Here is a 139,994-nt window from a genome sequence, read left to right as displayed (position 1 = left end):
AAGCTGGTTTGCTCCCCAGCACTCAGGACTGCAAGGCTGAAGCAATCTCCAGCAGGCAAGTGCCAGCCAGGTCTGCACAGGGAAGTCTGGTCCCAGGGAAGACCCCCCAGGACTTTCCAGTCCCCCCAGGTGTTGTGTCCGTAGGGGCTGTTGCTGCCATCACCCACAGTAACTAGAAGGAAGCTCCCCAGAGAACTGGTTAATGTACTGAGCAGCTCCACAACCTGCAAAGGCTGGTTCCAAATCCCAGATTCCTCTTTCTGAGGATAAGACTATTCCCCACATACTTCACCAGGGGCCAGTCCAGGAATATTCAAGCAACTTCAGCAAGCCTCGGATGAACTCAGGGTTCCCAGGAATGGCTGTGCACTGAATATTCCCCAAACATTTCTTTGTCCTTTCTTGTAGGTCCATTGTATAAACCTGGGTGTTCCATTAAAAGGGGATTTTGCCCCTTTGCCCCGCTTAGGTGAGACCCCACTGCAGAGCTGCCTCCACTCTGGGACCCCAACACAAGAAGGACGTGGAGCTGCTGGAGTGAGTCCCAAGGAAGCCATGGAAATGTTCCAAGGGCTGGAGCCCCTCTGCTCTGGAACCAAGCTGGGAGAGCTGGGTGTGTTCATCTGGAGAGGGGAAGGTTTCAGGGAGACCTGAAGAGTCCCTTCCAGTGCCTAAAAAAGATCCAAGAGCACTGGAGAGGGATCTGGGACAAGGGATGAAATGCCAGGATGAGGGGGAATGGCTTCCACTGCCAGTGGACAGGGTTAGATGGGATATTGGAAAGAAATTTTTCCCTGTGAGGGTGGGGAGGCCCTGGCACAGCGTACCCAGAGCAGCTGTGGCTGCCCCATCCCTGGAAGTGTTCAAGGTCAGGTTGGACTGGGCTTGGAGCACCCCGGGATAGTGGAAGATGTCCCTGCCCATGGCAGGGGGTAAAGCAAGACGAATTTTAAGGTCCCTTCCAACCCAAACCATTCCATGATTCCATGATGAAGATCCCCCAGTGCTCTGATGTCCAATCACTACCAACCCACAGAAGGATTAGGGCTGCAGCTCTCTCCACACTTGGAAATATCCAACTTCCAGATGCTGGATGTTACAGTGCTGTTTTCTGTTATTTTAAGGGCAGGGATTTGCAAGGTCTAGCCCTTAACCTTAGAGTGAAGCTGCAGCTCATAACCTACTGTTACTGCTTCGACAGCCAAAGAACGTTCAGGCCAGGTTGTTCTTCCTCCTGTGACCAGCCACGTGCTGCCTTGGGACCACTGCAGACTCACAGATACTCCTTGAGTAAACAGCTTGTAACTTGTGCTATGCCATTGCAGCAGGATATACTATATGCTTATCACCACACTCCCTTTCCCAGATTTTACAGAAAGCTAAAACAGTATTTAAAAACTCGGAGCAATTTAGGCATCAATTCATGATGCACAATCTATGACACAGGTAAATCCCATCATTCTTACTTTACAAATGTAGAGATTCCAAGCTCTGTAGTCACCAGGTGGCACAGTTTGGAAGAGGCATTTGGAGCACTTTGTTGCACAAGCAATGTTTCCCAAACTCCATCTTGCTGAAATTCTTCACTATGCTAAAAATTAATTTGATCATTTATAATGTCATGTCAAAGTCAGGCTAAACTGATGGGTTCTTAAGTAAGTCAGGCAGGAAACATGAGGATTATTAATTACAGCCTGCAAGTCCTGATTAAGGACTGCATCACAGTGGGGTTTTAAATACATACTCCAAAGAGTGTCCCTGTTCTGCACAAGATCCTCACCCCTCCCTCATACTGAACTTTTATTGTAGCCCTGGGTATACTGAATATATTTATGCCATGACAAGAAAGTACCTCCCAGTTTGGTTCACAGCATTTTTAGGAACAGCTAGGAACAAAATAACAGCTACAAAAAACCCATTAAGAACCCCTTTATTGTTGTTCTGGGTAGAAGTCAACAGCTTGAAGAACTACTCATTCATCTCACTAATGGGTAACGGCTGCTCCACCAGCCCAGGGATCATTAGTCAACCTCGAGCAAAGCACGAAAATGATTTTGATCCAACCAGACATTGTGAAATCAAGTCTGCTGCGCTGAGCCCAAGAGGAATTCACAGTCCACTGGGGTAAAAGAGCATTATTTCCAGGAGAAATCTGCACCTACCAGTCTCAAAAATGGAAGGCAGGGACCAAGCTGTCAGGAAAGCATCCAAAGTCCACTCCAGCTGCACCTCTGGTTACCTGCCCCAGCTGACAGCTTGCACTGCATGAGCAATCTGCCTCAGAGGAACAGCTTTGGAAACAAATCCCTCCCAGCTGCTGTTCCCTGCCTGATGGTGGCCTCAGCCTGTAAAAGGTTTGACATGTCTGTGTCACTAGTGCACAGAGGGCTCTGCCAGACTGCTAAATGCCTCTGCAAGAAGCCACCTATGGCAAACTCTCTTCCCAGGAAAGCAAGTCCAAAGCAACAATTCACTCACTCTACAAATGAGGAAACAAGAAATTTTGGAGGCATCACAATATAGAAGTAAAAAGAAGAGTTATGTTCCACAGCACCACAATGATTTGGGGTTAGTTTCCTGCCAGCAAACCCAAATAAACAGTCCACTGGCTGAACCAAGGCCAAAGGAACAGAGAGCATGAACAGCTTGGCACCACCCTGCCCTGCAAAGTCAGCCGTTTTTTTCCCCTTTGAACGAGCCAACACATGTCTGCTGGTTGCTCTCAGGTTATATCATAAAAGGGTTGCTTACACACACAAAAGATCAGATAAACTGGCAGCTGTGCAGTGATGGGAGGGAGCCCTGCACATGCTGTGACCCACAACCACGTCCAAATGCTCCAGCCCTCAAAGCGGGTGCACAAGAACACACACAAAAACAAGAGCAAAAACCAGCTCAACTTTGCTTAGAGGAAAAAAAAGTAACATCCTTTGAGAGCAAGAGGAGAAGCAACAAGTTAGAAATCAGATCCTGCTTTACCTCCCAAGCAGCCTCATTGTGCAACCCTTCATTCAGAGCAGGCCTATGCTCCTTGGGCTCAGGAATCCCTGAGCCCCATGGGTGGGTGATGCAGTGTGGGCTGCAAAGCCCATGGGGAAAGGCTGGATGAACACCTGGGTGCTCAGCCACAGGGAAAGGCTGGATGAACACCTGGGTGCTCAGCCACAGGGAAAGGCTGGATGAATGCCTGGGTGCTCAGCCACAGGGAAAGGCTGGATGAACACCTGGGTGCTCAGCCACAGGGAAAGGCTGGATGAATGCCTGGGTGCTCAGCCAGTGGGGAAAGGCTGGATGAATGCCTGGGTGCCCACGCTGCTCTCAAGAAGCAGCAAGTCCTCGTGCAAGGCAGGCATGCTGGATGCTCCCCTTTTGCACAGAGCTGTGCCAAGGATAAACACACTCCAAGGCTGGAGTGAGAAAAGCAGAGGGAGAAGCATTTTGCCTACAAAGGGTTAAGATCAGAGAGGAGACAGGAGCTGGCCAAGTGCCAAGGCAAGCCTCCAGCTAAACCCAAGGTGGGCCAGCCAAGAGGCAGAGGCTGCTGCCCTCTCCCAGTAACCAGCTGCTGTCCTCCCCCAGTAACCCAGCCTGCTGTGACCCATCCCCACAAATAGCTCTGGCACCCAGCAGGCTTTAGTAACACAGTGACAGGCCATTTACAAGGTGTTGCTAAACACTGCTCCTCCAGCTGGGCTCCTTTCTCTACAATAATTACATATAAACCCGTAAACATGATTTTAGACCTACTGGTCTAGGCAAAAAGGGGTATTTAACACTTCTTCTCCAAGCTGGGGGGTAACTTGCACAGGATCTCTTTTCCAGCACTGAGATCCATGTGTGCTTTTGTGTGATTTCAGGTGTGCTGAGCAGTTACTGACCCAGCTGACTCTGGGCTGTGCAGGATGCGTGTGGCCAGGACCAAGTGTCATTATTGTAAGCAAAGCTGGATTTTCCTTGAGGTCATTACAATCCCTGCTACCAGTACAATGTGCAAATTGTCACGTTGCTGGGCCACAGCCTGTTCCCCACTGACAGACCTGCTCTGCTGAGGTTTTTGAGCTGCGAGGACTGAACTAACCATGGGCAGACACATGAGTTAATGTGAGTGCAGCTTAATGAGCAGCTCATCACATCATTGTGTGGCTGGCAGAGAGCAGTTACCAACCACCTTACAACAAAAACCATTTTTAGATATTAACAAAGCTATAGAGATGACACAACTGTGAAGGCAAGAAAAATCAGGTAGAGTGACCAGCACTGTGGTTTTAAAATTTCTGTTAAAAGAATAGAAAACCCCTTTTCATTTGGCTTTACTGCAGGCTTTGAGAGCTCATATGTTACTTCCTAATGCGTGTAGGAGAGAGGGAAGGACTCATACCCCTATTTCATACCAGAGAACTGAAACACAGAGGGAATTACTTGTCCATCCCAGCCTCTGTCAGAAATTAATCCAGAATGCACAGGTCTTACTTTTTCCCTGGAACAGCATTAGATAGCCTTGAGTTAACCCATGTGCCCATCAAAACACACTGTGTTCCTTACAGCAGACAGACCCAGAGGTCTGACAGCCCACTGCCACTCTGGGGTTATAATTGAAGGGCTGATGTGCCAAGAGCTGCAGGCCCAGAGCAGCCAACATGACCCAGCACCGGGGCTTTCACAAGCTCTGCATAAACACCAGCTCAGGAAGAGCAAATGCAATCCACATTTCCACAGACCTTTTCCCCAACCACAGGGACCTTGCCCTGGGAAAACAGCTGGAAGAGAGGCACAGACGCCAAAAACAAGGGTCTAAGAGTCAGCTATCAAGGAACAAAGGGTGGGAACATAAGGTTTAATATGGGAATTGATCCGGAGGAAAAAATCAGCAAGCAAGAGAGCACAGAGACAGGCAAAAAGGAAATTTACTTTGGACTCAATCCTGTAAACAATGCAAGAGAGTTTTGTGGATGTTGCTCCTCACCTCGGCTGCTCAAAGGTCCACCCACAGCCACTGACAGACAGGCAGCCCTTGTCACCCACAGCATGGCTCTTAGGTGGAAGGAACAAGGATGGAGGGCAAGTCACCATGAGCAGGAGGGCGAGGGGAGCACATCCTGCACCCCTGCTCCTCCCAAAGCCTCACCACCACTCTGACTGGAGCTCTTGGCTCTCGGGGGAAATCCAGCAACTGAGCTGCCCTTGTTCTGCAACACAAACTTGGCTGCTCAGCCCACACACCTCCCAGGGGACCGGGCTCCAACCTCAACCCCGGACACAGGAAAGCTGCTCCAAAGCTCAGGAGGGACAGCACAGCCCAGGCTGGCCCTGCCTGCCCAGGCACAGAGGAAGGAGCAGGACCACCCGTGCGCCCACACCACAGCAACGTCTGCCAGCACTGCCGGTGGGCCACGGCAGCCTCCAGCTGACAACAGGTGGCTTTCAACAGGAACAGCCCGAGCTGGCTTTGAACTGGTGCCCGAGCACAGAAAGCTCCAAGCTCCATCCTCAGCCCCCTCAAAATTTTCATCTACCAGGACCTACGTAGGGAAAGGAAGAGAAGTCTCTACGTCGAGTCCCTTCATTAGTGGTTTTCTCTGCTGCTCAGGCACAGTGCTAGCATCCCTTCTCAGAGAGGACACTCAGATGGGATCTCATTAACTCATATAAATATCTCCAAAGGATGCCAAGAGGATGTGCCAGACTTTTTCATGGTGCCCAGCAAGAGGACAAGGAGCAATGGTCACAAACTAAAACACAAGGAGCTCCACCTCAACATGAGGAAGAACTTCTGAACTATCCTGGGATTCTGTGATCAGAGAACACCAGACTTGCCTGCAAGACCTCCTGGACTTACACTCTCATCAACAAACAGGACACAAGATGCAGCTTTACCCCTTCCCTTCAGCAGACCACAAGGCCGAAATTAGGGGCAAAATAACACAACACACAGAGCAGGGCTGAAAGAGCTTGGGAGAGCACTCAGCCCCACACCATGGAATTCCCTCTTCCAGATCTCTGCTGGATGGCTTCACCAGTGTCCTCTCAGCAGCAAGCTGTGATGGTGACACCAGTGTCACTGGGACAGCGTCAGTGGCCGCAGCTGCCTGCTGGGAAGCCAGGACATGAGGGATTCCCACAGGAACCCAGCCAAGGTTCAGGCTGGGTGCTGCACTTTCCCATTCAAATAGCCAGGGTCTTGTCCAGCTCCTTTTGCTGAGGCAGGATCAAAGTCACTCCAACCAACCCCAGTCAATCTGTTAATTGGGACATGCTGTGGCTTCCACCACAACCTAATACTGTGGAAAGCAAGCAGGAACTGCCTCCCCCCTCTCCTCGTTTACCCAGAACTGGATTGCTGCCCACCCTATTGCTCATTGCTTCTGAAGAATTACAGGACTAAGGGAGGCATGAGGGATTTTATGTGCATTTAAATAACTCCACATCCTTCTTCTACCATCCATCCTTCCCGTTTCACCTGTTCCTCTGGATGTTTCCCCATCTCCTCATCATTCAGCTGGTTTTTCCAAAGGTAGGCTAGAACTGCTCCTGCTCTTATTTATCTTCACAAGAAGATGCTCATGGTTTCAGGCAGCCCTTGTCCTACAAACCTGCTGTGCCAGGGAACTTTCCTGGGCTCTTCTCATCCAAAGGGACCCTGTGGTATCTGAAGGAAGAACCCGTCAACCTTCTGTTCAAAATCTGAAGAAACATGATAGAATCCCAGACTGGTTTGAGCTTAAATGGACCTTCAAATTAATCTTGCTTTACCCTCTGCCATGGGCAGGGACATCTTCCATTACCCCAGGTTGCTCCAAGTCGTGTCCAGCCTGGCCTGGGACACTTCCAGGGATGGGGCAGCCACAGCTGCTCTGGGCAACCTGTGCCAAGGCCTCCCCACCCTCACAGGGAAGGACTTCTTTCCAATATCCAACCTGCACTCCTTCAAATTTAGGCCGTTCCCCCTTGTCCTGTCACTCCTGGCCCTTGTGAAAAGTGAAATGAGCATTAAAATTCCCATTGGATTCCATCTCAATACAGGAGCAGGGGGGTGTTCACCCATGGAAAAGCTGGAATGCAGTAGATAAGCAGGCTCCTAATGTCAAGTGCTTATCAGAGCCATCTCCTCACCTTTGTTTTTTACTCCCAGAGAGATCCCAATGTATAAGGAAGAAGAGGAACAATGGGGGATACCCTGTCCCACCCATACAAACGGGAATCAACAGAAATCCCATGCCAGCGTCACTGGAAAAGAGGGAGGGAGAGAATGCAGAATGGTGCTGGCATTTCAGGGAGCCCTTTTTAGCTCTGACAGGAAGGTCAGAGCCAACAGAGACAACTCCAACACAATGAGGTGCCCAAGCTAAATATAAACCTGACGAGGGCACAGCTACAGGAGTTTGTTTTTACAGTGACCTGCCAGACCATCAACATTGTGCCATATCCCTGCTCAAAATAATTCACAGCTTTATCATCACTGACAGTCTTTGTGTTTGAGCAGAGGCAGAGCCCAGGCTTGCACCCTCCTGCCAGTCTAAGTCAGTGGAAATGATTGACCAAGAATGAGAAATAGCCAAACTTTTCCATTTCTATTATGCCATTCTAGGAAAATCCATGATGTTCCTCTCCCATGATATGATGACCTCACAGGGAGCCCTTATCTGACTTCCTCACACACACACTGCCCTTAATGCCACATAAACACAGCAGCACTCAATCCCCCAGGCCCTTCCCAATATGCCACTTGGCAAAAACTCATTTTCCTTAAACCAGGCCACAAGCTGAGGTTTTTACACTTTGCTCACAGACATCAAGATTTGGTTGAGGAACTGGTTTTTCCTTAGTCAGAAAAAATAAGAAAAGGTGACATTTCCCCAGCAGAGCCATCTCAGTTCTGGTTCTCAGAAGAGCAAAGACTTCTAGAGGAAATGGAACTCTTGTGGAAGAAAAACCCAAGGCGTTAAAAGCAAGGGAAAGAGAATACGCAAGAACAAAATTATCAAGTTAGAGATAAAATATGCTTCAGTCCCAGCGAAGCTAGAATTCAGGATACTATTTTTAAGTACAGTGGTAGGAAAAGAGAAAACCATGATGCCAAGCCAGCAACACATTTGTGGTGCCCTGGAGACGCTCAAGTGACTCGCGTGGCTGGTATTTAAGTTGGTATTTCTTGCTAGGCTTAATTTACAGCAGGGAAATCATTTCCTTACTCTCCAACATGTACTTCTTGGCAATGGGCAGGGACAGCAGCCGGATGTGCCCAACGAGGGAGCCCCAGGCCTGGGCTCTGGAGAGCGGCGCTTCGGGCGGCAGCGGGTTGTAGGGCTGGATCACCAAGTAAACAGTCAGCAACACCAAGCCCAGGGTGAGCAGACCCTGCAGGGAAAACAGGCATGGAATTAATCACACTGCAGGGAGCTGAGGTGTCCTCAGAGCGGGACACACCTTCTGCTGCTATCAAAGGGCTGTGGCTGTGCACCACAACATGAACACTCTTTTGCTGGGTCTCCTCGTTCAGCTGCAATGCTGTTTATGTACACAGAGTTGTCACCCAGTTTTATTATTAGGGCTGTCCAAGGATGAAATTAAGCAGCCTTCAAACCCAAGCCACACAAACAACTCTGTTCCTGTATTTTAGCACTGCAAATAATCCAGCATGAGATCAATCAGGATTATCTACAGATAGTTCCTTTTCCTCCCTATCTAATCAAATAAAAGCTTGCACTCCTGCCATGCCTCTTACACAAGGAAAACCCTGTGGCTTTTGCAAACATCCGTCAAGCCTCGAAACACTTTGGCAGAGTTGGCACCAGCTCCCTCCTCCATACCAGAATCCCAAATAAGCCTTAAAGAGATGACATGACGCATTTCTCCCCCTGGCCAAAGTCAAACTGAATCAACAGCAAAAACAAGAACAGAAGCTGAAAGTTCAAATTTGCAGTTTCCTGTTCTCCTGCCTCATTTTACAGCTTTTTATAGGACATGAGGAAGAGAGCTTGAATTTTTTTCCAAATAAACCCCATTGCAATGGATTTGTAAAGATGACACTAAAGTATTACTGAACATTATGTCAGCGGGAAGCTTTTCAGACTTGTAGCAAACATCTGGTCTAGTGGAAGGTGCCCTACCCATGGCAGGGACTTGGAACTAGATGATCTTTAAGATCTCTTCCAACCCAAACCAGTCTGGGATCTCAAACCTACCTAATAATAGCATCCCTTCACCCACTTTGCAAAACTTTTTACAAAATCTTTTAGTTAAGGCTTTTAAAACATTTTTTTACCATCAAGCATGATGATAATAGGTTTATTTCATAGACCAGAAGGAGAATAAAGACATGTACAAGTTTGTGGCAGGGTCAGAAACAGAGCCATGTTCACTTCATTACTCAAATCTGGACTTCAAGAATGTCTTTCCTTCCCACATTTCCACTCAGGATGCCAACACTAGGAATCTTAGTCTGAAAAATCAATCCAAATCTCATTATTTAATAATTTATGGGAGAGGAAGGTGTTGACATGGTAAATCTACAGCACACATGAACAATTTCAAATCTTGGTCAGCTATCTCCTGTTCTCAAAGCAGCTCATGGCATGAAGGAAGGAAGCTACACTTCACAGCTTTTTAAACAAAGATTTTGGAAAATTCATCAAGAAAATGCAATGGGAAATAAAAAGCTCAGGTGCAAAGGAGAACCCTGACCCTTAAATGTTGTGTTCATGCACAAAAGTCATCTTACCTTGTAGAGAGCCACTAAGACAGGGTACCGTGGAGGGCCCCTCTGGGGTTCATTTCTTTCCAAGAGTTGCTTGATAAACTTCTCAATGGCTTTTTCTGACATGCCACACTGGTGGCCAGTCTGTCTCACCAGATCAATGGTCTCGGAGAGCTTGTCATAGATGCTGAGCTCGTTGGCCGAAAGCTCCATGGCCTCCGAGGAGAAATCCCTGTGGAGAGGTTGGGTGTGTTAACAGGAATCAACTGCGGCCATACAACCCAAGAGCAGCGTGTGCACAGCGATCCCAGGAATGTGGCAGTGCCCAGGAAAGAAGGAAGGCTCCTCTGGAGCAAACCTGTTCCCAGCCAACAGCACAACACTGAGCTGCACTCCTAATAGTCTCTGCTGGTTCAGGATCTCCCGCCGACTCAAAGAAGCCGTGAAATTTCCTGACAAGAGCAGAACCGGCTGAGATTCGCAGCTTATGTAAATGAACAAAGCTTCCCAGAAATCAATGAAACTCCATTTATTCATCTATTCCAAATGAATCCATCCCATAAAGCGATTGCTCACCAAATACAAAAGCCAACAATACAAAGCTGATCATCACACGCAGCAGCCCAGCTAAGCCCTCCCGCGCTGTAATTTCAGTCGCTTATTTTAACCCAGATTTGTTTTCATTAAATCCCCCGTCAGCAATAGGGACAGGACAGAGAAACAAGCAGAATGTGTGGGGCAAAGTTCAGCAGTTTACAATGTGTTTAAATTTTCGCAACCTAATGTCCAGGCCAACTGATTATTGAGTAACAGCAACGTGAGAGCAGCTGCTCTGCAAGGAACAAAGCCCCCACCTTCCTCTCCAAGTCTGCCTGCAGGTCAGAGATGCCACAGAGCTAAATATCCCAGCAAGAACTGCATTGTGCTGGGTGACAAAATGGCATTTGACAGCAAATTATTTCTCACTTATAAGAACACACCCATGAGAGATCAACATTAAGTTGCCAAAAAAAAAAAAAAAAATTTCCTCTACCACTCCTGCTCTGCCACAAAGGCCTCTAGGAGAGCAGCTGACAGGCTCAAGAAAAGATGCAAAGAAATTGCTGGCCAAGGTACAAACTGCCAATGTGAGAATCATGTATCTCTCATGTAAAAGAGAGATTTTGCCTGGGAAAAACACTGGCACTGCCTGGGGGAAAGAATCTCTAAAGGTTTGCTTTGCTTCTTGTTTCTGAGCTGGGTAACACTAACCTGATCAAACCAGGCCAGCTGGGAGAGAGTTTAGCAGTGCTCTGCCCTGAGAGCACAGCCCAAGGACCACCACATAAAAACACATGAAGCACGATGGATAATCAGATAACCACAGCTGAAAATGGCAATCAGGCTCCCGTCCCCATTTTGCTCTACAGTTTCCTGGCCCCAGGAACCAGCTCACGAATCCACCCAATTCTCCACTGTGCTCCACAATTCTGCCACTGCACTGTGAGAACTCTAACTGTTCACAGGGCTCTGCACACACCTCCCAGCACAGACCTGCTGGCTCACCTGAGCACACCCTGACCAGCCGTGAGTAACAAGGCACCTAAACTCAGATTTGCTCAGCTGTAATTTGTTCTGGCTGCTCCCACAGCACAAATCAGCCACAACTGTAATGTATGGATTGAGCAAGATATAAAGTTCAGCTTTGGACTCTGATCTGCCCGTAAAGAACTGGCCGACAGCTCTCCCCCTAAACCATGGGCTCCTATAAGTCACACCCCAAGCAATGGCAATTTTAATATCTTCTTTTTAATGCAACACTGGGGTGTATTTTAAAAACCCCCATGCTTCACAGAACTACCAGCTTCAGCAACTGCTCCTCTTCCTGCAAGATCCCTGTTCTGCCCTTGCACACTTGTTTACGTGGTCACATGGAGCATCAGATCAGGAAAATTATCTGGCTGAAAAATAACCCCAATTTGTTTGGTCAGCAGCTGCCTAAGCATTCAACTCCAGCAGTTAATGTCAGATGTTATATTAACATTAGTGCCAAATTTCTAACCACAGCCACGGAAACACCAGAAAGGTAAAAATGCCAAATTACAACCCAACTCCGAGTGTGCAACGGAGAACATGCTGCACTACATTGCCAGGTTAATTAGCTCCTGGCCCTCTTCTACCGACATTCCTTGCATTCCATGCAAATATTTGTCCCAGATCTTGCCACCTGAGCAGCCCCATGGGCAAGCAAAGCAGGTTGGATCAATAATATCTCATATTAACCTCTCCAAGACAAGGACTTTTTCTTCTCATCTGTAAAGCACCTGCCATGCACGTGATGATAAAAACAAGCCATTGCTTTCCTAACTCATTCATGCAATACCCTGATTCATAGAACAAGCAAGAGCCAGCACATCTGCAGGATATTAAAGGCCCTTTTTTCCCCCCCCCTCCAGCTTTTCTGGTTACTCTAGTTGCCTGGACACTATAACTGGTGTGCTAAGTGGTCTGAAAGATTATCTAGTGTTCTCTGGCCCCCAAGTGCCAAAGCTTCCCCCTGTGAAGCTGTCCCGTGCAGAATTCCAGCAGATTCAGCAAGCTTCTCCTGCTTGCATGATCTGCCTGGAACCACTTATGACGAACATCCCCACAGAAATGCTGTCAAACACGGTGGTTTCCCCTTTTCCAAACAGCAGAAGAATCCTACTGAGATACAACAGCTGAGATATATCCCAGCTCCCACCCGTCTCTATTTACACTCCACTCTGAGCAAACACCTTTGTAGACAACCCTTGTAAATCACAGACACTAAAAACCCAATCCAGCTCCTTGACAAATTCAAGGGTATCTCAATCCTCCAGCTAGGAAATAAGGCATTACATTATGCTCCTACACTGTTGGGAGAACAGATGAGGCCTTAAAAAACAAATAACAACCCATTATTTTCCTTCCTATTCCTGCAATACAACCGACAAAACAATAACAACAGGCTACTGTACCCTCTTTGCCACCACACACACTAAGCAGGGCTCATCCCTTGCAAACCCCTTAGAGAGAGGCCTTTAAACGAGGAACCCATCTGTTATTCTGGTTTTTTAATGAACTCCACCACACTGTGAGGAATCAGCAGCTCTCTCCACAAACAGTGATGGCACTTGGCCTGCAGGGTTTGCACCCAAGTGCCCAGTTCTGCCCACACACCCCAGGGTGGTCAGTCCAAGGCTTCAGAAGGTAAATATTTAGACAGAAACGCTGGTGGAGGAGTCTTTAAAAGGGAAAGCTTTCGCCTTGCTGGTGAACATATAATGATGTGCACAGATATAAAAATATATTCCCATCTGCTTTAACACCCTTAATGCCGCCTCCCTCACCCTGCCCGGGGATCAGGTCCCAGCCTTGCGCTGAAATCCCTCCGGAGGGACCCTCACCCGGCCACAGCCCCACGGCCTCGCCCGCGTTCCTCTGAGGCAGAGGAGCCCCAGCCAGGAGGTTATTCTTAAAAATAAATCAATAAACTGCAGCAGGACACCCCCAGCCCCCACCCCGGCCCCGGCCTCCATAAGCCGGGGAGCCCCCCCAGGCCGAGCCCGCGGCGAGCGGCCCCGCTCCGGGCCCCCCGCGACCCCCGCCCGCGGCCTCACCCCGCTCGCGTCCCGCCCGGCGGCTCCTCCCGCTCCGGCTGCGGCTCCTCCCGCTCCGGCTGCGGCCCCGCCCGCCCCGCTCCGGCTGCGGCTCCTCCCGCGGGCCCGGCCCCGCTTCCGGCTTCCGCAACGGCTCGGCCCGAACTGGGACCGTCACATCGCCCGGGAACAGCTCCCGAGGAGCTCTAACACCGCCCGGGGAGCCCTAACACCTCCCGAAAGAGCCCCAACACCGCCCGAGACCCCCAACACCGCCCGGGGAATACTGCCCGGGGACCCCAAACACCGCCCCGGGAACACTGTCCAGCACCCACAACACCGCCCTCGACCCACAGTACCGCCCGGGATCCCCAACACCGCCTGGGGAGCCCAACACTGCTCCGGGATCCCCAACACCGCCTGGGGAGCCCAACACTGCTCCGGGATCCCCAACACTGCTCCGGGATCCCCAACACTGCTCCGGGACCCCCCAACACCGCCTGGGGAGTCCAACACTGCTCCGGGATCCCCAACACTGTCCTGGGACCCCCAACATTGCCTGGGGAGCCCAACACTGCCCGGGACACTCGACACCCGGCCTGGCCCTGCCTGGGACCTCCAACACTGCCCGGGACTCCCAACATCCTGCTCAGCCCGCGGCCTCAATGCCCCCCGGGACCCTACCAACACCCACCCCTCTGCTGCCCCAAGCACTCCTCAGGACACCCCAACACTGCCCTGGGACCCCCAACACTGTCCCGGGACCCCCCCAACACCCAGGCCAGCCCAAGGGCCTCCCGGTGCCCCAAACATCCCTCAGGACTCCCAACCACCCCAGTACCTCCCAAAAGACCCCCAACACCCACATCCCTCCCCACTGGCACCTCCAGTATCCCACTGAGGCTCCCTGCACACGTTTCAGCCCAGAATCTGGAGACCACCTTTTCCAGCACCCATCTCAGTCCATGATTATCGTCAACCTCCCCCCAGCACCCACCTGAACCCCCAGACCAGCCTGAGCCTCCCCAGGATCATCAGATCTCAGGACTCCTAAGACTCTTCCCGGCACTCATCTGAGCCCACGAACACCTTGAGACCACAGCCCAGCACCTGCCTGATCCCACATCACTCACAGACCCCCCCCCAGGAAACACCTGAGCCCCCAGGTCCCCACCAGCAGCTTAAGACACCCCACACAGCACCCGCATGAACCCTCAGCACCTTCCTGAGCCCACAGCACACGCAAGACCCCCCAGAGCCCCCAAAATCTTTCACAGCCACATCCCAGAGCATCCATAACATCTCCCTCCACCTCCCAGCACCCCATTAGTCCCCAGTACCACCCCACACTCCCCCCCCAGACCCTCCAGCACCCCCTGGAAGACCCACACAGTGCCCCCTTGAACCCCACTTATCCCCAGCCCCATGGGGGACATGGATGCCCATTCCCACAGGTCAAGTTACAAGCACTGAGCACACAGTTAACACCCCCAAAAAAATTGTGGGAAAGGCTTCGAGGAATAAAGGGCTGGAGATGGGGCAAGAGGAGATCCCCTGGCATGAAAAGCTTGGGAGAATGCAGGAGCAAGGGGTCTCAGCCTCATTCTACTCTCAGACATGAGCTTCGGTCCTTAATTGCAATTAAACATATTTTCAGTCAGCTCTTGATTGTGGGTGTGATGGGTGGTTTTGATATCTCTCTGATCCATTTTCATAGAATCCTGGAATGGTTTGAGTTGGAAGGACCTTAAAGATCGTCTCATTCCACTCCCCCTGTTCCACTGGACCACAAGATCTAGGTCCCTTTAGAGGAACCTTGTTTAAATTTCAGCCTTGTTTAAGTTCTCGGCCTCAACAACTTCCTGCAGCTCTGAGTTCTGCAGCTGAATTAAACATTGCAAGAAAAAGGACTTCCTCTTCTCAGTTTTGGATTTCCTGCCCTGTCAATCCCAGCCCAGGGAGTGGGATTGTCTCCTCATCCTGATTTCCCTGCCTTTCCAGGGCAATGGGGTGAAATTCTGGGAGATGCTCCCGGACAAGACCCAAATCCTGTGGCTGGGGCACTGAAAGCTGGGTTGAAGATTTGTTCCAACTTGTCAGAAGCTCGTGTGGGTTCTCAGCTTCCAAGGTGGATTCATCCCAGCAGGATGGTGGTAAATGCCCGCTGACTTTGGGCTGGTATCCGAGATCTTCCCAATCTTGGCTTGGCTGAGGCAGCTCCTCTAATTCTTGTGGAGCGCCTTGAGGAATTACAAACAGCTTGAAAGGAAACCACCTGATTTTAAAAAAAAATCCTGTGGTCCAAACAAATATGCATTTCCCTCTTGCTATTAATATCCCAGGCCTTGATCCTCCTCCAAATACTCGTGCAGGCGTTTAATGGCTTGCAAAGGAGCGGTGCCTTTGATCCCAGAGTGGGAATGTTTGCTGGGATGTGAATTATTAAAGGTGAAAGATGCTTTCAAGTGCAACATGTGGCCCGTGTTTTCCAATGTGATTTATTACCTTCCCGATGTTTCTCCCAGCCTGGCAATGAGAAATTAATTTCCAACTTTGGGTGGGGAGGTTTGGAGGGGAGTAACTCATGCTTTGGGCACAAACTCCATTCTTTTTTCTAGAGATGTTTCCCAGGGGAAGACAGACATTTCTTTCTGCCTGCTGTTCTGAGAAGCCTTTTGTTTTTCAGCTCCTGCTTTGGGCCCTGTTCGAGCTCCCTGGTCCTTCCCTGCAGCAGCAATATTGCAGTGGGGAGGAATTGCTGCAGCTGCTGCCATCTAATGGGAAAATTCAGCCTCCACGGCCTCAACTCTTCATTTTGGAATCAAATAAAACCTTTTCTTGCACAACCCTGCTGCCACTCGGCCAAGCAGCATCTTCCATGTGCAATCCCAGCATATTTAGGCAAAGGGAAAAGCTGATCTGATGGGTGGCTTTGCATGGGGAACAGACCCAGTAAAAAGAAGTTTTGGGTTGATCAGGCTGAAATGGTGCTTCTCCTATAATGGATCGAATTTGCAAAGTACACTTGGATTTATATTATTTTAAAATAAAAGAAGAAATAGCAAAGAGGGTCCCAAACAGTAAGAAAAAGCTATTCCAGATATCCCAAGTACCAAACCCAGGCACAGCTCTGAGCTGAGCCACATAGATCTTTCCTGAGGAACTGCTCCATCACTAAAAATATTATATAAAGAAATATGGTAAAGGGGGATGGACTGGGAATGGGAGCATTAAATATATTGAATTAAGAAAATAAAGTGTTTTAATGATGGGGTCAAAGGAAAATGACTTGAGGTAGGCTGGGGGGAGACACGAGAGATGGAGACTTAGGATACAGAGGTAGTGAAGTGATAAATTGGGGTGTTCAGGGGAAATAAATCATCCCTAAAAGACTGAGATATTCCAGAGTCGCTGTAAAGTTGGACCCTGGCTGGTGAAGCTGATATATAAAAAAATATATATAATTATATATGAAAATATATAGTGTTACTAGAAACCCAACTCCTGTTGTCACTTTATTTTTCTAAAGCACAAACTGTCTACTATTAAGCTTTGCCATTATTTACGTATAAATAATAACGGCAACAAAAAGCAAATCCAACTAGGCAGAATTATTTCCCCGAACTCTGCACATAAGCACAGCCTTTAAATACACCTGTTGAACTGCTGGGAATTTACATGGAACATATAAAATACTAAAATATAGCGCTTGTATTCTGATTTATTTAGTCTGTATGTCCTTTTTTTTCCAGCAAAAGTATGATTCAATCAAGTTGTAAAAAGATTTTTTAAAAAACCCTTGAAATTGGGACATGTGCTTATTTAGATTTTCAGGCTGGATTTAAAACCAATTCAGTTACTTCACAAAGAGCAGAAGGGCAGGATGCAGCAGCTTGTTCTTCTCTGCCCAGCCTGAGATTTGCTGCAATAGTCCAGAACTCTGCTCTGGGGACAACACAATGAAAAAACCTCTTGCAAGCATTTATCTTCTTATTATCCTGGACGTGCTCTTGGGGCTTTTGAATTTATTTTGAGAAAAATATTCAGTAGTTTCTGTCAAGTCCCATCACAGCTCGCTGGCAGGATAAACCTGGGAAGGGAAAAATTAGCTTTACCTTGTCTAATTGGAGAGACTTAAGTGCATTTAGGATACACTGAATATCTCATTGTTCCTGATCAAATCCAATCAGATTGCAAAGCCAGAGCCGAAGTCCCCGCAGCCCAGAGCACCCACAGCACTAAACCCCCTTGTTTTATACACTTGGATGGCTCCAGGTTTTCATTTCTTCTATCCCAAGGCTTGGGTTTAGTCCCTGCTGCTTCCCATATCCTTCCAGCATCTCAGACTCATCTGGGTTCCTTTTCTACCTCTTTCCTTGGCCTGTTTTTGGTCTCCAAAAGAAAGGGGTGAAGTTCCCCAAGAAGTATTTTGGAGGGCTGGTGTGCTCTGGGGGAATGGCAGGGAGTTCCCCACAGCAGCTTTTGCTCTCAGCATCCAAGGAAGATCAGGCAAGGAAGACACACGGGGAGAGAGAAGGTGTCCAAGGGCTATTTTTGTGTTTTTCTGGCTGTTGCTACAGTTTCAGATCAGTGTGGGGGGTCTGTCCATCACCAGCAGCAGCCTTTTTTCTTCTGGGGTGGCTTTGGTACTTCTTCTGCCTTATTTTTCAATTCATCTTCACGAACTTTGAGCAACCTGGGAGAAAAGGAAGCAAATTAGCTGGGTATTTCCCCCATATTTTGTATTGTTGTGCTGTGTGTCTTGACAAGCCTTGGTACAAGAGGCTCAGCACGGCTGAAAGGAGTCAGCATCCTTCCAGTTCCACGTGATCCAAGAGCTGTGGACGCTGCTAAAAATGCTGACCTAAATCAAATCACAGACAGAACTTGTTTCAGTCAAGCAAGGGAGAAATCAGCAGCATCCCAAAAAGGGTTTCATTCATCTCCTTGCAATGCTGGTTGTTCAGGAGACAAGTTAGGCCAGTGCTAAGTGCTCATCCCCGCACGTGCTGCCCTGAATTTTCCCTGGCATTTGGGCATGGAGTCTCTGGTGACAGTGACATCCCAGTATTTGGAGTTAAAAAAGCAGGGAGGGAGCCCATTAAACTGAGGACAGCTGGAAAATCCAAGTACATGCCTCACCTGACAAAGCTGACCATGGACTCGAAGACGTTGTGGCCTGAGGCAGCGCTGCACTCGTAAAACATGAGCTGATGCTCCTGGAAGACACAGACCCCGAATAGAAATGTAATGTTCTTGCACTGGAATAGCTTAATGTGGGAATAAACAGCCATGGGACAGTCACAGCCAAGGGAAAACAGGAGGGAATCAAGGAAACAAATACCTCAATAACTTATTTACTGGAACATGAGGGTGAAATCCAGTTTTTCTGGTTGCTACGACACTAACTTTTAACACCAAGGAAAAGGCTGACACTGCAGACAGAAGAATTTGTGATGCCCTCTGGTTATGGGAGTGAACACAGAGAGAGACATACCTAGATGTTCCCAACTCTTTTGTGCCTGACAGTGACCAGTTTGGGAAAATAAGCATCTATCCCTCATCTCCATTTGTAAAACTGGCCCATGGATTCTGGCCCAAATCCCTTAAGTCTAAAATTAAGTCATTAAAGGTGAGATTCTTCTCATTCTCCTCACCTAACTTTTATTAGCCATCTATATTTGAAGAGATTAATTAAACTTTGATCATTTCAGTATCTTTAAACCAGGATAGTGCTCAGTGGGTTTATTGTTTTGATGGTGCTGGGAACATACTGAACACTTCACAGCAAAGATAAGCAGAGCTGAAAATGTTTTAATTTACAAATCCAGTTCCATAAACCAAGTTACTGGGATGGTGCTGGGGCAAAATTAAAGTGGCAAAGGGAAAGCAAGGCAGGGAAGGGTGAGAGGTGGGTTCAGAGAGCGCTTTGCTGGCTGCCTATGCATGAGGGGGTAAATTAAGGGCTTTCCCCTTTCTCCAGCTCCTCAGGCTCGTGGTGTTCATCTTTAGCTGTCCCTGCCTTGCTTGGGTGGCTGTGCTTCACCACCTACCTTGGCCAGGCATTCACCCTCCTTCGTAGGGACCTGTCTCTGGGCAGCACAGTCGGTTTTGTTCCCGAGAAGCAGAACAGCAACTCCATCCTCTGCTGCTTCCTGAGTGATAAAGAGGGGAAGAAGAGGACAGCTTCAAAATCTTCCTTGAATCCCAGCTGGCCATACTGTCTACACATATCCTGGAACGCCACGACTGACCCATTGATTTGGACTAATAACAGAACTTTAAATTCTTAAATAAGTTCAACAGCATTTAAGAAATTATTTTTTTCCTCTTAAATCATCTGTCTATGTCTATTAGCAGGGCAGAAAACTGGATGAGTTACCCTTGTAATGAATTCACTTTGTGCTCAACTTCAGCAGCCCTCTGAAGATGCTCTGGCTGGGATTTAAAGGCACTGAGAAAGGCAAGATGCTATTTTGCTTCAGCATTTTTGAACACTGACTTTGTGTCAATTGGAAATCTCTGACAAGAAGTTTTTAATAAGCCTTGAATCACCTCCCATTTCCCAGGACCCAAAGTGGACTATTCTTGATGTAAAAGCACCATCACTTCCAACATTTTCCATTCCTCTTCACTAGTTTTTAATTGTTTAAGAGCTGACCAGTGCTACCAACAAATTACCCTGGGAAACGCTGCAGACTTGTGAAAATTGTCTGTATCTGACTTAAATCCTCCAAGAAAAATTATTTTATAACCAACGCAATGCAGAATACACTTTCCAAAGGGCTTGGCCACTCCTATCATCCCAAGAGCTCGGGACCTCACCCACCTGGATGCAGCTGAGCCAGTAGCGCACGTCGGAGAAGGAGTACTCGGAGGTGATGTCGTACATCAGCACCACCCCGTCCGCCTTCCGGAAGAACTGCTTGGTCATGCTGTGGTACCTGTGAGCATTTCAGATGGTCACTACTATGGTCTAAGGAGGTTCTGCCTAGGAGTGATGTGAAATCCTAGTGGAAAAGGTGGGAATGCGGGTCTACAAAACAGGCAAACCCCAGATTTGGCTCTTGTCCTGATGGCAGGGACCATAGGAACAGCCTGAGTGCCAGTTTTATCTTAATTACTTCCTTTATTGTGTTTTATCAGATCACATACAGTACAGAGTCCCTCCTTGAGCAACCCCACCTTTGCTTAGCAAAGCCAAGAATATTCATTGCCCCTAAACTACCAGGAAAAAGAAAACCCCAGGTCATGTCCTTAAGCAGCACAGCACCTCACCTTTCCTGACCAGCTGAGTCCCACAGGCGGAGAGCAAAGCGCTTGTTATCCACAACAAGGTTTTTGATCTGATAATCCAGTCCTAGAAGACACAAAAGAGGATATTTTGATACTGTAGAGTTCTGCCCTGTGACAGAAGATGGATGGAGAAGAAACATGGGGCAGGGTGGTCTGAGGCAGCAGCTCCAGGGGTTGGTCCCAAGGGAACCTCTAGCTTTTAGATGTTCAATGGCTGGATTTTGGGAAGGTCTCTCATCTCATGATGAATAAAACCAGGTTGGTGAAGAGAGGAGAATGGAGCTGAAAGGCAAAGCAGAGGGGAAAGCACTGGGCCGCTGTCATTGGTGCCCTAGGAAGGACGAGGAGGAGCAGCATTTCCTGCCCATGAGCATCCAGGCGTGGGGAGTTGGTGGTTCTGGTTGGCCCCTGGGGACAGGTTGTACAACACACTTGGCATGAGCTGTAACAGGCATGTGATAGCCACCAGCAGCTTGTGAGGTGGAGGAAAGGGAATTGCAGTGGTGATCCAAGCGAGTGCTTGGAGAAGGGCTGGAGGAGACCTACCCACTGTGGCGGCGAGGTGGGGGTTGAAGGTGTCGGCGTGCAAACGGTACAGGAACGATGTTTTGCCCACGTGGGAGTCCCCAACGAACAGCACATTGTAGAGGTGGTCTGGATCCAGGGGAGCTTTAGGACAACCCCTTGGGCCTCCTGCCCCACCTGCAGTCACAGCCCCTAGGCTGGGCTCACCTTCCTGGCTCACTTTCTGACCAAACTCTTGCATCTTCTCTTGTTGGCCAACACTGAGGTCTTTGCTCTGTTCTCCTAAGAGCTGCCCTTGCCCCAGTGAGTTATCTCTGAGGACCATCCCCAGCTGATCACTCCCAGCATCTTCTGGTGGCACGGTCACGTGCAGTGTTGATGCTGGTGACACCTCTTGCTTTGGAGGCTCGGCAGGTCTGGCAGCTCTGGCAGCTCTGTGCTCCGGTTCCATCGCGGGTGCTGTCTCCCCCTCCGGCCGCGGGGCCACCGTGTGAAGCCTCCCCTCATGTCCCTGTGCTGAAACCTGCTCCTGAAGCTCCCTTGGGGTTGCCTGTCCCGGAGCACAAAGCCGCCACACATCTGGAATGAGAATATCCTCCTGCATCATCGTTTCCAGCTTTAGGGTGTTGATTTGTAACGGCACCTCAGAGAACAGGGAGGCCAATGCTGGCACAGCGTCATTGTGGCCCTGGTTTAGTCCTAGACCCTGAGTTTTCACTACATTCCTCGCCCCTGCCTCCAGCCTCTCTCCCTGTGCCACTTCCAGACCATGAGCTCCATCCAGAGGCTTGTCCTCTGCAGGAGCCCTCTCTCCCTGCAATAATTCCTGTGCCTCCAGAATCTGCCCCTCAGGACCAACATATGTTCCCGGTTTTGCTTGGAGACCAGGGCCCTCTGCAGCAGTGACAGGCTCAGGACACAAAGCAGCCTCAGTTGGAGGGGGCACATATGCAGCAGCAGCTCCTTCCCGCAGGTTTGCAGTGGGAGATAGACCCAGACCTGCCTCCAAAGCTGGAGTCCAGCTCTGCTCCCCTTCCCACATCCCAACTACACCCAGAGGTGTCAGATCTGCCTCTGTGCTCCCTCCTGAGCCTGCTTTGGACTCGTGCTGTTCTGTAAACAGCTGCACATCAGCACCAGTGCTCTGGGCCTCCAGTGTGTCCAGGCTTTCAGCCTCGTCCTGTGGTTGTACTCCTGCACCAGCCCCCTCTCCCTGTTTGCCTCGTTCTCCTGCTGGATCAAGCGCAGACTCCTCTGGCAGACCATGCTCTCTTTGCACTTGTGCTTCTGCAGTCAGCTGCACATTGGCACCACTGCTCTGGTGCTCAACACTGTCCAGGCTTTCAGCCTCTTCCCCTGGTTGTAGACCTGCACCAGCCCCCTCTCCCTGACCCAAGGTCACCCCACTGGGATGAGGCTCTGGCTCGTGTGGCAGCCCATGCTCACCTTGCGCTTGTGCCACGTCCTCTTCTTCATCCTCCTCAATCTGAACAGCTCTTCCACCCTCCCCTCCGCATGGAGCCCCTGAGCTGGGTCCCCCACACAGCTGCAGATCTGCCTGGGCATCCTCTGCCTCCACTTCCACCAACTCTGCTTTATCCACCTGATCCAGGGGCTGCTCATCTGGATCCAGTCTCCCTCCCTGCTCTGTCCCTGAGGATCCAGCCTCAGCCAAGTGCTGCAGATCTGCCTCTGTGCTTTCTCCTGAGGCTGGTTTGAGTTCATCTCCCTCTGCAATCAGCTGCACATTGGCACCACTGCTCTGGTCCTCAGTAGTGTCCAGGCTTTCAGCCTCTTCCTGTGCTTGCATGTCTTCATCAGCTCCTTCACTGTGCTCAACTCCTGATCCAGCCAGATCAAGCACAGGCTCGTGTGGCAGCCCATGCTCACCCTGTCCTTGTGCCCCATCCTCTTCCTCATCCTCAATCCGAACATTTGTTCCAATTTCTCCTCCCCGTGGAGCCCCCGAGCTGGGTCCCCCACACAGCTGCAGATCTGCCTGAGCATCCTCTGCCTCCACTTCCACCAACTCTGCTTTATCCACCTGATCCAGGGGCTGCACATCTGGATCCAATCTCCCTCCCTGCTGTGTCCCTGAGGATCCAGCCTCACCCAGGAGCTGCAGATCTGCCTCTGTGCTCCCTCCCAGGGTCAGTCTGAGCTCATCCCCCTCTGCAATCAGCTGCACATTGGCACCACTGCTCTGATCTCCCACTGTGGGCAGGATTACCACCTCCTCCACTGGCTGCACACCTGCATCTGTCCCCCTTCTCTGTCTCGTGGTTACTCCAGAGGGGTGAGGCACAGGCTCCTGCACCAGCTCACGCCCACTCTGTCCCTGTCCCCAGTCTGCAGCCCCATCCCTGAGCTGCACAGCTGCACGGTCCCCCCCTCCCTGGGGACTTTCTGGGCTGAGACCCCCACACAGCTGAGTGTCTGTGCAGGAGTCCTCTGCCTCCGCTTCCACTAACTCTGCTTTATCCACCTGATCCAGGAGCTGCACATCTGGACCCACACTCCCTCCCTGCTCTGTTCCCAGGGAGTCAGTCTGGTTTAAGGCCTGCCAGTCTGCCTCTGTGCTTTCTCCTGAGGCTGATTTGAGTTCACCCCCCTCTGCAATCAGCTGCACATTGGCACCACGGCTCTGGTCCTCAGTAGTGTCCAGGCTTTCAGCCTCTTCCTGTGCTTGCATGTTTTCACCAGCTCCTTCACTGTGCTCAACTCCTGATCCCTGCAGATCAAGCACAGGCTCGTGTGGCAGCCCATGCTCACCCTGTCCTTGTGCCCCATCCTCTTCCTCATCCTCCTCAATCTGAACAGCTGTTCTACTCTCCCCTCCCCGTGGAACTCCTGGGCTGAGTCCCCCACACAGCTGCAGATCTGACTGGGCATCCTCTACTTCCGTTTCCAAAACATCTTCTCTATCAGCCTGATCCAGGGGCTGCACATCTGGATCCACACTCCTTCCCTGCTCTGTCTCTGAGGATCCAGCCTCACCCAGGAGCTGCAGATCTGCCTCTGTGCTCCCTCCCAGGGTCAGTCTGAGCTCATCCCCCTCTGCAGTCAGCTGCACATTGGCACCACTGCTCTGGTGCTCAACACTGCCCAGGCTTTCAGCCTCTTCCCCTGGTTGTAGACCTGCACCAGCCCCCTCTCCCTGACCCAAGGTCACCCCACTGGGATGAGGCTCTGGCTCGTGTGGCAGCCCATGCTCACCTTGCACTTGTGCCACGTCCTCTTCTTCATCCTCCTCAATCTGAACAACTCTTCCACCCTCCCCTCCACATGGAGCCCCTGAGCTGGGTCCCCCACACAGCTGCAGATCTGCCTGGGCATCCTCTGCCTCCACTTCCACCAACTCTGCTTTATCCACCTGATCCAGGGGCTGCACATCTGGATCCAATCTCCCTCCCTGCTCTGTCCCTGGGGATCCAGCCTCACCCAGGAGCTGCAGATCTGCCTCTGTGCTTTCTCCTGAGGCTGGTTTGAGTTCATCCCCCTCTGCAGTCAGCTGCACATTGGCACCACTGCTCTGGTGCTCAACACTGCCCAGGCTTTCAGCCTCTTCCCCTGGTTGTAGACCTGCACCAGCCCCCTCTCCCTGACCCAAGGTCACCCCACTGGGATGAGGCTCTGGCTCGTGTGGCAGCCCATGCTCACCTTGCTCTTGTGCCCCATCCTCTTCCTCATTCTCTTGGAGCTCAATAGCTCTTCCACCCTCCCCTCCCTGGGGGGTTTTTGGGCTGAGACCCCTGCAGAGCTGCAGATCTGCCTCCACCAGTTCCAGTGCCTGAGACTTAACTGGGAACAGCCCACACAAGTCTGGGCTGCCCACAGGTGTTTGTTCTGGGGAAGGACCCTCCCTGTGCACTGCAGCAGCCCCCATTTCTTCTCCCAGCCCTAACTCTGGTTTGTCCTCCAGTGGCACACCTGGATCCACACCTGCTCCCTGCTGTACCCCTGGGGATCCAGCCTCATTCGAGACCTGCAGATCTGCCTCCACCTCTGCCAGCAGCTCCATGCTGGTGCTGCTCTGGGCCTCCATCAGTTCCACATCTGTTCCCACTCCTCCTTCCTGGCTGTGCGTGGGTAGCACAGCCGCTGCCAGTGGCTCCTGAGTGCCCACACTCCCTCCCTGCCCTGCACCTCCCCTGGCACACTCACCCTGCAGCTGCTCTGCCTCCCTGGGCTCTGCTTCCTCCACCTCCTCTTCCTCGCTCCCAGCTCTGCTGCTCCCTGCACGCTCAGCTCGGGCTGGCAGCACTTCCAGCACTTCAGAATCCGCAGTCTCTCCCTGGGGCTGCACCTCCGGACTGGCACGCTCCTCATCCAGCACTGCCGGGCCAGGAGCCACTGCCACCTCAGGGACACCATCCCCATGAGCTGCCTCCACTTGTGCCTCACTCCAGGATGGTGGCTCTGGCTCCAGGTGCTCTCCCAGCTCAGTTTCCAGTTTCTCAGGGAGCCCCAATGCCGGGTCAGCCCATTCCTGCAGTGCCATGCTTGGGGCCTGCACACATTGGCCCAGAGTCCCGCCTGGCTGGAGCTCATCCACGGCAAGGCACTGTCCCACTGCCACACCTTCCTGCCCAGCCTCAGGTGGCCCCAGACCTGCCTCCAAATTTTCTCCTTGGCTTATCTCTACTTCCTCAGCTTCTCCCAGGAGCTGTGGTTTTTTCCCACCTGTGTTTTCCTGCAGCCACTCTGCTCCCTCCACCTCCATCGGCACTTGCTCTCCTGCCTCCATGCTCTCTCCCAGATGCTCAGCCACATTTAGCACCATCTCCACACCAGCACCCTTTCCTTGCAGGAATAACATCTTCTGTGCCTCCTCTGGGTTCTCTCCCTGCTCTGCCCCTGGCTCCTGAGCCATGCAGTGCCCGGCTCCTGTGGACGCACCAGCCTGTTTCACATCCGGAGCATGAAGCTCAGCTGTGGCTGGTCCCTCTTGCAGGTCTCCTTCAAGCAGCTCGTGATGGCTGTGGCCAGGGAGGGTCTCCTGCAGGACCCCAGGGGTTGTTCCATGGGCTGTGGCTGCCTCTGGCCCTGTTTGGGGCTCAGTGTTGTCCCAGGGGTGACAGGGAGCGTCTTCCAGGGCAGGGGGTGCACCTGGTGCCTGTGCCTTCAGATGTTTGCTCAGAGCTGCTATTGCATCATTCATCTCTCTTAGCAAAGAGCTTTGGTCAGAGAAAGCTTCCTCTTTCAGAGATTCTGGGAAGGGGTCCTCTTCTGTAGAGCTTGCTTTCCCTGGGGCTCCTGAAAGGTGTATTTCTGCTGGCAGCATTTCCCAAACCCTGGAAATGGCAGAAAATGGGATCAATGAACCAGCTCCCAGGTGAGGCTCCAGCTCCCTCCCATCCCCAGTCAGTCCCAGAGGGTGTCTGATCTACAGCCTCACCCCACCCCTCTCCAAACTGGATTTTATTTCCCCTCTGGGTGCACTTGGAGTTCACACAGGCAGCAATGGGGGCAGAGGAAAGGGGGATGCACACGCAGGCAGCCAGACCCGGGGCCGTATCCTGGCCTCTTCCCAGTACCCATACTGGCATTATCAGACAGGAAAAGACAACTCTCAGCCAGGTACAGCAAGTTCCTGAGCCAAGGGAGTGATGAGCTGGGATAAGAGATGTGATCTCCAGGGTGAGAGATGAGTGGGTGGGAGAGGAGTCTTAAAAGGATGAAATATGATTGTTTGCCTGGGGAGGGTGGAGGGAGGGCCTGGGGCTCAGCCCCTGCTCACAGATGCCAAGGGCACACACGGGAGCAGCAGGACCCCTTACACTTTGTGGGTGCTCTTGGCTTTGCTTTCGTCGCTCTGGGATCCCAGCCTGATCCGCATCTCGGAGCGAAACTTCTCGCTCTTCCCAGGACTCAGCTGCAGGAAACAGGGTGGGAAGAGGAGAGAGAAAAACGCTCAGTGAGGGAGAATATCCACCCGAAACGCTGTGGAGTTCTCTGAAATCCCCTGAAATGCTGGAGGAATCCAGCTGTACCCACCCAAAATCTTGGCGGTACCAGAAGTAAGGTGCTGCAACCTCCTCCCTTCCCAAATATCTGCACCAACCCCGTTTGAGAAAGCTTTTAGGGGAGGCAGTGCTGCAGGAGCACCCTGTGCCCTTGGGCTCCCCAGCAGTTCCAAACAGCAGTTCCCCCTGTCCTGTCCCCACACACCCTGCTGGAGTACCTGTGGGGACATTGGCACCTCGATGGGTAACTCTGCCACCACTCTGTCCCTGCAAACACAGAGCACAAGGGTCGGAACAGGAACTCCATCCTCTTCACCACATCCACCCCTGCAGCAGGGTTGTCAGGGTAGTGATAGTCAGCAAAACCCACAACCCTTGGATCAGTCCTATTGAGCCCTCCTGGGTGAAGGACACCCCCATTTCTCTGGCACTGCCCTCCAGGAACACATTCAGTGCGTGGTGCTGATAGTCCTGCCTTCTTCTCTGATGCTTTGCACACCAAACCGGGATGAACCTGGACTGTGGATAGCACTGAAGCACCGTGGGGCTGAGGCCCATCCGACTCGTTCCGTATCCAGGAGGAAATGACAAATATGGGGATCCGTGAGTGACACACGGTCACTGAGCTACTCACCCGGGCTGCCCTGTGTGCTCCCAAACCACTGTAGCCCTCATTGTCCTCAGGCGGTCCTGGGTCTGCTGCAGCTGCTGGTGCAGGTGCTGCAGGTGATGCTCCAGTGCCCGGTTGCTCTCCTCCAGCTGCCGGTTTTCCGTGCTGGTGGCTTGCTGGGAGCTGTGGAGGCTGCGGCAGCGCCGCTCCAGCTGTGGGATGGCAACCAGGACGCTCACAGCCCGCCCAAATCCCCATTAATTAATTAAAAACCATCTCCTCTAGACCCGGGGCTGAATTATGCCCCCCCCCCCCGAGGATGGTGGGTGGGAAACTCAACTCGTGTCCTCTGGGGATGGAGGGGAGTGTGGGATGGAGGTGGCAAATGCGGTGTGGAGGCTCCTGTGTGACAACTTGCAGCCAGGGCTGGCAGGGACACACCGGGATCAGCTGTGCATCACCGTGGGGTTGTTACAGCACAGCCCAGAGACCCCTAACACACAAAGGGGGGGTTGGGGCCAGCCCACCTCCATCTGCGCCGTGACCAAGCGCTGCACCTCCCTCTCGCTGGCATCCAGCACTCGCCGCAGCTCCTCACCGTGCTGGTGGCTCCGGGCCATGCTCTGGGGCGGCACAAGACATTGGCACCCACTCATCCATCAGAAGCTGCCGAGGGGGTTTGGGGTGCTGGGTCCCCCCGGCAGGGACAGCGATGGGAGAGGAGCAGCAGTGACCCACCTGCTGCTGCAGCCGCAGCTGTTCCTGCTGGATCTGCTGCTCCAGGACCTCGCAGAGCTGCTGCACGTCCTTGTCGTGCTCGGCCACACGCCTGTGGTGACAGCAGGGCCGGGGCGGGGGTGAGACCCCGCTACAGGAAGTGCAGGTCCCTGGGACCCCGCAGTGCCCGCGGGAGCCTCAGGCTGCGGCTGGGTGTGCCACACCGCACCCAGCACGGATGTGTCCGGCAGTCCGAGTCCGGCCCTTTTGCCATCCCATCCATGACTGTAGAGGGAGCCCGACCCCAAACATCAGCAAAACCGCTGCTCCGGCCGCTGGTGGATATGGTGAAAGCAGCCAGGTTCCTCTGCACGGCTGGGGTGGCCCTTCAGGGCCCATCCCTGTCCCCATGCCTCCTGTCCTATCCCTCTGCACTATCCTGGGGTGACTCACTTGTTCAGAGTCAGCTCCAAAGCCTCCTTCTCGCTCCTGGCTTCTTGGATGCGGTGCCTCATCTTGGCCAGGAAGTCCTCCAGGTTGTCCAGGAGCTGGGGCTCATCCTGCCGGAGCTTCACCCAGAGCTGCCAGATCTCCTGTCTGCAGGGAGAGGGGAGTTTTGGGGTGAGCACCCCCCCCCCCCCCGAACCCCCAAATCCAGGCCAGCTGAGTCATTTAACTCACACTTTCTGAGGTGTATGGGGACAGATGAGCATTGGGGTCGCTGTGACCTTGTTTCCTGCTCCTGTGCTTGGGCCAAGGGCACCGCCAAGGCATTTCTGGGCTCCCTACCTGTGTGGGGATCTCCTGCCCCAAGCCTTTCCCCCTCTACCCATCCTGCAGGACACCCATGGGTGCCAAGCAGGGCACTTACTCTTCAGAGACGTTGTCAGTGCCCAGCTGCTCCATAAAGGCAGCAAAGTGTCTGCGCTCCTCGCTGTCCCCTGCTTCCAGTGCCGGGGTGGGGAGGACCAGCCGGACCCTCCGGGACGCTGTCTTCCGCCGCCGGTGCTCCCTGGCAGCTTTGTGGGAGCTCAAGAACTGCCCTGCTGACAGATATCCCAAATCCTCAGTGCCCAGCTGGGGCAACAGCAAAGCTCAAACCCCAACACTTCCCCCTCCACGGCTTCAGCAAAGCGGCACGACAGGACCCTGCACCAGGTGAGCCATAGGGTGAGACCTGGGCGTGGGGACGATTCATCCTGTGCCACACAGCAAGGGCAGCATTTCACATCCCCCAGGAGAGCACCAGGACTGTGCCCAGGATGAGCCCGGGCTGCACTTACGGAGCCCGGCCAGGAACTCCTCTGTGCCCAAGCGCCCGGTGCCAGCGGCATCCAGCCCATCGAACACGAGCTCCAGCTCCTCCCTGCTGCACGGGAAACCTTCCTCCTGCAATTTCTAAAACCAAAGCAAGCCAGGGTAAAAACCCACCCATCACACCGTGTTCAGTCACCCAGGCAGTGCTGGACCCCAGGTGACAGCCCCATCCTCACCTGCACATCCGAGCGGGTGACGACTCCCGCCTGCTCCGTGTCCCTGTCACTGAGGAATTGCTGCACCCTCTGCACTATTTCAGATGCCCACGGTGGCTCCTCACTGGGGCCAGGTGCTGGTGCTGGGGCCTCCCCAGAGCCCTCACGCAGCTGCTTGCGCCGGCTGGAGCCCAAGCGCCGGCCCTTGGTGGCTGCCCGGCGCTCGGACATGGCCCCGGCTCCGGCCTGGCAGGGACACCGGCGGGTGCTGAGCCTCGGCCCTCTCCTCGCTGGAGACCTTTGCTCTGGCCTGGTGGGACACAGAGGAGAGGAACCAAGTTGGAAATTCATTTTGCTGCTGTCAAGGGCCTAAAACCCGATTGCTGAGGAGGGTTTGGCAACAGGAAGGGCAACCCTTATCTCCGATTGCACGGCGTGAACGGAGCCTGGATCTGCAGCGGCAAAGGCTACTCCCATGGCCATCCCAGGGGCTCCCAGCCCAGCTCCCACCCAGCTGCCACCAGCCAAGAGCCCATCCCAATTCTCCCCATGTTCTCCCCACGCTGTGGAGGATGCACAGGGCACCAGCACCAGCAAGGGCCACCCTGGAGGTGACACAGCAGGAGGTGACACCAGCAAAGGACCAGCCAAGGCGATGCTGGAGGTCTGAGAAAGACGTGCTGGTTTCCACCTGCCTTCTCACAGCTCAGCAGCAGCTTTTAAAATTCCTCCCCCAGTTTTCACAGCTGTGAGTCAGCTCCGGGCAGAGGACACGAGGCCTCAGGAGGTTTCCACCACGCTGCTGCTCGCCCAGGCTTGTGGGGCCTGACCTGGGGACCCCCAGCGCCCTGTCCCCAGCCTGGCTGGGTGGTCGTGACACCCACAGCCACTGTGCCATCCCCAAGAGGGGCTGTTCTTTGTGTGGCAAAGCTGAAACTCCAAGGGAAGGAAACCACAGCCGTGGGGAGCGGTGACGCAGAGCCAGGGCTGTGCTCGATCTGGCTGAGCCCAGCTCTCCCCTCCCAGCCCGGGGAGACCTGGCTTCTCCAGCCCTCTGCCCCCTTCCTTTTGCCATGGGAAACAGATCCTGCTAAATCCCAGTGTGCATCAGAAATGTGGGAACAGGCCCCAAAACCAGCCCAAACTCCTTAAAGCAAGAGGGTTTTGTGGAATTGCTGGAGTCCCACAAGACCAGAAACACCTTTCTGGTGGTCCCAGCCTCTAAGACAGCACAAGTGGGAGCTCTGGGGGGCAGGGGGGTTGTTTAAGGCATGGGGAAGCCCCTGGTTACCTGTCCCAGCCTCAGGGCAGGTGAGCTGAGCCCACAGCATGAGGGAGGCACTGAACAAGTAGGGGGGATGGGATGGGATGGGATGGGATGGGATGGGATGGGATGGGATGGGATGGGATGGGATGGGATGGGAATTGTGCCCCCCAGCAAAGCAGGGCCCCCATGGCATCACCAGCTGCCAGAGTCCTGCCTCCCTCCACAACACCCTGCACTGCTCCCAGCCATCAGGCAGGGGCTTCCAGCCACAGTCCCCCACAAGGAAAAACCCCCTTGGATCGTCAACAGCAAGAAAAACCCCTCATTTCCCTCACTTTTCTATTTCTTAAGGTAATGCCCAAGCTGTCCCCAGAGCAGCAGGACTCACCCTTCCCACGGCCGAGAGGGATGCTCAGGGCTGGGGCACTCGAGGCCGAGGGGCTCCCCAGGTCAGAGAGACGCTGGTCCCACGCCGAGGGCGCTGGAGCGGCCCCGTGCCCCGGCTCTCATCTCTCTTACCCAAGGCACTTTCCGTTCTCGGTGACACTCAACTGCCGGTGCTCACACATTTCCTGTTTGCTGCGTTGCAAGTGGGCTGTGGGAAGGACCCAGCCAGAGGGTCACCGTCCCCACAAACTCCCCAGATGCCAGGGCAGCTCTGCAAAGGCACTGCCAGTGCCATTGGGAAGTGCAGCAGAGGCCCCGTCCTTTCCTCGTTTGCAATGGTTCAGGGCTGGGGGGTGTTTGGGGTGGGGGAAAAATAGCAGACAAACAGCAAATGTTGTTTTGAGACTCCAAATAACCCAAACCACAAGACTATTTATAACCCCAGATTATAACATCCTACCAAAGACAGAACAACCTGAAAATCCCCCCTGCGGAGGCTCTTTGGCCCCAGAATCTGGAGATGTCCCCCTGTGCTCTTCTCTGATTTTTTTTAAGGCTCCTGCCTGAATTATAAACTTGGCTTTAAATCCAGCACCAAACCCACTGGCTGCCCATGGGCTGCAGCCACTGTGCTTCCTGAGGGGATGGGGGATCAGATGGATCACGGGCATTTTTCCTACTCTTTAACTGCAAATCGTGAAGAGAACTCAGGCAGGAGGAAACACTGTTCTCTCTAGGGCATAACTCCAACAAACATCCCCTGGCTCACAGCGGATCTGAGCCCAGGCTCCCAGGGCAGGAGCCATGGGGTGGAAGCTGATACCCCAACTATCTCCACCCATCTAAACTGGTTAAATCCCTCACTGGGAACCAGCCAGGCCCTGCTCATTTTAACCCAAGGCAGCAGCAGCCAGCTCAGGTCCATCCGCTCCATCAGGGTATTTATGGGCCAACTAAAAGCTCAGCTGGTTCTTCTCCCCGCTCTGGGCCAAGCTGGTGCTGCTTACCCCAAACTGAAGCACCCTGGAGGGCTCAGCCCATCCCCTTGCCCTGCAACCCCTGCATTGTTTGTGGCTGCATGGAGAAGGTTGGATTTTGGCTTTGCTTTCTCCAAGGATTTGAGGAGAAATTTTTCCCTTTTAAAGGGAAAACCCTAAATATCCCTGGGAGAGCTTGATTTGTGCCCTCTGCCCAGCAAGACTCTGGCATTGTGCTCCTAGTGGCAGAGCCGTGCTGGCAGCAAGCGCCAGGATCAGCGCTGGTCACGGGAGGGCACAGCCCAGGAGGGAGGGCACGATCCAGGAGGGAGAGAATGATCCAATGCCGATGAGGTGCTGGAAGGTGTCAGTGAAAGGAGATTGAATGGGAAGAAGGAAGGGAACCACCTGACCCTCCCCCTGTGGGGGTTTGACCCTCAGCATCCCTGCTCTGTGCTGAGGCCAGGCTGGGGTGGGAGCAGCAAAACACAACCTGGGCTGAAAGTGGGAGGTTTCCATCCACTCCCCAGCTGCGGGGAGCCCATCACTGCTTTGTGTCCCAAAGCTGGGGGAACACAGTCCTGGAGTGTCCCAGGGACTCAGAGCTCCAGCCCTGGTGCCCAGCTCCCTCTGGCACAGCAGAGCTGGACCCTGGCTCTCCCCAGAACCCACAAACACAGACAAGGGGGTTTCACTGATTTATTTCTCATTTCCTTCATTGCCACTGGCAAATGGGAGATGACAGCAGAGGGGAGCTCCCGGCAGCAGCCAGGGGGGTTTGGAAGGACTGACATAAGGTTAGAAAGGGGCTAAGGCTGTAGGGTTTGACTCAGCAGCAGCTCAAAGGCTGAGTGATTGCGTGTCAAGGGACATGGGCCTGCACGGATGTCACCCCACACTGCAGGGACAGGCAGATGCTTTCAGGATGCCCAGCTGAACAATGACACAAGGCTGTTCATTGCCATCGACTTTCTTTTCATCTGGATCCTTTGCAAGTTAAGTCATTTCTCACATTAACCAGAACCCGAGTCTGCATCCAAGCCTTGCTCAGTCCTCCAAGGAAGCAGCCGGTGGTAGAGACATCCCTGACTCCCAGGGAACCTCAGTGCCCCCAGGAAATGCCACTGCATGTTTCCAGCAGCAGTGCCACCCCATGCTCTTGTGTCCCCATCCCACAGCATGGGTCACCCTTGTGGGGCTGGGCACCCAGCACCCCATTAAAGGGGTAAGGGAGGCGACCAGCTTGCCCATGGCTAATGGCCACATGCACCACGGGACAGAGTGCTGAGGGTTAGGGGGAACAGGGTCACAGTGAGGAAGGGGGAATAATGGGGGCAACAGAGGAGCCACCTTCACACAGGGGTCCTGCAGGGACATCTCACACAGGTGGCAGTGGCTTCTGCTGGGGACACGGTGGCAGCACCAGACCACGGTCCCCAAGGAATGGAGTCAAGCGCAGGGGTTGTGGCAAGGTTTTATCCCTCTCAGCCTTCACAAAGGCAGATCCCAGCTCAGGGCTGCACCCCCAGAGCGATCCCCAGCCCCTGGAACACCCTTCTCCCCTCCCCCAGCCAGACTTGCTCCCAGTTATCCACATTAACCCAGAATTCCTTCACATAAGTGTTTATTCAGAGTTAACACTCTCAGACAAACAGGTATTTCCCCTTTCCCCACATACACTTAATAGCATTATTTTAAATATAAATAAACATTTAGTGCTGGGAGCTTGGCAGCTTCACCGACAGCAAAGTGCATCGTGCTGCAAGGTGGGAAATCAACCCTGTCCCTTTTCTTCCTGGGACCATCTTGCACCAGTTTCCCGAGTCCAAATCCAGCAGAGCAGGAGATGAACCCCATCAAAGTGCTGAGACCTGACAGTGTCGAGTCCCTCAGGAGCAGGGACTCATCCTTCAGTGCTGGAACTCAGCAGCCTCTGCTCCAGGCCATCCCTTGGTCCCAGAGCAGAGCCAGGTGAGGGTCCTCTCCCCGCCAGCCCCAAAGGAGAAAAAGTCCAGGAAAACAAGCTACAATTCCTTATTTCAGCATCAGCCCTGCTGGTGAGCAGGACTTCTTCCTAGAGGAGCCCAACAGAGCCAGAGCAGGGGCTCCCCAGCCCTGTGTCAGTGTTGAGGGAGGCAGGAACGTGGGCACAAGCAGCACCACTCAACAAGCTAACAACAACAAGGTAAGAAAGTGGGATTTGGGGCCAGCAGAGTGCAGGGGATCCCAAAGCCTCCCAGGGGCAGTGTTGGTCCCCCAGTGGCTGTTCCTGGTGAGTCACCCCAAGGACTGTCCAGGGAACAGTCGTGGGAAGGAGCAGCCTCCACGTCACTCTGCTCCCACACACGGACAAGTGCTTGGGTCCATCCTGTTGGGACAGAGGGCCACCCCCGTGTGACAGCAGCCAGGGCATCCCAGGGCTCTACAAAGCACACCAGGGACTTTTCTTAAAGATATCTGGTGCCACCAGGTGGCTGGGACACAAGTGTCCCCTACAGCCAGTCCCTAGGCAAGGGACGGATCCATGGCTGGACAGCAGGGTGGCACAAGGACGGTGTTTGGCCCCACAGGCACAGGGCAGAGGACACTTCTCTGCAGGCAGGGCAGTGCTTTGGTCCCACCAGGCCCATCTCAGTCCTCTTCCAGCCCCGCCACGGGGCTCCTCCTCCACATTGCACACAGTGAAGGTCCCTCAGGACCCCAGAGCTACTCATAAATAGGAAACTACAGACTCTACATTGCTTCGTACAGATCAGCTCACACAGCATGGGGCAGGGGAGCCACGGGCACCCCTGGTGTCAGCAGCTGCTGCAGCGAGTCACGGCCGGGGCCGGGCAGGGATGATCCTCCGCTTGGCACTGTAGAAGTCTGAAGGGAAGAAGGAAAGGGTTGGAAAGGGTCTCCAGCCTGCTGGGAGCAGCAGGGCAGGAAGAGGGAGGTGTCCCCAGGGAGGCACCCCAAAATCAGCCCAAGGGAGTTGCACCCTAAAGCCCCCACCCAAAGCTGCGGAGAGCAGAGCTGTAAGTCTGCATCAGCTCTCCCCTTCGTCTTGCCTGCATTTCCACTCCAGGCCCTGGCCTTGGAGGATAGGAAGAAACATCTCACTGTGAGGGAGGTGAGACACTGGCACAGGCTGTCCAGGGAGGTTCTGGATGCTCCAACTCTGGAATTGTTCAAAACCAGGTTGGATAACGGCTTTGAGCAACCTGGGATAGTGGGAGGTGCCCCTGCCCACGGGACCTTAAAGATGATATTTAAGGTCCATTCCAACCCCTTAATATTCTGTGATTCTATGATTGGGTCAGGTCTTTGGAACTGAAGGTGATAAATTTGGGGGCATCTTCAGCTACAAAACCCACAAGGCCAGTGCCAGTCCCCTGGACAGCCCCCAGCAGCCAAAAGGCACCCAGCTGGTTGCCTTTTTCCCTTTGGAAGATGGGCTCTGCTTCCCTAGGAGAGATCCATGGAGGGTGGTTCCCTCCCCATGCCCAAGAGCCAGGCAGGGCTCTGGCACCCAAGTCCCCTCTGTCTGTCCCTGCCATGACATCAATGCCACCAAGCCCCCAGGGAGTGACAGCAACTCCCAGCACTCACCTTTGATCGTGGTCTGCCCACGCTTCAGGCTCTGTGGGGAACCAGCCTTGTAAACCTGCGAGCTCTGCTGAGACTCCTCGGGGCAAATCCTGCCAACACGGTCCTTGGGGGGGACCCTGTGGGCCAAGGAGCTCCTGCTGTCACTGCTGATGACAGCCCTGACCAGGCTGTGAACCTCCTGGGGCGGCTGCTCAGCCACGAGGATCCTCTCCCACTTGAACGGCCCTTCCAAGGGAGTCTCTGTCTCAAAGTTGAAGTTCCAGCGCTGCTGAGCTTCTTCCAGCTGTTGTCTTATCTTGTCCTCAAAGTCATGCTGGAGCTGGTCATGGTCCACAGGGCCAAAGAGGTTCCTGCAGGCCTTGCTGCTGCATGGGGTCTGCCCAGCCCTGCTCTGGGACAGCGGCATCGTGCTGGCTGGGGGGAAACCAGAGCAAGTTACAGGCGCTGGGATGACAGGAGCAAACACAGGGGAGTGCTGGCTACCAAGGCAAAGCACACGGTAGCCAAGGTGGGACAAGCTGGGCTGGGCTCTGCAGTGAGGCAGCCCAGAGGGGACTGACAGACACGTCTGGACTCTGACTTTTGAGATTTTAGCAGAGGCTTGAGCACGGCTGAGGTCAGACACAGCCCGGTGCAACACAGGAGGATGGGGAAGGTGCAGATGTCACCATTCCCTATTCCTCCTCCAGCAGGCAAAGCCCTGCCAGGTCAGAGCATCCAGCGCCCCGACACTGCCACAGGCTCCATCCACAACCCTGCTCCTTCCCACTCCCATGCAGGCAAAGGCAAGTTGGCACACGGGGAGGTGAAGCAACAGGATGTTTTTCTGGCCAGTTTCTTCATCTCAAGAACCCTGACCCGGTGGTAAGGAAACCTTCAAGCAACTGCAAGAACGTGCCACAAGCTTGACCACTTTGCTAACCACCCTCCTTATCTGCAAGGAGCTGTTGGGTAACCAGAAACAAGACCTTGTTTGTTTTTTTTCAAATCGGTGCCAAAAGCCTTGACCTCCCCAGTAAGTGCCAAAGCCTCTCCATCAGAGCAGTCCTTCCCCTGACTGTGTGGGGATAAGGGACCCCTCACTACACCCACAGTTATGAGGAACCACGACGTAGAATCAGAATTGTTAAGGCTGGAAAATGCCTCCAAGATCATCGAGTCCAGCTGATAAGAGTCAGCACTGCTCTAGGATTTGAGTTGTCAGAGATAAGGCTTGTCCCTGCTGGGACAGCCACACTCATTAAATCTGCTTAAAAAAGAAAGATTCATAGCTCCCATTGCCCACCTAATCTGGGATGCCCAAAGCCAGGCCACAAAAGATCCTCCCCATCCCCCAACTTCCCCAAGGAGCAGATTCTCAGCCTCCTGCAGGGAAGATTTCTCCCTAAATTCAGCACCTGCAGCCCCTCTGGGTTGCCTGTGCCGCATTGTCTTCCCCACATTCCACCCCTAGAAGTGTGCAAGAAATGACTGGATGTGGCACTCAGAGCTCTGGTCTAGCTGACAAGGTGAGGATCGGGCCCTGGTTGGACTTGAGGATCTTGGAGGTCTTTTCCAACCTTAATGATTCAATAATCCTATTCCCAGGCATGGCACCAGCACGGTGAGAGTCCCCAGCCCAGGGGCTGGGGGGGCCACATTCTGTCCCTGGGGCCACCCCTGTGGGCACCCTGTGCTCAGACTCAGCATCCCCGAGTAAAAATAGAAATCCAGCTTCCTATCTCCGGGCAGTCTGAGCACACAGACAGGGTGACCTCACTGCCAGGCAAGTCCCAGCATGTCCAGGCAAGCCCGGGCAGGTAGTGGGAGAGGGACACGTTCCGTCAGCCCAACCAGACAGCCCCCAGCCCTCCCCGCCTGCGTCACGTCCCGATGTCCCCATCCTCAGGTCACCGACGCGACTCAGGTGCCACCCTGGAGCCTCGAGATAACACCCTCGCCCTGACTCATGGCTGCGGATTGCCAAAACCACCAATGAGGGAGGGACCAGGGCCGGGTCATCGTCCCCTCCCATGGGGCTGGTGCCGCTTCCAGCGACCTCTGCCCAGCAAGAGCTTCGAGGTTCCCGGCAGCCGCCCGGGAGCCCCAAGATTTGGGCGAGGAAGTGGCAGGTGCACGGCCGCGTTAAAACCTCTCCCAGCCGGGCTGGGTGATGAGAGCACCCCTGGGAGACACCCAGCAGGGCTCCACAGACACCTGCGACACCCAGGACCAGTCACACCAGTCTGGGGAAGGCTGGGCAAGCAGGAGGGGCTGGGGGCACCCGCATCCGGGAGCGGCTGAAGCCGCTGATCCCGCGCAGAGAACGCCCGGCTCATGACACCGATGGGGCCGGGGGGGCTGGCACGGGGCGGCCGGTCCCCGCCCGGCCCCGCAGGATGCTCAGCGGCGGGACTGCGTCCGCACAGCACCCGGCACGGCACCCTGCACCCCGCACAGCACCCGGCACGGCACCCGGCACCCCGCACAGCACCCGGCACCCCGCACCCCGCGCCCCGCACCGCCATCCCCGCGGCCACCGGGGGGCGAGCGCGGCCCAGCCCGGGGGCTCCGCATCCCCCCAGGGGGCTCCGGGTGCTCCCGGGGCTCCGCACCGGCAGCCCCGGCACCGCCAGCCCCGGCACCACGCGCGATCCCGCTCCCTCCCCGCGCTGCGGACGCGGCCCCAGGCAGAGCCGGCCCCGCTACGGCGCTTCCCCCGCTCCAGGCACCGCGGACCCCGGGGAAACCGGCGCTCGCCCTCCGTCCCTGGCCAGTGAAGGAGCGGAGCCCCTGGGCAAGGCCGCCGCCCGACCCCGCCCGCACTCACCGCCGTCTCCCAGCGTCTGTCGGTGCCCGCCGCGTCGCCGCCTTTTATACCGGAGGGAGGGGCGGAGCCGGGCGCCGGTCCCGGCGTCGCCCGGGATTTCCCTCCCGCCCCTCCCCGGCCGACCTCACTGCGTTCGCCCCGGTCTTGCGTGTGCCCCCGCTCCAACCCTTTTCTCTCTCATCCCGGTTCCCGGTCCCGGGAATATGCGCGGTGCCAGAGGAGAGCCGGGCATGCCGGGACCATGGGCACCGGGACCCCCTTCCTAGGGAAGGGCGGGGACCTGGATCAGGGGATACCGGGACCCCCTGCCTTGGAGAGTGCAGGGACTCCCCTATAGCAGGAGATGGAGGGACCCCCATCAGGGGATATGGGGAACCCCTTCCTAGGTGTGTGCAGGGACCCAGCATCAGGGACCAGAGGGAAACCTCAGCCAGGAGATACCGGGCCCTCCTTCCATCAGGAAATGCAGGGACCTCACCCTGAGGAGATGCAGAGACCCCCTTCCTAGAGGGGAGCTGGGGACAGGGAGACGCCCCCATTAGGGATACAGGGACCCCCCCAATGGATACAGGGGTGCCACATTCCAGCCAGGAGATGCAGGAGTGTAGCCATCTCGAAGGGCGTCCTGTCCTAGCCAGGCTGTCCCACCCACCAGGCCACTGTAGGAAGGAGATTTTTGGATTAAGGAAGGGGTGGCTCAGCCCCTCGGGGTGCCAAGCTCACAGCCATACCAGGATGATGTTCCCCTGGCCCCCTGGCACTGCTCAGCCCATCCTGGGCTGTCCCTGGCCTCTCGAACTGGCTTGTCTCCCCCGGGCCTGGCTCTGCTCCACCAGCTGAACCCCAGCATCCGCTGTGGGTGGAAAAAAGTGTTTGGAGTAGGATCTGCTGCTCTGAGTCCTGCAGATGTCCAGGCAGGGATAAGGAGGAGGAACAAGTCTGTGCATGTCCTGCAGGAACCTGCGGCAAGGATTTGAGGGAATCTGTGGTTTAGCTGGAAAAGCCGGCCAAGTCCACAGGCAGGAAAGCCAGGGCAGCTTCTGCTGGGGTTACTCTGTGGGGCTGGAGGGCTCCTGCCCTGAGCCTGGTCGGTTGGTCCATCCCTGCCCTGCGGCAGGAGAAGGGAAGGGATGCTCTCAGAGCCAGCCCAGCTCGGGCACAGTGCCCGTGTCCTGCAGCCCTTCCCAGCCCAGACCTCACAGCACACGGACACAAGCACAACCTGCTCCCGTGGTCACAAGGAGGTGACAGCACAATTCCAAGTGACAAAAGCCGTGTTAAAGCGATCCTTTGGGAATGCCAGGTCCCCTCGAAAGCCCCTGGAGGCAACAGGTGCTGGGGTGCTGAGGAGGATCCTTGGTGTGCAGATCACTCCTGCTTTTTCCAGCTGGACCAGCAGCTTCCCACTGGCCAGAGCAGCTGGAAATATGTTTGGGCATGTTTGGCTGAATGCTTCCACATGCTGCAGGAGGGTTTTGCAATCACTCATCCCCACTCTGTGGAGCTGGGCTGTGCCGAGGTGCTGGGATTTGGATCAGTGGTGGCTGCTCAGCCCCTTGGCTGCCTCCAAACAGGCACAGTGGGATGGACAGGAAAGGTAAAAGGAGGACAGGGAATGGGAAATCACCTTAAATTCATGCTACACACTGCTGAAAATCCATCCTGGAAAGCTGCAGTCTGGACCTAAACGCTCCAAAATTCATCCTGCCTTTCCATTTGTAATAGGCAAGGAGAGGAGGGGGCAAGTTGGGACAGGGAAGCTGTCACTGGATTTTCCACCTGGGAATGATTTCTGCTCGTGGATGCAAGGAGCAGCCTTCAGAGCCTCACTGCAGAGGTGGCCGCGGCGCTGGCTGGTTGCGGATCATTTCCTTGCCAAGCTCCAGCTCTGCTCCAGCTGCAGGTGTGGGTTTGCTCCCTCTGGATGTGAGGGATGCAATCGGCACCGTCCCAGCCGCAGCACTCTGAGCATACCTCGGGTCAGTGTAGCTCCAGCTGCCACCTGGGACTCTGGGATGAAGCAGCACTTACCAGAGGATGTTCCCTGCTTAAAACAGATCCCCTTTTTCCATAAAAGCTCTCCAGTGCACAGAAAGAAATGGGAACATCAAACCAGCAGCTTTTTGAAGTGGCAGAGGAAGGAGCTTGTGCAACCCAGAGTGGCTCCACAGCCACTGATTGCACGAGTGAGGGATTCAAAAAGGGAGATAACCGACCAGCCTGGCTGCCGGGAACATCCCAGTTACACCAGGGATTCATCCCAGGGCTAAACCAGTGAGAAAATCAATCAGACATAGATTTTTCCCTTAGGAAAGTAACTCTGTAATTCTCTCAGTGATTTTTGGTGGGGTGAGGGTTCATTCCCCACACCCTGGGATGGCGGGGGGTGGGGAGAGGGGTGCAGGTTTCTGGCTCTTGCAAACTCCACTCTCGCTTCCCTTCCTTCGGGAGAGGGGAGCTCCGGCCACGCCAGCATCGGAGGAGACCTCAGCCAAGTGGGTTATTGGAAATGGGAAGTGGGGAGAGGGATGGCGTCAGGGTCTGGGTCAGGAAGTGCATGGGCACGTCTGCAGTGGCATTACCAGAGAAAAAAGGGGGGTGGGGAAAGAGTGAATAAGAAGGCCGTACAGGAACTTCAAAAAAATAGAAAATCCCAAAGGTGATTCATGGTGTTTGATCCCACAACACGGAGGAGGAGCAAGGAGGAGGGCAGATTCAGGACTGGGGACCAGGATCAGCGCCGAGGGCTGATGGGCTATTTCCTTCTCACCATTTATAGCCACAGTGTGGGATCTGTCACCTCCCCCGTCCCAGGCTCGCCCTCCCCACGGGTCCCAAACCCCCACCCGGGAGGGGTGTGGTCGTGGGAGAATCCATCTTTATAATTTCCTTGAATAACCCATCCTAATGCCTGGAAGCAGAAGGAATACATTAAACGACTGCATATTTCACAGCCTTCAAAGGAACCTCCTTCCCAGCACCGGGGGCACCCGAACAACTGAGCAGCGGCCGCTGCCTCAGCCAGGGAGTTCTCGGGAGCGTTTCATTCCCAGCGGGTCGCCCCAGGTGGATCCCGCCGAAGCCGAAGGGAGTGGAAGCCTCTGCAGACACGGAAGCAAACACATTAGTCACAGCAGGCAGAGCCGGGGTGTGACTCAGCCCGGCCTCGGCACAGCCAGGGATCCGGCCGGGAACGTGCCCGGGCACAATCGCTTCTGACTCGAGTCTCATCCCTGTCCCGTGTCCTCCTCTGACTCGGGGAGCAGCACCCCCGAAAGCCACGGGGACATGGGTGGGAGTTCCAGCATGGAGCAGGGAACGGCTTGGGTCGGGTGGAGGAATCAGGGTCGGAATGCTCCAGCCTTGAATAGGATGGAGAACGGGGAAATGTGGCTTCATGGAACCGTGTTTACAGGAATAACACAGTGAGGTCCAACCCGTGCTCATAAGGACTGTTTTAAACGCCCACAAATTCCTGCGTGTAGGGATTTTATATGGTTTTGAGATTTAGTAGTCAAAGGTCTGCGTGAAGAGGGGTTTTTGAGGTGGGGAAATAATAATCCTGTTAGATCAACCAGCACAGAGGGAAAACCAGCAAAGATTTGGGCAGATGAGCATCCCTCAGGTCTTTCGGGATGGAGATGGCAGAGATCAGGGCACACTTATTTTTCAAGGTGAGATAAACATAAACTCTGCAAAAAGCCAAATTTCTACCCAGGGAAACACCCTGAGAATGGGGGGAACTAACACAGGACCTCTGCCCCAGCACAGAGAGTGGGGATGAGCACACGGGGTTGGGGTTCAGTCCTGCAGAACACAACATCCTACAGCCCAAATGTCCAACCAGGGCTGTGTCCCATTCCATGGGGCACAGGGGTGACTTTTCCCCCTCCTCAAATGGCTGTACTTGCCAGAACATCCCAGGCAGGTGGAAATTGCTTGACTCAGGACAGCAGACTGCAGGGACAAAGTCCTGAGTATTCCAGCACTAAAAATCCTCTTCAGCAAGATTCAAATCACCAAGCATTTTTTCTGTGTGTTTTTTTTTATTATCTCTACTAACAAGCTTTTTTCTTTTAAGTGGGAAACGTGAAGGCTCTTAATGAAACCCTCACGCTCCAGCAGAAGTCTAAATGAACCCAGTGTTCGGCTGGAGGGCGTTTATATCCCAGAGAAGCCTGTTTTCCCATCAGCTCTTTGAAGTGCCCAATTAAGTGATTTTATACTAATAGGATTTTCCCAGGAAAGAAAGACAAGAATGACAAAACGCTGAATGCTTGATTAACTCTGCCCCTAAAAGAACTCGGATCGTGTTAATTGACTGTTCCCCTGCCATATCCAGCCCTTGTTTGCCCCATTTATGAAGGCATTTTGATGAGACACCAGACCCAGCAGAGTGGAAATAGAGTCCCACCAAGCACAAATGGGGGATGAGACAGTCCTAAAACAAGGCCTCTGCTTACTGGAAATATTCCTGGATGCGGGAGCCAGGCTATGAATCGGTCGCTTCATTCGGCCCCTCACTCATTTTCATCCAAGATTGTTTTTAGCCCCATTCATAGTCATTAACGTAATTGCTTCACTGACTTTCCATGAGCAGCTTGGAAGCTTTGTGGGGTTTTTTTGCTGGCAGCAAAGGCCTCATTGTTCGGAGCGCGGCCGGGCGGCCGCAGTACCTGGCTCCAAACCCTGCACCCGGCTGCCCCTTTATTCCCTTGCTGCTCCACCTCATTGCCCACGGCCCCGGAGCGCGGCAGGATGGGGCAGATGCCAGGAGGGGACAGGGACACCCCGCTGGGAACCGGGGCAAGCGGCTCCAGCCTCTTGCAGGGCTTCCTGCAAGGAATAAGGTCCATCCAAAATGTCCACTGGGGGTTATTTTGCAGCCAGCAGTTCCCCGCAGGCATCTCGGCGAAGGGGGGGAGGACAGGGATTGCTCCAGGAACTCCAGGATCTTACCCAGCAGGATTCCCCCCGTGGGTGGGAATAAGCAAGTGGAGTGTGGGGCAGGATTGCTCTTGTCCATGTGGCTCACAGCCCTCAGTGCAGCCCAGCCCATGGAAGCTGTCAATGGACGTAACTTCTTCCCAATGCATGGCACGTGTGGCACAGTGCTGCTGCTGAGGGATTTGTTGCTCTCCAAGCCATGGGATGGTTTGAAATCCATTGGGAGCTTGATCTGGCCCTTTATGTGTGTGTGAGGAGGAGGTGAGGATGGGGAGCTCTGACTGAGCACTTGCTCATGATGTCACCTCTGAAACAACTCCAATTCCTTGGGGCACCCTCTGCCCGGAGTGCCCAGACACCAGGATGGGGTGTTTCCACTCCCAGATATTGGGAATTTGGGGTTGTCCCAAACAAACCTGGGCTCCAGGATGCGTATGCTGGCCCGCTTGCCCATCCCACCACCCGCTGGCTCAGCGTGTGTCACCATCTCCTGGGATCTCCAGTCACACCTTTCGGGAATGCCCCAGTCGAGCACAGCATCATGATTCACTTTGCCCTTGTGCTGGGGGGCGAGGAGTGGGGCTGGGCATGGCCAGAGGCAGGGAAGGGACAGAGCCAGGGGCAGGTAGACCCTGAACATGCCATGAAATGGGATCTGCAGGAGGGCAGGACCAGGACCCAGACCACAGACAGACAGAGGCCTGCACGGTGACTCGTGCACAGCCCGGAACAGAGCAGAGGTAATGGGAGGGGACAGCTGAGATGGCAATAAAGCCAGGGGTGATGATATGGCAGCCGCCACCTTGACACCAGGGTAAGGGTCAATTGCACTTTTCCTCCTACATGTCAGTCAGGCAGAGCAGGATTTTTGAGAGTGAGGATGGAAGAGCAGCTTTCACCCCACTAGCCCCTGCTGGCCTTGACCCCGAGCTGGGCCATGGGGGTGGACGTGCTCCACACACTAGAGGGGCTCTGTCCAGTTCCACAGAGGTCAAAGTTGGAGAGTTCCAGGTGCCAAAATAAAACCTTTCCGTTTCAGCCACCCTCACTGGTTTCTTGGCCTGGCCTGTGAAAATCCACCTTGCAACAGGGAAAGAAAATTTTCTGGAACTTGGAGCTGTGGTGGGCAGTGCCACAGAAGCTGGAAACGGGGTTAAAATGTTCTGTACTTCACCCACCAGCAGCAATGCTGCACCAGAGCCCTTCCCACCTCCGCACAAACCTCGGCTTTGCAGAACACTGAGAGATTTATAGATTATCAATTATAAATCCACAAAGGGAGCAGGAGGGAGACAAAAGGAGAGGGATGTCATAAAACTGGGAAGTGCCCATGCCCCTGTGCTGGGCACTGCTAAGGCCACACCTTGAGTACTGTGTTCAGTTTTGGGCCCCTCATGGCAAGAAAGACATTGAGGGGCTGGAGTGTGTCCTGAGAAGGGAATGGAGCTGGGGAATGGTCTGGAGCACCAGGAGCAGCTGAGAGACCTGGGGGGGCTCAGCCTGGGGAAAAGGAGGCTCAGGGGGGACTTTCTGGCTCTCCACAACTCCCTGATGGGAGGGGGGAGCCAGGAGGGGGTTGGGCTCTGCTGCCAGGGAACAGGGACAGGAGGAGAGGGAACGGCCTCAAGCTGCACCAGAGGAAGTTTACATTGGACATTAGCAGAATTTCCTTCACCAGAAGGGTTGTCAAGCACCTGCACAGGCTGTCCAGAGCAGTGGCAGAGTCATCATCCCTGGAAGTACTTCAAAAAAAGTGCGGATGTGGCACCCAGGGACATGGGTTAGTGCTAGACCTGGCAGTGCTTGGGGAAACAGTTGGACTCAATGACCTTAGAGGGCTTTTCCAACCTAAATGATTTCCTGATTCTATGAAACAAGAAACCCTGAAAATATCTATAGATCAAAAAATACCCCACAGGTCCCTGTCAAACATCCCCTGCACAGGGGAACTCCTGACTCCAAATCTGGCGGAGTTTCATCCACGAGTTTCCGAGTGGCACGTGTCAGCCAGGCAGCTGCAAGGACAACTTGGCAGGAGTGGCAGCAAACCACACCTGGAGCTTATCTCTCCAGCTGGGGCAACCTCCTCCCACAAAGTTTATAGTACAACTGCATGAAAAGCTGATCAATCCAGCACCAGGAAAAGCAGCACCCAGTGCAGGAGGTGTAATAACACTGGTGTTAGGCAGAAATCCTTCCCTGCGACAGGGCTGAGGCCCTGGCACAGGTTTGCTCAGAGAAGCTGTGGCTGCCCCAGCCCTGGAAGTGTCCCAGGCCAGGTTGGACAGGGTTTGGAGCACCCTGGGATAGTAGAAGGTGTCCCTGCCCATGGCAGGGGGTGGAACAAAGTGAGTTCTAAGGTCCCTCCCAACCCAAACCATCCTGGGATTCTACAAAACACTGACAGCAAACACTTTGTATCAAACACTGACAGCGAGCCCTCCATCAGCAGGGAGGGCTGGGACAGCACCAGGGCTTCCTGCTGAATATTTTTGAATATTCATGTCCTAATATTCATGTTCTAAGCAGCCTCTGCCCACGAGGAGATAACGCCTCTCTCACAGCTGGCAGGGGTGATCTTCCCAAGTGACAGCCCGGGTGACACAGTGCCCCGCCCTGATACCACTGCTGCACCCCGATAGCACGGTCCCAACAGAGCACTGGGGCTGCCCAGGGGCTGTCACACACGTCAGGCTGTTTTGGGGGTGGCATCAGGCAGTGGCACATCACAACCAGTCTGTGTTGTCCAGCAAAGTGCCCAAGAACAGCAGCATGACTGTAGCAGGATGAATCTCCTCACACTCAGGGAGGCCGTGGAGTGACACAGCTGGAATCGGTGACAGAACCCAGATGGGAAGGACATACACTTCCCCTTCCTGGCTGGGATCACTCCCACAGAAAAACTGACAGCTAAAATGACTTAGAGGACCAAGCAGAAACACCACCCAAATCAATGTGAAGATTTGTTCAACTCCAAGTTATGTCAGCCACTAAATTATTAAATAATAGCCAAATGAATCACTTGGGAACGAACATAGCGTTCCCCTTGCATCGTCTATTTTATATTTGTCTGGATCCTGTGTTTATTTTAGTCCCCAGCCGTGTTTGTTTGAAGAGCACTAATAGAGGGAACTCGTGGCTGTGCCCCAGTGAAACTGCAGAAACGAAAGAGCAACCCCAGACAGTGACGGTGTTTCGAGGAAGCCAGAACACTTCTCGTGTGAGAGCCTGGGATGCGGCTTCAGCTCCGGCAACCGCTTGACTGACCAACTGCAAAGCACAGCCAAGCAAAAATTGGCTTTATTCTGCCTCTTTCTGGCAGGTTGAGCTGTGAAGCTGGAGGCAGCTGCATTCCAGCAGCAGGGCAGTGGGGACCCGCCTCTTTACGGCAGGGCCCGGCCCTGTGCCATCGCCCCATGCGGGAGCTAAGGTTGAACCGGAGCAACTGGAATTGCACTCCTGCCCGTCAGCTTTTCTGTTTGCAAAAGGGGTTGATGCTCCAGTTTTCTCACTTTTTTTTCTCTTCCAGCCAAGAGACTCTGCACTACAACAGCACCAGAGCAGGGCGATCCGTAGTGGAGACTGCAGCTCAGTTTTTGGGACAGTATGTCTGGGGCAGGATTTGAACGTGGGTACAGGGACAGGGATTAAAACGCAGCAGAAATAAGTTTGTCCAATGTTCAGCCACTTCGAGGATCTGTATGTCAGGAGACATTGAGGCAGCTCATGGAGATCATGGCATATGAAAGTAAAACTGGAAACTGAAAAGAGGTGATAACAGCAGTAAAAAGCTGCAGAAGCACTCGGGCACTGCTGGGGGAACGGTTGGACTTGAAGCTAGAGAGCTCTTCCAACCTTAGTGATTCCATGATTCTGTTGAGCACAAAACCCTGAAAACATCTACAGGTCAAAAAATACTTCCAGCACTGGGTTCTGCTGACAGACCCCCACCAAAGCAGGAGGGGTTTAGAGACGATCCATGGGCACCATGTGGTGTCTCTCTGGTTTCTCTGACTTCAAACAAAAGGAAATGCAAAGGCAGAGGATGAAATGCAAGACCCTTCCATTAGTAACACACCACAGTTCCCACTGTGGCTGGAGGACAGAAGAGCAAAGCTCCAGAACCAGACTGGGTTTGGAGGATGAGGGGGGTAACACAGCACACCTGTTTGTCCAAGAGGATAGAAGTTCTTCTTTCACAGAGCAATGCTTGGGTCAGGACTTTGGCAGGTTTTTTTCTGCTCTTAGAGGGAAGGCAAATCAATTTAATAGAGGAGAAACCAGAAATTGCCAAGCTGCACCACTGAACAGGGATTTGGCATAGGGAGCAGCAATCCTTCCCAAGGCTCAGCTCTGAAATCAACACTGGGTATGATCCACACTGGCTCCCTTCAGCTTTCTGAACAGGGTCAGCTCTGAAAGGATAATGTACCCTAAAACCTGGTGAATTTGAGTGGAACAGACAAAAACATTTATTTTTCAAGGGATTTTTTTTCCTTGCTTTTCTAACATTAACTGTCAGCAATGCTTTTCTCCCATTTTTGTCATAACTAGCACATGTATGTGGTTACATGACCTGTTAGGACACATCATCCTGCACATGGAGCACTTTAACCAGAAGCACTGTCAAGTGTTTGGGAGGATCACAACTCCTCACCCAAGCACGACCCTGTCTGAAGGCCAGTGGAACAAATCCCAACAAAAGCAAGGGCATCATAAACCTCTCCACTTTCTAAGTGCAAGGCACATTCTTAACATGATCTTTGGTCATAAACAAGGAGCAGCATGTACATAAAAAGAAAAAAACAAGATCCTTTTCTTTGCAAACCCATTTGCACACAATGCTCTCCCCAGGGAGAGTGTAGAAAATAACTGGGATGTGTTCAGGCACTGCTGAGGACCTCTGAGAATTAACCCCAGGATGCTTCTGCCTGAAACAAGGGCAGCTAAACCTCTCCCCAAATTAGAAATGCAGCATAAATCATTACTGTCAGCACCATGAAACCAGGCCCTGAAACCATTTGGAAGGTATCAGGCAGCAGCAATTGCTCCATCACCCCAGGGGTCTCCGGAGCAGGGCTGTGGCTGAGGTTCTGCCAAGGAGCCTTGGATAGTGTCCCTCTGTCCTCCCCTGGCCAGGACAAACTGCTTGGTGACTCTTCCTGGTGTCAGAATCTTTGGAGAGGGGCGAGGGATGTCCCTGGCCTTAGAACACCAACACTTCCTTGTACATTTAATTTGAGAGTAAACTTTTTAAATGCAACACTCCCAGGCTCGTCACTCCCTCAGACAGGAATGGGACACATGAAATTCACAAACGTGTTGCTACATCAAATGTAACTCTTGTTACTTATACCCTGGGGGAAGGGCTATCCAGTCAGTGTTCATACATATTTATACATTTTCCATCTTATTCTAGAAGCTGTTTGTTGTGTTCCCGTTCAAACCTCCACTTGATTACATAAAACCAGCACACTTCTGATCTAAGGGGGCAACTTCTTCATTCAGCTGAGGAGTAAAATAGTCAGAAACCTGAAACTGAAATGCTTCCAGTTCCGCAAGACTGTTGCATATGAAAACCACAACCTGCTCCCCCACTGTCTCTGGCACTTCAGATTTCTCTCCCTGCAGTAGCTGAACTACTGAAGGCTCCTTGTTCCCCCAGGTAACCACAGGAGGAACGTCTGCGCCGGCAGAGGCACCGCAAGCTGTGAGCCTTCCGCACATCAGACACTGCCACAGGCACGTAGGGAAAGGCAACGGGACCGAGCACGGCCCCGGGCAGCCCCTGGGCCCCGCTGCCCGGCCCGGAGCTGGGCTGGGGCGCCGGGGGAGCGAACAGGAGCCGGCCCCAGCACAGAGGAGCCGCCCTGACCTCTGCCGGGCACCGGCGGCACTGCACGGCCGAGCCGGCCCCACCCGCTTCTCCCTCACCCTCCGCAGGTGAAACGGGGCCCGGCAAAATCCGGGAACGGGCCTGGGCCTTCCCAGCTCACCGGTGAATCCCGCTCCAGGGCAGTTCAGGCTTCGAGTGCCTCCCGCAGCACCTGCGGCCATCCCGCGTTTCTGCGACACGAGGTGGCCGACACAGCAACACACAGTGCTGAACTGATCAACAGAACCGCAGAGTCACTGAGGGTGGAAGAGACCTTCAAGACCCAGTCCAACCATAAATAACACTAAGTGATTTAAAAAAAAATAAATAAATCCAGACACTGAGCTCAGCAAGCCAAGGGGGCAGCACTGGTACATCCTTCCCTTAGAGCTTGGGACACCACCAAGTGAAGGAAATTCCACCGCCAGTGTTCATCATGAGGGATTTAATCTAAACCACACAACTGAATCAATGGAGCACATTTTCTCTGGGACACAGGACCAAGGTCGCCCTTGGGCAGTGGGGGAAGCTCCACCTGCTCTCCAGCCATGTTGCATTTAGAGGAAGTGAATCTTCAGGGTAAGTTTTGGTTTCCAGACCAGCAACTTCCAAACTGAGCCAGGATGAATACCTTAACTGCTGTTCCCAACCCATAGCCAGCATGCAAAGTCCATAGCGAACCTTTGCATCTCCAGCTGGTTTTTCAAGGAATCACTACAGGGCTCACTATCAGGCAAGAAGCCAGTTGGCATCAGCTACTGATTACCCCAGCTAAACCTGTAGAACAGGGATTAGATTGCCACGGCAGAGGGACACCCTGCACCTCACCACGGACAGGTGAGCAGACACTGCCAGGTGCAGCTGAGTTGGACAGTTCACAGGTGTGTTACAGCCAGGTGGGGTGACTGTCACAGTCAGGGACAAGTTATATACTGAACAACAAGTTGTAACCAAAACTTTAATCCCAAGGATCTCACAAAAGACATTTTACAAGTGACATGAAAATTCTTGTACAGTAAAGAAATGTTTAATTTCTAATGTTTACAATGTACCATTAGACACAACACATCCACTCCAGGTGTCAGTTCTGCTGTGGATTTGGTCTATTCAGAGGTTCTGGAATAGATGGTCAATCAACAATCAGCTAATTAAGGACTCTACTCACACCAAGTACAAAATTAACTGACCCTACAGCTACAATGTTTTATTTCATGGAATATAAAGCAGCTCAGTCAGAACTGGAGCTGGATGAAACTGCAGCCCAACCCTTTCCCTCCCGGCACCACTGGCTCACTATTCTCTTTCCCAGACATGGGCTATGGAACACCCATGTCCTGCTCTGCTCTCAGTCTGATTCCACAAGAACACACCATCCCAGCACACTTCCTCAAGCTGAGCCCCAGCAACCCCCAGCCCAGCCCAGCCATGCTCTCCCAGCAACACAACACAGACCATTTGCCCTTCCACACACACACACACACACACAGAGCGTCTAATGGTACATTGGAAAACCATTAACATTACAAATCATAGGATCTGCTCAGAACCATATACAGATTCACATCTTTACATTTGCCACCTGTTACAAGATACAAGAAACAAAGCAAGTTCAACAGCTAAAACATTTTAAAAATGCACCAAGCTTTATGAAGTGTCAAAACAAAACAATGTTCTGTACATACTCCTGGCCTCGGATCTCATGACTTCCTGTACACAGCTCCTTCCCACAGTCTTATTTCCTCTCATTTGACCTGGAGCGACTGAAGAACAGACAGGTAAAGTTAGGATCCAGGTGTCAGGAACAGCAGATTTTCCTTTAAGCCCCCCAGCCACAATCAGCAGGTGATACTTAAGCATTTTTAAAATACTGTTCATTTAATAAAACTGAGTATTTTATTGTTCAGGTTGAAGAATCTCCTACAACACTAGAAGTGATTCTCCACCACTGCCTTCTTCAGTATTTACCAAGGCACAGAAAGCCATTTTTACATTTACTCAGAACACATCAACACTGAAGACTCTTCTTACCTGCGAGACCTGGAAAAGGAGCGAGAAGGCTTGTGGTTCCTCTCCCGTGAGAGTGATCTTTCTCTTCTTCTATCTCTGGAGAGGGACCTGGTACGGATCACAACACCACACTATCAGAGCAAAGCTCAATTAGGCCAGCAAGGCTCCCTGAGGAGCTTCCCTTCAGGAGTGAAGGTTTTTAACTATTCAACCAGGGGGAAACCTGTTACCAGTGCTGCTATTAACCCTTTCTCAAGGGAAGAATAATCAGCCTGAGCAACAGCTTACAACGTGCTGTGAACAGGCATGCAGTACTTTGCAGAAGATTTTCTTTCTGAATCCTACTTACTCACATTCTGATTTATGGCTGGACTCAATCTTAAAGGTATTTTCCCACCTCAGGGCTCTATGATCCTATGCTCACAGTATCTGTGAGAGAGTAGCACATTAACACTTAAACTCTGGGGAAAACTGACAAAGACCCCAAACAGCTGCAGAATGGAAATTACTTCTGTTAATATCCTTCCACTGCTATCCCTGGAATCTCTAACAGCTCAGTAATTCCAGTCAAGCAGTATGACAGAAGCAAATCTGTTTCCCTTTTACCAAACTGCAGTCTGACTGTGCACAGCCTATACGTGGAGCTGTTTTGGGCTGCTCCTTTTCAACCCTCCAGGCTGGAGCAGTCCATGGGGCAGGAAAGGGATTCATACCTGCTGCGGCTCCGGGAAAAGCTTCTCCTTCGCGGTGATCTAGAACCAGAAAACCAAATGTGAGGCACTTTATCCATTCTTTGAGCTTTAATGGGGTGAGGCATTTCCCAACTTGTCAAACTCACTGTTGGGCCCAGGGAACGTGCCAAGAATAACTGGCATCCATCATCCAGTAAAAGGCATGGAAAGATTAGGCAGTAAAACCAAGCTCAGTGTGAACAGCACGTTTCCAACCACGAATTCACTTAACTAAGAATGCGTCAGAGTTGTCCAATGCAACACTTTCCATTTCAACTAAATACACTGCCCAGAACACCACACCAAAGTCCCACAGGTGGTTCCAAAAAAAAAAAAAAAAAATAGCACAGAGCAAATGTTTTGGAACCCATGCAAGCCAAAAAGGTCCATAACAAGACATAAGAGATATCAAGTGGAAAAAAAGTGAAAATGCGCTCAGTGTCAATATTGATAATGCCATTAAGTGCTACATTAGAACTGCATATTTGTGATTGTCATTTTAATGCCATAGAGTGTGTTTAGACTATTTTCTTATAAAAAAAAAATTTAAAAATATAACCTTAGCTCGGCCCAGTTCATCCCAAAAAGTAATTGTTTTAAGTTTTGAAAACTGTTAGTAAAACCATTTAAAGGTGATAGGATTTTTCTGGCAAGGAAAAGCTACATTTGTTAGAGCTTCATTAAAAATTTAGTTTGGCATCTCACATGCAAATATCCTGGTTTTTACATTATTCACAGTGTAAGAGCTTCCATATCACCCTTAAAAGTTTTCTCAAGCAACATATGTACGTTACCACTCAATTATGCACAGCCAGCCTTTGATTGAGAAAAGTAATTACTTATAAGCCGCTTACTCCTTATTTTAACCAGCAGTAAACTGTATAAGCAGGAAAAACTTACAAGTCTTTGGTTTCAACAAGCTAGAAATGGTGAGGTGAGGCTGCCGGACTGACTGCCAAGAAGAATTTGCTGAAAAGGTTTTGCCAGATGTTGCGTTGTATTTAGTTGGTTGGCGAAGGGGGTGTTGTGGATTTTTCCTGCTTTTTTGTTAGCCGAAGGCTGCTGCTGTAGTTGTTGTGAAGACATTTGGTAAATAAACAGCTGAGCTGATTGGCCGGGAATGTGTGGGCGGTCGAGGTGGCTGCTGCCGATTTGGTTAAGGTTGGAGAGAAGGCTGAGAGAAAACAGCATGCTCGGGAACCAAAGGGCGGTGCAACCTGACGACTGGCCATGCCTGGGTCATGTGAAACGACACCAGCCAAGCTGCATGGGGCGCGCTGGTCACATGACGCTGAAAGGGCTAGTTGGCTGGCTAATGCAGACTCAGAGGGTGGTGAGAAGAGACATGATGGTGACTCTGTAACGGGTTCATTTTTATTAATAGATGGACCAAAAAGCATAAAAAAAATGAAAAACAAGCCATCAGTACAACCATCTATTAGCTAACAAATACTCCTAATGTGTTATTTTTTTTCAACAGCAAAAGGGTAAGCTTGAAACCCTGACTTGGGAGGACTTCACTCACCTGCCACAGGTAAATTCAGTCCTGTAAAAACCACGTTGCACACTTAAACTGCCAGACAAACTAGTCTGGGTCCAAGAACGTGCCAGTTCCCAAAAATCCTGCTATATGCTAGAGCTGGGTTTGCAAACCTCAAGTGACAGGATCGTCACACGATGCTTTAATTCCAGCTAACACTAAAGTGTCAAGATTCCAGATGTTTAGAGCAACTGTTACGCAATCTATTATTAAACAGCTGCCTGCTTGGGAAGTATTTAAGTTCTGCAAACAAAGTGGAAAAACCCATTGGTATGGAAATGCTAAACTGCTGTATGTCATGTTCTGCCATTATGGAGTAAAGGAAAGGAACAGGCTAAGTTGAAGTATGGGGAAGAAAGGGAAAGTGTGGCTAGAAGATGAGCAGATTTTAAGAGGAAGGAGGATAAGCCCAGGACAGAGGGCACTGACTACCAACTGCACAGTCACCTAAGGACAAAAGCCAACAACATTCAACACAACTTAAGTTCACCTCGATTTTGTGGGGGGTTGATTTTGGTTTTTTTTTAGCATTTGTCATTTCCAAATCATGATCGGATAGATGAATGTTATCCATCAACATGCCTTTAACAAGCCTGCTTCTAGGATGCTACGTGGTAACTGTGCCAAGAGCTCTAGGATTGTGCTGTGCCCAGGTACCTGCGCCGAGGAGGGGGACTCCTCCTGCGATAGTCATCCCGAGGACGCCGGCCCCATGATGGAGGGGGGCCGCGGTTCCGACTCCGCTTTTCCCCGTTGGAGAGCTCCACTCGGACACGACACCCACACAGGGTTCTGGGAAGAGAGGTTGACACTGGTTAGCATTTCCAGGGAGAAGGCAGCACAGAATAAAACATACACAATCCACAAAAGGGAAAAAGGACAGATAAGGGCAAAAATGTTCTGTCATCAAAGCACAGTGCTCAGAGTCAGCTCCAGCATGACTGTGGTGGACCCTTCCCTGGAAGTGTCCAAGGCCAGGTTGGACGGGATTTGGAGCAATCTGATCTATCCAGTGGAAGGTGTCCCTGGCCATGGCAGGGTGTGGAACAGGATGGCCTTCCAGCCCAAACCGTTCTGGGATTCTATGGCAGACAAAAGGTTTGGCTGCTTCTCAAAACTGCTGTGCCAGTAAAGCACACAGGGAAGGAACCAAGGAGAGTCTCCATTATCAGTTTTGCCTCTTTATAGTAACACCATCTGCAATTTAATTAACACACAAAGAGATGCAAGTAATTTCTAACTTGGGAGTTCAACTGTGAAGTACAAAATTAACCATTACAATGCTATTTACTAAGGAGGGCAGAGTTAGATGGGATATTGGGAAGAAATTCCTCCCTGTGAGGGTGGGAAGGCCCTGGCACAGGGTGCCCAGAAGAGCTGTGGCTGTCCCTGGATCTCTGGGAGTCTCCAAGGCCAGGCTGGACAGGGCTTGGAGCAACCTGGGACAGTGGAAGATGTCCCTGCCCATGGCAGGGATGGGACTGGATCAGCTTTGAGGTCTCTTCCAGCCAAAACCTTTCTGGGATTCTATTTCTACACTATAAGAACACCCCTAAAGTACCATATAAATAAATAGTGCATAACAAACGTATCAAGACCTTAGTCCTGCAGTTTCAGCTTCCCAATTTATAAATGTACCACTCCTACAATGTCTCATATTTTGACCAGCCAAGTCAAGCACACAAGCACATTTTACCTTCCATCTAGTTCTCTTACTGCATCAGCTGCATCTCGGGGATCTTCAAATTCCACAAAGGCAAAACCAGGAGGATTTCTCGCCACCCATACACTGCGCAGTGGTCCATAGTAGCCAAAAGCTCGCTCTAACTCCGTTTTGTTGCCATTGTTTCCAAGGTTACCCACATAAACCTTGCAGTCCAGAGGACAAGAGTCGCGATGCATTGCTAGGACAAGAAAAAAGAAGTACACATATATTTAACACAGCGCATGTGCTTGCTCACTTCCAAGGGAAGTCACTCTAGTGGCTGCTTCCCCCTGAAACTTCAGCAGTGATACAAGCTTATGGAAACACTGCGTGAAAGGGGTGGGCGGAGAGTGTTAAAACCCAACAAAAAAGAGACGTGCTATGTCGCATTGTGATTAAAATCCACTATTTCGGAGAATTTCATTTACGTTTAGGATTTAGGTTTGAGGGGTGGGTGTTCCTGCGCCCCTCTTCTTGTTTAGCACGGGGGAAGTCTGCAGAGGGCGCTGCGCGGGGGAGGCTCCATTGTTCCCGGATCGGGATGAGGATCACGGCAATCCGCGCACAAAAGCGGGGGGGCAGCGCCATCTCCGGCCGAGCCCCGTGGGTACTGCCCGGGGACGCGCTCCGGAGCTGCTCCTCGGTGCGGTGTGAGGGACCAGCGCTGCCTCGGGCGGGCGGGACGCCGCCACTCCGCCCCCACGGCACCTCCCGTCCCACGTCGCCTCACATGCCGCGGGGAGCAGGCCGAGAACGGGCTCCTCCCGGCAACCCGCGGACCACCCGCCGTCTCCCCGCCCGGTTCCGCTCAGGGCCGCGGCAGCCGCCGCCCCGGGGCCGGCGTTACAAAATGGCGGCTGCTCTTTGTTTGCCGCCGCCGTCGCTTCCATCCGCCCTGCCGGGTACCGAGACCGCGGCTGCCGCCTCCCCCCCGCCCTCCGCGGTGAAGATCCTCACCGGTGCTCAGAGGGAGGCCGCGCGAAGGGAGCCCGCGCTAAACTCAGCCGACTCGACCCTCAGCGAGACCCCAGCTCCGCTTTTCCTCACTGGACAAAATGGCGGCCGGCGCCTACCCCGCCCGCCTTTATATAGGGCCAGCCCTCTCCCACGTGATGCTACACAACAGCGAATCAGAGGGCGTCGTCGCGCTGATTGACAGGTGGCGTCACCGCGCGCGCGCAGGTGGGTGGGATCTTGGCGGCAATGGCGGGAGCGCTGAGGCGGCCCTGCGGGCCCCGCCCGGGCCCTGAAATGCGGGAACGGTAACGCCCCCAGAACTGTTCTTTTTCTGTCTAAAACGAAAAATAAAGTTTTATTTCCTTGTGTTTCTGGCCCGGTGAGATCCGTCCAGGTAGGGCTAACACATTAGAACGTTTCAATTCTCTCAGAGCCATTTGTCCCCATGAGCTTTTAATAAGTGTGTTGAGCAAACTGCTGTAAGCCAGAGTTTTTGGTAAATTTTATGTCTGAGCTTTGCTTACTGAGGCACAAAAGACGGAACTTTTTTTTAGCACTTGAGTAAACGAGAGGATTTGAAAGGAGGAATTTTAGTTACAGATACACAGTGCTGTTGATGTGCTTTGCCAAACTCTCATTCGTACATGACATTTGTTCATACAACATGAGTTTTAACCTCTAATTAAACAATTAACTTGCTCCAAAGGGGTTGCCTTAGATAACAAACCTCCTGATTTGAGTTATCAGGTAATACATGAAACCCACCCAGGGCTGTTGCTGCAACAATCTCCCAAAAACCTCCCTTCGCAACCAGGCTGGGTTTAATCCAGACTTCATGTCTTTGCCATGGGCCAAAGAAGACTAATTTATCTGGCACAAGTATAATTAATAATACTTTGGATCATACCATGTACAATAAGGCATTTTGAGTATAAATTAATGCTCGTTGACTCTGCTTTCCAAGCAGGAACTGTGCAGAGGATGGGGCGTCCTCAGTCTACCAGAATTCCAGAAACCCAAGTGGAATGAAAAACAACCAGCTGATATCATTAACTGGAATTTCCCAAAATCTTTTGCAGCATCCCACATTATTTTAAGAGCTTTTTCTCAGTAAAATCCTCCAAAGGTCAAAACTGGCCAAGGGACAGAAACACAACAATGATTTTGAGGTAATGGATGCTCCAAAGTATCTTAATTGTGTGTACAGTTATCTGAGGGTTACCTGCCTTTAATTAAGGAAATCTAATCCATTGTAATCTAAATTAGCTGGCAGCTAATTTCCTGAGGCAACAAAAACAAAGGAAATAATTTGAAGGTTGGAGCTGTTCAGCCATTTCACTTTGTGACTTCTTTCAGACAGTGATTTCCAGTACTCGCTTCCCTTCTCCCAAAGGGGTTTGCAGCATTCCTAGACCCTGCTCATATCACATAATGTACATTTCAAACATTAAGTTTTGCAGTAATGGATATTTTTTTTAAAAAAGAAACAGAACAAATATTAGAGAGCAACTTGGAAAACCTTGTAATCCTAACAGAATTTATGATTTCATACCAAAGTTACACATGATGTATGAAGATAATTCCAGATGACAGACTTGGGAACAAAGCATTTATTCAGAAGTTGGTTCACGTCCTGCAATGCAAACAGAGCACTCAGCACTCACCTAGGACATGTTACCTGCTCTATTCAAGCACTTCTTCCCTGGGGTTCAGCCTGTCACCACATTTGATAAATCACAGTCCACAAAAATCATGTCATCCAAACATAATCCATTTTCAGTTTGCTTTTGGCATTACTCAGAAACTAAACATGGCCCATCACCAGGACACAAGGCAGAGGTCAGAGTGTTCAGCCAAATTCCCAGAGCCAGGGTTGGGATGTGCCAGCACAGCCACACAGCACTCGTGTCATTCCAAAGTCTGTCCCCAAACCAGCCCTGAGCAGCACTACATGTGGATGTCACATCTGTGTGGAAGCTGCTTTGTGCTACATTACCTCCCTCCTTATTCCAAGTTGGTGAGTGTTTGGAAAATCCTGCTGCATTGCACTCGGTGGCTTTTACAGTAACAAATGCCACTTGTGTCCAGTACCATTGGTTAAATGCTTTATAGCCCCCCCCAGACCAGGATCCAAGACCACACTGACCTGGAGTAAGGTGTTCTAGTCAAACTGCTGTCATGGTTTCTGAGATTTCAGTCTCAGAGAGGAAAATGAACACATTCTAGACATTATGATTTCGAAGAAACCTCAGCTGTGTGAGCCAAATTTAAGGGATCACAGAACCACAGAATATCCTGAGCTGGAAAGGACCCACAAGAACCATCAAAGATCCACTCCTGGTCCGTCACAGGACACCCCAGAATCCCACCATGTGACTGAGAGCATTGTCCAAATGCTCCTGGAGCTCTGGATAGCTCTGGAGACAGATAATATTTACTGGAAAATACTTTTATCTGCAAGAAGATCTCTTAGAGCTGCTCCTCAAGCGCAACCAGACGCTAACAGAACCAGTTATTTACTGGCACGATTCTGCCCACAGAAAGGCCTTTTGCTGGGAAACGTTATTGCTCGAACCCAGCAGGAACTGGTGGAGGGGACACATCTTCAGTCAGAAACCAACTGCACACAGGCACATCTGAGCCTGCTGTCATGAGGTTCCTGTGGATTCAGCCCCTTTTCACATCCTGCCTGTAGACCAGCCCTGGTGAAGGCCATTTTCTAAAGAAACAGAGACTTACACAAGCCTGATCTTTAGAAACATTAGTGCCTGAGCTTATTCCCACAAACTCTTCTGTTTACAGGGTGCAAATCCCTTATTTCCTTACTTTTAAAACATGTATTTTTAAACTGTGAAAGCTTTTATGTTTACCTCAGACTTCATGTAAAGGGAGAGTGAAACAACAGACTGTAATTTATGTATCATAGACCTAAATTAAGAGAGCACAATGGCACACCATGTCCCCAAGACTCAGCACTTGGGGATTAATTAGTGAGAAGTTTCTTTACTTCAATGACATTTAATTGCTCAGCCTTCATCCCTACCCTTCCAGGTGTGAAGCTTCTGCCACTGTTGATGTCTCACATCTAAGCTTTGGGCATCACAGTGACATTCTGTTGCAGGGGCAGATCCCAGAGAGTTCCTTTTCGTGGAGGCAGAGCCCATGGCACTGGGAGACATCCCTTCTTTTTTTGTTGTTTTTACTCAGGTGAGGTCCTCAGGAGATTTCTGCAATGCTGTGGAACCTGGAATAAGCCCAGAGGGCCCAGTGGGTGTTACAGAAGCAGCAAAAGGGACCTGAGGCTTTGTCTCAGCTTCACCTGAATTTGTTTTGCACACATAAAATATTCCATCTGGAGACAATTTTGGGAAGAAAAGAGAATCAGCCCCAGGCTTGGCTTCAGGGTAGGTTTTGGAGGACAAAACACGCACCCTTGCTACCATGTTCAGCCAGAGCTGTGAGTCCCAGGAGCTTCTGTAAATCTGGCCTGAAGTCAGAAAATGGAAAATGAAAACAGTGAGCCTGAGTCACTGCTGTTCAACTCTAATTTTAATTCCCTGGAAGATGGGAGTTTTCTCTGGAATGACGCAGTACATAGTGCATAGGGGCCAGGATTTCAAACTGCTCTTGGAACAGTTTACCCCACTCCCAAATGTGATTGCTGGCACCTCTCCAGATGGCACAGGACTGTCCCCAGCAAAAAGGAGGTGACACAGAAGAGCTAAAAGCACCCTGAGGGAGGGGAAGCCTGGAACTCACTCCTGGGAGCTGAACTTCACCTCTTGAAATGATTATGGAAGCCATGGATCTGCTGGCTCCTTCCCCGGGGGCAGAGAGCTGGTGATGCCCCTGTAGCACCTCGAGTGTAGGTGCGGTGGTGCCAAAATCTTCGTGGTTTGCTATGAGGTGTCATTTCCTCCCTTCTCTGAGTGAGGGAGGCCAGGGAGGGCAAACAGCCCATCAGCAGCTGCTGCTTCCCCAGCAGCTCAGGGCAGCTCTATTTACCACGAGCGTGGTCAGAGCGTTTCCTCTCAGCAGGGCGGTGCCCAGCTTTCCATCCACGGCACAGCAGCTCACAGGAATTCGGGTCGGTTGGGCTAAGAGCAGTAAGGGAAAAAAACCCACAACCCAAAAATAATAATAAAAGGAGAGTTGATGTTTTCATCAGGGAAGCAGGAAGTCTTCTGGAGCCCACACTCCTGTTACTGGTGAGTAACAGAGAACAGCACACGGAAAAAATTCCTCAGATCTCTCAGCCCATCTCCCTACAGATAGAGGATCCCTTTGATGCAGCACAGTCTTTGTTTAATTAAGTTTTCAAATCCCAGGCCAGAGGATCCCCCTTGCCCTAACGAAGCTATTTGCACATTTGCTTTGCTTCTTGTTTCCTCCCCCAGTTCCTTCTTCCCCCTCAACTGGGCCTCCAGGCTTTCTCTTCCCTTTTCTTTCATGCTCTGCAGCAAGCCATATTCCCTTCCTCCCCCACCTGGCTCCCCGGGGAAAGGACTGGAAAGCAAAACAAAGGAATCACTCCCTGGGAAACTATAATTGGCACAACCCTCCTGCTCCAAAAACTCCCGCTGAAGGTGAGGGAACAGCGAAAGCCCCTCCCATGCAGAGACCAGGAAAAGCCGGAGGGAGGGAGCGAAGGCTTTGAAGCCAAGGCTAAAACCGGTGATGGCTCCTAGAATGCCGTGAGGGAGGCCCCGAGGGGACCAAGCTCTGGTCAGCCCGAATCCCTCGTTACTTCCCCGGCAGAACAGGCTCCTACTCCACTCTGCACTGCTCAGGGCTCTCACAGAGGTTAATTTATCCCAGCTAAAAACAACACCTGGGAGTGCTGGTGGTACGACTTCCCCTTGTGACACGAGCACTGACCCCATTACAGCTCGGAACATTTCCTCCTGGGTGTGTGTGGCTGGCGTTTAAGTGGGCAATTGACACATTTTATGTTTTCTTTCGAAATATTATATCTCTCATGGATACAGGGTAACTTTGGCGAAGTCCGACCTCCCAGAGACGTCACAAAGTCACGACCATGGTTATTTTGACTTCTCCCGAGTCCTTGGGTGGAAGGAAATTGCCAGTGGAAGGGCGTAGCCATGGCAGTGTGGTGTGACCACCAGAACACGCTCCAAGTGCCCCTGTGCCAACCCCACGTCACCATCTCTGCCTGTGGTCACTCAATTGATGTTTTTCCAGTGGAGATGCCGATAACTGCATCCACTGAAAACCCATTGTACACTTGGAGACTTGAAAAGTTCATGGATGAATTGTCCCAGATATTTTACACAGGACTTTGGCCAACGCTTATTAATCCTTCAAGATGTAACCAAGGGATTCACGGTGGATAATTTGGTGTAACCACAGCGTAAGTGACTGGAGACTCAGATGTGAAGCCGGGCCCTGATTTACCAATATTTAACAAATGTCAGCTTTAATTGGTGACACACTCTAATGGGTGACACTCTCCTTAACAATCAGGACTCAGGTAATGAAATCAGGAATGTTTATTGGGTGTCTCAGAAACAGCGGGGCTCAGACAAGCCGCCTTGAGGAACATAATGAAAAGCAATTTGGTGTCCATGGAAGCTGCGAGAGCAGACGAGGCTGTGAAGCCCTGCAAAGGGCCTGTCTCTGCAGGACAACGTGTCTGCATCCACCTGAGCCTGTGTTTATCAGGAACACAGCCCTGTGCCTATGGGAAAGGAATCCACCGCTTCTGAAAACACTGAGCAAATGATCTTTCCAATCTTCCCAGGCTACTGCTCCTCAGAGATGACAAATACATTCACTGTCCTTCACTTTGAGAAGTAGGAACTGGTCCCCTTAAGGAGTTTCAGCCTAATGATCCAGCCACATCCTGAGTATCCAAATTCTACTGAAATTACCTGGTTAGAGATCATACAGTGAATATCAAATCTTATGTGGTGTCAGCTTGTAGGGTTTCAAAACATACAAGAATGTGGCTTTTTGCCTGTGCTACCACTTGCACTTTTATTGTTTAGTGAGTTTCTCCCATTTCCAAGATTTCAAATAAATTTATTTACTGTACATACAACAGATTTAAATGAAATTTGTACTGAACATTAAAATCCAGTAGGATCTTATTTAGGTTGCCCAGAGAAGCTGTGGCTGCCCCATTCCTGGAAGTGTCCAAGGCCAGGCTGGACAGGGCTTGCAGCAACCTCGGATAGTGGAAGGTGTCCCTGCCCATGACAGGGGGTGGGATGGGTGGGCTTTTAGGTCTCTTCCAGTCTAACCATTCTGGGATTCCATTATTTACCAGCTCCTGAGATTTTTCTGTGAGTAACTTGGTTCTGCTGACTGTGAATTGCAGGGGTCATCCGTATTATTAATTTAGATTCCTCTTACCCAACTCAGGGTCCCACACCTGAGCCATAAGGACAAGAAAGGAGGAAAATCTATTTCCACACCAGAGACACTTTTCCTGATCAACCCTGGAACAGCTGGATATCCCTTGTCCGTCATCTTAGGAAAAAAGAAAGCTGTGTTAGAATCAAAGGTTCTCACAAAACAGGAGAGACTGCAAAGGAAGGAGACACTGCCTGCAAAGCTGTGATCTTTTCCTTAGTCACAGCTGAATATTCTAAAATCCAAGATTTATTATTGCTGGACCTGTCTCATTTCCCTGACACAAGGTCTTAGTCACAGAGTGCTGTGGAGCCCATTCCCATTGTTCCTGAGCTCTGGACTGCTATAAAAGGCGGCCAAGGGCATTCAGTGTCACTGCACTGGAACATCACCACGGGGCTGGCAGGAGACTCTGCAGGTCAGGACTTCACTGGATCCAAACAACACCATCAGTAAGTGGATAATGTTCCTTCTGTGACTGGGAGATGCTTTTAATTAATGTGTAGTTTACTGGTGATCACAGTAGCAAAGTGTCATTTCTCTACTGTGTCTGAGCAGTTCTGCATCAGCACAACTCAAAATATCACTCAGCATTTCATACACACATCTCTATGTATATTTATGTGCATGTATCTGCATTTAATACAGATGTTTTTCATCAGAACTAATATCCACTTGTTATTTTACATCTAGTTTGATTTCAATGTATTGCCTAAGAAAATTACTCACAAATTACTGGGACAGACTTATTAAGAACAAGCTTGTTACAAGCAAATATAGAATTGATGTGTATTTATGTTCTATTAATGTATGATTTGCTTTTTTATCCAGCCACTGCCAATATTCAAGTTAGTATGAAGACAAGTTGTTTGAGCACATGCTGAGTTTTTTACTATCCCAAATTTCTTCTGCACAGAAAGAATTATTCCTTCAAAAAATTATACAGGAACTTGTCTTTACTATTTGTCTTACAGAACAATTTAAATGCTGCAACTTTGTTTTGCTGTCCCTCCAGGTTTTGATGTAACAATTAATACAGGATTTTCTGGTAAATGAATAAAGGGCTAGGCTGGAGCCAATCCTAAAGCAGGGTACAGTCAAAAATGCAGAAATTTTAGGGCTGGAGCTGGCAATAAAGGCATGATGGGGTTGAAGGGGTGGGTAGGTGTGGGTGTACCAATGCCATGAGCAGACGTAGAGCTGGATGAAATTATAACTTAGACTAAAATATTCATCTCACAATTACATCTTCTAGTTGTCCCTTCCCTAAGCCAAAAATCCACTTCTTTGCAGAAAAGAAATCCAGCATCAGTCTAATACAATCCTGGATATTTGGGTGTCAGCACTTGCCCTGCTCATGGAAAAGGTTGTGCTATTGAAGGCCCAAAGCCCAGGGCTGTGAACACCTTTTAACTTGATATTCCTGCTCCAGCCTTGAATACCTTTTGAGTTTCACAATTTTCAGCAATCCTGATCTTTGTGTCAAATTGTGTCAAATGCTGTGAAGTTTTTATCAGGACGGTCTCTTCCAAGTCCTGAAATAATTTCCTGTGCTTGCAAATGCACAGGAGTTCAAAATGTTATATCAAGAGGCAACAGTGGGAAAGGAGATTTAGGACTATAAGCAAGGAAATGTAGAAATATCCTGTGAATCCTATCTGTCCTTTCCTGGTGTTCCCTGATCCACAGGCCTGGGATGATGTGGGAGGTCCTGGGATGTTTTACCACAGCACAGTGCTCCACTCTCAACCCTGCTTAAAGGCTGAAATTCATTTTGTCAGGTGAAAGAAAGAGCAGAGGAAAAGATTTCTGATCACACCGTCAGTTTCTGGTCCTGTGGAGCTGATTTAAAGAAGAGAGAAAATGTTCCTGCCCCAGAGATCTCTGCAGACAGTTACATTTTTGGCAATTCTTTTTTTTGCCTGTTTTGCAATGTGTCAAGACATTGAAAAGTAAGCAATAATACCTTTTTACTTCATTGACATCATTAGAAATCTGCTCACTTTTGATTTCATTGGCTGTGTTCTGCACTGCTCTTGGCTACTCCAGGCATAGCAGAAGAAAAATTTAATGTATTTGATACAGCACCATTTTACCTCACCCTCCCTGCAGTATAAAATTAGACCAATTGCATTTTTAGATGTGTAACATGTACCACATTTCAGTTGTCACTTTTAAACACAGCATAGCAAATCACAGAAGGATGTTCAACATAAGCCATGGAGATGGCACATGCTGAAATTCCATATTTAGGTTCCCAATCAGATCCAAATCTGCAGTAGGAGCCTATAGCTGCAGTTAGATCTTATCTAAGCAGCCTGAAATCTTGAAATATTTGCATCTGAGATTTAGCTTGCCCTCCTCAGTCAACAGTTGACTCAAAAATGTTGGTGGATCTGAAGAAAATAGGGGTTTAGTTTTATTTCACGGACATCAGTGATTTCAGGTAAACTACTCCCGAGTTACATCTCTGGAAGGAAAAAAACAAACCCAAGAGTCCTGTAACACTGAGGTGATGGAAAGGGAACTTTATTCTTCTATTGAAACCTCTGAAAATAATCTAAATTTGGGAAAGATCAAACCCCTGTAGGAGCTCCTTAAGTCTGCTAGAGCCATTTTGTCAATCTCCCCAGTTTACCTTCTTTAAAAGAGAGGAGATTCAAGGTACACCTTGGGAATAGCACAGCATTTCAGCTTCCCATCTGCAGGAGTCTTTAGGCTTCCTGACAGACTGCCGCAGCCTGAGGCACCTCCAGTGCTCCTTCCTCAGTGCAGAGAAGCATCTGGCATGGATGGATGCAAAACAGCATCTCCCGCCCCTGACTCCTCGTTCCTTCCCTTGCAGCAGGAGGGCAGTGACCGAGCACCAGCTCATGCACGACAAAGGGAGGGCGTTCCAAGGGCAGAAGCGCCTGATGTGGCTCCACCACGCCCTGGGGGCCGTGCACACGGCCAGCAGCAGGGATATCCCCCTTCCAAATGCCAGGTGGGATGTGCAGAGGAGCCAAGATCCCTCAAATTTCAACAGCATCGACAGAGACGAAGCTTCAAGCCTGATGAAGCAGCTGCTGGAACTGACAGAAGCTCAGGGCTTCCTCCCGTTAAAGCAGCTGGATGGGAAGATCCCAAAGGGTAACTGGAACCCACATGGCCTATTTGACCCCCTTTGATTAATCCCACAAGTGTCAGCCCAGCCGTCTGTCCCTTGCTTTACACGCGTGCTGCTGGAGGGAACAGCTCCAGCGCAAAGGTGAACAGCAAAATGAAAACCCTTAACTGCATTCACTCCTCCAGGTGTTCACAGAGACCCTCATACAGAGCAGGCCCTCTCCCATCTGAGCACTGTGACTGTGAGATGGGTCCCTCTCTTCCCTCGCCAGGGCCCCCCCTCCCGTCTGTCTTGGATATCTTAGGGATGCTGCAGCCTGTTGGAGCTCCTGGAGCTCACACGCAGCAGGAAGTTTGGGTCATTAACCTGCATATTCACAGGCTCATTCACAGCCTCATGTTTTGACTCCTGAAGAACTTTACCTCTGAATACAGGTTCTCCTTCATTCACAGCTGCCTGCAGTAATTTCACACTCTGCTCTAGTAATGACTTTTCTTATACTGTAGTTACAAAGGGTTTTTCCTGCTCCTTCAGCATGCAGACTGTTTTAAGCATATTGGACCCTCAGTTTCTCCTCTGTTTTGCCAGGTAGAAGTTGGCAGTGATCCCCATTCAGCCAAAGCCCTGGACATCCACCTTGTTCTGCAGGTGGAAGAGATGAGAATGAGCTTTCAGGGTCCCCATATGAGCCTTTTGTTCTACACTTCATTTCCTTTCCTCAAGTGAAATCCTCTCCAAGAGCTCCCACAGCAGCAGGAAAACAGATTCATGAGGCCACCCGTGTTTCCTGAGAGGTACCACTGGGTTTTGCTGTTCACCTTTGACAACAAACTGACCGTCTCTGTCTAAGCAAAGCAAGGTCCAGTTTAATCAGTCTTTCAGAAATGAAATCTGTCATGTGTGTTACAAATATATCAGCATTTTCATCGTGTAGGGTCTCTACACACTGTTTTAAATCCTGAAATCCCTCTGTTGCTAATAGACTTCAACTGTGCTGAATGCAGTTCTCAGTGATTAAAATGTTGTCAATAATAAAAACCCTTCTCACCCTCTTAATTGCACTTACTTTTTTTTTTAAAGAAATGTAAATAAAATGAAGCAAAACGACATTTTCCCAATGTCTCCACACATTTGGGATGAGCAAGGGATCATATTTCTTTTGTTATGGCATTCCACACAGCTCCCTATTAGGTTCCCAAGGCCAGTCAAACTATTATTGAAACCGATGGTTTCAGGTATTCCCAAAGAGGTGGGAGGGGAGAGATGAAAAGGTCTTGTACAGCCCAAGCTGTACAATGAGTTTGCTGAGATGGAATGTGGGAGCTCTTCCTCATCAGAGTCAGAGGATGGAACCCCGGCGACCTGACTGTGACAGCTCAAACCTCTGGGAAATGGTCATGTCCTGCCCAGCACACTGTGGATCAGTCTCTCTGTCCTTGTAGATGCAGTTTCCTCTGGGACTGAGGGGTTTTTAACTCGATCCCTGAGAGGCAGAGGTGACTGTTGGTGGCTTGGTGGCCCCTGTCCCTGGGTACCCCTCGCTCCTGTGGGCATTGGGTGATGTGTATCACCTCTGTGGGGATGGGAAAAACCAATCTCCCCTCGACGGTGAGCCCAGGCTGTGTGCTGGGAGGCTGCACCACTGCGGAAAGAAGTCGGGAAGGCAGCAGGACAGGGCTTCCCAGGCCTGGAGGAGTTACCCCAGGAGCATCCCAGAAACACCGCAGGGAGGCCGGCACCCCAGGGCTCGCAGCGCTGGTGCCTCTGACAGGAGCCAGGGGAGAGCAAGAGCTGATGTGATGCCAAGTGCGGGGCTGCACCCGCCGCCCCCACGGCTGGGTCCCACCAGCCCTTCAGCTGCGCCCGCGATCCCCACACCGCCGGGACGGGCACGGAGCCGCAGCCGCGGAGCGGGGGCGCGGAGCCGGGGCGCGGAGCCGGGGCGCGGGGCCGGGGCGCGGAGCGGGGGCGCGGAGCGGGGCGCGGAGCGGGGCGCGGGGCCGGGGCGCGGAGCGGGGCGCGGAGCGGGGGCGCGGGGCCGGGGCGCGGGGCCGGGGCGCGGAGCGGGGGCGCGGAGCGGGGGCGCGGAGCGGGGGCGCGGAGCGGGGCGCGGGGCCGGGGCGCGGAGCGGGGCGCGGGGCCGGGGCGCGGGGCCGGGGCGTGGGGCCGGGGCGCGGGGCCGGGGCGCGGGGCCCGGCGCAGGCGCTGCCGGCGGGGGCGGGCGGGCGCGGGGCTCCGCCCGGGCGGGGCGGGGCGGGCGCGGGGCGCCTGCGCTGCCGTAGCGGTCCCTGGGCCGCCCGTCCCGGCCGGGTCGCTGTCGGTGCGGGGGACGGCGGTAGCGGCGCGGGGGCTCCGGTGGCCCCGGTCCCGAGCCCCCCACCCGCCTCTCTGTAGCCGCCTCGCCGGGACCCGGCCTCGCCTGCAGCTCCTACCGCCCCTCCCGGGGGCTCCGGGTAAGCCGCTCCCTCCTTGTTCCCACGGGCGACCCCCGCCCAGCGCTCCTCATCCCCTCCCCGCTCTCCTCTTTCCCTCCCTCCCCCCCGGCCCTTTGCCGCTCCCGGGGAGCGGAGCGGGGGCGGCCGCCTGGAGCCGTCGGGTCCGGTGGGGCTGGGGGCGGCCGCGCTGCGGGCCGGGGTCCGTCCAGCGGCGGGTGCCCCTCCCGCGGGGTGGCCGCGCTGCGGGCCCGGGGCCGGCGGGGTTCCCCGGCTCCGCCTCTGTTGGTGGCTCGGGCCCCCTTTGTCCGCTCCCGGGGATGCTGCCGGGCCCCTCCGCCGGTCGGGCCGCGGGGCCGCCACGCCGGTGCCACCTCCCCCCCGGTCGAGCCCCGGTGCGGGGGCGTCCAGCCCCGCTCCGTCCCGCGGTCCCCGGGGTGGTCGGTGCGATCTGAGCGCCCATCCCCGTGGAAGGGACCCCGAGCACCAACAGGTGGTTTGGCACCGATACTTTCTCTTTTTCTCCCCTTGCCTTTTTTTTCCCCGTACCTCCTTCTGTCAGATAATTTTCCCGGTTTGATCTCTAGGAAGTGAGAACCGCCCATGGCTTTTACACCTCCCGCTCACAACCGCAGGGTGCAACCCCCCATTTCTGGGGGTGTAACCCCATATCCAGGCGTATTCGCAGACTGTGACCCCCCCACTCGTGTGTGTCACTCCGAGCTGCTATCATAAAGCCATGATTCCACCTCACATAAAGACATAATTCCATCTCAAAAGGCACCCAGCTGGAGATCCTCACCAGCTCCCGTCCCACGAGGAATCTGTAAAGGCAGTGCACACGTAGCTGCTGTCTGGGAAGGAGGTGGTTTGCAGGGCCCAGTGGTGACGCCTCGTAAAGATCAGCAAAAAGTGGCCAGAAAGAGCCATTCGAGTGTGTTGGCAGCACCCAGAGTTGTAAAAAAGGGAAGTGTCTCACCTATTTTGTCTGCAATTTCTAGTAATAATTGCAAAACACTGTTACCTTACTGTGAGTTACGTGGTGCCCAGGAGAACCAGTAGTTGTAGATTTGAAATCTTTTTTTTTTTTAATGCATATCAGGAAACAGAGCTGGGGTGTCAAATATACTGAAACTGCTACTGGTTGGGGGTGCCACACACCAATATTTACATACTATATTCTCAGAAATAGAAAGGAAATTTGAATACAAATATTTTTCTTAGAAATAAATGCGTCAGATATTTACATTAGGGTCTGGATTTTTGGCTATTTTTTAAACTACAGCTTGCTCAAAGGCAGGGATCCTCTGGATCTGGCCAAATTTCTGTGTGAAAACATCTAGTAAAAGTGCTTAAGGGCAACTAAATGCCCATTTTGCTCCTTCCTCAGTTGCTCTCTTATTGGGATGACTTTCAGGATTTAGATAAATTTCACAGCAGAAGAGCCAGTTGGCAACTGGTGGAATTATTTCTGCAGGGGTTATGGGAAGAATAACTCATGGATTAGATTTTTCAGTGTGATATTCCTGAATTTTGAACATTCATTAAAGATATAATGTGTTTGGAGCAATAAACTTGCAGTACCGGCTGAAATTGTGGTTTTTGAGGCATCATGTTTCTTAAGTTTCCTTCCCTTTAATTTTCAGATCAAAAATGTTCAAAACAGGAAGTTTGACTTGCACCTTTTATTTTGTAAGACTTTTCCCTACTTCTTTAAGACCGATGATATTTGTTGTTAAAATCTGAACTCTGTGATTCAGCATCACTTAATGGGTTTGGGCTCTTGCTTGAAGATTTTTTGTCGTTTATAATGTTTGATGTTCCTCCCTTCTCCTTTCCTACCAGCCATGGCCATGACTGGCCCCACGCCGTGCTCGTCCATGAGTAACCACACCAAGGAGAGAGTTACGATGACAAAGGTGACGTTGGAAAACTTCTACAGCAACCTCATTGCCCAGCACGAGGAGCGAGAGATGAGGTAAAAATCCTTCTTGTTTCCCTTCCATACTGGATAAGAGCCAAAATTTATATTGAATGAATTTAGTTTTCTTGAGGCAAAGTAAAAATAATAAAATCACAGATTGGTTTGTGTTGGAAAAAAAAGCTCACCCTGTTCCATCCCCTGCCATGGGCAGGGACACCTTCCATTATCCCAGGCTGCTCCAAGCCCCGTCCAGCCTGGCCTTGGGCACTTGCAGGGATCCAGGGGCAGCCACAGCTGCTCTGGGCACCCTGTGCCAGGGCCTCACCACCCCTCCCAGGGAAGGATTCCTTCCCAATATCCCATCTATCCCTGTCCTCTGGCACTGGGAACCCATTCCCTGTGTCCTGTCTCTCCATCCCTTGTCCCCAGTCCCTCTCCAGCTCTCCTGGAGCCCCTTTAGGCACTGGAAGGGGCTCTGAGGTCTCTCTGGATCCTTCTCCTCTCCAGGCTGAACACCCCCAGCTCTCCCAGCCTGGCTCCAGAGCAGAGGGGCTCCAGCGCTGGGAGCAGCTCTGTGGCCTCCTCTGGACTCGCTCCAGCAGCTCCAGGGCTGTGCTGGGCCCCAGGGCTGGGGCAGCTCTGCAGGTGGGGTCTCACCTGAGCACAGGGGCAGAATCCCCCCCCCACCCTGCTGCCCATGCTGGGGGCTCAGCCCAGGGCTCAGTGGGCTCTGGACTGGGGCATGTCCAGCTCTGCCTCACCAGCACCCCCAAGTCCTTCTCCCAGGGCTGCTCCCAATCCATTCTCTGTGTTTGTGCTGGGATTGCCCTGATCCATGTGCAGGACCCCCAGGAAGATGATGGGAGGAGGGGGTGTTGTGAGGAGTCCCTCAGTGCTGCCTGTGACTGACCTGAACCTGGGGCACCTCTTTAAGTTCCCCAGTCCAATACAGCAGTGGGCTGGACTGAGCTGTGTGACTTCCCTTTGGCTGGAACCCTCTAATTTGCTGAATACCCTCAAGTTGTAGCACTGGGACTTGTGCTGTTGTCCCAGCTTGCCACGGAGTCTGTAACCAGAATTTGGAAAATGGTTCAGTGTTGGTTTGGCTTTGCTGCCAAAGCCATAATGAGCTCCCTGAGGAGCTCCCCACTGCCTGCTCACTACAAGAGCTGCAGAAATGAGGAAGTAATTTAGAAATAAATATTAACTTGCAAAGATATTTTCTTCAAAGCTTCAAATGAGTAAAGAGAGACTGAGGTCCAATTCAGGCAGAAAAAAATATCACTGATTTAATTCCTTCTTTTCTCTTCACATAGCTCTTGCCTTTAAAATTTATTTCTTATTATGAGCACTGTTGTGTACTCCCCAAATCTCTTGTTTTTTTTCTTCTGTTTAGGATCAAGACTTTGTCTGAACAAACAGACTGGACTTTATGAGTTACATGTTTTTTGTAACAACAGATGTCTGTGGGTGTGTAATGTGGAGTTTAAATGGTGTTGACACTGTACCCTGAAGTGCAGATTGAGCCTATTAGGGATATTTGGGGGAATTTCAGCATGGCTTTGGCATCACTCAGTCCTGCTGAGCCATTGAATTCTGTGTATTGCACAGACTTTTGCTGCTGGAGTTGCTGGTTTGAGTGTGGATTGGGATGACTGGGCAGTGCTCACTGGTACTTGAGCAAAGGCAAAGCAATTTCAATGTGCCCGATTCTGGAAGTGATAACCCCAAATATTATCATGTCACAGCAGCTGCAGGGAGCCCCAGGAGACAGGAAGAGGATCTTGCAAAGAATGACTTGCAGAAAGAGAAGGAATGTTTTAGTACATTTGTAATGTCCCAAACCACCAGTCCCAGTTCAGCCAGCTGTTAATACAACTGGCACTGGGAAAAAGGTTCCAGAGGATAATCATTACAAGTGTCCCCTGAAATCATTCCCTTTCTGAAGTCTTGCTTCCTCCTTTCTCTTCTCCCAGATAATCCTTTTATATTAAGGCTGTAAATATTTCTGATTCTTTAAGGGGGAGAACATGTACAGACAAGTTTCCTCTTCCCAAATATTTTGAGTATCTCAGGGATTAGGAAATCTAAAGTAACTTTTCTCATTTTGCATGTGAATAGTTTGAGATGCAGAGAAATTTTAAATGTGTTTGAATACCAGTTCTTCCTGGAATAAGTGAAATTTTGGTGTTTATGTGTTTATTATGGCTCTGGCCTGAAGTGACTTGCCCAGCTGTCAGAGAGAGACAAGAACAGAACCCAGATCTCCTCAATTTGTATTTGTGTGCAGCAAAAATGTACACTTGAATAACTTGTGAAACTCAAGGCGGGTTTAGTTTATTAAAATCAGAGAGGACAAGGTTGGAATTATAAAATTGGATAGTAGATTCTTCGAAATTAATTTCCTGTCTGAGTCTCTCCTGTACATCTTTACACTTGTAACTTGCTGGCACAGGCCAGAGGCTGTGGATATGTGTGCCTTGTTAAGAGACAATATTAATGGTTCAATCTGGTTTTTATTTTTTTTAATTTGATTTAAAAAGCAAGGTTAATGATTCAACCTTTATTTTTCTAATTTGTCTCTGCTCTAGACAAAAGAAACTAGAACAGATGATGGAAGAAGAAGGCCTAAAAGATGAAGAGGTAATGAATATGGAAAAACTATCTTAATGCTTAAATACAGGAAATTTTCTTTTCTAAATGGAGATCTGGGATCTTTCCTTGGAATTGCTGTGGTCCCTATGGAACCCACCTGCAGAATTTTCACTGGGGTCTCTTAAACTCTAGAAAAGAATCAGGAGGTCGGCACATGCACAAAAGGAAACGGAGTTCCTTCGCCTGAAGAGAACCAGGCTTGGACTGGAGGATTTTGAGTCTCTAAAAGTAATAGGCAGAGGAGCCTTTGGAGAGGTGAGTCCAGAAAAAAATGACTACATGTGTTTTTAAGTGGCTCTGGTGTTTGGTAAAGACTTGCTTAGTTTATACAAGCAAAAAGTAAATATAACAAGCACAGATTGATTTGAGCTGAACGGTCACGTGCAGCTGGGTTTTTATGTAATAAATGCTGGTTTGAGACATCCTGTGCTTTCAAGGAAACGGAATGAATTTGAAAAGGACCTGATGGGTAGCTAAATACAGGTTTGCAGTGGGTTTTAAAGGTGAATTTCTGAGGCTGGACTTAGGGAGAGGTGGAGGGCCCTTGCAAAGTCTCTTCTGGTGGCCTTCAGAGAAGGGGCTTGGGACCACCTGCTTTAGGTGTGAATCGCTCAGTGTCCTCTCTGTTAAAATAACTGCAGCTCTTAGAATTAACAGGGCTTTTTGCCATTATATATTATTATATTTGCACCATATAATGCTTCTTGTATTTTATAATCTGAGACGATTTCATGAAATGAAAGCCAAGGCCTTGACACCCAACTTTGTCAAGAGTTCTGCTGGGAATGCTGGATTTGATCCAATCTTTGTGTGCCCCCAGGTGCGACTGGTCCAGAAGAAAGACACGGGGCACGTTTACGCCATGAAAATCCTACGCAAAGCCGATATGCTTGAGAAGGAGCAGGTGAGGAGCACCCCGAGCAGGAATTGTACCCTGGATCACTCTGGGAGGTTGCTGTGGTGTGTGCAGAGGAGGAACAGGCATCTGTGCTTTACGTTTAGTAGCTAAAAATTCTGGGTTTTTTTAACCTCTGTTCTTGTAAAGGAAATAAATCAGAAAAATCTCTGGATTCACAAGGACTTGTTTTTTAGTGGGCTCCTTCAACACCAAGTCCTGTGCAAATGATTCAATGCAGGCTTGAAGGCCACTGTTTTACTGCATTTATGACTTACAGGATCAGATATAAATATCAAAGAGATACAACTGCTGGAATTCAGACTCAGAGACATAAAGCAGCAGCATTTAACATTTTTAAGGCTTTCCTTTGCTAGTATTTCTGGATATATAATGATCTGGCACAATCATTTGTTGAGCACTGGGATGGAGCTCTTGTGTTTTCATAAAGAGATCTAATGGTTAGGTATATTTGTAAAGAATTGAGATTTTTGTAGATAGGATTTATATAATAGGTAGGTTTATATATAATATAAATAATAATAATAATAGATAGGTGTATATATAATAGGTATAAAATACATGTACATAATCATATGCTGAAGTTCTGACAGTATTTCTGCCTTTGTGCAGAAGTTTGACTGCTGTCTTCTCAACATTTGATGCTGTTCAGAATAATAGTTGAACTGCATGTGAAATAAATGCATTTAATAAAACTAATCCAATGCACTGTGTCTGTCCAGGTTGGCCACATCCGTGCGGAGCGGGACATCCTGGTGGAGGCAGACAGCTTGTGGGTTGTGAAGATGTTCTATAGTTTCCAGGACAAGCTAAACCTCTACCTGATCATGGAGTTCCTGCCTGGAGGTATCTCTCTGGAATGCAAGGGCTGCTCCCCTTTTGTTTGGGGATTGCTAATTTCTTCGTTACAAATGCAGTCTGGGACTGGAGTGCACGTGGGTGCCCTGCAGTGGTGTTTGTACTGTACATCTGTGAGGAACAAGATTTCTGCTTTGTGGGGTACTGAGGTGTTTGGGCAGGCTTGAGGTTTCCTTTTTGGGTCTTTGAGCTAGAGGTATTTAAACTTGGCTTTACTATTCTTCTAGTTCCTACCCTAGCTGTGCCCTGGCTGTCTATAGAGTCACAGCATATCCAGGTTTGGCAAGCTCTAACCTGCTGGTTTTAGCTGAATGCAGCAGAAATAGCTTTTTTTCTATAAATGTCTTCAAAATTAGTGAGAGTGGAGCCCGTGTGTTCACTTCTGGGGGGTTTCCAGGTGACATGATGACACTGTTGATGAAGAAGGACACTCTGACAGAAGAGGAGACGCAGTTCTACATCGCTGAGACCGTGCTCGCCATCGACTCCATCCATCAGCTGGGATTCATCCATCGGGACATAAAACCGGACAACCTCCTCCTGGACAGCAAGGTATGGACTGGCCACTGGCTGGGGAGGAGCAAACAGGCCTTGTGATTGTTCATATTGACCTGAAGTGGTGTTGACAGTTGTGGAAGAAGACGGTGCTTCTTTATTTAGCCCTGTTCCTTCCAGCTTTTGAGGGCATCTCTGCCAAATTACTGGGGAAAATTCCCAAGCCAGGAAAGACCCCAGCTCCACTTAGACCTTCAGCTCTTCTGACAGCTGTTTAAACTATTTTTGGCTATTTCAGATGCAGTTTAGAGCACGTGGTTTCAGTTCCCTCTTAGGCAAAGCTGTTTCCCTTTGCTCTCACATCTGTTACACTCCCACTTGCCAGCTCTGGTTGTACCAAACGTGAAGGACGTGGCTGTTCCAGTAGCCAGGCTGAGGATGGAGGATGGAGAATCTCCCTCAGGATCAGGGTGTGTTCCTGAGGGCTGGCCAGGCTACCTGGTTGTTTCAGGCACTTTGCACAAAGCCTGATTGTTTCAGTATCCTCCTATTGCTCACTCCAAGTTTGCCTAAAATCAAACTTGCTTGGAAAGAGTTAGCCAGCAGTAAATAATGACTTTCCCATTACCATATAATGCACTGAATTACTGCAGAATCCCAGAATGGTTTGGGTTGGAAGGGACCTTAAAACTCATCCAGTACCACCCCCTGCCCTGGGCAGGGACACCTCCCACTATCCCAGGTTGCTCCAAGGCCTGCCCAGCCTGGCCTTGAACACTTCCAGGGCTGGGGCAGCCACAGCTTCTCCAAGCAGAGTGTCCAGTTCAGGATGTTTACATCTAAATGAATACATTTAGAACTTTGAAAAGGATGTATACTATATATATTATATATACACTTCTATAACTTGCACACAGTCAATGTGGTGATGTTATGCACCAGGACAGATTCAGTCACTGAACTGAGGGTGTTTTTTATCTCCTGGGGCCAATACACAACCCAGGGACTGCAGCTGCCTCTGGAGAAGTTTCCTTTCACCCTGAAATGGTTGGGAACTTGCAGAGCAGAGGTTTCCTGCAGTAAATGGTCACTGGGCTTTCTCTGTGGAGTAGCAATGGAAGCATTGATGGCTTCATTCCCTGCACACATCCAGTGCTAGGCTAAACAAGGAAGGCAAAGGACATTGAGGGGCTCGAGTGTGTCCAGAGAAGGGAACAGATCTGGGGAAGGGGCTGGAGCACCAGGAGCAGCTGAGAGACCTGGGAGGGCTCAGCCTGGAGAAAAGGAGGCTCAGAGGGGACCTTCTTGCTCTCCCTGACAGGAAGGGACAGCCAGGAGTGGGTCAGGCTCTTCTGCCATATCTCAAGTAAAAGAAAGAGAGGAATTGGCCTTAAGTTGTGCTTGGGAGGTTCAGATTAGATACTAGATTTTTTTTTTAATGCAGGGGTGGTCAGGCACTGGAATAAGTTGCCCAGGGAGGTGGTGGAGTCACAGTCTCTGGAAGTGTTCAAGAGGCATCTGGATGTGGCACTTGGGGACATCATTCAGAGGTGCTGATGGTGGTGTTGGGTTCTCTTCCAACCTTGCTGATGCTGTAATTTACTATGATAATGTTTTATATTGGTTTTGGATTTTGGGTTTTTTGTTTATTTCTAGGGCCATGTGAAACTCTCAGATTTTGGTCTGTGTACTGGACTGAAGAAAGCCCACAGGACAGAATTTTACAGGAACTTGAATCACAGTCTTCCCAGTGACTTCAGTAAGTTCTTTGGCTCCAAAGGGTATCTGGGTGATTGCTCTTGGTGCCTGACACAACTGATTTCAGTGTGAGGGTACGGCTGCAGTAGGGAGTCTAATAATGAACTTAAACATCTTGAGGTGGATTTTAATTTTCTGTAAAATAAAAATAATTTCAGTTACTTTAAACCCATTTTCATTTCCAGAAGTTTGTCTCTGAAAGAGACTCTGCTGTAGCCCTGTGCATGTGTAATAAAGCGAGAACTCAGTGAGTTGGGAGCTGCTGGCTGGCTCTCAAGTGTTACTGGAATGAATAAACCAGCACAATCTCTGAGTATCCAGGATTATTCTTGAGGGGAATAACTTGGATCATGGAGTTACACAAACCCTGAAAGTGTGGTGTGCTAATGAAAGGCTTGATTAGATGTTGCCTGTATTTCATAGGTTTGGAAGTTGGGAGGTTTAGGTTTGGGGTATTGGCACACATCTTAAATGAGATCTTTAGTGAAATGGTTTGGGGGTAAAAATATCTTGGGTGACCAGCAGGATTCAGTCCCAGCTATTGAATCTCCTTCAGCTTTCCAGAACATGAATTCCAAAAGGAAAGCAGAGACTTGGAAGAGGAATCGCCGGCAGTTGGTAAGTAGGTTCCACCTGCTTGGAAATGTTCCTGCTGAGGTGTTGCATCCAAATGGAACATGGATTTACATGAAATTTTTAATGCATCTCAGAGTTCTGGACAATCCTGAAAGGAAAAGATTCAGGCACTTTTTAAAAGAAGAGGAATGACTCTAGTTTGTCCTTCATCCATCTGCTGAACAGCTGGTGACATATGTGCTAGAGACAGCACTGCTGTAATTACTTACATGGAGAGCTGAAGTCTCCCAGCCAAAACTATCAGTTCTTGCCACTTCCAATCTAACAAAGGGCTGCTGACCCATTCCAAGGTGTATGTGGACAGTGATACCCTTCCCCATTTTCCTGATGCTATTTTAAGACTCCTTCACATGAAGACGTTGATTTTGTCTCTATGTATCTTGGAAGAAAGGCTTTAAACACCTTTGCTAAGGGTTCTCAGAGACAATCTGGTGTCTTTCTCAAAATAACCACTGCTGTGTAAGTTCCCATTTCTGCATCAGGCAGTTTTCCCTACAGATGTGTAACTGATGGTCTTTGTTCCAGGCTTTTTCTACGGTGGGAACTCCAGATTACATTGCTCCTGAGGTTTTCATGCAGACTGGATACAACAAGCTGTGTGACTGGTGGTCCCTGGGGGTCATCATGTACGAGATGTTGATTGGTAAGGGACGTGCAGGGCAGGGTTGTAGGTGGGAATGGGGGAGCAGGACATCAGCTGTGCTCATAGAATCCCAGACTGGTTTGGGTTGGAAGGGACCTCAAAGCTCATCCAGTGCCACCCCCTGCCAGGGGCAGGGACATTTTCCACTATCCCAGGTTGCTCTATGTCTCATCCAACCTGGCCTTGGACAATTCCAGGGCTGGGGCAGCCACAGCTTCTCTGGGCAGCCTGTTTCTGTGCTTGGGGTCAGCTTCTCACAGCATTCACTCCTTGCCTGGTCTGTCAGGTGTGTTCTGACTTCAGGAATTATTTTTGCTTGACCCAAGATTATATTTTTGTTTCTTTTCAGGTTATCCACCATTCTGTTCCGAGACTCCTCAAGAGACATATAAGAAAGTGATGAACTGGAAGGAGACGCTGACATTTCCTCCAGAAGTTCCAATCTCTGATAAAGCAAAGGATCTTATTTTAAGGTGCCAGCCCCATGGTTTGTCAGTTAATACAGCACTAATTTTCTTGTCTTGTCTCTGTATTCTGTGCCTCTCATGGCTTGTTGCACATGGAAAAACCCTAATGCTACAAACTGTTACACACATGCATCAAATGCTGAACTCCCTTTTCCAATACTTTAGTCTCTCAGGCCATTTAGTGGTTCCCTGACTAAATTGTGCTAAAAAGGAGCTCCCATGGAAGTGCTACTACTCTGGCAAAATGTTTCTGCCCCTTATTTTGCCTGCAAGCTTCTCATGGAAGCAAGTTCAATCCTTTTGACAGAGCTGACTTCTTACAACAGCAGTGATTTTGCCTTTGTATGTGCTGGAGCATACAAATGCACCCCAGTGCTTGCTGACTCATTTGTACTTCATTATCTATTCTCAGGACAGAAATATAAATGTCTGGCTTTTTAGGCTTTATGCGTTCTGCTCTACTCTGGTCCTGAAATAGAAAGGTCACGTTATCCTGTTGTGAAGGAATAGCACATCTTAACTGTGGCATTGCACACGACATTCCTAAACATAACTTTGTGTGTTGGTTTTGCTGTGGGAGTTCTTAGTCTGCTCCATTTATCTGGTAAGAAAGTGTAGCAGTATCAGTTCAGAAAGCTGTTCCATTTCTGGATGGAATGCTTTCGTTTTCATTCTCCCTTCATTTTCATTCTTCCTTCCATCCCAGATTTTGCTGTGAATGGGAGCACAGAATTGGTGCATCTGGTGTGGAGGAAATAAAGAGTAACCCATTCTTTGAAGGGGTTGATTGGGAGCACATCAGGTAAGATGCTTTGCAGAAAAGCAACTGCTCTTCTCTAGGGACTGCTGAGGCCAGCCCTGGTCTGCAGCAGGGAGCAGCTGACTGGCATTTATCATATCCAGCTGTGGGTGAGAGCCTTTTGTTCTCTACCTGAAGCTGGCTGAGGTTTAGGTACCTTCAATCTTGATAAGAAATGGAAGGTGGCTGAATCCTGCTTTGTCTGCCTTTGAAATCTCAATGCTCCATCTGCTCTTCTTGGCAGAGAGAGACCTGCTGCGATTTCAATAGAAATTAAAAGCATTGATGATACCTCAAACTTTGATGAATTTCCAGAATCTGATATCCTTAAACCAACAGGTAAATGATTGTTTGATTATCTCTGTAAACCTTCCTCTTCTCCTGTAGAATAATCTTTCCTGTTAGTCAGATCTTACTAGATGCTGATTTTTTTTTTTTTTATCATGACCAAATAGCTTGGAAGCCTTGTGGTGCAGGAATGTGGGTTCCAGGAGATGCAGGCTTGTAAATGATGTGGGAGTTGTCTGAGAAAGGGCAGCTGTCAGAAGCAGTAGAGCTTCCAGAAAGTTCAAATCCCACCAGGGCCTGGGAGCCCAATGCTGCAAGTTCCCCTCGGTGCTAATTCCTGCTGGCACTTGGAGTAGGAGTAGGGAAGGGTGGAACTGAAGGGGATGTTTTGGTGTGAATCTCTAAAGGATCACAGCATAGTCACACATTTGCTCCTTGAGTTTAAAAACAGAATCCCAGACTGGTTTGGGTTTGAAGGGACTTAAAGCTCATCCAGTGCCACCCCCTGCCATGGGCAAGGACACCTTCCACTATCTCAGGTTGCTGCAAGCCTGTCCAACCTGGCCTGGAACACTTCCAGGGACTGGGGGATCTACCACCTCTCTGGGCAACCTGTGCCAGTGTTTCACAGCCCACACTGTGAAAAATTTCTTCTTTCTATGTGGTCTGAATCTACCCCCTTTAATTTAAAACGCTTGTGCCGTGTCCTGTGTCCCAGCAGTTCTTTCCTGGGGTTGAAGCACGGAGCTGGATCCTGCATTTATGATATTTTTTCCTTTAGAAACATTCTGCCTTATTCCACATCCAGTGTTTTGTATGAAAACAAACTCTGCAGTTCCAAAGGATAATTCCATTTCTTCTGTGTCTTCCCAGTGGCAACAAGCAACCACCCAGAGACTGACTACAAGAACAAAGACTGGGTTTTTATCAATTACACCTACAAGCGTTTCGAGGGCCTGACGGCCCGAGGAGCAATTCCATCCTATATGAAAGGAGGGAAGTAACACAGCTTTACCTGGGACTTCTGAGCCGTGGAATTCTGTTGCTGTACTTTGGGTTTATACCCATAAAAAAACTTGTTCTTTTTTTTAAAGAAAACTTGAGGGCTATCAACTCTTGGAGAAGACTTCAGGACCCTGTTTTCTTACACAACCTGGTTGTTATTAAGGATTTTTTTTTTTTCCTGTGCCATTGAAAAATTCCACAGGTTTGCATCATCTCTGCTGCCAGCACCTTTTGCTGCTTCAGGAGCAAGAGGTTTTTTTATATTCTTTGCCAGACTGTCCAGTCCCTCAGGAGATGAGAGCAAACCTTCCCTTTGGCATTGCAAAGCACGGGATTCTACAGGACTGCATCCAGTCCTGCATTAAGTGACAAACTCACTCTGCCAATTCTGCCAGCACTGTTTGCCCAGTAGCTGAGGACTCCAGGACAGAGGAAACAAAGCAATAATTGAAGCTTGAGACACACAACTCTCCAGGAAACTGTCTAGCAGAAGGACACAACTCGGATTGCCTTAACCTTACTTTGTAGTGCTGTTTTTATAATGCTCCTTGGAAGCCTCTTCAATAGCATGTCTCAGCTCTGTCGCTGTGGCCTCCAGTTCTGGTGCACTTTACTTTTGGTACTAAGTGACCCTCAAGCCATTTAATATTTTTTCTAAATTAAAAAAAATTTGCAACACTTTTTCTTAAATAGAGGAGAAATGGGCCATTTCCTCCACCGAGATTTTGGTTACTGTATGTCAGGATGGATCCATAAACAATGCAGATAAACTACAGCTGGTCACACAAGTGGGTCTGGAATTAGAGCAGAGGGAGGGAAATTCCATGAACCTGATCCTCAGTGGGCAAACTGTGCACAGCTGGGCCAGCCTGGAGGCTCCCCAGGCCAGCTGCTGCTGTTTCTTAGCCACCTTTAAGTTCTGCTGCATCTTCAGTGGTTTAAAGGCAAAACCCCATCTTCTGTGGCCTTTTTGCTGTTGGTTTTGAGCAGAACAGGATCAGAATGTTGCTGATGGAGGCCTGCCTGGTGTTCCCTCCCAGAGCTGCTCTTGCTGTCCTGGCTGTACCGTCTGTACCCGGAGTCTTCCACGGATGGTGCCTCATGGGGTCACTTTAGGGGCAGTGGAACCCACCATGTCCACTCACTGATTGTTGCCTACCCTAATTTATAAAAGTACATTCAGTTCTGATCAGGATTTCTCCAGGAGAGCCCCAAAGTGCCTTTCCTTGCCTAAGCCTCTCTCAGAACACGACAGCACTTTGGGAGGGAGGATTCTGCCTTGGCTGAGCTTTTCCTAATTCCTTTTACTAACCACGAGCTCCATTTTGTGCCCGTTTGTAGTTAACGCTGCACTTCCAGGGGCAGGTAGCATTAACCCTTGGGCCTGCCTGGTTCCAGTCTGGAATTTACAATCAGATATTAAAAATAGAATTCAATGAGGTTTCTAAAAGCATGTCTCAATTCCAATTGTCTTGGATTCCTGCAAACTTCTCTTGGTGCTGAACACTAACTCCGGAGTACAGACAAGACAAAGCTCCAGGGATGTCTCACAGGAAGAAAAAGGCTTCCAGGTCTGTTTAGTCCTGACTTTCTCGATTAGAAAATGAAACAAAACGGATTTGTAGTGGAACTTTTTTTTTTTTACATAGGTGCTTTTAGAGAATGTTTACCTAGATGTTTCTTGACTCGAGTGCCATCCCAAAGGACTGATGGGGGACTGCCAGTACTGTACAGAACTCGTCAGGGTCCTCCCCTCACCACCCCTGTCCTTTTTGTACATGTCCTATGAGTTTATGACTTGCCATAAGCAATTTAGACAGCAGTTGGATCCTACCAAGCTGAAATGCAAAACTAGCCTTAATTAGAAGTCCCAGGATCTCTGTAGTCAGAAGGGCTCACTTGGATTAATAAGGGCTAATGGAAGGAATGACTGAAAGGATCAGGCTTTTATCAACTCGTCCCTAGATCACCTTCTGCTCCCTTTTGACTTTGCATGAAGGACTGATACCAACTTCTCAAACTGTTCCATCCTTATCCTGCAGTTTCTTCTAGCCATTTGAAAATGTTGCCTTATAAACTATTGGAATTAATAGAAGACCTTTTTTTTTTTCAATTCCTAACAGCTTAGTTACTGCCTTAAAATAAAAACAAAAATCAAAATCTTTTAAAGCTGCTGTGGATTCAGAACAAATGATTTTGAGATAATAGCTGCATTCTTAGCCCTTTACTGAAAGGGACCAGCATCTTTCTTTATAAATACCAAAGACGAGGAAGCTAAACAATTTCAAGTTGTGGTAAATTGCTGTGAAAAACCAACTCTCTAGTACTGTATATTGTGCATTTTTAGTGCTGTGTTTGAAGTGGGACCCCTCAGGTGTGTCACTGGAGTTCAAGGTGAAGTTTTCAAAGGCACGAGGAGCAGTTGGGTACCTCATTCCTGTTGTCTTCCAGCAGAAGTTGGACATCTTTGAATCCAGTCCTGTTGGACACACCTTGCAGCAGGAGGTTCTGTATCCCAGGTGCATTGTAAGCCTGCTTCCTGTTCCAGTTTTTCACCAACATTAGGGAAAAAAGTGTCTCCTACAGTGTCTCCTTCCCAGGATCCATACTTCACTGCTAACAGTAAGGATTTTGTATGCCTGTTACATCTCCCATGGTAGCCAAACATTTTTACATTTTTCTTGTGTTTTGAGGTTGTTAGTATCTTTTACCTCTTTTTTTTTTTTTAAGCTGCAGTTGCTGGATTTCTAGAAGTAATTCCAATCTGAATTTCCAGTGGATCTGAACATCTTATGCTGCCAGTTCATCTCTGTATCATGCCTAGCACAAAGCTGCACTAAGTGTTTCTTATCACTGTGCCCTGACTCTGCCTTAACCTCCAAGTTGAAAAAGTGTTCTGTAAATATTTAAAAGCTGTTACAAAATTGCACTGTAAAATTTGGCAGGTGGTAGTCCACTTTTTATGGAGCAATCTCGTTGTGTTGTGTAAATAAAATCCTCTTAGTAAACACACTTGGTGGTATGTTGTGTTTTACAAACAGGAATCAGAGAATCCTGGAGTGGTTTGGGTTGGAATGGACTTTAGAGGTCCTCCAGTTCCACCCCTGGGCAGGGACACCTTCCACCATCCCAGGGTGCTCCAAGCCCCATCCAGCCTGGCCTTGGACACTTCCAGGGATCCAAGGGCAGCCACAGCTGCTCTGGGCACCCTGTGCCAGGGCCTGCCCACCCTCACATGGAAGGATTCCTTCTCAGTATCCCATCTATCCCTGCCCTCTGGCAGCTGGAAGCCACTCCCCCTTGTCCAGGTCCTGATGAAGAGTCCTTCTTGTAGCCCCTCCAGATAGTGGAAGATGCTGTGAGGTCTCACACAAATCTCACCTTGTTCAAACTCTTAGTGCCCTTCCCCAAGCTTCAGCAAGAGAAGCCTGGAAGTACATCCAAGGCTGAAGACCTGTTCCAAAGCTGCTTTCTGAAGACAAGTAGATAGAAGTGGAGAGCACTTTTCATAGCACTGACCAAAAAGACTGGGGCTTGTTAGAGATGCTGCAGTTTGTGGGTCAAGGAGTGTTTGTGCTTTCTTGAGAACATCACTGCAGTCAGGTGTAGGGATGAAGTGAACCTTGAGGTCTTCTCAGCACAAATGGTGGGAACACTTCCCTGCCAAACCAGGCTCTGGCTGATGCCAAACTACTCCTAAGACTTTGGAATCACAACCCACTTTATGAAGCAAGGAGATGAAGCCTCATAGCTCTCTGTGCCCTGACTTCTTCTACTCCACATTTAAAACAATTTTTAAAGGGGCCAAACAAGTCACATATAATTTATACTTTAATACAGAAAAGAGACCATACATCTGGGGTTCATACACAGCACAGGGAGCACTTCAGTACATCTAGAGTAAGACAGAAGTTGACCTTGTACTTGAAGTAGGTGAGCATGAGAGGAGGAAAAGCAAACACACTTAAAATTTGATTCAATGTTCCAATGGAACTCACTCTACTAACAAAATTTAAAATCCAAAATGAATAATTACTTGGGAAAGCCAATAAACTCAGGGGGTGAGTGGTAAAAACTGCATGGAAATCATGGGAGCTGGGTCTCTCCATCCCATGCTGAAGGTCCAGTTGGTTGCACAGGGAACCACAAGCTCCTACAGGCATTGACAGTCTGTAACTCCCGAGAGGGCCTGGTGCAGTTTAACAAACTGTCTGAATTCTTCCAGAGGCCGAGCTGAGCCTGGGCTCAGGGACACACCCACTGGGATTTAGTTTGGCTGGACATGGTACCTTAGCTGTCAGATCCCAAAAGGTGCCATCGAGGTGCAACTCTCAGCACCTGATGTCTTGACACAGTCCTGAGGAGGAGCTCTGAACACCACCAACACTTCAGTTCTTAGAGCAGAATGTGTGGAAACCTCCAATTCCAGCTCAGCTGGGCAATACCAACACTCAATTAAATCTGAGTGCTGGGAAAATAAATACACACTGAAAAACATAATCACAGGGCCTGGGGGCCATCACTGCTGGGCACTCAGGGTCTAGGGACAAGTTCCACCACTGCTGGGCTCACCAGTGCTTCCATTTGTCCTGGGGGAACAGCTCATCACCAGGGCAAGGAATGGGGTTGGTCTGGCCCCTGGTGGAGGTTCATGGTCCATGTGTCTTCCTTTCTCTACTACACAACAGCAATTCATCTGGAGCAATAACGGAGTGTCTGCACATCACCCCAGCTCTGTGCAGGCACCAAAGGACACTTCTCTCTACTGACCCAGTGACACACAGAGAGGGGTTTTCAAAAGTAGTCAAGTGGAATTTGGGCATCTGAACCCCTGGGACTCTTAGGAGGTCCCGAAATCTTCCCATAGGCACTTCTTTTTAGGAGAAATCAATTTGCTGCACTTGGGAAAGAAGCTAAGAACGGAAACACGGAGAGAATGGAACCTGTATCCTTACTAATGGAAACTAAAATGTGCCTTAGCAGAGATTTGTTACTTGCAACTAAAATTTTCTGCTTGATCTTGTTATTTGCACTGAAAACCACAAACACCTTAGCAGCAACCAGCAGCAAACTTCACCGCTCAACCCACCATGCACTTGGCAGTCAGGAAAACAATACAAATTTGCTTGATGTTGCAGCCCCGCCAAAAAAAGGATTAAACTTCCTAGGGCCAGACTGATACCTACACCTCAATTTTGCCAAGTCTGATCAGGTAACTCAACACCCAAGCGATCCAGGTTTCAACACCACTGCCAGAGCAGCACTGACCTGAACCAGCTCTGTGAGGAGCTGTCCCTCTCTTTCTTCTTGAATGGTTTCAGCTTTTCTTTGCACCAGCAGCAAGTTTAAAAACTCTGATTTGCATGCACAGAGCCTTTACACAGCCATCAGAAGGGATGGCTTTGTGAGGCAGCCCTGTTCTGGGTGCCCTCAGCTTGGCTGGCAGTGCTGAGCTCAGTGTGTGCTCATCAGGGATTAAGACAGTTCCTACAGGGAATTCCTACTTCTAACTCCTACAGGGAACTCAGTGCTGCAGGAGCAGGACCAGGGAGGCTCCAATCTACCCGAGCTAAACCAGCCTGGAGGGTGCCTGTTCTCACAGTCACAGCTTTGTTGGCCCTGAACCCAAATTCCCAGAGCCTTACCTAGGTCAGGATAACACACTCAGAGGAGCAAAGGAGAGTTGTTCCCAGGTATGTGCATTTTCCCTACTGAGGGCTGGTTTACTATTGGTATTTCTTACCTGCCTGACAGCAAAATGGTCCAGTCAATTCCAAATTGGGAAGAAAGTAGCTGGCTGTTTAAAGCTGCAGCAGCAGCTCCTTGGAGAGTCTACAGCAATTCTGACTGACTAAGGTTGACGAGACCAAGGATTTTACTCAGGTAGTAAACTGGGAGCTACTCCATTGGCTTTATTTGTCTTAGCAGGGGGATGGAGAAGACAACTCAAAGTCTTCAGCATGCACAGTCACTTCCAGAAAGCTTCTTACATCTATTTGGCTATTAACAGATTTACTTTGTTGGTAAAATATCAGCTACAGTCTCTTTTGGGTTTTCCTTCAGCATGATCTACTCATTTTACTGAACTTAACAGAAAACATCCCTAAAAACAGTGATTCCATCTCATGGAGAAGTATAGATGGGGGATTCCTGTGAACAGGCATACGCTTCCTATGGAACTGCTTCCTGCTTCCCTGGGGCAGCAGTACACCACGCTGGATCCAAAGCCAGGTGGCAGTGCAAACAGATTCCTCCACGCTCAGAGTTTTGCTGTCACGCTGTGCTACATTTCTGCTGGTTGACAACAATATCAACTGTCCTGCTTTGATGTTTTGTGATCCTCACAAAAACGAAGTTGTGCCTAATGGTAAAGGAAAGCTTTGTCTTGACAGGCCCAGGATTTCCTCTCTCATGTCAAACAAGACGTTTCTACACACTTGTGCTCTTCTCTCAGAAGTTTAGATAAAATATTGAGCACCCACAATCCACAAGCCTTTGTAGTAGAAACAACAGATCATTTCTTTTTGTCTGAGGAGACGTTGCTTTTGATTGCACAATTAATACTACGGAGTGTGGCTCTTTATTAACATGCTTGAAATACGACAACGTAGTAAGAGCATGAACGAGGATAAAGCACCTTGCAGGAGTCTGTGTCCCATCACCTGGGATGAAACTACGGCAAGAGGTTCCCACATCCAGCAGGATTCTCCACCCTGAGCCACACTAATCCGGTAGATCATTAACAACCATTTGGGAGAAGGGGGCATTCAGCCTGTCCAGTTCATCCACTTGTGGGGGGTGATGCATTATAACCTCGTGGTCCTCTGAAACATCATCCCCCACCGTGACCAGGTTTGTCAGGGATTTGCTCCGAACACACTGGAAATCAACGTGGCGGCTCTTGCCCTCCTCCTTCTCCCAGGACATTTGGATGAACGGCCGCTGCACGTAGTTGTAGATCACCTCGGAGCGTCCGCCGGGCCTCCTCTTCACCTTCTCTTTGCAGGTGGGATACCCTGGAAACACAGACAGCCAGTCAGCTCCACTGCACCTCTCTGACTCACAAAGTGCCAATAGGATTCCAGAACATTCAGGGAGGAACGACTGTGGGGTCAGGGTGAGACACACACAACTCAGTAGACAAATGCTCAGATTCCAGACAAATGCTCAGATTCCACATTTAGCATTACTGGCTTGCAAAAGACTGCTCTCTTTCCCCCTACAAAGGAGTCCTGGAATGCTGGACATCCTTCAACAAAGAAAACGTAAAGCTCCAGGAGCAGGTCATCCCTATGTGCCAGAAGGTGAGCCAGTGAGGAGGAGAAGGAAAAGGGAGCAGACAAATCAGGAGACTATGAGGATGTTGTGAGGTTATGTGGGGAGAAAATGAGAGGAGTCAAGGCTGAACATGAGCCGAGATATGCCCAGGTGGGCAACAAAGCCAAGGGCACCTGGGCTGTACCAGCCATGGTGTGTCCAGCAGGCCCAGGGCAGTGACTGTCCCCCTGTGCTGGGCACTGCTGAGGCACCTTGAGTGCTGTGTTCAATTTTGGGCCCCTCATGACAAGAGAGACATGGAGGGGCTGGAGCATGTCCAGGGAAGGGAACGGAACTGGGGAAGGGTCTGGAGCACCAGGAGCAGCTGAGGGAGCTGGAAAAGGGGCTCAGCCTGGAGCAAAGGAGGCTCAGGGGGGACCTTGTGGCTCTGCACAAGTCCCTGACAGGAGGGGGCAGCCGGGGGGGTCCGGCTCTGCTCGCAGGGAACAAGGGAAGGGACAAGAGGAAACAGCCTCAAGCTGTGCTGGGGGGGTTTAGACTGGATATTAGGGAAAATTTCTTCACCTTCACAGGCTGTCCAGGGCAGTGGTGGAGTCACCATCCCTGGAGGGATTTAGAAGACGTGTGGATGTGGCTTAGCAGTGCTGGGTTAATGGTTAGACTCAATGACCTCAGAGGATTTTTCCAACCTAAATAATTCCATGGTTTTCTGACAAGAGGGTGCAGCACTGTGTGTAGTCAGTCTACAGGTGCTGCACAGCACCAGCCATTCTGTGAGCAAACACAGCTACTATAAAAATAATAAAGTCTCCCAGGATAAGGCCAGCATTCTGTAAGGTCCCTAAGGGAATGTTTGGATCAGTAGGTGGAAACATTTGACTCCTGTTTCCTGTTTACTTATTCCTAAGGAGATGAGTCTTTCCGGTACATGCTATGTACTTTTTACTTTCCTTTAACTTTTAAGCCTCCTGGCCAATTTCAGTGGAACACAGTAGAGGTAAAAGAAGAACATGCTGAGTTTTAACTGGTTTCATAAAGATAAATGTAAAACACAGAGTAAACAAGGAAATGCCTGGAGTCCAGAGGAAACCAGCCTTTACTGACTGTGGAGTCACCTGGTTCTGCATTTCCCCTGCTGAAGCAGCAATTTACCTTCGATGCCAATGCGAATGTTCTTCAGGCCCCGTTCCTTTAACACAGCTTTTGCCACGTCCCGGTTCTCGATGTACTTGAAGAATCTGTACAGCTTGGAACTGTAAAGGACTTGAGAAATAAAAAGGATTATTAGAATCTACGACGAGGAACCTTCTCCCTAATTCTGACGTGCCCTGCTGTGCCAAAAGCCAGATGTGGTTTCCAAGAATTACTTCAGGTGTCTGCTCTCCTCATTGGGATTAATTGTACTTCCTTGTGGGAGGGCAGAGATGCACATCACAGTCTCGATAGACTGGGTGGTGATGGGAGTGTAAAGCAAAGAGTATTCCCTCACTAAGGAGCCAGGAAAAGGCTGAGGGGGAGGCAGAAACAGAAGGAAAAGTGCAGTGAGTGCTGGGATCAGTTCTAACTAGCCAGGCATCCTGCCTCCAGCAGCACCAGCTCATACACAGCACACAAATCAGGGCTCCATGTGCCAGCATCTCCTCCTGGAGGAAGCCAGTTTGGGAATGTGTCCTTTCCTTATGGCTGGGTGTGTGTGGAACACAGTGCAGAGCCCTTACTTTGTGAATACTCCTCTCCCATGGGAGGTGGATGATCCTCATCCCAGTCCACGGTGTCTTCATCCGTCAGCACGACGATGTGACACTCCCGCTCCCCCTTCCTCGCGCTGTCCACCATGATGGGCAGGATCAGCTCCTCCAGGTAGCTGTCGAACTGCTTGTGAGCCCCATCATTGGAGAGCTCGTGTAACAGAGCACCTGAGGAGACACAGATCACAGGAGCTTTGCTACACTATGAAAATATGTCTCAGCTCTGCACTTCCCAGATCCATCCAAGAGCACAGCCAGAATCCTTCTTCAGACAAAATGCTCAACATATGTTCAGACACATCGACAGCCTCCAGATCCAGAACTGGCAAAATCAGAAGTGCAGACTGCATTTCAAATGGGATGCAAATTGCACTGCAGAACCATTCCATTCCCATTAAAAACCCACCAAGCTCCAATCAATGCAGTGAAGCAGTAACAGACTGAATAATTAATTCATTATGATACTTAACTTGAATTTCCAGCAACAACCTCTGCCCTTGAAAGTATATTTTGCTGCCTTCTCTGTGATCACTCACCAGAGAAAAGGGCAGGAAATTCCACCCACAGCCTGTGTTATGATACCACACACCCCATTTTGGTAAAGTGCCTTTCACAGACCTGCTGGTGTTAAAAGTACTTTTTTTTGCCAGCATGCCCACCAAAAAGCTACTCCCAATCAATCCCTTCATGACCAGAAATTCAACTACTTTCCAGATTGGGTATCCTTGGTTCCTGCTCTGCCCATCAACCTTTATCTTAAATTATTCATGACTCTCCGGTACATTTTGGATAGGGGTTATAATCCTGCTTTTAGCCTTCATTTTGTTGGCAGTAACGGCAAGCTCTGCTCAGCCTCCGTTACAAAAAGAGGCTAAAATGTTTATAATTTGCTTTTGGATCAAGGTGCCTGTGTTCTGAAGGATTCAGTCACTTCACTTAGGATTGAAGCAGCCAAAAGGAAGTTTTTTAAATGCAGCTTGAGCCCCAGTGAAATCCACATGTTCATGCTTAAACTAAAGCACAAGATGAAGAACTGCACTGAATCAGGATCAGAGTGCTCAGTGCCCTGCAGATGACCTCCTAAGAGCTGATTTCTCTCCATACTTACTTAAATCTTGACATTTGATTGTGTTGAAATCAAAGTTTATGCAGAGGTAATCACACGTGTCTCGAAGGTCTGGGATGGAAATCCCATCAGGGCAATTAATGATTCCAGTTTTGTAATAATCCTGTGAATAAAGGGACAGATTTCGGAGAGAAAAATTAAGACATCTTGGACTATGATAATTCTTAATTAGTTCTTTGTTTTGTTTATAAATGGAGAGATACTGAAGCTATTTATAGCTCTGTGAACAGTAAACCAGCCCTGCTTGTCTGAGAATCTACGTCTCTTTGCAGATCCTCTAGGGTCTGATAAATGATGAGCTCCAGTTAAAACTTTTCCATGGCACATGGTTTCATAACATCTCATATGCAATATGCATTTATATGCAACCACAGGGTCAGGATACAGCTCAGGAATTACAACAGCAGGACATAGAAAAGGTAAAAAGCAACATCAGCAAATATCTGAAATGTGGACTTATACGAAAGCCTACAGTATTTTTTCTTTAGGAATCACAATGCAAAATGTAAAAACAGAATGTCCCAGGGAGTGCAGCTGCCTGGAGATGTCTCAGCTGAGCACATGTGACAAACAGATCGTTTCCTCCTTTTCTCCCCATCTGCAGAGCCGCCCTTACCAGCACGGTGCGGAACACGGCTGAGCTGATCCCTTCCGCGATCTCGTACTCGCCCTTCTCGTTTGGCCTGGTGAAATTGTATTCCCTGCCTGGTCCAAACATTCTGGAGAGGTAAAGAACTATGTAAGTGCACAAGACCATCGAAATGTATTTATTTCAGAGACAAACAGGTGCTCTGGGGTTAAAAAAATTCTTCCCTGTGAGGGTGGGCAGGCCCTGGCAGAGGCTGCCCAGAGAAGCTGTGGCTGCCCCTGGATTCCTGGGAGTGTCCAACGCCAGGTTGGACGGGGCTTGGAGCAACCTGGGAGAGGGGAAGGTGTCCCTGCCCATGGCAGGGGGTGGAATGAACTGAGCTTTAAGGTCCCTTCCAACTGAGGCCATTCCATGATTCTGTGGTGAAGCCCAGCAGTCCCACAGAGATACAGTAACTTAAACCTCCACTCCAATCTCTTCCATAGTAAATAAGGACAAGAGGAGGGCTGGCCTCTGTTGCTATGGCTACTGCACTCTAAGGAACAAGCCAAAGGAACAGATCATTCAGTCCTGGGGCAGAAAACCCCCTGACAATAAAGCCCTTGCTCTGACCTACACCAAATAACTCCACATGGCTTTTGATGCCTTGTTTTACACAATAACCCATGCAAGGGTCAGTGACCCGACAGAACCCTTTGGTCACGGAGGGGGGAAAGTGCCGGCAATACAGCACACAAGGATTTCTTGGTGCAGCAACAGGCTCCAACCTCTCAGCAGGAGCTGAGTAACTTCTCTTTACAGAGAGTATCAAGGGGTGGCAGCAGGAGGGGATGGAGCATTATCATATTCCCCATTCAGGAGGAAGGTTATCAGCTGAGGACAGATGTACTGCTGACAGACCAGGCAAACACTTGGGGAGAAGGCAAAAGGAGACCATGTTTGGCTAAAAGTGTGCATTTTTTAATTGAAGTGGACCAAAGGGAGACTTATCTAGAGAACTACCACCTCTCCATCTGCTCAGGTCTTCTGGGCCTCACTCACAGCCAAATTCTTACTGAGGTCACCGTGTGGAATGTTTATTCCATTTTGAAGAATTTTAGACTGTCTTGAGGTACCTTGAAAGTACCGGCAGTGACCCACCTTCCCAGCATGGTGTCAGGGTGAGCAGTGAAGATCTGGGGATTCACTGCAAAGCGGGTGCCATCCACCACCAGGGTCACTTTCTCTGGAGCTACTGTCTGAGAAGTGCTGCTTGAAGACAATGCACAGCATCCATGGCGTTCCTGGGTATTATAATATTCCAGCTGTCTCTTATTTCCATCTGGGATATGGCAGCTGTGAGGTTCTTCAGGAGCAGACAGCATGCTACTGATCTGGGGACTTACTGGGCAAGTGTTGTGGCGGCATTCAGAATCCAAACCTGAGGGACACAAACAAACATTGCAAGGGGAAGAGAGGATTTACTGAAAAATATCATTTCATAGTAACACTTCCTACTGAAATGAGAAAACTGAGTCATGCAATAATTAAGGATGCCAACAGCCATAACTGTCAGGGTAATGTTATATGACATCAAACTGGGCTGTTACTGAATTGAACCAGCAGCTGGCTGTTTTGGTGAGCCATGATGCTTAATGTTCCTTGTTAAAGCAAGATGGATTCAGGTGCAAAGAGCAGGAGCACAGCAATTAAGCAAGGCCAGAAACACAGACCCAGACTGCTGGCAGGACCCCCACAGGAAGCTGAGCAGCAGCACACACCTCACCACAGTGGTGTAAGGCAGCAGTGCCCAGTGCCAGTCTGTGGTGGGCACACAGGACTGCCCAGGTGCCTCCAGTGAATCTGTTCAGGGACAGCCTCAGGCCAGCCAGGGCATTCCCATGGGATGGGTTCCAAAGATGATGAACTCTGCTGTGAACTTGTGTCCTTTAGGGCAGCCTGGCACAGGCAAGGCACATACTCCCCAGTGCAAACTGCCTTGTGATACTGGAACATTTTCCGAAACAGAACACCCCTCAAAGCCCAAAAAATAATCTCCCTTAAAGGCTACAAGGTTGAGGACCTTATCCTTACCCTCAGTCCTGGGAACTGCAGGGCTGTGACCTCCTAACACAGAACTTTCTTCTGACTCATGGGCTGCTACAGTTCTGTTTTCCACAGGACAACTGGACTCCAGATTTCTCAACCAGTCTGTGCCCCCAGCACAGTTCCCATTCATGCTGGGCCTCCGTGCTGTGAGGAGTTGGTGGCGTTTCCTAAGAGAAGAGCTGGAGAGAGAATCCAGGTTGTTAGTTTTGGAAGAAACTCCCAAGCAATGAAGTTCAAATCCCTGTATCTGGTACCACAAGCAAGGTACCTCAGGCTCAAAAAGCATTTCTTCAGGTGTTTAACTGTGTTTCAGAGGCTTATGGTGCTAGCTACGCCCCTACCCTCACCTAGGAAGAGAGGAAAAAAGCTTTTAAAGTAATCAGGGGTCTATTAAATCTATTTAATCTATTTAATCTACAGACCTTCACTTTTTTAAAGCTGAGTCTAAAGTCACTGATGTCTTTAGATCGCACGTATGTTCCTGCAAATACCTTCCAGGCAACTCCTCCAGACCTCTAAGAGCCCTTTAGAAATGTTTCTATTCTTGACTCCCAGACCTGGCCAAATGAACTCTATAACATGGTTACAGCCTGAAATGTAACATTTTCCCAGTTAACAGCTCAGGCACTGCCTCTTAACCACTGAGGTTTGACCAGGAGGTTCCTTGCTCCCAGTCATTGCGTGGTTTTGGTTCTTTCTTCTTGATTTATCCTGTGCCATCACACAGTGCTCCCCCCACTATTTAACCCAGGACAGTCCCACAACAAACACTCGTACGGTGCAGAATGGCCGTGGCTGGAGCAGCCCCACACACGATGCTTTAACCAATGCCACTCAAATCTGGAATGCTCTTCCAGCATACGCAGAGACACAGCTCCCATTTTTTTCAAGTGAAATTCTTCCTCCTTGTTTCTATCTTTAAGACCCACTTCACTCCTCTGTATCTCCTAAGAGATCAGATCTCTTTTCCGTCTCTTTCCCTCACTCTCTCTGGCATTTGTCTTGTCCTGGATAAGAACCAGCTCTCCTTTCTTGACATCAAGAAAGCGATTTCCTTCCGTCAAGTGTTTTCCTTTCACTCTCTCAAACATAAAACACCAATTTCCTCATTAATGATTTTTTCCAATTTCCCCCCACAGAACAATTGTCCTGTGTCTTTCCCTTGGATGAATGAAGACTGCAGGGCCTGTGGGTGCCATCTCTGACGCCTGGCAGAACACTGCCACAGCAAAGACAAAGCAGATAGAACACAGCACCAATAAAATAGCAAAATGCCAAGTCAGAGTTGCTGAGTTTCTGGCCAGCACCTGCTGAGGGTCAAGGCCTTAATGAGCAGTTCAGTGGTGGGTTTCAAGCCCATTGTTACTGGTGGTCTGAATTAAGCATTTTACTCTTAATGAGAATTTAAAAAAGGAAAAACAGCTCATTCCTTTTGTTCCGTAAACCCAATTTGAAGTTGCCAACGTTATTATATCTGTATATTTTTAGAAAATCTGCTGCTTACACATCAAGTGATGGTCATCCAAAGGAAGATTTTTGGCAACAACAAAACCATTTATTTTTTTAAAGGCTCTGGCTGGCAGGACCAGTGACACAGGGAGCCCCCAAGGGTCATCTCAGTCCCAGCAATCTGAACAGCACCCGGAGCATTGCCTTCTCCTCTGCTCTTACCAAAATACCCAGTGTGGTAAAAACTCACTCTCCCCACACCTTCCAGGCTGCTTTCCTGTCCTGGCTGCCTGGAGAAACCCCTCAGCAGTGCCACCAGAAACCCAGCAGTCCCTGTGAATGCTGCCCTGCACTATCACAGAATACCTGGAGTTGGAGGAGAACATCAGTACGAGAGTCGGCCTCCCAGCTGCTCACAGGACCACCTACAACTAAACTGTGTGACCAAGCATCCTCCAGGGAGAATCACGAAATACCCTGAGCTGGAAGGGACCCACAGGGATCATCAAGTCCAGCTCCTGGCCCTGCACAGACAGCCCAACCATCCCACCCTGTCCCTGGAGCTCTGGCAGCCTTGGGGCCATGCCCATTCCCTGAGGAGCCTATTCAGTGCCCCAGCACCCTCTGGGGGAAGAACCTTAAGAAGAACATCTTAAGTGGGATGGACCTGGTCACACATGAAGAAATCTTTTACCTGAGCAAAGGTAACACAAACTCCGTGTGAACAATCTGAGCAATCCTCTGCTCTCTTCTCCCATGTCAGAGCAGCAAAGGCGTGGCAGAAAGTCCAGCAGTGCTGGGCAGTGGGACAAAGGGGTGTGGAGGTAAACCTAAATATGAAAACCTACATATTCTAAAACACCCTGGAGGGGAAAAGAAGCCCGAAGCCCACCCCGCCCCCCCAAGAGCCTTTAAATCAATTCCAGAATCGACAATGTCCAATGGAACATAAAAGTCAACTATTCCCCTGTTTCATAGCACTGATATTGTGAGGAAATGGAATTTCTCAAGACTGCAAATATTAAAGTATTCATAGAACTGATACTGTGATTTCAAACACATTCATGGAATTATTACACTGTATATTTTCACCCTGAGATTAGGTCAATTGGCTGGAGCATGACGCTGGTAACACCAAGGTTGTGCATTCAGTCCCTGTAGGGACCATCCTCTGAAGAGCTGGACTTAATGATCTTTGTGGGTCCCTTTCAACTCAGAACATTCTGCAATCTGTGATCTGAACCAAAATGCTTTACAATTTGGTAACTGCACTGAAAGCCAAAACCTGTTTTTTAAAATGCAGTTTGATTTACTTAGGGAGAAATATTTTGAGATGGGGAAAAGAATACCCTTGTCGAGCAGACACATAATCATAACCCTAACCCTAAGGGAAAGCCCTCAAGGGGAGTCATTCTCAAGACTTGCCAGCTGTCAGGAGGAACCCCAGAATGCTTTGGGTTGGAGGGACCTTAAAGCATCTCAAGGGACACCTGTCACTAGCCCAGGTTGCTCAGAGGAGCAGACACCACACTGGGTTGTGGCTCAGGAACTCCTTTCCCCCCACCTTAACTTTCCTGTATTGAAACAATATCCCTGATAAAACTGATGCTACCATGCTCACCAGGGAACAGAATCTGCTCTGCAAGCTGACAAGAACTCCATTAAGAAAACAAGACAAGCATAAAATTTACTTCTTGGGCCTCTTTTCTTCCAGGAGTGCTCAATTGCTGCAGCTCTGCCAACAACCTCCTCTTGTGGTGCCTGAACAATCTCTTGATTATTTAACGCATTACTCAGCAGAGAGGAGAATTTAGGCAGGAAGTCAGATCAATAAGCAGAGTATACGAAGGCAAAGAGCAGCTTTATCCAGGGACATTTAGACTCCATAACTTCCCCAGAGCTCTGCTTTACAAGCCCCATTTAAGTGATGTCGAATAGCACGAACACCAACAGACTGAATTTCTCAACAAGCAAACTGGTTTGGGCGAATGTTGAAATCTTTGTTCATCACCTCAAACTCTGAATTAAATGCAGAGACCCTGCACACCCCTCAGCAGAGCCCTTAACAACAGCAGCTCAGAACTTATTTACAGAACACACACCAGTTATGCAGGAACTACAACACATGAATTTTCCTTCATCATTTCCCCCGTTTTGCTGCTTAATCTGCTAAGCAGGATTGGTAGGGAAAAAACACCCCAGCTGTTTTACACCCTCCTCCTTTTCTGTTGCACTAAGTTGAGCACCAGCAAAACACACTAGAACCAGCTGCTCTTTGCAATGTGGTGGCTCTCCCCAAGCATAAGATCTGACTTTCCTCTTTCCTGGAAATGGAACATCCACTCCTGCCCATCATCTGACCCTGCTCAGGCTGATGGCATTTCCCTGTCTCCTGGCCCCTCTTGGCCTGCCAAAATCCTGCACATCGTGTGTCAGCAGAATTGAGGGAAATGAGAAAAGATCTTCTGGCACATCTGGCTGGTAAAATAAATCCCCAAACTGGTCATTTAACGTGACAAATATATTGCAAACACACCCAGAACCCAGTGGGGAAACAAGTACATAAAGACTTCAAGGCCAAACTCCTGCCTGACCAGCTTACAAATGTCCTGGTTTCCTTTCATGCCCAGGATCAAGGCAAACTACCCGTGGTGAGAATGAATGCCTATAAATAATAATTAGCACTATTCATCTTCAAAGCTTTTTACAAATATTAACTGCTCATTGCTCCTAAGAGCCCTGGGAAGCACTGCAGGGAAGTGTTTTATGAGCGAAAACAGGGACACAGAGGAGGAGACCTAATCCTCAGGATCAGAGCAGCAGGCCCACTGCCTACTCAGGTGTTACTCTGACTTGTAGCACGTTCACTGCTCACCTCCCTGGCCATGCACCAGCAATTCCCCTGTGCTAGCAGGACAAATAGTCCCTGGTTACCAGAGTCCTTAGAGGGCTCCTTCCATGCACGTTCCCACCCTTTGGGAAGCGTAAATTGGCTGGTACCACAGAATGAACAGGCAGCCTGATGTCTTTCCTCACTTCTCTGTGGTTTGTTTGTGAGCTCAGATCCTGAAAGATCAGGTAAGGACAAGTCCACAGAGGAGCTGAAGCCTCACAGCTGGATTGTAGGAGCTGGGCAATGAGGAGCAGCAAAAGCCCCATGTCACGTTCAGCACTTAAGATCAGAGAAAGAGCTCCTCCAGCCAGAGAAAGGCTGGGATTTTAATTGTTTTAACGGGACTCAGAATCAAAAATCAAAATTCCCATCTGGCTCTGGCCGCTGGTTTTGCCGTACTTGGAGCATGGGGGCCCCTTCTTCCTCTGGAACACAACAATGTCAAGAATGAGCTGTGCAACTGCACAAACATCTCTGCTCTCCAGACCCTGTGCTGGTGGTCCCAGTGAAATCATCTCTACTTGAACTTGTCTAGAATCTTGTCTTTTGTTGAGGGAAAAACATGGAAATCATATTTAAATTGTTTTTAATCACAAAGTGGAAACATTTTTATTTAGCAATGAACCTTTGGCACAAACAATTCATGCTGCAAATGCTTTGCAGAGATAAAAAGGCTGATCCTTGTTCTTTGCAATTTGTAAGTAGGAAGTGTTCTGGAATGTAAAGAGGCTGGGATGATCTTCAGCACGTTATCCTTCCCCACCCTAAGGAATCTGAGGCACATCCAAAGCCACTTCCCAATGCATACAGTTCTCACCCCACTACTGGAAGAGCTAAATGGCTTCACTTGCACAAACCACCATAAACAAGGTAATGTGTGCCACGAGAAGAAACTCAAATACTGCAACATGGCCAGCAAGGAAAATCCATTTAGATACAGCACATTTATTAAGCAAAAGAAAACAAAAGCATCAGTACAAATGTGCTGATGTCTCTACTTTTTATTTATTGTATTATATAAATACAATATTTTATTATCTTTATAAAGATATACTCCTTATCCTTGGAGGTTTTTTTGAAGAGCCATTATAGAGTATTTTAGGTATGAAGAACTTCACAGAGACTTTGAAGAAAAATAATGAAAAGCCTAGCTGCCAAATCCATTGAGGAGTAAAGCCCTTGCTAAAAGGTCTGACAGCTTATACAGGGTCTCGCTGTCATCTGGCATGCCAAGAGAGAAGGTGTAAGAGAGCAAAAATAGTAGAAATGAGTGGCTTTACTTCACCATTTGGTTTGCAAACGGTGGGGAAGGACCAGCAGTGAGTGAATCAGCTGGTGAACAATCCTCCCCTCTTCCTAAACCACAGCCTAACCATCAGGACTGAAATAAAACTCCAAACAACTCATTTTTAAGGTGACAACACTCCTTTAAGTCTACAAAAACATTCCCATGTACAATTATTCTCAGAAATATGAGCAAGCAGGAAACACGCGAACGCAGGGTGTGCCTGACCTAATTCCACAGTCCTACACTTAGAACAAGATGGATTTCTAATGGAACTGCACGTCTTTCCACAATGGCTAAAGTCTGGCTTTAATTTCTGTCCTGGTTTAACCCCAGATGGCAACTGAGCCTCAAACAGCCACGTGCTCATTGTTCCCTGGTGGGATGGGAGAGAACTGGAAGAGTAACTCATGGGTTGAGATCCTTTTAACAGGTAAAGGAAAAGAGAAGGTTGTGTAGAGACCTCACAACACCCTCCAGGATCTAAAGGGGCTCCAAGGCAGCCAGAGAGGGACTGCTCATAAGGAACTGGAGTGACAGGACAAAGGGCAATGGCTTCCCACTGCCAGAGGGCAGGGTTAGATGGGATATTGGGAAGGAATTCTTCCCTGGGAGGGTGCCCTGGCACAGGTTTCCCACAGAGCACCTGTGGCTGCCCCAGCCCTGGAAGTGTCCAAGGCCAGGCTGGATGGGGCTTGGAGCACCCTGGGAGAGTGGAAGGTGCCCCTACCCATGGCAGGGGGGTAGAACAAAATGAATTTTAAGGTTCCTTCAAACCCAAGCCAGTCTGGCATTCTATGACTCTATAAAAGCTGTGCATGCAAGTAAAGCAAAAAACGAATTTATTCCCCACTTTTCATGGGCAGGAAGGTGTTCAGCCATGCCCAGGAAAACAGGGCTCCATCACTTTGGAAGAAAAACACCATCACTCCCAACATCCCCCCCTTCTTCCTTCTTCCCCCAGCTCTAAACACTGAGCATGATGCCATAGGGGTGGAATATCCATTCCTGGCTCAGCTGGCCTGGCTATGTCCCCCCAGCTCCTGTGCACCCACAGCCCACTGGTGGGTGGGCAGCAAAAAAGGCCTTGGCTCTGTGTGAGCCCTGCTCAGCAATAACTGAAACACCCCTGTGTTATCAACCTTTTTTCCCAGCAAAAACCCAAACCATGGCACCCCCATGAGCTACTCAGAAGAAAATTAACTTTCTATCAGCCAAAACCAGCATGAACTCTTAAAATATCTTCTTAGAATATGCCAAAAGTTTCTCTAAACATAAAAGCAGAGAAACAAATTAGCAATGATTGACTTCCTACTCTGGAGAGAAAAAGGGCAATCTCATGGGTTTAAGATAAATAAGGAGAAGTGTTTCCTGTACATAAGGATTAGGGGAATCACTGTGAGGTATAAACCGCAGCAGGGAATGCAGTATGGAGATAACAGATCTCCCCTGGGCTGCTAACATTGGTTAAGTAAAAAAGCAGCCATCAAACTTGATATGAAAAATTATAATATTGACAAGTAGGTAGCAATGCAACTTCTAATGTTCATAATAACTATTTGTTTCTGATCATCAGATGGAGACTTTCCCAGAGAGAGAGAGAAAAAGAGAAAAAACAAACCATTCTGCCTGTCAGCTCAGTTCAGCTGCAATAAAAATTTCCCAATTGCAGGGAGGCACTCCAGAGGGCTGTGCAGAGTGACAGCAACTCATCCGGTAGAAAGAAAGGCAAAAAGTGAAATGTTCTCCTCTATTAAAAATTCAGACCAGACCTGATGCCTCATTCTGTAACTGTGAGGAACTTAAAGCCCATCCAATCCCATCCTTTACCACGGGCAGGGACCTTCCACCATCCCAGGCTGCTCCAAGCCCCATCCAACCTGGCCTTGGACACTTGCAGGGATCCAGGGGCAGCCACAGCTTCTCTGGGCACCCTGTGCCAGGGCCTGCTCACCCTCACAGGGAGGAATTCCTTTCCAATGTCCCATCTAACCAATATCCCTCTGGCAGTGGGAAGCCATTCCGCTTGACCTATCACTCCAAGGTCTTGTCCAAAGTCCCTCTCCAGCTCTCTTGGAGTCCCTTTAGGCACTGGAAGGGGCTCTAAAGTCTCCCTGGAGCCTTCTCCTGTCCAGGTTGGACATCCCCAACTCTCCCAGCCTGGCTCCACAGGTCCCTCACAACCAGGGAAATCGGCATTTCCAGGCTGAGCCCCAGGCACTGCCCTGTGCACCTGAACCAACGGAGATGCTCAGGGCAAGGTGAGACTTGGCAGGTGTGGGGTTGCCGCTCCCTGGCACCTGTGGATACACCTGGAGCACTGGAGAACAACATGGAAGTGCATTCACCCAGACTGCACCAGAGAGAAAAACATCTAACTGCAGCCTTTACGTGCTTTTCACAAACCTCCTACTGATCCTCATTTCTTTTTCCCAACACAAACACAAGCAGACAATAAAAGCTGATTTATAGGTTGAACCAGCACAGGCACATGACAAAAAGCTTCTCCCTTGTTATGAAATAACACTATCAATATACAGAGGATTCATTTTCCATCTGGCATCAAATGATAGATGGAAAATAATGTCCAGCAGGTCTGATGCAATGCAGGACAGCCTGAAAATGTTGGCAAGAGACAGCAAGGAGGCTGATGAAATGGTTGATTGTTTCTCCCATTCTGTGCATAGTGCTGCACTGTTAGCAAAGTTTACTGACTTAGTCATTTACTCGAGGCTCAACAAAAATCTACTGTTTCTACAAATGCAATTCAAAACTCCAGTTGGCAATATGAGTTTAAGGGTTTAACACTGCACTTGCACACCTTGATTTAGGACCCAGGGTTCACCAGGTCCTTCTGTCACCACCAGTGCTCAGTTTATGCACTGACCTGACCCCTCATCAGTGCCCCGCACTCACAGCACCTTTTCTTTTGCCAGTTTACAATCACCAAGACTGATACCTGCAGAAAAATAATGAAGATTTATTAACTGGATGTAACCTATTACAGACTTTCCCCTGAAATAGGAAGGTCACACCGCGGCAGCCTCATCAACAGGACAGATGAAGTGCATCCAGCAATGTCCCACCAAGGGAACAGAATTCCTCACCAAGGCAACAAGTTACTGCTTTTTTATTCCCCTCCCTCTGAGACCCAGGATATTCATGTTAAAGAGCAAAACCAAGCTAACTATAAAGGGTATTTCCTCACAATACTGGAATAAAGACAGTAATCTGAAAAAGTATATTTGATCCTCATAAAGAGCTTCTTACCACTGTGGCAATGGCAGCTTTGCCAGTGCTATCTGATTAAATTCAGCAATTTAAATAAAGCTGGCTATGCCCATACAGAATACACACCTCTTTCCTTGGCAGAAGGTCAGAGTGGGCAGATCTGATCAGGGAAAAGGGAAAAAAAAATTCTGGCAAAAGATGAGCTGCGGCAAATATAAGCAAGATATTTTTCTCTAGAGACAGGAAAAAGCAATGTTCCTTGCTAAAATAGACAATACTGAGCTAAATAAAGTTTTAAGGCAGGTGACACCTATGAGTTACACCTTCTCTTCACCTGTGTTAAATTAAGCTACAAACAGTTATGTGAAAGCCTGCAACAGGAGTAAGTGCTGCAGACAACAAAGTTTGGCTGTGTTCTCTGTTCTACCATTTTCTGCAAAAGTACTTATAAAGCTTTCAGAAAATCCCACACACTTCAGCAAAGCATAAAAGCAAGAGCTGCCGTATCCCTTTGGATTTAAAAAAGCTTTTATTTCTCAACTTTTGCTCTTAGGCAGTTAAATCAAACTTGGTTTCAAATTCCCACGATTTCAATTCCTGCATTTATATTATGAGAAGTCCAGCTTTTCAATTATAAATGCAGAAAACAGCATAAGGACAAGAGTATTTCTGAGGGAGTTCTGCCACAGAATCTGATCCACTTGCAACCACCAGAACTTCTGAGCTGAACTGATCACCCACATTTCCTGGTGTACCTCTGGAGCAAACCCTGTGCCAAGCACCCCTCACTTACTGCCGGCTCATCCGTGCTCAGTGCTCCCTGCACCACGATCCCGAAATCCTGCTGGAGCAGAGGGAAGCACCAAAGCACAGCAAAGCTTCGGGTTTAAACTCTTTGAGCAGCGATGGTCACTCCCCCAAAACCCGGGCGGCTGATTCATGTAAATATTTCAGGTTAAAAGTCCCTCCAGCTGATTCATGGCAAGTTTGAATATAATCTGTGCGGTAACAGCTTAAAGTCTCCTCTTTTCAGTAAAAGCCTCCCGAATATCTCTCTCTCTCTCTCTCCAGATTCCTTATTCAGGCAGTTTTTGCAGGAATTGTGCGGTAGAAAAGGCTCAGTTTTATTAAACCCTTGAGGCCATTTGGTAAAACACCTGCTGCCACACATCCCTTAGACAGGCAGAGCAATTAGCCACCAGAATTTTTGGTTATGTACATAAATACGTGCACACGGATTCCCAAGCCCAGGAGTCCTAGGACTTGGGCCCGAACAAATTTACAGTAACTGAGGATACAATGAGTCATTTTGACACATCAATGCATTGCTAAAGAACCCAAATAAGAACGACCACTTTCCTTCCGTGCTCAGGTGCCATGGCCAAGGCATTACATGTTTATGGAACCTGGAGATGTTACCCTCTGTCAGCCCAAATATTAAATCAATTTATTCTATTTCTTACCACTTTCCCCTAAGATACAGCTGGATTGCTCAGAGACTTCTCTGAACACATTTTCACAAAACAGCAGAATTAAATATATCACGTATTATCAATAATATATGATTTTTAATGCAAATAGAGTCTAAACAAGCAGGAAACTATTTTTCTCCTGACTCATGCCAGTGATAAAACACATTTTCCTGACACGTCTGAAAGTGTGAACGAAAGATGCCTTTAGAGGGCTCTTGATTAAAAACAAACCAAGCAATACAACACCAAAAAAAAAAATCCAAGTTGTCACTAATTTACTAACTTTTGTATGCAAAAACTTGTTATTACTTTTAGTTTGGGGGCAAGATTTTATTTTTTTTTAATGCTCAATTATCTCATCTGTCTACATACAGGTACAATAAAGCACCTGTGGCTGGTAAAAAGGCTGGGGGAATGTAAACATCAAGAGCCTCTAATCACCAGGAGGTGATGTCCCACACCAGGTGAGGCTGGTGGCCATCATCAGGACAAAGAACAGGTTTATATATTTTTTGATATAATTTATATGATTTGTATATGTATAATTTATAAATTAGCTTTTATAATTACCCTCTGTGTGTTTACCACAGCAACTGTCCACTGTGGATCTCTCGAGATGAGCACTGGTGTATTATCAGTGTGTTTTGAAATACACAAGTTTTAATTAATTTAATTAAAAATTAAAAATTCAGCAGAGACAATATCCAGCCTAAACCAAAACTCCTCTCCTCATTTACAGAGCTTTTAGTTCACTACAAAAAGTTATCTGACATTTCACCCACGGCAAAAAGCACCTACTTGTTCTGACTCTTATTTTAGAAAGGCTGCGAGCAGCTCAAAACTCCACCTTCCCTCTCTGGAAGGGATCCCAACAAGTAACAGCTCACTCATTCCCAGCTCATCTGCTACAACTCTGCCCTACAACTCCAACTGCCATTCATTTCTAACCAATTGCACGGCAGCAGCTCGGAAAACTAACAATAGATGGCACATTTTTGAAAGCTGAATGCAGCTACAGGAGCTTTCAAAATAATAACAATGAAAAAACTCAAACCAAACCCAAGAAACAAACCCAAGGAGGCTGCATTGGAATGCGATTAAATTTGCAAGGAAATACTGCCACGTTGAGAGAGAGGTTCAGACTCCAGGTCCAGCAGCAGTTTGTGTCCAGTGTGCAAGGGCAGAACCAGGCTTGGCAAAGCTCAGGTGTCCTCACCCAGCACTGGGGATCTTTCCCAAAGTCTGGGATGATTCAGGCTGGCATGGGGTCCTTGCCAGGGGCACTATCTGCCATCCCCACGGGGCACTGCCCTATCTCACCACAACAGCTGCTGGAAGCCTGTTCAGATAAAGCCACAGCTGAATTTTCTTGTGGAAGGGCAGAGATGCTCCTTTGTGCCTGAGTGCCTAAGGGAACATTATCAGTGTTGTCCTTAGAAACAACAGAGTTCTCCAAATCAGACGCACGGTTTAATTCTCATTAAGAGAATTAAGATACAGACAATAAGAAAAAGCAAAACAAACATAAGGCTCCTTTCACAGTGCAGCTGCATTAGTAACTGCAAGTAATACTGAGTAATCCGAAACCAAAATAAACACGGGAGTTTTATTTAGCACAATTACAGCTCTTTGGAAAACACCTCCTGATTTATTTTGAGGGAGGCAAGAGCAGGGGCTACAATTTCATCGAGGTGAGGCCAACCATTAGCACTGGCAATTCATGTCAGCAGAGAACCTGATACCTTATTTTCAAGAACTGAAAAACAGCCCATGATTTCAAACCAACCAAGGGGACACTGGCAAGACACCTCTTGCTTTGTTTACATGCCTGGATAAATATTTTACATGTCAAGCATAGTTATAACACTTTCTAAGAATATTCCATTACATTCTTTCTTCTAGGACTAATAATTCTTCCACAAAAATATTTGGCTAGTGCTGTGTTACAGCAAAATCAGCCAGGAACTGGAGCCATACTTTGTGGGAGTAAAAATGGGAAAATACCACCAAAAAAATATACAAAATTGAAAAAGCAGAGAAGATGCCTATTTCAACACACATAATGAGGTGTTTGTGCTGAGGCAAGGTGCCCATCTGGGCCATGGATAAGGTCACTCTTGAAAGGGTAAGTTCTAAAATTGAAGTGTATTTCAGAACAGGCCCCTCCAGCTTGTTTTTACCTTGACAAGCAAGAACTCAACAATATTCTAGCCAAAACTGTAGCTGGTTTCTTGTCTATCTCAAAGATAACATGCAAAAGAAATGCCAGGACTTTAAAACAATTATTTATTTCAAGGAAATGGTCTTCAAAGCCTCTCCTTGTGAGGAATATTCACTCTCCTTCTGAATAATCCAAGAGATTCTCAAATAAATTAGCATATTGCAGCAGTAGAGCTTATGCATGATTTTAATAAATCCTTAACAAGAAGATAGGTTTTCCTACAGAGTCTGCTAATTAAAGGGTCTATAAATGCCCAAAAGCAGCTCCCGATGATTTCAACTCAGTCCTGAGCAGATGTGACCACACCGTGACATTTTAGAGCTCTTAATGTGGATTGCATGAAATGAGGTGGCTTTTGTCAGTCTGGCTGAAGACACAAGACATCACCTCTTGCTGCTAAACCTAGAGCACGCCTGCCATGAGCACAAGTCCCAGCAGGCCCCGCCCCAGCAGGGGAATGTTTCCTCCAGTCCGTTGTGCCAGGCACGGCCTGGGCAGCACAAGGGGCTGGAATGCTCCTTGTCAGGGCTCCAGCTGCTCCAGGAAGAAGTAAAGCCTTTAAGGCTCATGGCTCTCAATCCAGTTCACAGGAGGTTTTGTTTTGAGTTGTTATTTTTACTTCAGCTGTGACAGCCTTCTAATTAAAGATAGCACTTAGTGTCTGCAGCACACAGGGTGAGAGGCTGGAGAACACTCTATTTTCTGCATTAAGAATTGCTTCATCTCTCAGAAATGCAATAATTCCACTCTTCAAGTGGTGAAGTGGCATTTCCCATAGCTGTTTATAACACCTTTAAAATGCTCTTGGAATGACTTAACAGCACAAAGTGAAGACATACAGAGGTGCCACAGCCATGGCATATTAACCAATTTTCTGAACACAATTGATTTTCAAAACCAACTTTTAAAAGGAGAGGCCCATGATCTTTGCAAAGAACATTTTGTAATAGGGACATCTGACAGACAGGACACCACTTAAATATAGCACAGCCCTAATGCACAAAGCTCTCCACAGCTTTATCAATAAACAAACCCAGTTTCCCCCTTGCTTGGCTAGCACAAGGTAACAGAAATCATTAGACTGGTTTCACTTCAGTATCTTGTGCAGTGCATTCCCAGCTGACCTTCTCTAACCCAGCTGTTTATCACTCTCCTTGGGCCTGACAGCAAAACTGCACGTGAACACAGCTCCTTGCATCAAATACATCATTTTGGTCTTTCTGAGAGCCACCTTGTTCAGCCCTGCAAGGGGACTTCCATCCCCAGAACACTGGGAGCAGTGACAGAGCTGTCACAGCACCCTTCCCACCCCACCCAGCACGTCTGACCATGGCCTCACCCTGAGCCTGAGGTGGGACAGGAGCAGACATGCTCCAGCCCCATTACTGGATGTGAAACAGGAGGGAATGCTGGGAATGAGAAAGCTCCTCTCCCATGTGCCCAAGAAGTGCTCATGATCAATATTGTTCCCCATTAGTGCAGCATCCAAATCGATGGCTTCGACCGCACTCAAAGGGAGGTTTGAAATCTCTGTGCAGCACAGCTGAGTCCAGGGATCAGCAGCATTTGGAGTAAAAGCTAAAACCTGCCTAGTCTCAAGTGACTCAAACATCAGCTCATTTACACACGCTTAGGATGGATCTCAGCAAAGCCTGGATATGGGCAAAACCTTGTGGTCTTTAGGTGCTTTACATTAAAGCTGAATCACTTCTCAAATATACCTGAATCACCTGATTTGCGCATGACTGAATAATCTTATGATTTTTCATATTTGTAAATTGGTCAGTCTGAAGAGGAAAAGAAAAATTACATCCTATAGAAAAAGGCCAGGTTGTGCTCATATATAAGAGAGAAACTCCATGGATTTAAGAAATCAAATTTTAACAGCACATCAAAACCTGAAATTTTAATAATCTCTATTTCTTTTCTATTCCTTAGCTGGACTCCTTTCCCAACACAGGCAGTGAAGTCTTTTTTCCAAAATCCCTATCAGTTTAAAGGCCTTTGTTATGTACACATCCATCTCCTGAGGCTGTATCAGCCTCTGACACCTGACCAAGGACTTCTCAACAAGCATTAGACTACAGGGAAGCCTGCAAGTGCCTGGCGGAACATTTCCATCAATGGATTAGGGAACTCATTCATAACCACCAACTGCCACAGCAGATAACATTCCAGACAGACAGAAGCTTTTCTGTGGGTAGAGATTATGTAACACCACGCTTTTTAATCCACTGGCCCAGAGGAAGAAGAGATGAGCTCACTTTCACAGAGGTTAAAGCTTCCTTACTCTGTTTTTCTCCGTTGTTTGCTCCAGTTATGTTGAATTAGCAGATGATACTGAGCACATGAACTGAGGGACTTGGAAAGTCCACCCCGCTCATCTCCAGCCCATCAGAAACTCTGCTGCTGCTGCCATCAGTTTCTCCCTTCCTGCCTTTTCCCTGCTCACATCTTTTGTGGACCTCTCACTCCAATTTATCCAAGTTACCAGAATAACCTGAGAACTGCAGCAATTCAGTTATAAAACAGGCACCACTTAGAGAAAAATAATGTCAATGATTATTAAACTGAGCAAATCGCTCAAACTGGGGCAGATGCTTAATCCTGGCAGTTTACAGGACATCCAATGGCATCATGTGGACTCACAGATTCATTTCAGGTGACCAGCTGCTGTCCCAGCACAGCGAGCCACAGGGTTGGGCTCCAAGGGACTCAGCTATGCCTTCTAGACCAGGAATTACATTTATTGAAAACCCCTCTTTTATCAAACATGGCCTTGTTATTTACATCTGCCTCATCTGTTTTGCAAAGCTATGTTGCCAAAACTTTGCATACAAGCCATGTGGCAGCAGCAATCATTAACTGTTACACACCACTTCTCATTGCTGTCACAAGGTTCAGTTCTCCTGTTTTTATGGCTGCCAAGCTCTGCTTCCTTCTGAAAACTTCCTGATTCAATGGACTAAACTCTGACACCCAACACAGGTCAGGGATGTCACACTGTTTTATGGGAGCTGGTCGGGAACTGCATTCATTTCCCAGTTCTCGGAACACACGCTGTTGCCACTGAAAGCATGACTGACTAATAAACTCTAATCTAGACTATTTGTCCACAAATTGCAGAGGCAGACCTGACACAGAGCTGTGCTTTCATTTCTCTATCTTTAGTCCATTTCCATCACCCCTTCTTTATTGCTCCTTTTGGCTACTTCTGTATTGAATCTCAGGCAGCTTTTTATTCTTACAGTAAATAGCTGAGTAATTCTCGAGTCACTCTGACAGAGCGGTATATATGACTTGTTACATTTTATAGTTCACAAGGGTATTTCTATATTTGTGTGTTCAGTAGCAAAACCAATGACTGAACATTCGTGCTCCCAGGAGCAATCCATGGATTAACACCACTTTTAATAGCTGCACATAACACATTTGAGGTTGTTCTGAGGGCAAGAAGAAAAAAACAATCGTAAATTGCAGAAGAAATTACTGAATGTTGAGCTTCAGCAACTACATCCCATGTTCAGTGCTGCTTCCAAGGCTAACAGACATTGATTTTCCTTCTCAATTTCAGGCCTATGCTTATGGACCAGCTGCCCTTCAAAAGTCCTTAGTCCTCTTTTGTACTCCACAAAGTGGATCCAAAGCCCCCAGGGGTCTGTGTAAAGTCTCTGCTGAGGCTGGAGGACACATTGTGACTGCAAATTAGAACTGGAACAAGACACAGGAGGAGAAATGGTTGTGAAAACTGATGGAACAACACAGGCAAGGCAGGTCCCAGGACTTCGGCTACTTCAGCACCTGTAATTATTGCCCTGTACCACTCCCAAAACACATCCACCTCCCATTACCTGGATTACAAGTCCCTGCTTCTCTGTACTGTCATGGCTCAGAACAGAACAGGGAGGCTGTTCAGCAAACAATTCACATGGCAAGGCCATCCAAAAGCCAGAGACCCAAAATTGTACCAACCTTGGCAAAGATGGTCCAGCAGTGCTACCCGACTGTCATGTTGGAATCAGAGGGGACATTGGGACCAGAAACCTGAAATCAGAGTGGCTTTCATCAGCAGCCTGGCCAGGTCTCCCCAAAAACCCAGATATTACAATCACATTGTTTCTATAAAAATGTTAATGTTAGCAAATTGGTAATTTCTAAACTTTATGTTAGCTCTGGTTATGCTATTTATGAATAAAGTGAAGAAAAAAAATGCTGATGGCTCCCCACCCTTTTACATTTTCACCCACACAAAAGGTGTTACGCTGCTTGTCTGGATGTGGGTTAAATTAGCCAGTAATGATCCTCTGGCTAAGTTCACTTTTTATTAAGAAACTCATTTAAAAATCAGGAGATCCTTTAGACAGCTCAAGTGACCTTTATCAGCAGGCACCAACTCAGCATTTTTCTTCTAAAGAAAGACTCATTATCCACACACTCCTCTGGGATCTCCAAGCAGAACACAGCAGTTCCAGAGTCCATCCCAAGGTGAAGCTTTAGGGAGACTCACTTTGCATTTATTAAGCAGGATTTGACTTTCTAGAAGGAGGAAGAGTTCCTGACAGTGGCTTTGGCAAGCACAGGCACCAAACAGAGAGCACACAGGTGCTATTTCAGGGAGCGCTGCAAGGCTCCTTTCCCCAGTTATTTGGCTGCTGAGCTGGCCTCTCATCATGCAGTGACTTTCCTAACAGACTCTGCAACTCTTGTGATGCAATTATTAATCCAGTCCCACTGCTGGGCCAATGTCCCTTTGCAATCACAGCTTCTGGCAAAGGGGGACGAAGGTGTTGTTAACTACAGCACCGGAGCCTTATGGCAAATTCATTACAAAGGGTGACATGTTATTTACTTTTCTCTACACCCGAATTTTCTACTTATGGGTTTTCAGGTAAAAATAGCAAGACTTTTAAACAATATTATACTTCAATTCTCCTGACTGCACTGCTACTCAGTGAACTGAACACTTGGCTGCCTGTCACGGGCACATGGAATGAGTTCAAGATGAGGTCGAGTGACAAACACATGGCCCAAACTTGGGGCTGAAAGCATCAACCAGGAAAATGAGATGTTGATTCTTACTTCTCATGACCTGTAAAGACAGACTGAGTCACCACACAAAAAAAATGTTACAATATCCTGAACAGAAAACTCCAAGCAAGTGGTTATGAAACCTCTTGGATTCTGAGAAGGCAGGACTGAACATGCCAAAACATGAAGGTACTTCAAAGAGTCTGAGGTAATATCAGATTTATGATCAAATCAGCTGAAGTAAGAGGGTTTCTCAAGTCTGATGGTTAAAAATACTTTGGGGATGCAAATACAGATTACTGGTGTGCAGAGCTCAGGTAAGGCCATCTCTGGAGCACAGGAAAACAAAGTGTAACTTTGAGTTCTTTTATACTGGACACATCCAACAACTCTAGATGGATCTTAGGTGATACATTTCTGTTAGCACAACCGGTGATGAGGCTTCTGGAATTACTGTCTTATCTGCCACTCCAAGAACTGTCTCAAAACCTTTCCAGAAAATCAACAACCCAAAGAAACTGAATATGGGGTTTTCTCTGCCTGTAGGTACATGCAATGTACATCAAACAGCTCAAATGACTTTGCTGCTTGGTTCTCACTACTGTTAAGAAGGATAGAAATGACCAGTTTGGTTCTTTCACCTACAACTTCTTCCAGCTGCCCCTGCAGCTTGACTGAGCTCACTGAACTCCACTCATTTTTAGAGAATAACTACAAAACAGAAAGCTTTCAAAAATAAAATGATGGAATGAACTACTACCAGAAAGATCATTCCTTTCAAGCCCAAATCAAACACAAAACTCATCCCCTTTAATTCTGGCAGCAGAAGCCAGCATCAAAAGATATCAAAAAGCATTCCACGTGCTGCAAATTTGTCTGTCTTGAATCAAACACCAATAAATCAGCACATGCCTACTTCCATGATAGCAGAACTTACTTTAACCTGTCCTTAATTGCTTTAAGATAAGCTGAAATTAGTCTAGACACAGTCTTCTGTGCAGGTTGGTTTACATAAACTGCTGCATTTCAGCTGTAAGATCAGAACACAGATGTTATTATGGAAAATAAAGACAATTGTTGTACAGGCTGCTTTGCAGAAGAGCATTTGTTAGTGATGTAAATACAGAGTTACGTTATAAACAGGGCATTTATTTTAGTAAAAGGTGACTGCTTCCCTAAACAGCATAAATAATAATAAAGGCACATGGGAGTCCAGTCTGAAGAATAATAACTCTGACAAGCAGCTTTGCCTACACAGTAACCCACAGTTCCTGACCCCAACAATTCACTGTTCTGATGCTCAGATCACTGAAAACACTGCTGTGAACTGAGCAATAAGGTATTTATAACCCTCAAATCCAGGTGACTGTGAGCAGTGCAGCTTCACAGCCCCTGCACAGGGTAAACAAGGACACAACAGGGAAAGCTCAGCCTTCCCATTGATTCCCAGACGTGACTTCCTTCCGATGAACTGTTTGTGATTGCTGCTAATGCCAGCAGGAAGGATTGGGACTGAGGTGAGGATAAGGCTCTCACAGGGACCATAGGTGAACTTTCTGCCTTAAAGCCATAATCTACAGCTACAACAGGATTTGGGTTGCAGCAACCCTGGCAAAGCAATTCAAACCACTCTCCCTACAGAGGTTCTCAACCTCCCAGGTTTACAGAATCCCAGAATGGTTTGGGTGAGAAGAGACCTTAAAGATCACCCTGTTCCACCCCCTGCCATGGGCAGAGACACCTTCCACTATTCCAGGTTGTTCCAAGCCCCATCCAGCCTGGCCTTTAAGAACTTCCAGGGATGGGGCAACCACAGCTTCTCTGGGCAACCTGTGCCACCACCTTCACAGGGAAGAGCTTTTACTTAACAGCCAGTCTAAATCTACTGTCAGTGTGAAGCCCTTCCCCCTTGTCCTATCACTCCAGGACCTTGTGAACAGTTTCTCTCTGTCTTTCTGGAGGCTCCATTCAGCTGCTGGAAGGCCACAATACGGTCACCCCAAAGCTTCTCTTTTCCAGCCTGAACAATACCAAATCTCAGCCTTTCCTCGCAGCAGAGCTGCTCCATCCCTCTGATCATCTTGGTGGTCTCCTCCAACACCTTCATCTCCTTCCTGTGCTGGACCTCAGGGCTGGAGGCAGCTCTGCAGGTGGAGTATCCCCCCCTCCCCAGCTGCCCACACTGGGGGCTCAACCCAGGGCTCAGGGGGTTCTGGGTCCAGCACATGTGACCAGGGCATGTCCAGGAACTCATCCCCAAGTTTTTCTCCCAGGGCTGTTCTCTATCTCTTCATCCCCAGTCTGGACTGATACCAGGGGCTGACCTGACCTCGATGCAGCACCTGCACCTTGGTCTTATTAAACCTCATATCCAAGACTGTTTGCGTTATTATCATCCCTTCCCTGAAGGGCCTCAGGTCACTGAGATGGCAGTACAGAGACAGGCAGGATCACAGCTGACACAAAAATGTGCCTATGAGCAGAGGTGGGCTGAGGTTTCACCCACTTAGGTCTTCTCACCTACTCACCCATTTAGGGGAAAACCCCTTAGAAACTCCTGCTCCTTTCAAAGCACTGTGGGGCCAGCAAGGATGGAGGAAAAGGAAGGTTAACTCAAGCCTAAAACATGCTTAAGAACAACACTGCACCAGCCTACAGTGCCAGAACACGCGTAGGAGGGCAGTGTGTGACCAGCCAGCACCCCGAGGGGAGGCTGGTTCCATTCTGGGGGTGGTGGGCACAGCAGCAGCCTCTCCACAGGACACTGGGCAGCCCTGGACTCACACACAGCCCAGGAAAAGGTGAACATGTCAGGGAGACAAGGATGCAGTGCTAACCTAGGGATAACAGCCTCAGCCCCCTGCCAAACACAGAGTGTAGGAGACACCCCAAAGACCCCCTTTCTAAGGAAACACTAAAAAGGTGGCAGCACCCCCACCGCCACAGATGCCTCCCGTCGGTGCACACAATGTGCTGTCCCCAAAGCTCCCCAGACCCCTCCAAAGCACATTCACAACAAGAGAGTGCCCTGTGACTCCCAGACACACCCCCAGCCCCACGGCCTCCTCATCCATGCCCCCTGACACTCTCTTCCATGTCCCTAGATACCCCCCGAGCCTCCTCCAAAGCCCTTTCACAACAACGGAGCCCCTTGAGACCCCCTGCGAGCCCCTCAGCCCCCTCCCCCGGGTTTCCTGTGACCCCCACGCCCCTCTCGGCCCCGCACCTTCCTCTATGCCCGCTGGGCCGGGAAAGCCCCTCCCACCCAACCCCCTTTTCCGGACGCATAGCGCACCGCGGGCGCCCCCAGGCCCGTAACCACCCTCAAAGCACAGAGAAGGCCGAGAAGAGCCCCAGAAGCTCAGAGAGGACCGGGAAGAGGTCCCCAGAGCCCCGGAGGGGCCCAGGCAGCCCCCTCGCCCTTTGAGGCCTCACTCACCGCGTCCCCGCCGCGGCCGCTCCCTCAGGCGGGCGGTGGGCGGGGCCCCGCCGCGGAGTCCCCGCCCAGCGCCCACGACGCCACGTGATTGGATCCGCTCCGTGATTGACTTCCCCAATTGGCCAATGGGAAACGACGGTGCGTGAGAGGGCGGGGCGCGGGAGGCGGAGCCCGCGGGGAGCGGAGCCCGCCCACTCCAGCCTGGTGCCCGCCCTGTCCAGCCTGGTGTCCGCCCACTCCAGCCTGGTACCCGCCCAGTCCAGCCTGGTGTCCGCCCAGTCCAGCCTGGTACCCGCCCAGTCCAGCCTGGTGTCCGCCCAGTCCAGCCTGGTACCCGCCCAGTCCAGCCTGGTGCCCGCCCAGTCCGTGCCCACAGCCCCTTTCGTCCGGAAAAGTGCCTCCCAGTCCCATCCCAAGTCTATCCCTGTCTCCTTCTAGTCCATCTCCGTATATCGCAGTCTATCCCAGTGTCCCCCAGTGGTTCCCAGTGCCCTTCCAGTGCCCCTTTTGTTCCTAAAAGTACTCTTTTTGTCCCTCCCGGTCCCATCCAATCCTGTCCTAGCGCCTCCCAGTCTATCCCAGTGCCTTAGCAGTCCACTCCCAGTGCCCTTTTTGTCTCTAAAAGTGCCTCACAGTCCTTCCCAGTCCTGTCCAATCCCTCCCAAATCCCATTCAATCCCCTCCAAGTCTATCCCAGTCACTCCCAGCTCCTCCCAGTCTATCCCAGTGCCCTCCAAGTGTATTCCAGTCACTCCCAGTCCATCCCAGTGTCCCATTTGTTCCGAAAAGTGTCCTTTTGGTCGGTCCCAGTCCCTTCAAAGCCCCTCCAATCCCCTCCCAGTCTATCCCTGTGCCTCCCGGTCCCTCCCAGTCACCGGTAGACCCCCGCACCGTGTGTGTCTACGCATCACAGGGTGTGCGCGGGGGCAGGTGGGCACCCTCCAGGTGTGCGCCCGCCTCCCGGTGCTCCGGGACCGGTGCGCAGCTTCCCCTCCTTCCCCCCCGAGTCCCCCGGCCGCGCCCGGTGGAGAAAAAGGATGAACCCCGATACTGGAGCTGCTCCCGGCGTGTCCCGGGATCCGTCCGCCCTCCAGCCGCGTGCCCGCCCCCGGGGCCGCGCTCAGCCCCCAAGGCTGAGGAGGTTTCCCGGTGCTGTCCCGGTCTCGGGCGGAGCGGGATCTCCCGGGCGGAGCGGGCCGAGCCGCGGGGTGACGGCCCCGGGAGGGGCGGGGGGAGAACGACCCGGCCCCGGGCGCTGCCCCCGGCGCTCTCCGGCTCCCGGGGCTCCGGCTCGTTTCGATTTCGGTTCTCGCAAGGATCGCGCCGCAGCGGCCGCGGGGACGGAACCTGAGCGCTCCGGACACCGCGGCAGCGCCGGGCTCCGCTCGCACCGGGGCGGGGAGCGGCCGCCCACGGCCACCGGCCATGCAGGTAGGAGCCGCCCGGCCCCGGGCCGGGCCCTTGTCCTCCCTCCTCCCCGTTCCCCCCCGGGATTTCTCCCCTCAGTTAGGGCTGGAAGTTCATGCCCGGGGGGGTGACCCCCTCTCCCGCCTCCAAACGGCTTCACAAAGCCCAGAACAGCCGGCGGCCTCTCTTCCCCCCATTTGGTTCTGAGCAAAAAGCTGCTCTCATACATCTGGGGTTCCTTTTCCTTTTCACCCCCCTTTTTCTCACGTTCCCACTCGAACACCCCCAAGGACAGTATTTCCTCCTGAAGCAAAGAAAAGCCGTCTCAGAAATGTCTGAAAGCAGTTAAACAGGGATAAAAGCGAGAACATAAAATCAGTATAACATAATAAAAATTCAGAATGTATCTCAAGGCCTAGAAACCTTTAGGAGCAAGAAAAATACCAGATTTGTTATGGTTTTACTGTATATCTCGTTTGTAAGAGAGTCACACTGATGGGAGAAAATTAAAATAACTTTTAGATAGTTCTAGACAAAATACACTGCTAATTTCTTTCACTTTTATTTTCCCCATAGCTTATTGCTTAGAATGAATCTGAAAGACAGTTTGCGTTGCTGCCAAGCCTGCTCAGAGTTTATTCTGGAGTCTCACTGTTCTCTTCACGTAGTGTCATGCTTGCTTTGCTAAATCCAACCCAGTGACAGCCAGTGACCACCAACCTGTGCTTCTGCTGAAGAAACCCCCTCAGCAGCCTGCTGCCTTCCTCCTACTGTAACTCCCAGGGAAGCATTTTTCCCTGGAGTGATGCAGTGTATTGCTCCTGTCTCCTGGTCTCCTGATTTTGGGAACTTCAGCTTTGCATTTAAGATGTGTCCAACTCCCATCTCCTCACCCCTGATTTTCAGAGGGCTCAGCTCCTCTGCCCGCACACACAGTCGAGGGGTGGCTGCTCTAAATCACTTCCAAAAGCCTGCTTGAGCCTGAAGTGCTCAGAGTTGGTAACTGCTTCAGAAAATACCATTTGACAGCAAAATTGTTAATTTTCCAGTGAGTGAAGCTGAGAAATTGCTGGGATTCACATTAATGTATTTTTAAGGGGAAACGTTATCTGCTTGGCTGCCAGTAATATTTCAAGATCTCGATGGAGCTGGAAGCAGGATCTGAGCTCCCTTGTGGCTCACATGCCCTGGCTGGGAGGGAGGGGGAAGTAATTCTTGAGGCGCAGGAACTCCATGGCTGGTGAGCAAGAGGAGCTTGCATCTCCCTAAACCATGGGATGGCCATTTCCACTTATGCCCAAATGATCACTGGGGTTAGAGTGAGAGACCTCTCTTCATACGGTGTTTTTAAGACAAAGTCAAAGCACTATTGCCAGCTTTATTTTCACAGCTCTAAAGAACTGAAGTGCTCTCCTAAAACCTTGAGCATCCAACAGGTTGCTGCAGGAACAGGGAGCCACAGGCACTGCAGGCTCTGCCAGTCTTGGCTCCATCTTCTACTTCCCTGCAGCCATGGGGAGTGGGGATGGGTGACCCCCATCCAGGGCCTGAATGAGGGCAGGTTCCTCTGCTAAGGAGCTGTAGAAAGAGAGGGATCTCTTGCTACTAACGCTGACTTGGGCGACCAGAGACTCATTCTGGGGCTGGGATAAGGAAAAGTGTGAGGAAGATGTATGGAAGAGCTGCAGACAGCACATCACATCACACTGCTATGAGAAACCAGTTAGGAAATACCGGAGCCAGTGGAGGCATCTCCAAAGCAAAGGCAGGACCAGAGGTGGGTGTTTCCCCCCACTGATGTATCTGATCTCTTCCCCAGGGCAAAGTGGCCATCAGCTCTTCCAGCCCCGTGGTGGCAGTGTCCTTACCACCCCCATCCCAGGCCAGACCCTCACCCGTCAGCACTGGGGAGATCTTCAAGCTTCCAGGGAGGCTGAGTGAGTAGAGGTTAAGCAAGTCAGTGGTGCTCAAAAAGGAGTTCCCGTGGGTGGGACATGGGGGGTGCAGCCTTGGTGTCCCACCCAGGGACCATTCCCTGCTGACAAGGGGGACAAAGCATCATCAGGGTTCATTTTCTATTTGTGGTGTTTTTGACCTGTGAGTGCTCAATATAGAGGGAAAGTTTGGTGATGGAGATGAAGCCCCACCCTGCCACTCAGCAGTTTTGAGGACAGAGTTGTTTCAGAGGCTGCTCCTGGTTTCAGGAATCCAGCCCTCACTGTGGAGCAAGGACGACGTGATCCACTGGCTGCGATGGGCTGAGAAGGAATATTCCCTGCGGCCCACTGACGAGAGCAAGTTCGAAATGAACGGCAAAGCCTTGTGCATCCTCACCAAGGATGACTTCAGACACCGAGCTCCGAGCTCAGGTTAGACCCAGTGCAAGGGGGTTTGTGAGCATCATCCCAGCACGGGCTGTGCTCTGCTGAGAGACGCTCGATGGGTCCCAGCAGACCAGGCTTTGTGCTGGAGATGAGGACAACTCTTCCTTATTCTGGTCCATCTGGGGATACACATCATAAAGCCACCCCAAGACAAATACTTTGGGATGGGGAATAACCCCATACTCTGTAGTTCAGAATCTCAGCGACATTACCTGAGAGGGACTATTGTCCAAAGTCATCTGAGCAGAGTTTCCCTCCCTGCAGGGGATGTGCTTTATGAAATACTCCAGTTCATTAAGACTCAGAGAAGAGCTCTGGTGTGCAGCCCCTTGCTGAACTCACCCTTCAGGAAAGCTGGGAGCACGGAGGAAGGTACGATGGGAGAAAAATATCCCGGGAAAACAGCCGTGTCCATCAGGCAGAACCTGCCTGCAGCCCCAGTGGGTTGCTCACACCTGGGATTGGAGCTCAGCCTGCTGAAACCATCCCACACCACTGGAGAGAGGCAACCAGGTCCAGCAAGTCCAGATCATCTGGGAAGTTTGTAGGGATGCAGCAGGTCAGAACCAGTGCTAGGCAGCACCAGGGGGTCCATGGCAAACTGGCAAGGCTATGACTTCCCTAAGAAGTCTGCCTGCACACTGAGATTTGGATCAGGGAGGGTCCACAGCCAGGCAGAGGCACAGCCCTGCTGGAGAGTAGTCCTGCAACATAGCTGGGAAAGGGCTGAGGAGCTGGGGCTGAGCTTACACAGAGCTTCTGGATCAGTGGATGGGGTGGGGAGAGGCCTCAAGTGAGGCTGGTGGGGGCCAGTGAGGCTTCTTGGTGCCCTTGGGAGGCCCAGGTAGGAGTTAGGGTGGGGCTGGATTGGTGTCAGGGGCTGGATGTGTGTGGAGGTGGATCTGGCAGCACTTTCCTGGGCTCTTCTGCTGGTTCATGTGTAAGGTAATTAGTACATTAAGTCCCCACAACAGTTTACCAGGGGGTGCCTCTGCTCTGGGCATTTTCCTGTTCCGGTTTTTCTTCTGCATCTGACCCTTACCCTACCTGGCATCTCCTCTAACCCTCCTGGACTTTCTGCTGCTCCTGCCTTAGGAAAATCCCAGGCTTTCCTCAGCACCTTCCTCCTCTGCCTGGGCTGGTGCCAGGCTGAGAACCACCCTGGGCTGTCCCTCCCCTCCTATTTCAGGGCTTTGCAAGGTCTGGGACCTGCCCTAATGTGCCACAGGGTGTTTATTAGGGGTTTTTTTGCAGGTACAGACCGTAGTGCTGAGGCTGCCCCAGTTGTTTCCTCATGGCTGGGCTGTGCAGAGCAGCCCCCGTTCCACAGCCACACGCAGCCGCTGAACCTCTCCCACCACAGCTCAGAGAGTAGCTGCAGGCCAGGTGCCATCTGCTCTTTTCCTGCAACTCCGTCGGCCCCAGTGGATGGGAAAATGGCAGGTAATTATGAATTTATAGCCTTGTTCCCTGGGGAAATGAGATGGTGCTTTGTCCTGTCTGCCCATCTGTCTCCCTTGCCTTCATTCCACGCTTTCCCACCTCAGTTTCCCCACCTGAAAAATTGTAATTGTTCCGAGATCTCGCACGGAAAGTGCTGTGCGTGAGCTCTGGGTTCTTCTCATATTTATTGTCACTGCTAAATGTGCAATCCTGCTGCTGAGCCCCCCTCGCTGGAGCACAGTGGGAGCTCTGTGGCCATTAATCCCCCCCTGCCCAGACTGCAGGCTGCTGTGGGAATACGTGTACCAGCTCCTGTCCGACCGCCGCTACGAGCCCTACATCAGGTGGGAGGACAAGGACGCCAAGGTCTTCCGGGTCGTCAACCCAAACGGGCTTGCCCAGCTCTGGGGCAACCACAAGGTGAGTGCATTTGAGAGCGAGTTTGTCATCCCTGAGAACGAAATTTGTCATCCCTGGGCTTCTGCATGTCCCTTCCATGACCTGTTCCCCAGAGCTGATGGCTCAGGGACTGGGGAGGGGGACACAGTGGGTGGAGGGTTAGTGAGAGATGCCAGCCTGGTGGGAAAGAGGGACTTTCTCATCCCCTGGAAAGCAAACCATGAAGCCAGTCTGAGTTAGAGACCCACACTACAGACCCACAATGCCCCAAGCCACCTCAAATGTCCCATGTGTGGTCCTGCTGCACACGGACCCAAACCAAGTGTTGTTGCTTGCTTTTGCTCAACACCCCACAATTCTTTTATCCTTCCAGAACCGGATGAACATGACCTATGAGAAGATGTCACGAGCGCTCAGACACTACTACAAACTCAACATCATCAAAAAGGAGCCAGGGCAGAAGCTGTTGTTCAGGTGAGGTGAAGAAGAACAGAGAAAGGAGCTGCCTGGGACAGCATGGATGGGGCATGGGAAGATGATGAGCTCCAGATGTTGGCAGCTGCTTCCTCCAGCAACATCCTCCCCTGCACATACCCCAGTGAGTTTGTGTCCAGGCTCTGTCCTGTGCCAGCTGGGACCTCAGCGCTTCCTGGGATCCTCAGCAAAGCCCGAGGGTGGCAAATCCCCTCTGAGCTCCAGAGCTCAGCTGATCACAGAATCCTGGAATGGTTTGGGTTGGAGGCACCTTAAAACTCATCCCATTCCACCCCCTGCCACGGGCAGGGACACCTTCCACTCTCCTGTTTTGCTCCAAGCCCTGTCCAGCCCAGCCTCATTGAGGGCAAAGGCTCCATCATTTACAGCCTGGTTTGGGGCTGGGTTTGGACGTGCCCTTAAAGTCATCACAAAAACGTATTTCAGGTTTTTGAAGACTCCTGGGGAGGTTGTCCATGAGAAATCCAGCAAACTGGAGCAGCTGGAGAATGAGGACCATGAAGATTCAAAGGAGGACCCACTGGAGGTTTCACCATAATAAAACTTAGGAGGTTTCACTTCAGTGCATCACAGAGAGACTTGTGCTTTGCTGGGAAGTGCTGGTGTCTCTTCCCTCTCCTGGACAGAAGGCCACAGGGCTGGCCTGGATTTCACACCCTGCCATGAGCCATAGCTGGGACATCTCTGGGGCTTCCTTAGCAAAACACACCCAGAAGCTGTGTCCCAGCCCCAAAAGCGCAGGTGAACGTGTGGGCTGGTCTTCTGCTGGTTTCTCTCCTGCCCTTGGGGAGGGAATGTGGTATTTTTGCTCTGAAATGTTGATGCTTGCCTTTAAGGTTTAAACTTGTGGAAAAGATCCCTCTGTTATTACAGTGAGATGTGCTGAGCAGAGCAGAGCTCGTGCTCCAGGCCGAGCATCGGCTGCGCTGCTTTGGCAGCGAGCGCTGTCCCCAGCTGTGAATGTGCTGCTCTGAACCTGAGCCATTGCCCCGACTTGAACACGGACTGCTACTGCAGATATGGTGCACGTTGGAACCTCACTGCCTCCTGGGAGGTTGCTCTTGGGATTAAGGTTAGGAGTTGCTGAAATACCTGCCTGGATCAGGCCTGGCTGAAGGTCCAGGCTCCATGGTTGCCCTAAGCTGGTATTCACTTTAACTCCTTTCCCTCCAGGTAATGATTTTTGTAATTAGCTGATTAAATAATGTGAAGAGAAACAAAGCCAGTAATGAATATGACCCCACTCATGGTCAGATATGGGGTTATTTGCTTTGAGTTTGAAGCAGGAATACCTGAAGTGAGCAGAGTGTCTGTGTGTGTGTGTGTGTGTGTGTGTGTGTGTGTGAAAACAGAAAATACCCACTACTATTTTCACTTTGCTTTCCACAGAGGAAATAAAATGCTGTGACTGGAAGGTTGAAAATCTTAGTTCTTGCTGTTTGAAGGTCTGAAACTGGGAAATCCAAGCTTTCCTCATTTAAAACCAGCTCCTGTGGGCACCCAGATCTTGTCCCCAGCATCTTTTGGCAGCTCCTAAGCCAGAGGTCACCAGTCTGAGCTGCTCAGCAGCTGATGGGTGAGCACAGCACAAACACATAGTTGCACCATGAGGTTTCCACCAAAATTGGTTACTGCCAACCTGAAACTACAGTCCCTTTGGCTGTAACTGGCCTTGCTCCTGCAAAACTGCTTCACAGCTGCAGCCTGGAGATGCTAGTGGGCAGTAGCCAGTAAGAGACAGTGGTGGGATGGGTGGTGGCTGGTGGGCAAAGCTGCAGCAGTACATCTCTGGAAAATGGCTGAGGCGATTCACTTCCAGAAAAAATCACCAGCTCACTGGCAAAACAGAGGTACTTGAAAATTCGAGTGGTGGAGGAGAAGGAAATGAGAAGATCTGGTGGGGCAAATGATCAGGGGTCACAGCCTGGGGGAGATCCTGGCTAGGAAGGGAGGCCACAATCCCTGCTAGGAGAGCAGGGTAAAGGTTCCCCAGCACCCACCTAGTGCAGCCTGGGGATGCACCACAGCAGGAAGGTGCAGTGAATCACCCAAACCTCATCCTTCCCTCCACAAAGGGTACTTTTTGTCCCAGGGAAAAGCCAAACCAAATCTTTCTGGGGGTGAAATCCTTCAGCTTTGGTGGGACTGCAGCTCCCCTTCCTTGGGAACTGTAAAATCCTGGCCCCATGCCACTCCTGGGATAGGCACCCATGGGGTGCCTTTTTCCTGATCTCCTCTTTCCACTCCACTTTCTTGCCACAGAAACGGCCCTGATAGCTCCTGAGGATCCCATCGCTTCTTCCACCTGTGTGTTTGCTCTGTTGGAGCAGGTGACAGTTGGTGGCCCTGGTCCTTGTGCTGTGCTCACAGGGAGTGTGCGAGGTGACCTCTCTTTACCTGTTTTTCCCGTGATGACTAAAGATCACTCTGGGCTTGGCTGGGGATTTCCTTTCCTGGCTGGGAAGCTGCCAAAAGCCCTCAACCCCCCTTGTGCTGCCCTGAGCAGCTCCAGAGAGGTCTTGGAGGGAGACAATCCAAGGGCACCTTTGCAAGGATGGGCTGGAATAAGCTTTGTCCACTCTCCTAGGAAGCTTTCATGCACCTCCTGGAGAAATATGTGTCTTTCCCTGTGACAAACAGAGGCAGGAGGGCTGTAAAGCTGTGGCTTTCCTGGAACACAGACCCATCCCTGTCAGTAAACAACGGAGTAACTGCTGCTTGTGCCAGGGAGCTTGGTGTGGGGGTGTGGGAGGGACAGCCTGTGACTTTCGGCATGGCTGGAGTTCAGGGGCTGTGAAATGCAGACAGGTGTCTCATGTGGGCTTTCCCAAAGGTTTCCAGGTGCTTCATTCCCTGGAGAACATCAGCCACCCTTCAGCAGCCCCCCACATCTGCTGGTGTTTGGGGCAGGGCATTGCACATGGCTCATCTGCTGGGGGGAAGCAGCTAAAACCATGCCCAAGGCTGGAGGAAAAAGAGGATTTGCTTTGGGGGCTGATGCCCACCCCCTTTTTGGATCAGAGGAACTGCACAGCTGGGCTGAGAGGTTGGCTGGTGCAGGGAGCAGTGGCTGCCCTCAACACCCCTGCCATGGTTCAGGTGTTCCCCTCAACACCCCCATCATGGATCAGGTCTGCAACTGCTGTATTTTTGTGCCCAGGTGGCTGTTGATGGCTTGTGGCTGGTTGATGGCTCGAAGGGACCTTTGTGGTCCACATAAAACACAGTGGTCTCCTACAGCAGGTCAGGTTGGCTGTGGCTTTGGCTGGTGAAGCCTAGAAGACCTCCAAGGCTGGTGATTCCCAACCCCTCTAGACACCTGTGTGAGATTGTCCCAGCCTCCTGCAGAGTTTTCCTGATGTCCAGTCTCAGCCTGTGTTTTCCCAAGAAATTAGGGGGCTTTGACCCCTGCCTTCTTCTGGACCTGCTGTCACCCTCTGCACCTTGCAGCTCCATGTGGGGAATGCCTCTCCTTGGTTTTTTCCATCTTCTGAAGCAATTTCCGGCACAGAAGCTGGTTATCCCCTGCTGTGTTCCCATGGGTTTAGTTCTGCTTTTCCCCCTGACATCACTGGCCTGAAGATGCCAACCCCAGCACTGTGTGCTCCCTCTCCCCGACTGCATTTCCTGCCAGCTTCCTCATTTTCTCCCAGCACTGATAAGAAAAGTGGATGAAAAGTTTGGATCCAGATCTCTTGCCCCCACTCTGATCACGGGCTTTTGGTTTATCTCAGTCTCTTCCATCTTTTTCTTGTGCCTCTCTCCCATTTGGTTTGAATATGTCCCAAATCCTAGGAGGGATTTGAGCTCAGATAAAGGCCTCAGCCCTGAATCACATTTCAGGTGAAGATTTTTCCTGGACTTAGGCTCTCCCATCTTCTGGGAAGAGGCCATAAATCAGTGCTGATTCCCACCTGAATCATGAGGAGCCCTCTGTGAGCAGGGATGGTGTTTGGACTCAGCCTTGGGTAATCTCCAGTAGCAAGAGCTCCAAACTGGAGACGGCCAAACTGCCCCCCATGGCCGGAGTGGATGTGGCTTTTTGTTTTATGGATGTTGCAGAGGGAAAAACCAACCAAATCGATTGTGAAACTCCTCCTCACCCCCTGGAATAGACTTGCTTGTGGAAGGATGTGGACAGGAGCTGGGAAGTAGCCTGGAGCTCCTCACTGAGGGTTTAATTATTTATCAGTAGATGGGGATGCTGAAAAACGGAGCCAGGTAATTCCTAATCAATACCAGACTCTGATTCAGCCGTGTGGGCTCCAGAGAAAGGGAGGGACGTGGTCTGAATCTCCCCCAGTCATAGGAAATTACAGCACAGAGAGTTTATAGAAAGAGAAAGAAAATAATCCTGGCGTGTTCTGATTGCAAGCTGAACTCTGTACCAGGAAAAGAGCATTTTTATCCAGGAGACACCTTGGCTGCACACCATTCCAGCTGAACACAGCCTGTGCAGCGCTGCTCGGGCGGAAATCTGCCCGAGGGGTTTTCCAAAAAGGGGTTTTCCAAAGCCTGCGCGTCTGCAGCTCCGCGTCCGGCCCATTCCCTGCGAGCTGCAGCGCGGAATTTTCGCCATCAGGTGGCAAAGCAGCGATGGGGAACAGTGGGAAGCACCTGCCGGAGGATGCCACGGCCGCGGGAGGGGCACTGCGGTGCCCGTGGGCCAAACGGAGCTTTGGCGTCGGATTTGCCCGGCCCGGGTGCAGTTTGTAGGTGTCGGGATGGGCAGATCTGCCTGGTGGAAGATTTTCCATCCCTGGGTGAGGCTGAGTGGGAGCCACGGGAGTGGGAACGGTTTGGGGCAGGAGCTGGTTCATGTTTTAGGGTGGAAGCACAGGCTGTCTGAGGGACCCCAGGGTGGGTTTCCAGGATGTTTCAGCCCAGCCGTGCCCAGTGTGATGCAACAACCTGACAGGGCCGTGTCCCAGAGTGTCTGTGGTCCCACAAGAGCTGCCTGGGAGCTCCTGGGATGCAAGCAGGACACTGCTTCCTGCACTGAAACCCCACTTGTCTGAAGAAGTTGTGACTTCCCCTCAGAAAAATTACCCAGAAGAGCCCATTTAGGGCATCACACTCAGTAAAAACAACAAACCAAACCAAACCCAAAGCCAAACAGCTGCCTGAGATAGCCGGTCTCAAAGGGCAGTGCTTACACCAGGTGACAGGTGATTTTATGTTGTTTTGCTGCTACTTGTCATAAGGAAATTGTTTTCTCCTCCAGTGAAACTCACGCCACGAGGGCGGTGATAGCGGGGATCCCAGGCGGAAGCGTTGGCTGCTCTCCTACCTGAATGGCTGCTAAAAATAGGAGTTAACTCAGCCTCAGGTATAAAAAGGCACCTCCCAGGAGAGCCTGAGATCCCTCAGCACCCGTGGCCCAGGAGCTCATCTTGACCTATGTCCAAAGGGGCAGAAAAACTGATGGAAAGGTAAAAACCAAACCAGCAAATAACCAGTGTTGTGGTCAATGTACTGGAATCAAACGAAGCAGGCTGAGGGTTGTGGCTTTGCAATGATTTAATTTAGTGGAATGATTTATTACTGAGTGTTTGGTGGGCTTTGGTGTTGGCTTGGATGAAGGGAACTTGCCTTTCTGATCCCAAAAGCAGGTCGAGGTGGGGTGGGTGGGGGTGCTGTGTGTTGTGATGATGATCTTTGGGTCTGAGCAGAGGCTGATTCGCAGCTCCAGGGTGCTTTGTACAGCCAAGTGTGCCAGATTTCGGTGCCGGTTCCCCGTGTGCTGTTCAGTGGTGGAGAAGTCTGGTTTGGGTCTGGTTCTTTGAAGGGTGAAATTGGTTTTGGAGGTAAAACCAGCACGAGGCACCATCATGGCCTTCTGGTTTTCCAATAGCAGCGTCTTTGGTTGAATTTTGCTTGTAAATGTAGAGAAAAAGGGTGATGGGAAAGGCAGGGATTGGCGCTCCAAGCTCTGTTCACAGCCCTGTGCTGGTGGGAGCTCAAAGAAGAGCTGCGTCCTCACAAGGTGACCAAGACCGTTTGCAAGAGCCCACATCCCTTGGCCTCTCCAGGGGCTGGAATGATTTTTAGCAGCCAATGCTTTAAGGGGAAATACTCTAAATTCCGGGTTGCGTGGCTCACTGGGTGCTCCTGGGGTGTTTTTCATCGTAGGGTGGGAACACGTTGCCCTGGGATAATGGGATGGTGTCTGGGTGATGTCCTTGCTGGATGAAACCCCTTGGGTGATGACCAGGCTCCCCCTGTGGGATGTGCCCAGCCCATCTCCCCCCTCTCCACAGTTTCGGTTCCTTTATCGATGAGTCTGTGGTTGTAAAACCCCACACGGGCCGTTTGCATCAGGAGCACTGAGATAACGACCATAAAAGTGACTGATCATTAACCAGGAGCATAAACATCCCCAGACACCCACAGCACCCCTGGGTGCCAGAATGGGGGAGGTTTCCATCAGGCCTGACCCGACTGCGCAGTGGCCTGGGGAAGGCAAAAACCAGACTGAAAATGTTGTTTTTCTCCACAGCAACACGCGGGCTCCGGCGGCGGAGATGCCTCGGTGGGATGTGGGGATGCAGCCGTCGGGCAAGATCCTCTCACTGGACAGGCGAGAGGCCAAGAAGGTGCTGGAGATTTACGTCAAGCGCTCCCTGAGCTGCCATGAAAACTCACTGGTGGGCAAAAAAACCCTTCAGGAGAAAGACAGAGGGCAAGGGAGGAAACTGGATGGGCTACAGCGGTCAGAAAGTGATTTCTGCACGTACTCATGTGCCAAACCCAGCCCCAGGAAGGAGCAGGAGGAGAGACTCAAAGCACCAGACCTGGAAGAGGCTTTGGATGATGACAGCAAAGCTCCCCAGGAGGTGCCTAAAGAGGGGCTGAAGCCCGAGAGGAAAAGCACAAAAAACTCTTCCCCGGGCAAAACGCAACATTCGGGTTCAAAACCAGCCTGGCTGAAAACTTTCTTAAATCTCTTCTTCAAGAAGAGCCCTGAGGACCAGAAGGAAAATGCAGGGAAAAAAGCAAAGGAGAAAGATGTCAAAGCTCCTCAGGGCTCCAAACCAGAAGGAGCCAGAAAACACAGAGTAGACTCAAGCACATCCCCAGTGTCGGGCAGGGCCCTGAAGAAGAAACCCAGTCTCAAGAAGGTTTTCTCCCTGAAGAAGCATGGGGAGGAGGAGCGGGGAGAGCCAGGATCTGGGGCGAGGAGCAAGCACCCCAGCTGCCTTCCCCTGCGGCACGTCCTGGCCCCAGCCCAGCCAGGTGGGACCTCACCCTCACCCCCACCCCAGCCCTGAACCACCCCTGCTGCCAGCAGGACTCCACTGGGCTTCTTTGGGGAAAGTCGTCGTGTTTAGTGCTGGTTTCTAACCCCTCACAGGGTTTTCTTCAGCCTGGGATAGGTTTGGAGATTCCAGTCCCAACCTGCTGCTCCAGGAAGGATCATTCTGCCCGTGCTTTGAGCACAGTCACCTCAAGTCAGCTGTTGGCAGTAATCACCCAAGCACAAGCTTTCCTCCTCTGGCAACCGAGGGTGTTTTAGTTTAAACCTGCATTTGAGACCTGAGATTAGATCCCAAGCCACTCTAGGGCCAACATTAAGCTGCTTGAGATTTGCCTTGGGGACCAGTGGGGGCAGCTGGTGCGGCAGAGCCTGTGGGACACCCGTCCCCACCCCAGCCCTTCCTGTTCCAAAACGCTGCCGAGGAGATTTCTGAGGCTCTTTGGCAGATTCGGGGCAGGTCGCAGCAGCTCTGTCGCGGTTCAGGGAGCGCAGCCTTCACCTCGGAATGCGCTGATCCGGGCTGGGCACTGGCACCGGTTGCTGCCGTGGCTGCTGTGCCCTGCTGGTCAATTGCCAACAAACCCAATCCTCACTTCTGGATCCGTGTTTGTGTCCCAACAGAGGCGGAGAGGCCCGATGGGTACTACACACAAGTGTCCGAGGAGATTGGGCTGATCGTGCAGGGCGGCGAGAGCCGGGGGGGCACAGCTGGAGGATGTGGGGAGCCACCACAGCCCCCCGGCACCGACGGCGTCGGTGAGTGTTGGCCTTGAAAACAAAGGTGCACGAGACTTGTCCCCTGCAGAGCCTGCATGGGATCCAACCCTGCTTCAACCCTGATCCCGAGAGCGGGACAAAGACTTTGTGGGAGATTTTTAGCATCAGGGTTTGATTGGGGGAGAAGGAAATTCACAGAATCCCAGAACAGTTTTTGGGTTGGAAAGGACTTTAAGGAACATCACATTCCAGCCGCCCTGCCATGGGCAGAGACACCTCCCACTAGACCACACAAAAGACAAAATTCAGAGGCAGGAGAGTATTTTTGCTGGCTGAGGGTAACAAGGGTAACAAGGCACTTGGCAATAGGTTGAAATGGGTTTTGGAAGGATGGAGGTGGATAATCATTGCTCGAGGAAATTTTCCTGGGGACTAAACAGCACATCTGGATGTGTGAGGCTTGGAGAAAGGGCTGGAGATAACCTGCTGTCTCTCTCTACAGATGAAGCCATCAGGAAAATCGTTGCCCTGCTCCGGAGTGTAGGAGATGAGCTGGACAGAGAGGTGAGAGGAGAGCTGTGAAGCTGGATGTGGCTGAGGGAATCTGGGCCAAGCTCTGCACTGATGCAAAATAAATACAGCAACACCGTCGATTTCCCCGGGGCAGGGAAACACTCAGTAAAATCAAGGAAATGGCACCTTTTAATTCCTTGCCTGGGTGTGATCGTGGCTGGCTGGCTGTCCTCCACCAGCTGCAGTCCTGGTGAGGAGTGAAGGCGTCAGCACGAGGGTGACACATGGAGTCATTCCCTCACGATGTGCGCTCACTTGTCTCCCACCCAGGTGCGGGAGGACGCGCGGCTGCAGCTGTTCTTCAGGGACATGTCCTACAGCTCCTTCAAGAGCCTGGCCGACGCCTACGTGCAGAGGGAGCTGACGGCCAGCAGGCCCAACATCAACCCCCAGGAGATCCAGTTTGCCTACACGGTCCATCTCACCGCCACGGTGGCCGGGATCTGCAGCCAGGCAGTGAACAGGATCATGGGCTTCGGCACCCGCTACCTGGAGGATTCCTTTGTGCCCTATGGCAAAATGATCCAGGTAAGGAGGAGGGTGAGCCTGGGGCTGAGCTCCCAGCAGCAAGTTAGGGCAAGTGCCCAGGGAAGCTGCAGCTGCCCATTTGTGGAAGTGTTCCAGGCCAGGCTGGGCAGGGCTTGGAGCAACCTGGGGTAGTGGAAGGGGTCCATGCCCGTGGCAGGGGGTGGAACGGGATGGGCTTTAAAGGTCCCTTTCAATCCAAAGTGTTCCACGATGCTAAAAATGTTTCCTTCTGTCTCAGCAGAAGAGAGAAAAGCTCAGGACAGACCACTGTGACAGCCCAGACTGACAGCAGCTGCTGCGAAGGGCCTGTGGCACCTGGGAACCCAAGAATGAAGATTTAGTGGTGGGAGGACAATCCCTGATGGTGACCTGGATGTGGGGGGAACTTCTGAGCTGTGGATTTAAAATCTTAATTTTAAGGAGAACCCCCATGACAGTGCCAGCAGTGTGAAATGCTTAAACCCCACCTGGCTGGGGGCAAAGAGTCTGTAAATCCAACAGAGCCCAGATTTCACCCTGTATTTGTATTCTAGCTCCTGCCAAGTGCTTGTGTTGAACCTCACGGGTTGTTGCTGTTTGTGTACATGTATTTATTTGCCTGCTTTTCTAAATGTATTTGTGAATGTACAACATAATTTTTGTAGTTTCTGCTACCAGCCAAGAATCCAGTTCGGAAAAAAAATCTGAAACTCAAATAAATTGGTGCCTAAATGCCAGCCAGGCTTGTCTGCTGGGTGCTGTGTTAGAGATGGAATAATGTTTGCTTTGCTCCAGCTGCTGTGGGCTGCTCCTTTCCAGCCAAATTCCAAGTGGCACAAGGGACTCTCAGAGCAGATACACGGTGTTGTCCTGCCATCTTTACGATTTATAGGCCTTCCCTTCCCAACAGAAGGAGATTTACTACCCCAAGCAGCTTGATCTGACACCAAGAACTGGGTAAAGCTCATTCCCGAGCGGCGCAGGAGCTGTAACATCCTCAAGGACTGAGGGGATTTACAGCTGCCGGGGTCTCACCTATGAGCTCTAAGAAGATGTGAAATGTCAAAGCGATTTAAGCCCTAAACACTGGGAATGTTTCCAGCTAATCTTTGCCCAGATCCCTAAGTAGGGCTGCGGATTAAGGCAGCTTGGGGCTGGTGGGGGGGGGTTGCCAGGGCTCGGTGTGGTGGCACCAGCAGGAGCATCTCCTCTGCAAGGTTGAACCTGGCCTGAGGTGAAGGAGATGAAGTTTGCATTGTGCAGGAGGGATGTTCTAGTGGGTTGAAGGTGATGCTGGTGGCAAACAAACATGTGGGTCTGTGTCACTGCCATGTGTGAGGTGACAATTCCCCCATGGGCCATGGATGACTGTCCAGGTCTGCCCAGCGCCTCCTCTCTGGGAGGATCTGACCTTCTTGGTCCTTGTAAAACCTGAAGTAAATGAAAGTGGGGAAGCAGAGCCCTCGAAGGACAGAAGCAGCCCTTCCCCAGATTCACGTCCCCAAAGCCTTCAGGGCTGTGTTTGACAGACACAGGGTGGAGTCACCGGCTGCCGAGGGAGGGGGGACACTTTGCAGGGGCTCCATCTAATTCAGCCCGGGGTAATTAGGAGTGTGGAAAACATCAAATCCCACTCCTGGGTCCTACCAACAACAAGCGCAGCGTCAGCACCGCGATTCCTTCTGGCTGGGAACCAGCTCGGGAGATTTTACTGTGTGAGAAACTGGAGCCGCCCTCGTCTGTTTGCAACAGTCCCGACATTCCCGTTCCCTGCCCAGAGCCCGGGGGGCTGTGCCGGGCTGGGGCCAGGGCTGGGCGAGCTGCTGGTGGGGATGTGGTTAGAGGGTCACAGGATGCCCCAATTTGTTTTGCATCTGAGCTCATGCGGTGCCAGGGATGGGCTGGGTTTTGCATGGAGCAGAAAGGGGCTCTGTCTCCTCACTGACTTCCCAGTGGAAAGACAAATACCCTCTGTCCCAGAGGATATCATCTTCCATCAGCACGTGGGATGCACCTGCCAGGTGAAACACCAGAGAGGAAAACTCCCATTCCCTCCTCCTGCACTATTCCCAACACCACAGCTGAACCAGATACTCTCCTTCTCTGGTCACAGGACCTTTTTCCACCCATCAGGGCAGCCGTGCTAGGGGAACAAGGAGCCAAACCTGCCCAGGCCCTTGCACAAGGGGCTCCTGCTCCCAAAAAACCCAACCCAATGTGCAGGGATGCTGCTCCAGCTGGGCATGGTGGGATGAGGTCAGGAGCAACCACAGGTGACTTAGAGCAGCACCCCAGGCCTCGTAGCTTTTGGAGCCCAGGTCCCATCCCATGAGCAATTCCAGCACCTTGGATTAATCTCTGGGTTATAAAATTGGGACCTGATTGCCTGTGGCCGCTGAAGATACTAAGAAGGTTTTAAAGAAGGGCAAGCTATTAGTCCTGGCGGCTTGAGCCGTTTCCAGCTCTCGGCATTACCTTCATCCTTCCCTAAACACCCTGTTGTGGCTTCCCACAACGCAGACAATTGCCTTGCACGAAAATCCCCGGATCACGGACACCGGCCATCTGGGCTCTGATCCTGCCCGGGCAAAGCACAGCCCTGCACAGCCCCCAGTCCACCCAGAGGCTTTCTTCCGAACCCATCCCAGGCTGCTGCTGGGATCCTGTGTCTCCAAAGTCGTCAGTCCCCACTAATCCTGCTTTGGAGTGCCGGGGGGGGGAGGGCAGCTTAGAAAATCACCCCGGCACTTAATGAGCCAATTAATGCAAAATTTGCTGTCACTAAGAGGATGATGACAAGGTTTCATCTCACGGGAGCATGGAACTGAGCCAGGCAGGATGATGCCTCCTGGATGCTGTCCCGGGTGCAGGGGAGATTTGGCACCTTGGCCGTTCTGGAGAAGTCCCCGGCACTCAGCGCAGGACAGAGCCATGTGTGGACAGAGGAGGGTGTTCCCACAGCTCCCATGGGATCATTGACACCTTTCCCAAACCTTGGCTGCCAGGGCTGGGCACGGCTGAGGAGGTGCAAGCACTGAGTGAAGCAGGAGCATCCTGCACCTCTTCATGCAGAGCCTGCTGGATCCCCTGGGGCCTGGGCTAAACAACAGGAACAGTTAATGCACAGGGAAAATGGGAACAGCCCATTCCAGCCTACAAACCCTCGTGCACTTCCACTGCCCCGGCCTGTCTGGACCTGTCATGGCAACAGGTGATACTTTTGTCGTTCATGAACTTGTCAGTACTGAAAGAAAGACGTGTAAATGAAGAGATTTGCTTTCCCAAGGGCTGGAGGAGCCAGTGGCATGAATCACATAGACCAAAGTTTTGATATCTCCAGGAGGCTCGGAGAGGCTGGGGCAGGTGAGAGACTCACCCAGCGAGGGGATAATGTGAAATATCAGACACAGGAAAGACAAGAAATTAGGGGCTCCAGTAAGGCTGTGGATCTAAAAGCCCTGATTCAGGCAGGTGTTCACTTGCAGGATAATCCCACTAATTATTAGATATATCTTGGAGCTGGCAACTCCCTCCTGTGTGTCCTGACATGCAGGGAGCACCAGAGACCAGCCCTGGCCATGCTGTGACCTTTACCTGGGGGGTTCCATGCAATGTCCAGCTGCTGATGGGCAGCTCCTGGTGACATTTCAGCCCCGGGACACTTTGCATGTCAACATGGGGGGACTCTGCTCCAGTTCCTGTCATGGGGACACAGTGATGGCTGGAGAAGGCAGGGAAAAATGTATGAAAATTTGGGGTGAAACAGCACTGCAAAGGTGGTATCAGGATGCTGGGACTGTGGTTCCCTGTACTGTCCTGGCCAGGCTGGGGCATGGACACAGGGAGGGAGAGCCTTGCTCCTTACCCTCATGCCCACATTATGTTATACACACAGCCCTAATTCTAACGCATGGAATGTTTCCTCTCATGTGCAGCTCTATGGACTTGGACAACTGAAACTACACAATATTTACCAGTACTTAATAAATACATCTGTTGAAATGGCAATTTTTGTTCTGCATGTTGGCAGCAGCATTGGATCATTAAGACTGAAAAGACAAGAGATCCACTGCATTTCTCCCTAGTTTTTTAACTATCCCGCAGGCAACGCAGACAGTCCAAAGGCAGTTTGATTTTGGTTCAATAACCACAGGTTTGGGGAACATGGTGCTGCTGTAGGGCCTTATTGAGAGGGGAGAGAAAAACAAATCCAGCTCTTTGGTTTTTGCCCCCTGCAAACAATATCCAAGAGTCAGGCAAGAGCAAAACCCTTCCAGCAGAGAGAAAATATAAGGAATATTTCCAAACCTAACCCAATGTAACGCCCTGCATCCACCCCTTGTGTAACATCCTCTGGCTTTAAGTGTCTTATACAAGCCTTTACTCACTCAGTACTGAGCTGTGCCTAAGCTGGGATTGATGGAGAATCCTATTTAGGAAAACACCTGTGGATGAAGAAAGCATGAGGCAAAGAGGAATTTTTGCACAGATGTTTCTGAGTGTGACAGGCCCAGTAACACCGGGACCCACTCCAGGAGGGCTCCTGGGGCACTGCAGACTCCTTGGCATGAGAGGACAGTCCTGATTCAGCCCTGAGCATCCGAGCTGGCTGTGGTTGAGGATTATAAGAGCTGTTTTGATCAGGGGAAAATTTCTGTTTTTAGCACAGGCAGCAATTAAAATAGCTCGCGGATCTCAACGCCTCAGGGAGCTGTCATAAAAGGAGGCAGAAAATCCATCCTGTGGACTCTTCTGCAGCCAGAGATGAGCCTGGATGGAGCAGGAGAGAAGAGAGCCTGAGGTTCACCTGGTGAAAAAGGACAACCCAAGACCTTGAGCCAGATTCACTGCTTTGATCCCAAGATGGCTGTGGAGGATCTCCGGGCTTCCAGCACCCCTTTCTCACTCTCCTTTTCGGGCAGCGGCTTCCTGGCCCTGTACCAGGTTGGGGTGGTGCAGTCCCTGCTGGAGTTGGCTCCCGAGCTCCTCAAGTCCGCCCGCAAGGTCTACGGCTCCTCGGCCGGGTCGCTCATCGCTGCTGCCGTCGTGTGCGGCGTCGGCCTCGGTAAGAAAACCACGGCCTCGAGGCCTTACGGGAGTGCTTTTGTTCCATAAACCCAGGGGCGATGCCTCGGGGGGCTGGTGGGGCTGGGGGAACTCTCCTCGCTCAAGGCATTACAGAAACCCAAGGTGCTGGCACGTTTGGCAGCCAGCGCAGTGCAGTTTTGGGTGGTGTGAGCTGAAAAAGGCGGTTCTCACAGTCTGAGCGTTCTCTGGCTCAGCTGGTGGGCAGAAATTACAGGGGGAAATCTGGATATACCTGTATCCCTTTGGCTCCTTTCCTGCTCCTGCTGGAGGAGCAGATCTCCTGCTCTTCTGCTCTGAGGTCTGAGGAGTGCTGAGATGTCCCAAAGCCAGTCTGTGCAGCCACAGGGGCTGGATTTGCCCATGGAAAGCCCTCTTTTCCCTATGGATCAGGTTTCTTGGGATCCTTAGCTACAAAGGGACACGAGTGGCTGTCGCACAGGTGACAGAGCTGACAGCCTTTTTGCATGTCACTTTGGCTTATCCCACTCAACCTTCCCAGGACAAGGGGAGATGTCGTGTGATTCCCATCTCCAGGTGCACCTCTCCCTGTGGCTGAAGCTCAAGGGCTTGTCAGCAGGGTATTCCTGAAGGAACAGCAGTCTGCTCCAACCCGGGGCTGGGATTCCTCTTATTGCTGCTAAAGAGGTTTTCCTCTGATGCTCTTTCAACAACATGTAAACAGGCCTCTCTAGCAACAAGATCCTCCATGTGTAGAATTAATTCAGAGTAGTTAATCCAATTTTAATAATCACATCCTCCCATATTTCCAATTAGTGCCCATGTGTAAACAAGTGTACACAAGGCTCTGAAGGCTGATCCAAGTTCTGCTTTAAGCAATGGGGACATTCAGGAGGAGCAGAGAGTTTTAGGGACCAAATAATGATGGAGGAAGCCGGGAAGGAACACACAGTTCCTGAAACCTCTGGTGGATGCTGGAACTGTTCTGCTGCAGCTAAAAATAATTCAAAACATTGGCAGATATGTATAGACAAGGCAGAAGGGAACATTTCTGCCCACATGGGGATGAACTCCTCCACAAATAAGCAAGGGCCCCAAAATTTCTGATTCCTCCTGCTGCTGTAATGGATGGAGCTGGGGCTGTCCAGCAGTACAAATACATTCAGCTCCTGCTCTTGCTGAGGGCACCAGTTCTGAACTGGGCATCTGCTTCCCTGGGGTGGAAGGCACCATCCACTTAAAGGGGCTGAGATGATTTTGTGCCCAAAATATCTTGCCCAGAGGAAGAAAAGACATTTTGGATAGTGATGACTCTGGTTACGTTTCTAACAAGGAAAATGAATGTGGCACAAGCTCTGTCATATTAATATTGGGGATGATAGGGGCAAAAAGAAGGCGAAAGGTGTGTTTGGTGTCCCACAGGGTGGCTGCAGTCAGGTGCCCGTCCCCTGCCCCGGGCTGGGTGAGGAGCTCTGAGCTCCCAGAGCTAGGCTGTCCTCTGCGACCCCACCGGTCACCTCATGGGGACATGCTTGTCACCAGGCTAGTGCAGGCAGGGACAGTCACATTGCTGCCAGGGTCATCCTTCACTTGCTCTGAGTCAAAGCCCTGTCCAGACCCAAAGCCCCCAAAGCTGGGCTCGGCTCTCACCTCTTACCCAGCAGCTTGTGGGCAGTTTATCCATGTTTCCCCCCATTTCCAGGACACAGAGCAGCCAGACAGTGCCCTGGGACTGCCCCATTTCCCTGGAGGTCTGGCTCTTTTGGCATGCCCTCCGTGCAAACCCAGCCAGCGTTAATCGCCCCGCGTGGCCTCAGCATCTGGTCAAACACACATTAACCCCTCTTAATGCCTGGGTTGCTCCAGTTGCCTTCAGGACACTCCACCTAATCCATCTGTCCATCCACACAATCCCATGAGACTGCACGGAAACCTCTGCCCCTACAAGGCCTTGGTGCTGAGCCAGGCTCGTGGCCTCGGGCCGGTGCAGGGTCCCGGGGAGCCCACCTGGATGCAAGGACAGCTCACTTTGGTGCTGGATAAACTTAACACCGCAAGAGTTTAACCCCCCAGGTGGGATATTCCCCCAGGTGAGCTCCCCATGTCAGCAAAGGGACCGAATTCCCTCTATAGGATCAGGCTTCCTGCAGAGTTTGCTGCATTCCTCTTCCTCCCCATCACTGCAGAACCTTTAGAACCCGGAGTCTCCTGAGCCCTCAGCTGGGGCTCCGGGGCTCTGCTCCTTTAACCCAGCTCCTGGGATGTGCAGACACGTCATGGCTGTTAACACCACCCCGGAGGTCCCTCAGGTGAGCCTCAGGAATCCCAGCAATGCGGAGCCAGGACACCCGGCTTGCAGGAAAGCCCTAAGCAGAAGAGGTGCCCCTCATCCTCACCTGGGAGCCAGCCCAGCTCCCTGTAAAGCCTGGGGCTGCCCACCTGGAAAACCGGAGGTGGAAGGCAGGAATGTGTTGTGCAAGTCACACTGCCATGGATAACTCAGTGTCCCCCTTCCTGGGGCTCTCTGGAAACTTTCCCTAATCCCCACCAGGAACATCTTGAGGCCCCATCTCTGGTGCAGATGGGGATTTCACCAGTGGGGTCACACAACGATAGGATGTCCTTTGAGGACATTATGGGGGTGATGTCCCCCTTTCTGCCCTGCCACAACATCCCCCACTGTAGGAGCAGTATAATCCTGGGGTCACACAGAGAGGCTGCAAGCAGCTGTATTTGTGAGGAGTGTTAAAAATAGAATTTAAAATATAACTATCAGTGCAGCAGGGATTGACTTTCTCTCCATCTTTCCCCCTGCCTCTGTTTCAGATGACCTAAAGGAGTTTTTCTTTGCACTAGCAACGGAAGTCAGGAAAACCATCCTGGGCCCCCTCTCTCCCAAGTGCAGCCTGCTGGCCAATCTCAAGGCTGTCCTGCAGCGGATGCTGCCGGAGGATTCCTACCTGCTGGCCTCGGGCCGGCTGCACATCTCGCTGACGCGGGTGGTGGACGGCCAGAACGTCATGGCCTCAGAGTTCAGCTCCAAGGAGGAGCTCATTCAGGTATGGAGACCTTCCTCTGGTGCTGTAGGAAGGTCTCCACCACCCACCTGGGGTGGAGGTACCCCAAGTGTTGGTGGCTTTAACTGCACTGTTTTCTACCCAAGATGGGCAGAGTCAGGAGGCTCTGCCAGAGCCGTGGTCCCATCACAATGGGCTCCATGAGCTTGGGGGCAGGGAGGAAGATTTGAGTTCCAGCATCAGATGGAACAAATCATGATAAAAATGCAGCAGGTTTGTTTCCAGCCTCATCCAGCTGATGTTGGGGCTCTAGTAATGACTTTGCAAAGAGCCCTGTCAGTGCTGGTGACACCTCTCAACTCTCCCCAGAGGTCACTCCTCAGCAAAGTCCCTCTGGCAATAGTTTTCCTTGTTGCCTCAGCACTTTCCTGGGAGGGAGGAGCTGGACAAAGCTGCTGCTGAACAACAAGCAGCTCATTAACCAGTAAATTAGCTGCTGGGGGGAGAATCCCAGGGTAAAGCCCTAACAGAGCTGACTGTGAGGTCCTGGTCCCTTGTCCCAGGGAGACAGTAGAGGATGGCAACTCCATGGAGAAGTCAGAGTTCAACCCGTGGTGCCTCCTCCAGGTAACCCAGGAGCCTGGGGTGCTCATTCCCAGCTGATGAGACTGGTGGGAAATGGTTGCCAATGCCCCAGCAGTGGCTTTACCACTGACAAATCCCAGCAGGGTGGGGATGCCTTGTGAGGGTGTCTTGGTTTTGTCCAAAAACTTGCAAAGATGCAAATTGGCCCCAAAGCTTCAGCTTGCCACTATCAAAGGGCAGTGTTGGACACAGATATGTAGATTTACAACTATTAATTCTGGCAGCTATAAAATTTAAAAATGCAGTTGTGCCCTGCTCCAGAGAAGTGTTTCCACTTTCTTGAAGCCTTTCTTGCCACAGTCCCCAGAAAAGTCCAGGTAGCACCAACAGCCTGGCTCCAGACTTTGTCAAGGCTGAATTTTCAGACACCAAGTCAACAGCTTTTGTCCAGAACTTTGACAGGAGCATTGACTTCTGCATTCCCTCTCCTCCCCAGGCTCTCCTTTGCAGCTGCTTTCTTCCTATTTACTGTGGATTCATCCCTCCATCCTACCGAGGAGTGGTGAGTGACATTTCCACTAAAACACACGCTCTCAGCAGGAGCTCTTGGGTTTGAACTTTACATTCCTCTGAGCGGGGAGGGATAGGTGTGTCCAGGCTTTTTTCTTTAGTTGATGGAGGATGATAAAGCCCCTCAGCTTTTTCTTCACTGCATCCCAAGATGATAGCTGGGTGGAATTGCCATCTGGAGAGCCCCCTCCTGCTTTGCCCGTGGACAGAGTGTGGATGACCTTGCAGATGTCTGAGTAAGATAAGACGACGCCCACAGTGGGGACCTTGAGACACAATCCAGTTATCCCAGGCAGGGCCCGTCTGCAGTGCAGGTTCATCCTTGGCTCAGGTGCTGACTTGCATGGCTGAGACATCGAGAGTTTGTGGGAGGATCTTCCCCCAGCCCTGTGCATTTCCATGCTCTGCTTATCGGAGGGAGGGAGGAGCTCAGCAGTGTTTTCCAGTGCATCCACTTCCAGGGCTGGGGCAGCCACAGCTGCTCTGGGCACCCTGTGCCAGGGCCTGCCCACCCTCACAGGGAAGAATTCCCATCTTCCCAATATCCCATCTAACCCTAATGGCAGTGGGAAGCCATTCCCCCTTGTCCTGTCACTCCATCCATTGTCCAAAGTCTCTCTTGAACTCTCTTGGAGCCCCTTGAGGCACTGGAAGGGTCTCTAAGGTCCTGGGAAATGTTCAAGGCCAGGTTGGACGGGGCTTGGAGCAACC

General features: G+C 50.4%; 6 protein-coding genes across 17 annotated transcripts in view; 2 read left to right on the top strand and 4 right to left on the bottom strand.

Moving 5' to 3' along the window:
- Nucleotides 1-13,360, bottom strand: part of LOC309581651 (bombesin receptor-activated protein C6orf89 homolog) — a 24,179-nt gene extending 10,819 nt beyond the window's left edge. The window contains exons 1-3 of the mRNA XM_082296365.1: nucleotides 13,315-13,360; nucleotides 9,719-9,926; nucleotides 8,190-8,355 (exon numbers count right to left, since the gene is read on the bottom strand). Of these exons, the coding sequence (XP_082152491.1) occupies nucleotides 8,190-8,355; nucleotides 9,719-9,907 (355 nt within the window). The 5' untranslated portion in view covers nucleotides 9,908-9,926; nucleotides 13,315-13,360. The remainder of the gene's footprint in view (nucleotides 1-8,189; nucleotides 8,356-9,718; nucleotides 9,927-13,314) is intronic.
- Nucleotides 13,361-17,824: 4,464 nt separating this feature from the next.
- On the bottom strand, nucleotides 17,825-30,110 carry RAB44 (RAB44, member RAS oncogene family; the record flags this gene model as incomplete). The annotated part of the gene is made up of 16 exons (XM_082296282.1): nucleotides 17,825-17,989; nucleotides 18,436-18,512; nucleotides 19,347-19,448; nucleotides 20,123-20,237; nucleotides 20,572-20,653; nucleotides 21,136-21,693; nucleotides 25,279-26,408; nucleotides 26,895-26,989; nucleotides 27,299-27,347; nucleotides 27,715-27,902; nucleotides 28,218-28,313; nucleotides 28,429-28,519; nucleotides 28,861-29,004; nucleotides 29,279-29,450; nucleotides 29,691-29,805; nucleotides 29,901-30,110. The coding sequence occupies 16 exons, from the start codon at nucleotides 30,108-30,110 to the stop codon at nucleotides 17,902-17,904; spliced, it is 3,312 nt and encodes a 1,103-aa protein (XP_082152408.1). The 3' UTR covers nucleotides 17,825-17,901.
- Nucleotides 30,111-34,233: 4,123 nt separating this feature from the next.
- Nucleotides 34,234-56,794, bottom strand: SRSF3 (serine and arginine rich splicing factor 3). Of its 5 annotated transcripts, none has more exons than XM_082296204.1 (7): nucleotides 55,710-55,850; nucleotides 54,671-54,805; nucleotides 52,456-52,494; nucleotides 51,764-51,850; nucleotides 51,418-51,495; nucleotides 36,105-36,518; nucleotides 34,234-35,378 (listed from the first exon to the last, which is right to left on the bottom strand). In XM_082296204.1, exons 1-7 carry the CDS (start codon nucleotides 55,714-55,716, stop codon nucleotides 35,329-35,331), a joined length of 810 nt encoding a protein of 269 aa, XP_082152330.1. In that variant the 5' UTR covers nucleotides 55,717-55,850; the 3' UTR covers nucleotides 34,234-35,328. The 5 variants fall into 5 exon arrangements, 3 of the variants coding, with proteins under 3 accessions (XP_082152330.1, XP_082152332.1, XP_082152331.1); XR_014227047.1 differs by lacking the exon at nucleotides 34,234-35,378 and adding an exon at nucleotides 56,676-56,794 and having other exon boundaries at nucleotides 36,463-36,518; nucleotides 55,710-55,917; XR_014227048.1 differs by lacking the exons at nucleotides 34,234-35,378; nucleotides 36,105-36,518 and adding exons at nucleotides 50,741-50,851; nucleotides 56,676-56,794 and having other exon boundaries at nucleotides 55,710-55,917.
- Nucleotides 56,795-68,467: 11,673 nt separating this feature from the next.
- Nucleotides 68,468-84,033, top strand: STK38 (serine/threonine kinase 38). 2 transcript variants are annotated; one of them, XR_014227051.1, is made up of 15 exons: nucleotides 68,468-68,612; nucleotides 70,437-70,569; nucleotides 73,107-73,158; nucleotides 73,303-73,425; nucleotides 73,991-74,074; nucleotides 74,809-74,932; nucleotides 75,342-75,496; nucleotides 77,096-77,198; nucleotides 77,754-77,815; nucleotides 78,359-78,476; nucleotides 78,826-78,949; nucleotides 79,650-79,745; nucleotides 79,987-80,081; nucleotides 80,904-83,657; nucleotides 83,766-84,033. XR_014227051.1 is itself a non-coding variant. In XM_082296277.1 (14 exons), exons 2-14 carry the CDS (start codon nucleotides 70,439-70,441, stop codon nucleotides 81,032-81,034), a joined length of 1,398 nt encoding a protein of 465 aa, XP_082152403.1. In that variant the 5' UTR covers nucleotides 68,468-68,612; nucleotides 70,437-70,438; the 3' UTR covers nucleotides 81,035-84,033. The 2 variants fall into 2 exon arrangements, 1 of the variants encoding a protein (XP_082152403.1); XM_082296277.1 differs by having other exon boundaries at nucleotides 80,904-84,033.
- An 820-nt stretch (nucleotides 84,034-84,853) lies between these two features.
- Nucleotides 84,854-114,926, bottom strand: KCTD20 (potassium channel tetramerization domain containing 20). Of its 7 annotated transcripts, none has more exons than XM_082296356.1 (10): nucleotides 114,883-114,901; nucleotides 112,381-112,473; nucleotides 110,388-110,459; nucleotides 93,850-94,043; nucleotides 92,917-93,196; nucleotides 91,804-91,906; nucleotides 91,170-91,290; nucleotides 90,032-90,229; nucleotides 89,466-89,576; nucleotides 84,854-88,051 (listed from the first exon to the last, which is right to left on the bottom strand). In XM_082296356.1, exons 4-10 carry the CDS (start codon nucleotides 93,992-93,994, stop codon nucleotides 87,759-87,761), a joined length of 1,251 nt encoding a protein of 416 aa, XP_082152482.1. In that variant the 5' UTR covers nucleotides 93,995-94,043; nucleotides 110,388-110,459; nucleotides 112,381-112,473; nucleotides 114,883-114,901; the 3' UTR covers nucleotides 84,854-87,758. The 7 variants fall into 7 exon arrangements, with proteins under 7 accessions (XP_082152482.1, XP_082152483.1, XP_082152481.1 ...); XM_082296357.1 differs by lacking the exon at nucleotides 114,883-114,901 and adding an exon at nucleotides 114,739-114,755; XM_082296355.1 differs by lacking the exon at nucleotides 114,883-114,901 and adding an exon at nucleotides 113,972-114,008.
- On the top strand, nucleotides 106,296-121,548 carry ETV7 (ETS variant transcription factor 7; the record flags this gene model as incomplete). The annotated part of the gene is given in 12 exon segments (XM_082296109.1): nucleotides 106,296-106,319; nucleotides 114,734-114,966; nucleotides 115,104-115,276; nucleotides 115,977-116,156; nucleotides 116,159-116,313; nucleotides 118,109-118,226; nucleotides 118,494-118,658; nucleotides 118,938-119,045; nucleotides 119,928-120,116; nucleotides 120,394-120,536; nucleotides 120,889-120,989; nucleotides 121,437-121,548. Coding segments are annotated over 12 exon segments (1,701 nt in total).
- Nucleotides 121,549-139,994: the final 18,446 nt, after the last annotated feature.

This window comes from Coloeus monedula, assembly GCF_965178545.1.
Source record: "Coloeus monedula genome assembly, chromosome: 23".
NCBI lineage: Eukaryota > Metazoa > Chordata > Aves > Passeriformes > Corvidae > Coloeus > Coloeus monedula.
This window is presented reverse-complemented; position numbering and strand designations above follow the sequence as displayed.

Excerpts from the sequence above, each read along its gene's own strand:
- SRSF3 (XM_082296204.1), bottom strand. Across the intron at positions 51,851-52,455 it reads TTTTCCCGGAGCCGCAGCAG|GTCCCTCTCCAGAGATAGAA; the intron begins GTATGAATCCCT and ends GATCCGTACCAG. Across the intron at positions 35,379-36,104 it reads TGGGCAGACCACGATCAAAG|ACTTCTACAGTGCCAAGCGG; the intron begins GTGAGTGCTGGG and ends TCTTCCCTTCAG.
- STK38 (XM_082296277.1), top strand. The coding sequence starts at position 70,439 with ATGGCCATGACTGGCCCCACGCCGTGCTCGTCCATGAGTAACCACACC. Across the intron at positions 78,950-79,649 it reads GCAAAGGATCTTATTTTAAG|ATTTTGCTGTGAATGGGAGC; the intron begins GTGCCAGCCCCA and ends CTTCCATCCCAG. Across the intron at positions 80,082-80,903 it reads TGATATCCTTAAACCAACAG|TGGCAACAAGCAACCACCCA; the intron begins GTAAATGATTGT and ends GTGTCTTCCCAG.
- KCTD20 (XM_082296354.1), bottom strand. Across the intron at positions 91,291-91,803 it reads CCGTGTTCCGCACCGTGCTG|GATTATTACAAAACTGGAAT; the intron begins GTAAGGGCGGCT and ends CTTTATTCACAG. Across the intron at positions 88,052-89,465 it reads CATTCGCATTGGCATCGAAG|GGTATCCCACCTGCAAAGAG; the intron begins GTAAATTGCTGC and ends CTGTGTTTCCAG.